Source organism: Apostichopus japonicus, chromosome 21, assembly GCF_037975245.1.
Source record: "Apostichopus japonicus isolate 1M-3 chromosome 21, ASM3797524v1, whole genome shotgun sequence".
Lineage (NCBI taxonomy): Eukaryota > Metazoa > Echinodermata > Holothuroidea > Aspidochirotida > Stichopodidae > Apostichopus > Apostichopus japonicus.
Window position 1 is genome coordinate 20397073 of NC_092581.1, and position 135117 is coordinate 20532189.

Genomic DNA, 135117 nt, shown 5'->3' on the forward strand with positions numbered 1-135117 from the left:
TAATGTATAATGTTCCAACATTAACTATGAACACTGCTACAACCTGGAGATATGGTTGATTGAATGTAACCTATTTTGAGTTGCTGAAACTATTCCAGGAAGTTGGATCACCGTCGGGGGTCCGTGACGTCATATGGGCAAATGCTCTTTGGCAGCTTTTACTTCTGCTATTTTAATATTTTTGTTGATTTATCTTTAAAACCTGATACATATGGAATGTTTGCATAGAAGTCAAGGTTCTCTGTACTTAGAATATCATCAAAATGTACCTTTATTATAGAAATATTATATTGCTTGAGTATTTATGTTTAAGAACAAGACATTTTTATTTTAAGTACCCGGATGACATCATCCATTCTGCAGATGCATTTCCAAATATCACTAAATTATAAAAATTCATATCTTTGCAATGCAGAATGCTATGAGGATGTGGTATAGTTAGATTCAGAAAACTTTCAGCAATTTTGTTCATCAAACAATTTTAGCCACCAGAAAATACTTTAAAATGTTTGTAAAAGCACCTTCACAGATATATAATCTGATTTTGCAGGACAAAAAGCTGTTCCTGTTGCTAGTCTTCCTAATGATGACTGAACCAAAATATATAATTCTAACCAGAGTGCAAAAATGCATTGTGGTTTCGATGATGTAACATGAGCAGTTTTCTTCATGAATCTGATGTAATGTATAGTGAGGGTGTACACGTTTACAAGGGTTTCGCGATTTGACCTATGATGACCCCAAATGACTGTTGCCCTCCACCAAAAACTATAGTCTTCTTCTACACAACGTGGTTCTTCTACACACCATAAATGAGGTCTGCCCATGATTCCCTTCTTGAGATATCATGTTTACGAAGTTTTCACAATTTGACCCCTGGTGACCACAAATGACCTTTGACCTTCACCAAAAACAGGAGACTTTTTGTTATCAATGTGGTACTTCTACACATCAAATTGGGCTGACTCTCCCTTCCTGAGATATCATGTTTACAAGGTTTTCACAATTTGACCTCAATGTCGACGGATCATGTTTTCCATCAAGTACTGGTGAGATTTATGTATCTTTGTCTTCTTAGTAACTTGGTAAGCCCGATTCCCGTGGTAGTGAGTGTAACACTAATTATTTTAGCCTTGATGTTATCACCTAGCGGTGTGGACTAGAAATATAGGGCAAGAATACCGTTTTCCATGTTTGCTCACAATCTGAAAGGATTAGACCCTTATTTATAGAAAGGGCGGCTCCGGCCCCACAAAATATTTCATCTTTGTTGTAAAATAGGCTTAAGAATACTTGTTATTTTTAGGATTCGTAAGAAGCAACCTGTGATATATGGGTGCGTGCGTGCGTGCGTAACGTACAGAGGAACTAACTGTTATTAATAATGGTGCGTGCGTCTGTCGTAGAGTGAATCTTAGCGAGGGTGCATACGTGCGTCACGCAGAGAGGAACCTGCTCTGACTGAGGGTGCGTCTCTTGTAGAGTGAATCGCATCGAGGGTATGCGTCACTTAGAGAGGAACATGTTCTTACTGAGGGTGCGTACGTCTGTTGCAGAGTGAATCTTACCGAAGGTGCGTGCGTGCGTCACCTAAAGAGAGGAACGTGTCCTCACCGAAGGTGCGTGCGTGCGTCACTTAGAGAGAAACCTTTTCTTAATGAGGGTACGTGCGTCTGTTGTAGAGGGAATCTTACCGAGGGTGCGTGCATCGCGTACAGAGGTACCTGTTCTTACTGAGGGTGCGTGTGTCTGTCGTAGAGGGAATCTCAATGAGGGTGCGTCCTCTCTGGCGGGAATCTTACGGAGGGTCCGTGTGTCGGTGACCACAAGCTACCATATAGATATATATATATATACATTTGTGTAATAGGGGAGTTCTGACTTATATTGCTATGTTGAATTTGATCTGATGTCATTTTTCTGATCTGTAAATACGTTAATCTTTAGAATAAACTGTGTCAATTGTAATTCTATGTGTTTGGCACTCGTTTTGCTTCCGTTGTCTCATCTTCCATGGATCATATTTTACGCCCCATCTCCCTAACAATTGACGTGAGATTGAGCGTGTTACACCTGTATTAGAGCAACGTGTTTGCATGTTTCATTATGTTTAAAATGTCATTTATTGAATAAAGCAGCAAAAGAAAAAGGACAGGACAGTCTTGTGTTTGTTATTCTATAGTGTGAATATTGTTTTTATTCCCCATAAGCAAATAATTGGCAGTATATGATTAAAAAAATAAAATAAAAGGAAAATGTGAATGTCACAGTCATATCATTTTATTATTTTTTATTCCGGATTCTATAAATCTTAAACAAATGTCACAGTACAATTCTGACTGCACACTGCCTGCATGAATGCGACTAGACGCAACTGCAATGTTGTCAACATGACAAATTGTGGATGATCGGGCAAAGTGTGTGTTCAAGGCTATACAACTGCCCAGCTTCAGCAAATCTTACCAATAACATTACGATCATTTTGCAAGTGACGTAAACAAGCACTAATGCATAAACCAAACTTGAATTAGAGATATCGGGAATAGAATTAGAGATATCCAAAATTGAATTTAAGATATCAATCATTCGAATTAGAGATATCGAAAACTGAATTAGAGATATCGGGAATGTAATTAGAGATATCCAAACTTGAATTAGAGATATCAAGAATCTGGCATACAATTATTTGTCTGTATATCGCTAATTACTTAGTTTTATTTTGCGATCATTCAAGTACAAAGCCATTTGTTAGATACATTGGGAACAACAATTCCTATTTGCTGCCAGTTGCTTCTCAACCTTAGTCTAAAAACTGAATTGCATTTCATCAAATATAATATACTAATAAAAAGGTAATAAATCAAACGCTGTCTAATTTTTTAAATGAAATTAATAGCAAAAGTATTTTTGCAATAATCCAAGCTCCCAACTGTCTGATATATCTTCAAGTCTTGAATCAAAGGGCTTGAAATAAGTCTTCACTCCCACCCCCACCCCATTCACCAGCCTTTGCCAAGGTTTTGTGTGATTTATATTCTGACTGGCCCTTTGCACCTTTTCTTTCATCAGAGAAATTTGAGTGAGATCACACCTGGACAATGTCATAAATCATCAAACTCAATCACATGCTCTACGATACTAAACGCTCGTGGTAGATTCAGGTCCCAGGCTGAATAGGACAAATATACTGTGAATGTCAGCCATTGTTTGATAGGGCAAAAGGGGTACACAAAGACACGCATGATATGATGATATACTTAAGCTAAGCCATCTGATATATAATATTTTTGAGTTTCCAATATTTGAGACGGCACAGTGTGTTCAAAAAAACTTCTGAAATATAATAATTCAAACGAACATTATGATCTTCCCTGCCTTTAGAAAATACCACCTGATTCCCCTGTTTTTGGCCAATCACAGGGGAGATTGAATATCTACCTAAGTTGTAATACTAGCCATACGGAACGCTCCTCTGCACAAACTCATGATTCAACAAAGTGTAATATTTCAGTAGTCAAGCCAAATTTTCTGCACACATAAAAGTAGTGTTGGCCATTAGAGCACTTGTGTTTACAATTATACTGGTGGCTGGTCAATTTATTAGGTGTCCTCCAGGATGAATCCTAATAGCCGTACCTGGGATAGTTTATGCTATCAAGTAACACATTATTGATGCTCGAGTGAATTTGATGGCTGATTTTCTATTGGCAGGCTTGACATCCATGTGAATCAGAATACAGGATATTTTAGACACAAGAGTGTGAAAAAGAAGTGTAAACTTCCTTTCCAGATGAACGACAATGAATCCAGCTAGACATTTCCACTCATTGAGAAAAAACACAAAATTCTGCAATTGATTATAATGACAAACTGTTGATGCCTTGGTGAAAACTATCACAATTATGATACAGATAAAATAAGTCCCAAATAATGACATTTCACTTATAGTAGCCTCTAAAGTAGTCACAAATTCTACAAAAGTCTCGTAAGAACAAAGATATTGTTCTCTCAATATTGCAACTTTTGATCATATTTTTTTACTCCAAAACATGAAGATGAAAAAAACAGCTACTGCACCTACTGATGTTAGCCTCTGAAAAAGGGCATTATCCACAAAATGGATCTAATATATCATTCATTAATGTCGGCCTCAAAAATATTGTTCACTTAAAACCTCGACCATTGTTCAATAGTTAGGACTTCAAATTATCAAATGAATAAAGAAAGTACATAGTAACTGTTGGCGATATCAGCCTCTGCAATATTAAAATTGGTTGTTGTCACAATGGTACCATAAATCAATTATTGATATTAAACTAAATATAACTTATTAAACTTTGCTCAATACCTTTTTTGCACACAAGAAAAGTTTTATTAATTAGGTGGATTCTAATACCAGATGTCAAGTTCATTCAAGCTTTAATATTGGAACTAACAAGTTCACAAAGTTCAGACTTTGACCTCTGTTGATCTTTGACCTCAAAAGAACACAATATGATATATTTATACTCAATAAGTTGGATCCATATACCAAGTATGAAGTACATCAAAGCACCTTAATACATTAGAGCTCATATATTTACAATTTTTTAGACTTCAATTTTTACTGACAAGAATCCTCCACTGAAAAATATTACTTACTGCTCATTAAGGTAGAAGCTAATGTTAGGTGTTATTGTGTTTGCAAACAAGCTATCACATACATACAAGGCCAAAAGAAAACTATCAAAAAGAAAATTTCCTTAAAACGCTAATGTTGAATATGAGCGTGTAGAAAAAGACAAGATCCAAATGGATTTCCCCAATACAAACATTATAGTACTACATTATTTCATGAACACAAGGGTTAGTACAGGGCCGCTGTCAGAAGGTCCTTCATATATGGGGTCAGTTTCTACTCTTGATGTGATTTGAGATTTTTACTCAGGCTGATCACTCTGAGACTGCATTGGTGGCGCTGAGGGTGATACATTGTTCAACTCTCCATTCTGTGGCACTGTCGGGTTACCCTGTTGTGGGTACAGCTCTGCTTGATTATTCTGAGGAGGGTACCCCTGAGGCACAGCAGCTGGATATGACTGAGCAGGAACAACAGTGGGTTGTTGTGGGTATGGAGCATTAGGGAGTTGCTGTGGGTAAGGAGCAGTAGTTGGTTGCTGTGGGTAGGGGGCAACAGTGGGTTGCTGTGGGTATGGGGCAATAGTTGGTTGCTGTGGGTTTGGGGCTGCCTGGATAGGGTAAGGAACAGGTGCTTGCTGTGTAGGGTAGGGAACAATGGCTGGTTGGGTTGCAGTTGGTTGTTGAGGATAGTTCTGTGGGGGGTATGCTGGGTTACTCTGAGTTCCTGGTGGTGGATAATTCATAGGGCTAGACATCACTTCCTGGTATGTAGGTGGATTACCTTCCACTGCAGTTTGGGCTGTTTGACCTGATGTCGGGAGTGGTTGCATCGCAGCCATCTGATTTGTCTGATGAGGCACCGCAGCAGTTGCTGACGATCTTGGCTGCCTTGATTTGATTATCACAACAGCACAGGTACTACAGCAATAGATGCCCATTAAGATGCTTGCAGTGACCACTAATCCAGTGACAAAACTGGGGCCTGTATGTGAATTTATATTTAATGAAGAATCTTGAAGGATAATGCATAGACAACCATATAATATAATCTTAACAAAAAGTCTGCTTAATGCATGTGATTAACCTTGTTTCGCCATTTTTATAATTAATCAGATTTATTTTAAAGAAATATTTATTAATCGATGGTGTGTGCCGCAACAGTAACACAAATTCAATGATAGACCAGGAGCTTGTAACTGCCAATAGTTAATGAAGGAATGTTTGAAGCAGTGCAACAGCTGAGGAATATGGATTAACGATAAACATGTACATACTTTGCTTACTCAGGATAATTATTGTATTTATTCTCAATTATATTTTATGTTTATCAGTGTATTTTGATGGACCAATGGTATGTATGCCACAATGGCAATTGCCAAATTCGATTATAAAAGAACAAAAAAACTAACGGACCTATAGTAGTCACTCACAAATGAAATATTGATCGGTGTAAACACGTGGTTGACATGCGAATACGGGCAACAGTTCTACAAAAAAACATTTAATTACAGATGTCTGATGGCAAATTATGTTCAAAAGCTTGACTTACCATCTTATAATATTTTTCCTTTAAATGTGATGCAATTATAATGTATTTCACAGCTTCATTATTAGATACACTTTAACTTTATATTGTTCTACTCTTTGGAAGCATGAATTATATATTTATAAAGGAAAATAAAAGCAGAGGGAACCCCCTCCCAGTGGTTACCTCCCATTAAATGCATTACATATGCAGCACAAGAGTCATTTGATAGCTAATAACCCTGGCTGAAGTTAATACTACAGATGGAGAGCAGTATTAATATAAACAGAGTCATGTGCTTGTATGGTTTGATGACAGGGAATTGTGTGACATAAAACCACAACAATGAAAGAAAAACAGAGGGACAATGTTTGCTGTTGGTAATTTATTTTGCATGGTCACTCTAATGCTGAATTTGCATTTGTAATAGATAACCTGATGACATCCATTTGATATTTTGACATTCGGACCTCTACTGACCCCAAAATGACCTTTGACGTCCACCCAAAAATAATAGGGTTCTTGTACTCACTATAAGAAGGACACAAGCCAAATATATTCCATATGATGTAACCTATCTTGGGATCAGTGTTTCCTCTAAGAAATTTCCCATTGAGTCAAAATGGCTAATATCTGAATATTTGAGTCACTACTGTCCTGGGGGAGGGGTCTAAGGGGAGGGGTAAAATTCCATGCCTTTTTTCACGATGTTACATTTTGCCGACAGTATTAGTACCAGGGGTGAGCCAGGATTTTCAAAGTTGTAGGAACGACTATCTGAGCGGAGCGCAACCATGGGTTGGCGCGGAGCGTACAAGAAAATTTTTGGTTTTACAAACCCCCCAGATGGCCGGAAACGGCCCTTCCCGAGAGTTCATTCTGGTTCCCTGGCCTCTTGGTTACTTGAGACACCTCATTTAATATCACTTTTAAACCCCAAAAAACAAACAAGCTAAAATAGTACGTAATTCGATACTACATAATGTATTTAAAATTAATGCAAGGTACATGTACAGAGTAAGCCAGTAACAACAGCCAACAAAGTGCTGCAGCTCTATAAGGTCTGTTAATCAACAACTATAGGCTTATTTGACTGTGGAATGTTTCTCAACTGAAATATCATCTTCATAAACGGGTTCTTAACTAGATGTTACAAAACTGACAAGATCGGATCCTAGTCTTTTTCAGTGGGTAGAGTGTTGATTGAAACGGCACGCGATAGAAATGACAGAAGAATAGGTCACCTAATTTAGCCATATTCTTGCTACGTTCATTTCAATATTTTTTCCTGTCTAGACTCTAAAACTCGTCCAGCAAGCTGGATTTGAATTATGGGTGTTTTCAAAAAAAAAGATAACTTGGCCAAAAAAAGTGTAGGCCCGGGCCTACAGTGCTACATACGGGCTACGCCCCTGTGTACTAAACATCGGCCAATCCAATGTCTGATTTTAAATTGAGGCATGGAACCCTGAGCTTTATTTAAACAATGATTGCTAAATAATAATAAATAAGTTCGTTGCATATTACGCTTTATTTTTAGAAGCTAAATTTGGCTCAAATAGTGCACCACTTGCAATGCAGGGTAGGAATTAAGATTTGGCTTTGGGGCTATTTTGGAAAATGAAAAGTTAAAACCACCCCCCTTAATGTATTTACGAGGGCTTTGTTAAGGTTTAAGGGGCGCTTTTCCAGTTCAATATGCTGAATACGGAAAGGTTGTAAGCATTCATCAGGATCAAGTAAGCACAATTACCCTCTTCTTAGTTAGCTGCGACCGTATAGCAAATTCATTGAAAGTTTAATTGCCAAAATTTGCGATCGTTTAGCAAATAACGTCAATCCACCGAATACATGACGAAAAACCAATAACCCATCAACTGAAATAGAAAACACTGAGGTTTACTTCCACTGAAGGTGCCCTTTCCTTTAATCATGTATTTTTTCGTGTGTGGATAAAATCACTAACCACCAAATACGAAACCATTATACCGCTGAAAAGTAATCAAAGTTAAAACCTTCAATCCATCGCCACAGCAACGGTGTACGTAAAATACAACATTCCCTCTTTAAGAGATACCACATACCTTCCAAACAACTGCCGATTTCCAGCAAATTGAAGTTGTAAACAAAGCTACGATTTTTTTTTTTTTTGCAAACCGATGGTTAGGCTACATTTCCCATTGACTTAGTGTGGTTGTTAGGCTAACATGTGGTCGAAGGTTGCAGTATTTCATGGATATTTTAGGTCTAGCTAACTGCGTCACAATTTCAGCGAATAAAGAGATGCTTAGGGTAGATTTCCCGCTGACTACGTATGGTGTTCGGCTACCATGCGCGCGACGTTGGCAGCAAGGAAATTATGTAAACAAACCTACGCAAAGTATTCTTATTATTATATTTTTGCAAACCGATGGTTAGGCTACATTTCCCATTGACTTAGTGTGGTTGTTAGGCTAACATGTTGTTGAAGATAGCAGTTTTTCTTGGATAATTTTATTTTTTATTTGCGACACAACTTGAGCGAATAAACAGATAGCTAGATTAGAGTTCCATGTTGACTTAGTGTGAAATTAGGCTACCATGTGGTCGGAGATTTATGGGGATTTTAGGTTATTGTCGCTGGTACTGAAATTGCTTAGTGAAGGCAATTAAAGGACGTTAATATTAACAATTTCTAGGAAGCAATAAACCTTGCGCAAGATCGTGATACGTGGCGGAGGTTAATCACTGAGCATGTCGGATAGACGAGACTCAACTTACTACTAAGGCCGGTGAAGACCCGGTGATTGTGCGCGACCCTCCCGCACTGCTTCAAATTTGATGCGGGATTGTGAGAACTGTTTGTGTGATTCGCGCTGCTACTTGCAACCCCTACTGAAGCTAAAGCAAAAGCATGTCACAATTAAATTTACACAGACACCTGATATTACGAGGGCGACTTTCTTATATTTCTCTTTTCTTTTTCGCCCTCGCAGTTGTGCTTTCGGAGGGCTTTTTTTTAGCACTTGCTAGGGCGAATCGCCCGTCGCCCCCGTTTATTTCTGACCCTGTTGCAATGTAATGTAAGGTAGGCTATACAGATATTATATTTAGTACACTGGTAGTGCGAACCATCGTAGTGTAGGCAATGCATCAGTGCGTTATATGATTTAGCTTTACAGCAATCGAGCTACAGTAAATCTGCGTGACTGTATAGAAAAACATAGCTACGGTAAAGTAAACGATCGCTAATTTAACATTTCTGACGAAAAATTGGAAACAATTTACAGTAATAATTTTTTCACTTCAAGTTGAAGTTCTGAACACCATGCCTTTTGAAACGTTTTTTTTCTATTCACACTGTATAAAATTCAGGAGAAAATGAAACCCTCTTTTTTTCCCTCTCTCTCTGAACGCCAGTGCGTCAAATCGGCAAGCCATTGCGTCAAAATCGCGTCATAGCGGCTTAGCGGAAACACTGCTTGGGATATCCAATTTAAGAGGTTTTATATTTATAAGGCTTTTCAGAGTGTGACCTTTGATGACCTCAAACGACCTTTGACCTCCACCAAAAACAATAAGATTCTTGTACTCATTATAGGGAAGTTGCACTTAAAATATGAGAGCCAATTAAGTTTCCTATCTGGAGATATCTTGTTTACAAGTATTTCATGTTTCAACCCCTCATAACCTTAAATGAACTCTGACCTACATCAAATTGTATAAAATGTAAAAAAAAAAGCAAAAGTGTTCTTGTAATAATTTAGAAGCCACATGCCACATATGCAGAGGTTACCCATCTTAAGATATCATGTTTACAAGCTATGCATGCCACACATGCACCCACACACGCCAGCACCATTGCAAAGGTTACTGAACCGTCAACATCGTAACCAATAACATGATGGGTATACAGAAGATCTTCATATAATACATTAACCCTTCGATACTCACCATCATAATTTGTACATTGTAATCCTATATCTTCACTATGTGTGCAGGATCTGGTATACCAGTCAGAGAGGTAACAATCCCTCCAGCTGTCCTCCAAACCACTGCAATCTATATCATACAGAATGGGTCCATATCCTTCACCATAGTAAGCACTGGGTTTGTACTGCTGAGCTCGACTATAGCCGAGCTGGCGGCAGATCACATGACCGTCTTGCAGGTCAAAATTTTCATCGCAGATTGTTCCCCAGGCGTAATTGTAATATATCCTGACGGTTCCTTCGCCTGGAGTTTTACCATTAATTAGTTTTACATCTCGAGGCCCTGGAATGGGTGTAGCAATAAAACATATAGAGTATAACACACTTGATAACAAAATTAACAACTAATCAGGACATACTGATAAAACATGGTACAAATTGCAGATATACAGTATGTTCTGTATATGAATGGGCTCGACAGAAAAACGAACCAGAAATACATTTTTTTAAATATCAGTTGCATTTTGAGACATGTCAGAATAACCTTACTTCAGATACTGCCTTACAATGTTTCCACATTTTGACAGCTCTAGCATCTGCCCTCAAGTAACTTATGACCTTTCACTGCACACAAAAGCACTTCCTTTTCTTAATTTTATTTTTAAGATTGATGAGGCATCCTGAAACTAAGAATGAGAACCAGCCATGGTAACATCACAAAGGAATGGAAAGTCTCCCCACCCCCCACCCCCCCCCCCCAAAAGAGAAGAAGAAACAAACACAAACAAACAGCCATCATGGGAACAGTGCCTAAAATATCACCTGAAGTGACTTTTTACATATTTGCAATCATCACTTTTGTACTCAGAATACAACTGAAACTTACTGATTGTATAAAGAAGCAAGAGGATTGAAATTGACTGGAAGCTTTTTAAAACTGGATGATTATAAAAGGACAACAGACAGATGGCTGGGAATGCAAGCACAACTTGTTAAAAACTTTGCTTTGTTGCTGCAAATTAGTGGTCATTGTATGGAAGTTTGTCAGTGTCATGACAGCCACAAACCATCACAATATTCTTTTTGATATATCATATTAATGTAGGTTTTTTCTTCTCATATTTTGACTGAGCTGCAAAACTTTAGTGAAATTCAACTAAGTTCATTACTAACGACAGGCTTAATTAGCCACTCACAGATTGAAATATTTCAACAGTTATCAAGGCTGACAAGCTAAACATATCCAAGTAGATTGCTGTTGTAGGTTTACATCTAGGCGCTAGAACTAATGCAAAGAAGAAGTGTGTGTGTGTACTGATATATCGAGTATGGCATGTGTGGCACTTATCAGCTCCATAACATGCCAATCCAACGTCTTCGCTGTGTGTGCATCGATTCGTGTCCCAATCTTCAATGCTGCAATCCGTCCAATGCTGCGCATAAGTATATCTATAGCAGTCAATAACTGCCATAATAGGCCCAACTCCTTCACCAAAGTAAGCATTAGAATAAACATTGGAAGCTCCAGTGTAGCCAAGTTGGCGGCAAATAACGTCAGCATCTGAATTTTCAAAACTGTCATCACAAACTGTTCCCCACTGGCCTTTATAAAAGATCTCTAGCCTCCCCTCTAGTGTAGAGAATCCGTTGACAAGGCGAACATTGGTTACAGGGTAAGCTGATGAAGCAGCAAATATTGATGACATTTTTTAATATTTCAAATTTGACTAATTTGGTTGTTACATTGAAAATGAATGAAGGAAAATTAAGGTAGATTTTACTTTGTAATGCTCATACCGCCCACATGAGATGGAACAATTTAAGTGTAGACCCCACAACTTACTGGTCGAGTATTTACCAATGACGAGCTTACCTGTCTCCTCACAACCTTATCACAACGTTCTACCATGCCTGGAATGTCCTGGTAAGCTTTTAACACAATGAGCCCTCTATGATTGGCACCTCCGGTCATTGTCCTTCCCTCTCATGAGACCACTACCCTTCCAAAGTGGTCTACGTCGAAACATCCTAACAATGAGTCCTTAATGCATCCTAGTGGAGGATGGGGGTCGCCCTCCAGAGAGCAGACGTTCCTACCCTTATCCTTACAAGGACCTAAGACCTGATTGAAATTCCCTTAGCCTTAACTCTGTTTAAGCTTGACGCCTTAGTTTCAGTTAAGTTATAACCTTAGGCTAAAGAGATAGTAAAGTTACACTCACCGATAGACATGGTCGATGACCCTAAGTAGTTAGTCTATCATGTATAGTGTATCATGTATATCATATAGTATATAATATACAGTAGTCTATCATGTATAGTGCACAGAGTCATGAGTCTGATCCAACAACCACTCCCAAGTCTGGCTGTGTCCCCCCCTCCTCGGGGGAGGGAAGCGGGAATGGAGACAGGTAAGCTTGTCACTGGTAAATACCCAAACCAGTAAGTTTTGTGGTATTTACTTCACTCCTCGCTTACCTGTCTCCTCCCAACCTTAGCTCCGAGTGGAACTGCCCAATGGTGGGAGGCCCCAGGGTTGGGACCTAGTTCCCACCGAACCTCGCATCACCGCACTTTCGAATGGCGCCTCAGCCTGTAAAACGTAGGATAAATAACAAAGGAAGTAGTTGATGTCTTCCATGCTGCCGCCTTGATGAAGTCTTCGATCAGGATGCCAGCAAAGTATGGCAGCAGTGATTGGTATGTATGTATGTATTTAAGATCCTCCTGCAAGCAGGAACTCGTGAAGAAGCCATCATTGGCTTATCTAAGCCGCAAGCTGAGAGTCTCTTAGATTTATATTTAACGTCCATGATTATGAATTGACCATTTTCACAACACATAACTGGACAACATACATTAATCTTGGAGTGACTTGAACTCGGGGCCTTTTGGTTGAAAGGCACCGGCGTTAAACACTTCCCTGTTATCCACTTCCTTGATATCACGGGCTCTTGGTCTGGCATTTCCAGTCGCAAAGGGACCAATCGCCCCCTCTATCCAGCAGGACAAGGTATCCTTCGGTGCCACTGAGTAAGGAGCTTGTGGAAGAAAGAAGAGGGATGCTATCGACCCTCTTAGATGCTTTGTCTTGTGTGGATCTATTTAAGTGCTCTGACTGGGCACCACAAAAGGTTTTTTTCCGCCTCTGAGATAAAGATATCCCCTAACAGGAAAGTATGAACCTGGTTCTTTGCAATGAAGGATGGGCTGGGACAACTGTCTAAGCGGCTTTCTGTACCAACGCAAAGGACTTCATCCAACCAGATTTCTCCAGTGCCTTTGACCAAATGGAGGAGTGTCTTCAGCATCTCCTAGCCCAAGTTGACGACAGACAACGTTTGCATCAACTAAATTCCAAGCGTCATCACAAACAGTTCCCCAGCTACCATCGTAGTATATTTCAACTCTACCCTCGTATGTTGATCCGTCCTGTAGTCGCAAGTCACCATTACCTGAAATGGGGCAGCATGTAACTTTACAAGAACTTGCAGATTCGGAAGCAAAGTGTACAGCATGTTAAACAAATGCAGCTGTTGACATTCTCGTCTAATTCTTGAGAAATAACCCTTTAAAAATTTGAAGCTCATCTGTGAAAGTGGCTGGACTACTAAGACTAACACACAGACCATCAATGAAACTGGCTGGACTACTAAGACTTACACACAGACCATCAGTGAAAGTGGCTGAACTACTAAGTCTAACACACAGACCATCAATGAAAGTGGCTGGTCATCATTATAAGTCAGTACATTTTGAAGAAAAACATACAACACTGTCAATTGTGTTTCTGTGACATCACTCATGATGTTTGCATAATACACTGAAAATATAAAATAAAATAAACAACCTCTTCAAATTCATATCAATTTTCACCTGGACTATGCTCTCACCTCTGAATATAATATTTGATGAGTTCACCTGTAAGATAGTAATGTACCTTTCTTGGAATGTGTTAATCATTAAGCATAAATCAATCAATCTTTCTTTATTTTTTTATTTATTTATCTGTCTGTCAGTCTGTCAGCCAGTCAGTCAGTCTATCTATCTATTTGTCTGTCAGCCAGCCAGTTAGTCAGTCAACCAGTCTGTCTGTCTGATTGTCAGACAGTCAGTCAGTCTGTCTGTCTGTTTGCCAGTCTGTCAGCCAGTCTATACATTTGTCTGTCAGCCAGTCTATCTATATCTGTCAGCCAGCCAGTCAGTCAGTCTATCTGTCTGTCTGTCAGCCGGTCAGTCTGTCTGTCAGCCAGTCAGTCAGTCAGTCAGTCTGTCCATCTGTCTCTCTTTCTATCCATTATGTTAAAACGAAAAACTGTAGAGTTGAAGAATGCAATGCTGCAGCTATGCTGAATCATTATCACCAATAGAAATCTGTATACAGTACATGTAGAAAAGTGCTCAGTGTCTTTTGTGTGAAACTGCACACTGTAGATGTCAATTGATATATTCACTGCCATATTACAATCATTTTTGTTTTTTCGGTGCTGAAAGCTTCACTCGGCTGAGTCAATATCACCAATAGAGGTATGTATATATACAGTACATGTAGAAAAGTGCTCAGTGTCTTTTATGTGAAACTGCACACTGTAGATGCCAATATATTCACTGACAACTACCATATTGCAATCATTTTGTATTTTTCTGTGCAGAAAGCTTACCTTCTGTAAACACATTATAAAAGGGTAATTCTTTTTCACAGGAATAAACCTTGTGGTAAAGAATCAGCAAAATTAAAGACAATTTTTGAAACAAGTGAACAGTCCTGAGACGTTGCAGCCATGCTGTGTAAAAAAAAATATTCAACATGAAGAGCACGGTCTACACTGAGTCATGCGTTGCCACAAATTTCAAAATAAATGCACACTAACAACTGTGCATAGATACATGCTCTTGCACGTGACATGCCAAGCTCCAATTAAACAGAGCAGAACGAGAGTTACGTAACATGCTCAAATTCTATTCATAACGACTTTATTAATCTGTGCCGAGTATGTATGTCAATAAACACAGTTAACAATATTGAAATCATCCTTGATTCGCACTGCCTAGTTACTGTTGTCAAGTATTCTTGGGTGTACAGTGTTACACTATGGAGACCAGTTTCTGTTTACAAAACATTATATCCTGATGGAGTGTCTCCTGACCTATTAATAAGTTAGGATAGTTTAATTTTCTCATTCTCTACCAATGGGTTAATTCATGTGGAAAAGAATGACTGTACTGTAGGTATACCTCATCATAATGATGTGATCATAGGGAACAGTCAACACTGTGAAGAATGATTGAGGCAGCCATGATTGGCATCCTTTTGTGTGTCTTTATTTATAATGGAATGCATGATTATTACGACCTTTAAAGCTTAATGTGCTGGTTTTTCGCGTAACATGGTACGGTATTCATCTTTGGAATACGACAGTAATCAAGTAAAATTCCCGTCAGCCTTTATCCGCTACATTAGTTTTCCTGGCATAGTTTTCCTACATTAGTTTTCCTGACATAATCATGGACATTAAATATGAATGTAAGAGACTGACTTCGGTCAGTTTGTGGCTTTGATAAGCCAATGAGGCCTCTTCGCGAGTTCCTGCTTTCAGGAGGATCTAAAATGCATGCATACATACATACATAAATTGCAAATGAAGGTTCGTTCCAGTAGCAGTGTTCTGTTTGTCTGTCCTAATGTGCAGTTGTAGAAGCTCCACAGTGTACAGGTATAATTACAACCACATCCACTCATGCATACATGACCGTCCCACTTACCTTGACCGAGAGCACAGCTTAAAATGTGACTCAGCAATATCACTTTCAAGAATATGATTATCTTCATGACTCCCTTAAATTCCATTAGTATAGTAACTCACCGACTGAAAAGGAAGAAGAAGCACAAAAAATAAAAACTAACTGGCTGAGTGGCTGGCTGAGTGATGCCTCACCAATTTTTTGTATGAGAAAGCATTCCTTGCCCTACAAGTAACATGAACATCTGTAAAGCTGAGCTTTCTGATACTTATAATTTTCTCTAAACTTTTACCTACTGTACATGTTGACTTCTCATGACCTTAGAACTTAGGAATAGGGCTCTTATATTCAAAAAGGTGGTTCTACATTTCAAATACTGTATGAATTTCATCCAACATGGACAAAATAATGCACAATCGCATAAATTCCTCTTGCCTCAAAATCAATGGCAGCCCATTTTGGCTATACATTATGACAATCAAACCAAAATGGAATTTACTTTTATTTGATCGACCCTACTGCACAGTACATTAGCTGCTTGTTTAACACAGCATTGACTGATGCACAACACTATGTTATACATATTATGCAGCTTCTGTCATTAAAGGCATCAATTGAAGATCCCACCCCCCCCCCAAATAAAAAATTGCGTGCCGCCCTCTGAAAAAGTTAACCTTCTGTTGCTTGCAAGTGAAGTTTTTTTTTAATGCTACAAAATGCAGACAGTAATGAAACGTGATACCCTTTTATCTTTTATCTGGACCTGAGATGTCCATCGCTGCTAATACACTGTGTTGTGGGTATTGACCATAGCTGCATGTATTGACTGTACACTAGGTTCTAATACCGACAGTAGCAAGCTGTGTGTGTACTTTTTGGAATCGATGGTGGTGTCTAACACTTCTGTTACACCTCATTCGAAACTAGGTCAGTCTTCACTCCCTTTTAAAAGTGAACACTCCCAATGAGACAGTGCTCTGTGTGTACTAGTATACATTTGCTTACTTGGTATGAAATGGCACCAAATGCATAACAATAGATTGTGGGCGTATGTATTGACTCAAATTACATATAATGAAATTCCTTTAGGTGCTGAATCATCTGAGGCATGACAGTGCAATACAATACCTATAGCTTCCTGCCAAATTGCTTGTCTATAGTAGTATGTATATATATATATACTGTAGTCATATTTTATTTTATTTTAAATATCATGGTAATGCAGACTTGCTAATGGTAAATTGATAATTGAGCTGCATTAAAGTGCTTTAAAAATATACCTAATTAGCACATGTTCTCAATTTCAAAAAAGTTTGATGAAATATTGACTACAGAAGACAGGAGACTGAAGCCAATGTAGATATATCTTTGCGGTCATTTTGCTAATACAGAGCTAAAAGAGATTGCATAGATCCCCCCCCCCCCCCACAACTTTTTGCAAGAAATATGATTGCTCAAGTATGGGTACATACATAGTCAATCTTGCACAGCTTTCCCACAATGCCATTGGAATCTGAGTTGCCAAATGTCAGCAAGTACTGTACAGTAGGAACAGGAAGTCAGAGGTCAATGTGATTCCTTGCCTTCAAAGGTCTACACACATTCACCAGATAGGCAACTGATTCAAATGGCTACAGGGTACAAAGTACAGAACCAAAACATTCCAAGAGTTTCAGTTACATCATCAAATTTGCTCAAGATTCCTCATAACTATCTGACTATTTGTAAAGCAAGTGAGTTAAATTTGTCCGAGAATTAAGTGAGAACCAGAAAAGATCAGAGTTGTACATCTCATTTATTCACTCACTTGTGGGCAGCAACGAATTATTTCAGTGATACTAAAGGAATTTGCAGTATAGAATTTTTATTCCAAAATGTTTCATTATCCAGAAAGAGTGTAGTCTTCCTATCTAGAGATGAAAAAGAAACACACAGTTGTTCGACATATGAGCCAATGGACATTTTCTTTGACCAATTTCAAGCTATTTTTATTAATGAATTGAGAGTTAAATGCCATTGTTATAGACTGTGAAATATTTTCACAACATGCTGCCAAAGTCATCTGGTATAAATCACTGAGAATATGGCCAATTGTGAGACTGTGTGAGATGTAACCGGTCGACCCTTTGAGCCAATTTTTGACCAGTTGAGATAACTTGCTCTGAGCCCTTGAAGCTCAGAGCTGTGAAAACTGGTAAGGACCACTTGAGTGTGTTGACAGCATTAAACATAAGATTATCAACTAATATTTCATTTCCCAAATAACTGTATTTATATTGTTTAACATCACTTGAGATCTACAGTTTGTTGATTTCATTCACCAAACTAAACTGACCTGGACAAAACTATGTTCACCAAAAGACAATTATAGCATTGAAAGAACTCACAGATTAATTGTAGCTTTCATTTGGAGCTAGTGTAACATGTTGACAAGGATTACATACTTTTACACATGTTGACCCCATTTGACCTTTGACTTCTACCAATTTCGATAGGGTTCTTGCATTCACCATACTGGATCTACCTACTAAGTATGAAATTCCCCAATAAGTGCTTTTTTAGTTATCATGCATGTTTACAAAGTATTCGGATTTTGACCTCTGCTGACCACGAATGACCTTTAAACTTCACAGAAATGGAAATGGTTCTTATACTCAATTAGATGGATCCACATACCTGGTATGAAGTTAATTCCACCATGAACTTATGTTAAGAACTGGAGTTATGTTGTCTACAAGGAAGAGTCATATACACATACATGTGCACATGCACACACTATCACCATTGCATAGCAGACTATAATGTTTTCTTTTGAATGGAGAACTCAACAGGAAGCAGTGGAAAATACTAAGTTTCAACTTAAGTTTTACACTGAACTAGAATACATGAATATATAAGAACATCATGCAGTCAGTACAAGTACTACTGTATGGTATCATCTCAAATAAAAAGATTTCTGCCATACCAAAAGAGCTGTCAACAATGTATTTTGTTATGTAGAATATGAAGTTATTTAGAATGTCAATAATACATTTAACCAATCATGGCCTTTCCAGGTTAATGGCTTGTTCACCTCTGAAGTCATCCGGAGAAATACTTTACTGTAAGTCAGTTGCAAAAAACAGGAGAAGTGATTCAATGTACCATGTTCTCAAGAATGACATATAAATGATACAAATGTTTGGACATTTTCATTATGTTTTTTTTAGTCTCACATGGACCTTTGTCAGATTAGATGCAACTGTAACTCTATTTTCAAAATAAAGTGCCTAACCCCATCCCTTAAAAAGTTATGGCCCAGTAAATCATATTCTTGTCAGTCCAAGTTACTCCAGGATTAATGTATGTCGTTTAGTTACAGAGATGTTCACAATTGACAATTCATAATCATGGACATTAAGTAATCTGAATCTAAGAGACTGACTTCGGTCAGCTTGCGACTTCGATAGGCCAATGATGGCTTCTTCGCGAGTTCCTGCTTGCAGGAGGATCTAAAATACATATTTACATTATCACAGAATTGATCCAGTATGGCATCGCAAACTGCTATGCATAATGGTCAAATTGTTACATAAGTTCAAAGATTCATAGTACTAGTGTTTGAAAATAGTATTTTAATGTTAGGCCTATAGCTAATTGATCTTTATTACACAATTTATAACCCATGCCTCGGTTATATATGTGAATATAATGTCAGTACTTGTGAAATCATTGCATCTTGCAACAAAGCCATGCTAAGTACTACTGAAGTTTGGGTTAGGAAAGCTATTCCTGGCCTAAGGAGAGTCAAGAAAATCTTTTAGTATACCAGTTGTTTATATAATGTTTATAGCAACTCTTCTGAGACCTCATGCAATGAAATAAATCAAAACCTTGTTGATTGAGTGATCTTTGGAGTTTGGAGACCGTCTGCTATGGTCGATAGATGTTGTAATGATTCATTGCAATTCAGTAATGATCAGTCCTACTTCAATATATTGATTAAAGCGTACATGAAGATGTACATGGTACTGTCTGTTGGTACGGTGCAGCAAGGGACTGTATAACCCAGCATAACTCAGGCCTAGCTTAGGCTACCGGTAATGCACTGAATACAGTTTGTATGTTTTGGTAAAGTTCGACAAGCCTAGCCTGGCCTACCATTAGTAATATATCTAGGCCTAGTTCATACTGGTTTGTGGTTTTGTGAACTTATCCTGTGTGTGAAATTCCAGATACTGGACATGAATCAAAGTGTCCAAAATGTCAAAGTGATCCTAGCATAGGCCTTAGTCTGACTTACTATACACCTAGGTCTAGCCAAGACTGGCAAGAGGCTATGTTAGGCTTCACGCTCACAAAAATTTATATAAGTCACTTCCAGCTTGTCCCTTGCAACAAATTGAAGACCAACAACTCACACAATGACAATGACAACGCAGTACCTAATTAACTTAAATATATAATAAAAGCTTTATAATTTAAGCACGTACGTAATTGATGCACCTTTAAATATTACTAGCAACTATACAACAGTCAACCTAAACGTTTCCAGCGGATCAGAGTCACATATTTTTTAAGCTTAAATTCATTTCAGGTATGAACTGATCAATTTTTTTTTTAAAGCTTTGAACACCTCCCCCCCCCCCCCCTAGTTTTGCAAGTATTTTGGTATTTGGAAGTCTTACTCCCTGAAAATAACCAAAATTACCTCAATATGAATTATGATACCACTAGCTCTCTGGGACCTGACCTGTCTGAGCTTAGAGGCTCAGAGCATATATACAGTAGCAAACAGCATCTAGAGTCAATGGATGTATACCTATTTAGTTAGCTTATCGATGTGTAAAGTTTGGAGTAAAAAAGAACTTGACACGGCAGACATTGTGTGGCCAAATTCTGCTTCATTGCACCATGCATACAGTTGATTGATTTGGATTTTTCCTTCATAGATCTTGTTGATCAAATCCTTAAGTACGTCATTATGAGGTACATGCCTCTCCTAAAAGCATATTAAGAAGCCTACGATTCAACACAGCAGAGGCCTTGTTGTAAGCCTAGGCTACCTTCCAAGCAAATGATGATGAGATTAAAGTGTTTGCGGTAAATCATGTAAGCATCCTTTTTGAGGTAGGCTAATGAAGAGATAAATTATATTTCATGACAACTAAAAGTTTTAGTATGTAGTCACCTTGCATCACCAAAGGCATCTGAGAATTGCAATATGAAGACTAATTTACAAAATATAACAATATATTACAGAAACAGAGACTACTTTGTAATGTAAGTAGACAACAATGTACCGTGGAAGACTGCTAAATATGCTGCATCACACATTTATAGGCATATATACTATATAGGCCTACATTAATATCCAATAAACACATGAACATTGTAAAAAAAATAGGAACAGCATGCCAATCATTAATAAATCGACATTTTCTTTAAAGCCTATAGGCTTAACCATTTTCTTGGATCAAGTGCATCCAGTGTTTCTCTATTTGAAACTGTAAAATATTTTTACGCTAAGATCAGAATTCCGTCGAAACCTCGTTATAACGTAGGCACCCTTTGCGCGAGTCGATGTTTTGGGTGTAACCAGACGGCGCGATCAACCTTGCAAAGCGTATTGTTGTCAGCAGGTGCGATATTGCTTCTGTGTATAATTGCTGTGCTTAGGCTACGTAACGATAAACTACGTGTTAGGCTATGTAAATTAGCCTGGATTATGGTTTCCGTGAACGTACCTTGCAAAGAATCAAATGAAAGTTGTCCAATAACTTTACCAATTGATATGAACTGTACAGTCGTGTACAAATACTATTATTAACAGATATTCAACACTTTCATATCTGCTGTGTAGTTTTAAATAGCAGTTAACGTACTACTCATGACACAGCGGAAACCAGCAACGTTCATTCTTGGCAAGTTGGAATACGGCCACACGAAGAGGGGAATTCCCGCAGAAAGGTAGACTTTGCAATTATAGGTATTACTATGTGCCCAATAAAATCCTAGGAATGCGGAGTTGTACACTACTCTCCCCTATCAACCTCACACAATAACTCAAACAGTTACTGTTACGACCGTGCGTTTAGTCATATAGTGAGAGGGTGGGGCACAGTGGATCATGGCAAAGATATCATGGGGCACAGTGAATCACTTCAAATAACTTAAAACAAATAGAATACGAATTATGTATATTGCCATCTAGTTTACCTTCACATCAACGCCAATAACCCACAGAAAAATTACCAGAGTAGTTGCACTGCAGTACCAGAAAATTGGGAAGCATTTATTGTTTTTCATTGTCTAGTGTAAAGTGTTGCTGCTCATCATCATCCAAGCGGAAGCTGGTCACTTCGCCCAACAACCTTTCGATCGCCCAACTGCCATTTCGACCAACCTTACCATTTCGCCCAACCTCGTTGGTCATTTCGCCCGAAATAGGGGCCGTTTTAGTTATACTATCATTTAATGGAGTATTTTGGTAACAAACTTTAGACCATGTGTTAGGCCAGGGGCTAGACCATTTTAACAATTTGATGGCAATGAATGTGCAAAACCATCACCCGATTCCCGTTGTCGTCACGATAACTATCGTGGTCCTTGGTAATGGTGAATGGCTTGTAATAGTCCACGATAGTTATCGTGACGACAACGAGAATCGGGTGAAACCATGGTGGGGTACAGTAGATCGGGGCACAGTGGATCACCACGACCACTGATGCACTGGTAGAAATTAAATCAAAAGTAAACACTAAACGTAGGCTATTATCTCAATGTTTTGATGTTGGGTATTCATTATTGAGTTTTAGTGTGCTTACTGCTATCAATGTTCTTGCTGCCTTTACGTTTACATTGAGCACTTTTATTTTCCCTGATGATCTTAACATATGCGAGTCAGGTGAGGTACATTTCGAGAAGAAAAGTTGTACCTTTTAAAAGCAGGCTAGTCTATGGTTTAAATGTTTGGATTTTAGTCATAGATTCATAGTTGAGTTTTAATGTGCTTACTACTCTTGCTGTCATTTAAATCACCTTGAGCTCTATTATTTCCTTGCCGATCTATTGATATATGCAAATCAGTTGAGGAAAACATCTAAAATCTGTCATATTTTGAAAAGTGTAGGCATTGGTTTCAATGGTTTTGATGCCTGTGCGTTGGGTATTAGCATTTTTCTTTTAACCGTGCTGCCAAACAGGGCAAAACTTGGAAGTGGAAAAGGCATTCTATGAGTCACGAAATGTATACAGTGTGTTCAGAATTTAGTATTTTAAATTTCAGTATTAAAGAAAATTATAATAAAAAGCAATTAAACCTTTAAGTGATTGCGTGCGTTACGAAAAAGGAATTAGGCCTACATATAATGTTTGATCCTATGTGTTTACTTATTTTTAAATGAAGGGGCCTGCCAGCGGTGTTGTTCATGGCTGAAATATATCATTTGATCAGTGCCATCGCCAGGCCTGTGACGAAGCGAGGGGGGGGGGGGGCTTGTGCTCCCCCAATAAACGTGCACGCTGGTGCCGCCCAGATGCGATTTTTAGTGTTAAAAAATACTCAAGTATAAACTTTTTTACAAAGGATGAAACGTATTATGTTAATCACAATAACCAGTTGTTTTCTCTATAGCGTCAAGCGCTAGTGCCTATAAGCCCCACTACTACCCTGCATAAAGTTCAATTTAAATTTTCAACGCTCTTCTTCACTTTGTAAACTTTTCCCAAACCTTTATAAGATGGAGGGGGCTAAAGTATACGCTTCCGCTCCAACTATTCCAGAGGGAAACATCTTCTTGTTCTCTCATAATGGATAATCACCAGATAGCACCAAATTGCATCTAATAACCAGGGGCGTATCCAGGATTTTCTAATCCACGGGGCGCGAATTACTATCTAAACGGAGCTCCACCATCGGTTGGCGCGCAGCGTACAAGAATATTTCTGGTTTTGACACCCCCCAGATCACCGGAAATGGCACATCTCGGGCTTGAAAAATGACCAACTAGATGTACACTTTTGTCTGAGACCTAAGTATTTCCCAATATTTTGTCTTCATCCATAACCTTTTTGAAGATTGTCAGCAGTCACACATCATTTGCGACCTCCTCGCATCTCCTGTGGATCATTGCTTTTTTAAGTCATTCTACGTTGCAACCCACAATACCCGTCAGCCCCATTTTTAAGGTTTTAAGCCCATTATTCGTTCAGAATTTGAAAATTGAAATTCATCGCGAATAAATTCACTTGAAGACATACCCCTATTGTTGCACAAAATTTCATCTATGGACAACCAATACAGAAAAACCTCCCTCAACCCCTAACAGACCGGTGAAAATTGCACGAGTAGAGGAAGGTATCCCAGCAAAAAATGTACTCTAATTTTACCGCGGTAAGCTATGGTAAATGTGTGGTAAATAGGGTAAATGTGTGGTAAAATCAACCGCGGTACATTTACCGCAGTTTTACCATGGTATTACCGCGGTAAAAATATGGTAAAAGTGCGGTACATTTACTGCGGTAAATTTACCACAGTTTTACCATGATATTAGCGCGGTATAAGTATGGTAAAAGTGTGGTACATTTACCGTGGTAAATTTACCGCAGTTTTACCAGGATACTACCGCGGTATAAGTAGGGTAAAAGTGTGTTACATTTACCGCGGTAACTTTACCGCAGTTTTACCATGATATTACTGCTGTATAAGTAGGGTAAAAGTGAGGTACGTTTACTACGGTAAATTAACCACAGTTTTACCATGGTATTACCGCGGTAAAAGTAGGGTAAAAGCGTGGTACATTTACTACGGTAAATTTACCATAGTTTTACCATGATATTACTGTGGTAAAAGTAGGGTAAGTTTATATGGTACATAAACTACATATGTGAAATTCCTACAATTGTGCCATGATTAAACACAGTAAAAATAGGGTAAAACTATACGGTGCAATTATACTATGGTAAATTTACCATAATTGTACCATGATTTTACCACAGTAGAACATATATGGGTCACACTATGAAACATGATGGTACATTTACAGCAATTTTCCATGATTTTGTCCCATATTTTTGCAATACTGATATGACAAACCTTTTGTTCTATTCATATCTTAATGTTGGCAATATAAATTACCTATATGAGTTGAATAAAGAAGAGAGACAAACTGCTATTCTTATATATAGTATGCATCTCTTTTCCTAAAAAAAAACAAGCAGAGGATAGATACATAGAGAATTCCTTCATGGAATCCCTGATATATTTGAGAGGAGACAACAATTAATTCTTTTTTCATTATTAGGGAGAACCTAAAAGCCTTTAAAATGTAAAAAGAACTATATAAACTAGCACACATAAGGCATAGCTTCTGTGCCTCAACACTGTGGCACACAAAAATTGACCAATCAGTGTCCTCATATTTGGGTATTCTCTGTCAGGTCCATTAAATGACTTGACAAGTCTATGTATCTATGATCAGAGTACTCTTTCTATTTAAAACAAGTCTTTGAGGACAATAAGAGATCAAAAGTCCAATCTGGACTACCAATTAAGTCAAAAGAAGAGAGTCAGGAATCATACCAGCTAGGGTAATTGAAATTCAACAAAGCTTTCTCATGTGTGAAACCTCCATGGCTTTGATGAATTAAAAACTGTTGCATTCTACAACTGAGGACTTACATGTCAGGCATACAACCATTACAATAAGGGTAAAGGCATATAGCCAAATTATGATACAGTACACTGATGGGTGAAATTCAAAGAAATATATGGTATACATGCTGATTGAAGTTAGGACAAAATCATGCTCAAAGTTAGGTAAAACTGTCGTACAATTAGTGTAAAATCATGGTAAATTGAGGTAAAACTAAGGTAAAAGCGTAGTAAATCTACGGTAAAATTGGGGTAAAAGAACGGTAAAACTGTGGTAAATTTAGGGTAAAAGTGTAGTAAATGCGTGGTCAATCTAGGGTAAAATTGGGGTAAAAGAACGGTAAACTGTGGTAAAAGCGTGGTAAAATATGGTAAATTGAGGTAAAACTAAGGAAAAAGCGTGGTAAATATACGGTAAAATTGGGGTAAAAGAACGGTAAAACTGTGGTAAATTTGGGGTAAAAGCGTAGTAAAAGTGTAGTAAAAGCACGGTAAAAGTATGGTAACACCGGGGTAAATTGCGGTAAAATTGGGGTAAAAGTGAGGTAAAACCATGGTAAATTTGTGGTAATTTACTGCGGTAAACCGCGGTTTACCGCGTCCATAGGGCCAAAACACCGCGATAATGTACAACAAATTTACCGCGTTTTTACCCCGGTTTTACCGGGGTAAAAGTGTGGTATGTTACAGCGGTAAATTTGAGGTAAATTTGTTCCTGGGATGTTTAGGAATGTTGGTCAGCGAAATTTCGAAACTTCAGACAGATAATTTATTGGTGCATGGGCGCAGATCAGTCTTGGATAATGGTGGGGACGCGTGTCTGTTCTCTGATATCTAAGCGGAGCGCGACTATGGGTTCGCGCGTAGCGTACAAGAAAATTTTGGCAAATATACCTCCCAGATCGCCGAAAATAACACATACCCAACGATGCTCCCAAACCTCCGTTAGTTTTAGATCTCATGGCTTAGAAATTTAGTTTAGGAAATGCATGGGCGTCTGCAGAACAAAAAAACATCAGGGGACAAATAATCCAAGTAGACTTTGTATACGATGGGTCTGGGGACCTCTCCCAGAAAACAATTAAAGACTGCCGCAAATGCGATTTCCGTCCTGTGGATAAATATATTAAAATGAGAACTGGACGTGAAGCTAGCTCAAATTGGCCACACACAGTGTGCGTTGTTAACGATTGTTTTGAAAATTTGAAATGCAACGTTTGGTCAAGACAAATTGGTGGGGACACGGTATATCATGTCCCCACCACTGAAAAAGTTGGTTGGGACGCTTCCCGCTGTCCCCGCCAGGATCTGCGCCCATGTATTGGTGTACAAATATGAAAACCTCTTATAAAGGCTACTATAAATCTTCGTTGAAGGAAATGAAAAAAAATACCAGATATTTCCGAAACCGAACACTACACACATAGACAGTTTGGAGGCTGTTCATCCTGGAACGCCATTTTCATACTCACTGATATGATGTGATATCTGCTGTGTGCTTTACAAATTAATTGAAATGAGACTGAAATAAATAACTTTTACCTGTTTATTGGCAATGCCCCACATTCTTTTCATTTCGAAGGACGCACAGTTTTAAGTTCATTACACACTGAAGGCTTTGATTCTCTATTTGCCCTCAGTTTAGGGAAGATATTTTGATTTCATCCTTATAGATATCGCTAGATATTGCTAGATATCCATACAGTACAGTGTCCTTGGGATTTCTTGGGATTTTTCGGGGCCTGATCTTGGGAAATTGCAAAATCGGGAGTGGTCACACTACATGTAGGTCAGTGCACGACCTCTAGACGTCACTAAAACACGACCAGATCATTTGCTATCGATGAAGTGTGTTAATTAAGTTTCGTAACTTATCGGGAAGCGATTAGAGGGGTGGGCGAAGGGTTGTGGGGCGCGCGCTTTCATACAGATGGGAACAATCTCAAGAAGTGCTGGGTGCGTCCGCCCCGCCCCCCTCCGCCCCTCAAACGATTTTTTAATCATGCCGTCTCCCGTTGTTCCGTAGCGCCATCACTTTAGGTTTTATAAAAGTAAATATCTAAAGCGTACCATGCCATACACTGTGTCGATAGGAGATATTCTGACACCGTTTTACTATTTAAAGATAACAATCTAAACTGCCATACAATGCTGATTTAGATGGATTTCTTGTGAGAAAAGAGAGCATGTTAGAGATACTTTGAAGAACTGAAATCTCAGTCGTCTATAAGGGAAACATATTTTATTCCTTTGATGATTGGAATATATTTCCTTCAAATATACCCACACCGATTTATACATGTGTTAGCAATTAGAGTAGCTGCATCCCATCCTTTGGATGTTGCATCATACAATGGTTGGTATGGGTCTTGGATCATACATTGATTGGAGTTGGTCGTTTTGCTATACTTCCAATGGTTATTTGGTCCCTTTCGCACTACTACAAGAAATGTGAGTCTATGCAGAAGTTACGACTGGGTAATATAGTCATCCTTCCTGGAGAATCGATTATGCATCTCCGTTATCATGCCTTTATATCTGGTTTAGCTCGCGCACACAATGAAATAATAAAATACATATACACAAACACACGTCATCATGTCTGCATAGACTTCTGTTGTCATCAGAACCAAAACAAAAGGTTGTTTCTTGTGATTAAATTCCATATGGGGGGGGGGGAACAAGGAGGTGAGGTGAGGTGGAGGGTTAAGAACAGGAGGGGTGGGGTAGGGGTGGACGGATACGCATTGATTTACTTTCAATGTAGTTGTAGTGTACAACTTTTGTACAATTAAGACACATCAGAACAAGCATAAGACAGTTTTCAAGTAAAGGTTTGTGATAGTTAATGGAATCAGGAAATTGGTGATTTATTGGTTAACTATCCTTTCTTGAGAGCACACTTTGATATTTTGCCTTCAAAACAGTGTTTAAACCAAACTCTGTTCTAGGCAATAAAACTGCATTTGTTCTTCAAAGAATTGACAGTTATTCTGCAATCGTTTATCTTCTCATAATTATATTTTCATAAAACACCAAAACATGCATGTTAACTTCATTCCATCAATGTTGTGCATTTCAATAACAGCTTTTAATCTCATATACTTTATATATAATTATATATATATATATATATGTACATATATGTTACCAACTTTTAATAATCACTAGTTCTAAAGGCAAATATTAACATATATGGATCCTACAGTATTAATAAGGGGTTAATCAACGGTCTAGCGTGCGTTACTCACAGGATTAAGGCACGATCGGGGGATAATGCAAGCGATGCACGAGGGCGGAGCCCGAGTGCATCCAGCGATAGCATTAACACCCGGAGTGCATTAATCATGTGAGTAACGCACGCTAGACCGTTGATTAACCCCGTTCATTCATACACTACCATTTGTGTGGGGGAAAAAATCATAAAACCAGTCATATTTGGTTACATATAACCGAAGATTTATTAAAGTGATGCCCCGTAAGTCGAATTAACGATTAACAACCAGGATAACAATAACGTACATGTGCAATTATAAAGTAATACTGAACGATAGTGAATATTATAAAGGAAACGTCTTTGAAAGGCTGTCATTCATAAAAGACGAACCATAAAAACATTTTAACTAATGTTTGGCAATATTGCGGCCATAAAACTATTTTTGAAAGGTCTCAATAACAAGGAACTACAAACGATTACTAGTTGGCTTCATCATATCAATACCCTACAGCTTCTGGTTCCCATAGCAACCATTCTAGGGACAAACATGTAAGTATGGTATACAGTCATACGATAACATAGTAGGCCTTGTATTGAACACGTACACTCACTTGAACGTACACACTACACAGTGCTTGGCACTGCGGTCGTTTAACTTTATATTTATAACACTATGAGCAACATAACGGCCTTGCGAACATTTAATTACGGACAGATACTGGATATATTTAAACTCAAAGCACCCACAACTGTTTGGTGTTTTAATACGGATATAACTATGAATTTTGGAAGTAAACATTCACAGGACTCTGGATATATGGGTGCGTGCGTAACGTACAGAGGAACCTGTTATTAATGAGGGTGCGTGCGTCTGTCATAGAGTGAATCTTACCGAGGGTGCGTGCGTGCGTCACGTAGAGAGGAACCGGTTCTGACTGAGGGTGCGTCTGTTGTAGAGTAACTCTTATCGAGGGTGTGCGTCACTTAGAGAGGAACACGAACAGGAACGGGTGTTAATGCCATCGCTGGATGCACTCGGGCTCCGCCCTCGTGCATCGCTTGCATTATCACCCGATCGTGCATTAATCCTGTGAGTAACGCACGCTAGACCGTTGATTAACCCCGTTCATTCATACACTACCATTTGTGTGGGGGAAAAAAATCATAAAACATAACATATTTGGTTACAAATAACCGAAGATTTATTAAAGTGATGCCCCGTAAGTCGAATTAACGATTAACAACCAGCATAACAATAATGTACATGTGCAATTATAAAGTAATACTGAACGATAGTGAATATTATAAAGGAAACGTCTTTGAAAGGCTGTCATTCATAAAAGACGAACCATAATAACATTTTAACTAATGTTTGGCAATATTGCGGCCATAAAACTTTTTTTGAAAGGTCTCAATAACAAGGAACTACAAACAATTACTAGTTGGCTTCATCATATCAATACCCTACAGCTTCTGGTTCCCATAGCAACCATTCTAGGGACAAACATGTAAGTATGGTATACAGTCATACGATAACATAGTAGGCCTTGTATTGAACACGTACACTCACTTGAACGTACACACTACACAGTGCTTGGCACTGCGGTCGTTTAACTTTATATTTATAACACTATGAGCAACATAACGGCCTTGCGAACATTTAATTACGGACAGATACTGGATATATTTAAACTCAAAGCATCCACAACTGTTTGGTGTTTTAATACGGATATAACTATGAATTTTGGAAGTAAACATTCACAGGACTCTGGATATATGGGTGCGTGCGTAACGTACAGAGGAACCTGTTATTAATGAGGGTGCGTGCGTCTGTCATAGAGTGAATCTTACCGAGGGTGCGTGCGTGCGTCACGTAGAGAGGAACCGGTTCTGACTGAGAGTGCGTCTGTTGTAGAGTAACTCTTATCGAGGGTGTGCGTCACTTAGAGAGGAACATGTTCTTACTGAGGGTGCGTGCGTCTGTTGTAGAGTGAATCTTACCGAAGGTGCGTGCGTGCGTCACCTAAAGAGAGGAACGTGTCCTCACCGAGGGTGCGTGCGTGCGTCACTTAGAGAGGAACCTGTTCTTAATGAGGGTGCGTGCGTCTGTCGTAGAGGGAATGTCACTGAGGGTGCGTGCATCGCGTACAGAGGTACCTGTTCTTACTGAGGGTGCGTGTGTCTGTCGTAGAGGGAATCTCACTGAGGGTGCGTGCATCGCGTACAGAGGTACCTGTTCTTACTGAGGGTGCGTGTGTCTGTCGTAGAGGGAATCTTACCGAGGGTGCGTGCGTCACGAAGAGATGAACCTGTTCTTACCGAGGGTGCGTGCGTCTGTTGTAGAGGGAATCTCACTGAGGGTGCGTGCATCGCGTACAGAGGTACCTGTTCTTACTGAGGGTGCGTGTGTCTGTTGTAGAGGGAATCCCAGTGAGGGTGCGTGCATCGCGTACAGAGGTACCTGTTCTTACTGAGGGTGCGTGCGTCTGTCGTAGATGGAATCTCAATGAGGGTGCGTGCGTCCGCTCTGGCGGGAATCTCATAGAGGATCCGTGTGTCGGTGACGAGCAGCTACCATACAGATATATATATACATTTGTGTAATAGGGGAGTTCTGACTTACATAGTTATGTTGAATTTGATCTGATGTAATTTTACTGATCTGTAAATACTTTATTCTTTGGAATAATCTGTGTCAATTGTAATTCTACGTGTTTGGCTCTCGTTTTGCTTCCGTTGTCTCTTCTTACTTTGATCATATTTTACGCCCCATCCTCCTAAGAATTGACGTGAGATTGAGCGTGTTACACCTGTATTAGAGTAATGTGTTTGCATGTTTCAGTATGTTTAAAATTTCATTTATTGAATAAAGCAGCAAAAGAAAAAGGACAGGACAGTCTTGTGTTTGTTTTTCTATAGTGTGAATATTGTTTTATTCCCCATAAGCAAATAATTGGCAGTATACATTTAAAAATATAAAATAAAAGGAAAATGTGAATGTCACAGACATATCATTCTATTATTTTTTATTCCGGATTCTGTTAAGCTTAAACAAATGTCACACTACATTTCTGACTGCACAAATTGTGGATGGTCGGGCTTAGTGTGTGTTGAAGGCTATACAACTGCCAAGCTTCAGCAAATCTTACCAATCACATTACTATCATTTTGCAAGTGACCTAAACAAGCACTGATGCATAAACCAAACTTGAATTAGAGATATCGGGAATATAATTAGAGATATCCAAAATTGAATTCAAGATCAATCATTCGAATTAGATATATCGAAATTTGAATTAGAGATATCGGGAATAAATTAGATATTCAAACTTGAATTAGAGATATCAAGAATTCGAATTAGAGATATTGAAAATTGAATTAGAGATATCGGGAATAAAATTAGAGATATTCAAAACTGAATTCAAGATCAATCATTCGAATTAGATATATCGAAATTTGAATTAGAGATATCGGGAATAAATTAGATATTCAAACTTGAATTAGAGATATCAAGAATTCGAATTAGAGATATTGAAAATTGAATTAGAGATATCGGGAATATAATTAGAGATATCCAAACTTGAATTAGAGATATCAAGAATTCGAATTAGAGATATTGGGAAATTGAATTAGAGATATCGGGAATATAATTAGAGATATCCAAACTTGAATTAGAGGTATAATGAATCTGGAATACAATTATTTGTCTGTATATCGCTAATTACTTAGTTTTATTTTGCGATCATTCAAGTACACAGCCATTTGTTAGATACATTAGGAACAGAAATCCATACTTGCTGCCAGTTGCTTCTCAACCTTAATCTATGAACCTGAATTGCATTGCATCAAATATAATATACTAATAAAAAGGTAATAAATCAAACGCTGTCTAAATTTGTTAAATGAAGTTAATGGCAAAAGTATTCTTGCAATAATTCTAGCTCCCAACTGTCTGATATATCTTCAAGTCTAGAATTAAATGGCTTGAAATAAGTCTTCACCCCCACCCCACCCACCAGCCTTTGCCAAGGTTTTGTGTGATTTCTATTCTGACTGGCCCTTTGCACCTTTCCTGTCATCAGAGGAATTTGATTGAGATCACACCTGGACCATGTCATAATCATCAAACTCAATCACATATATATATATATATATATATATATATATATATATATATATATATATATATATATATATATATATATATATATATATATATATATATATATAAACATATATGTTACCATATTTTAATAATCACTAGTTCTAAAGTTAAATATTAACATATATGGATCCTACAGTATTAACAGTATATAACTTACATGATTGTGTTGAAGGCTATACAACTGCCAAGCTTCAGCAAATCTTACCAATCACATTACTATCATTTTGCAAGTGACCTAAACAAGCACTGATGCATAAACCAAACTTGAATTAGAGATATCGGGAATATAATTAGAGATATCCAAAATTGAATTCAAGATCAATCATTCGAATTAGATATATCGAAATTTGAATTAGAGATATCGGGAATAAATTAGATATTCAAACTTGAATTAGAGATATCAAGAATTCGAATTAGAGATATTGAAAATTGAAATAGAGATATCGGGAATATAATTAGAGATATCCAAACTTGAATTAGAGATATAATGAATATGGAATACAATTATTTGTCTGTATATCGCTAATTACTTAGTTTTATTTTGCGATCATTCAAGTACACAGCCATTTGTTAGATACTATTTGCTGCCAGTTGCTTCTCAACCTTAATCTATGAACCTGAATTGCATTGCATCAAATATAATATACTAATAAAAAGGTAATAAATCAAACGCTGTCTAAATTTGTTAAATGAAATTAATAGCAAAAGAATTCTTGCAATAATTCTAGCTCCCAACTGTCTGATATATCTTCAAGTCTTGAATTAAAGGGCTTGAAATAAGTCTTCAGCCCCACCCCACCCACCAGCCTTTGCCAAGGTTTTGTGTGATTTCTATTCTGACTGGCCCTTTGCACCTTTCCTGTCATCAGAGAAATTTGATTGAGATCACACCTGGACCATGTCATAAATCATCAAACTCAATCACATATATATATAATATATATATATATATATATATATATATATATATATATATATATATATATATAAAACTCAATCACATACTCTACTTATTCAAACGTACATTATGATCTTCCCTGCCTATTTTTGCATATGATTATAGTGACAAATTTTTGATGCCTTGGTGAAAACTATCACAATTATAATACAGATAAAATAAGTCCCAAATAATGACATTTCACTTATAGTAGCCTCTAAAATAGTCACAAAATCTACAAAAGTCTCATAAGAACAAATATATTGTTCTCTCAATATTGCAACTTTTGATCATAATATTTGACTCCAAAACATGAAGATGAAAAACAGCTACTGTACCTACTGATGTTAGCCTCTGAAAAAAAGGCATTATCCACAAAGTGGATCTAATATACCATTCAAAAATATTGTTCACTTAAAACCTCGACCTTTTTTCATTAGTTAGGACTTCAAATTATCGAATGAAAAAAGAAAGTACATAGTAACTGTTGGTGATATCAGCCTCTGCAATATTAAAATTGGTTGTTGTCAAAATGGTACCATAAATCAAATATTGATATGGAACTTATTATAACTTAATAAACTTTGCTCAATACCTTTTTGCACACAAGAAGAGTTTTATTAATAAGGTGGATCCTAATACCAGATGTCAAGTTCATTCAAGCTTTAATATTAGAACTAACAAGTTCACAAAGTTCAGACTTTGACCTCTGTTGATCTTTGACCTCAAAAAAACACAATATGATATATTTATACTCAATAAGTTGGATCCATATAACAAGTATGAAGTACATCAAAGCACCTTAATACATTAGAGCTCATAAATTTACAATTTTTCAGACTTTAATTTTTACTGACAATAATCCTCCACTGAAAAATATTACTTCTGCTCATTAAGGTAGAAGCTAATGTTAGGTGTTATTGTGTTTACAAACACGCTATCACATACATACAAAGCAAAAAACTATCAAAAAGAAAACTTCCCTTAAAAAGCTAATGTTGAATATGAGCAAGTAGAAAAAAACAGATCCAAATGGATTTCCCCAATACAAACATTATAGTACTACATTATTTCAGGAACACAAGGGTTAGTACAGACCATTCAAAGGGGTCACTGTCAGAAGGTCCTTCATAAATGGGGTCAGTTTCTACTCTTGATGTGATATGAGATTTTTACTCAGGCTGATCACTCTGAGGCTGCATTGGTGGCGCTGAGGGTGATACATTGTTCAACTCTCCATTCTGTGGCACTGTCGGGTTACCCTGTTGTGGGTACAGCTCTGCTTGATTATTCTGAGGAGGGTACCCCTGAGGCACAGCAGCTGGATATGACTGAGCAGGAACAACAGTGGGTTGTTGTGGGTATGGAGCATTAGGGAGTTGCTGTGGGTAAGGAGCAGTAGTTGGTTGCTGTGGGTAGGGGGCAACAGTGGGTTGCTGTGGGTATGGGGCAACAGTTGGTTGCTGTGGGTTTGGGGCTGCCTGGATAGGGTAAGGAACAGGTGCTTGCTGTGTAGGGTAGGGAACAATGGCTGGTTGGGTTGCAGTTGGTTGTTGAGGATAGTTCTGTGGGGGGTATGCTGGGTTACTCTGAGTGCCTGGTGGTGGATAATTCATAGGGCTAGACATCACTTCCTGGTATGTAGGTGGATTACCTTTCACTGCAGTTTGGGCTGTTTGACCTGATGTCGGGAGTGGTTGCATCGCAGCCATCTGATTTGTCTGATGAGGCACCGCAGCAGTTGCTGACGATCTTGGCTGCCTTGATTTCTTTATCACAACAGCACAGATACTACAGCAACAGATGCCCATTAAGATGATTGCAGTGACCACTAATCCAGACACTAAACTGTAGCCTGTATGTGAATATATATTTAATGAAGAATCTTGAAGGATAATGCATAGACAACCATATAATATAATCTTAACAAAAAGTCTGCTTAATGCATGTGATTAACCTTGTTTCGCCATTTTTATAATTAATCAGATTTATTTTAAAGAAATATTTATTAATCGATGGTGTGTGCCGCAACAGTAACACAAATTCAATGATAGACCAGGAGCTTGTAACTGCCAATAGTTAATGAAGGAATGTTTGAAGCAGTGCAACAGCTGAGGAATATGGATTAACGATAAACATCTACATACTTTGCTTACTCAGGATAATGATTGTATTTATTCTCAATTATATTTTATGTTTATCAGTGTATTTTGATGGACCAATGGTATGTATGCCACAATGGCAATTGCCAAATTCGATTATAAAAGAACAAAAAAACTAACGGACCTATAGTAGTCACTCACAAATGAAATATTGATCGGTGTAAACACGTGGTTGACATGCGAATACGGGCAACAGTTCTACAAAAAAACATTTAATTACAGATGTCTGATGGCAAATTATGTTCAAAAGCTTGACTTACCATCTTATAATATTTTTCCTTTAAATGTGATGCAATTATAATGTATTTCACAGCTTCATTATTAGATACACTTTAACTTTATATTGTTCTACTCTTTGGAAGCATGAATTATATATTTATAAAGGAAAATAAAAGCAGAGGGAACCCCCTCCCAGTGGTTACTTCCCATTAAATGCATTACATATGCAGCACAAGAGTCATTTGATAGCTAATAACCCTGGCTGAAGTTAATACTACAGATGGAGAGCAGTATTAATATAAACAGAGTCATGTGCTTGTATGGTTTGATGACAGGGAATTGTGTGACATAAAACCACAACAATGAAAGAAAAACAGAGGGACAATGTTTGCTGTTGGTAATTTATTTTGCATGGTCACTCTAATGCTGAATTTGCATTTGTAATAGATAACCTGATGACATCCATTTGATATTTTGACATTCGGACCTCTACTGACCCCAAAATGACCTTTGACGTCCACCCAAAAATAATAGGGTTCTTGTACTCACTATAAGAAGGACACAAGCCAAATATATTCCATATGATGTAACCTATCTTGGGATCAGTGTTTCCTCTAAGAAATTTCCCATTGAGTCAAAATGGCTAATATCTGAATATTTGAGTCACTACTGTCCTGGGGGAGGGGTCTAAGGGGAGGGGTAAAATTCCATGCCTTTTTTCACGATGTTACATTTTGCCGACAGTATTAGTACCAGGGGTGAGCCAGGATTTTCAAAGTTGTAGGAACGACTATCTGAGCGGAGCGCAACCATGGGTTGGCGCGGAGCGTACAAGAAAATTTTTGGTTTTACAAACCCCCCAGATGGCCGGAAACGGCCCTTCCCGAGAGTTCATTCTGGTTCCCTGGCCTCTTGGTTACTTGAGACACCTCATTTAATATCACTTTTAAACCCCAAAAAACAAACAAGCTAAAATAGTACGTAATTCGATACTACATAATGTATTTAAAATTAATGCAAGGTACATGTACAGAGTAAGCCAGTAACAACAGCCAACAAAGTGCTGCAGCTCTATAAGGTCTGTTAATCAACAACTATAGGCTTATTTGACTGTGGAATGTTTCTCAACTGAAATATCATCTTCATAAACGGGTTCTTAACTAGATGTTACAAAACTGACAAGATCGGATCCTAGTCTTTTTCAGTGGGTAGAGTGTTGATTGAAACGGCACGCGATAGAAATGACAGAAGAATAGGTCACCTAATTTAGCCATATTCTTGCTACGTTCATTTCAATATTTTTTCCTGTCTAGACTCTAAAACTCGTCCAGCAAGCTGGATTTGAATTATGGGTGTTTTCAAAAAAAAAGATAACTTGGCCAAAAAAAGTGTAGGCCCGGGCCTACAGTGCTACATACGGGCTACGCCCCTGTGTACTAAACATCGGCCAATCCAATGTCTGATTTTAAATTGAGGCATGGAACCCTGAGCTTTATTTAAACAATGATTGCTAAATAATAATAAATAAGTTCGTTGCATATTACGCTTTATTTTTAGAAGCTAAATTTGGCTCAAATAGTGCACCACTTGCAATGCAGGGTAGGAATTAAGATTTGGCTTTGGGGCTATTTTGGAAAATGAAAAGTTAAAACCACCCCCCTTAATGTATTTACGAGGGCTTTGTTAAGGTTTAAGGGGCGCTTTTCCAGTTCAATATGCTGAATACGGAAAGGTTGTAAGCATTCATCAGGATCAAGTAAGCACAATTACCCTCTTCTTAGTTAGCTGCGACCGTATAGCAAATTCATTGAAAGTTTAATTGCCAAAATTTGCGATCGTTTAGCAAATAACGTCAATCCACCGAATACATGACGAAAAACCAATAACCCATCAACTGAAATAGAAAACACTGAGGTTTACTTCCACTGAAGGTGCCCTTTCCTTTAATCATGTATTTTTTCGTGTGTGGATAAAATCACTAACCACCAAATACGAAACCATTATACCGCTGAAAAGTAATCAAAGTTAAAACCTTCAATCCATCGCCACAGCAACGGTGTACGTAAAATACAACATTCCCTCTTTAAGAGATACCACATACCTTCCAAACAACTGCCGATTTCCAGCAAATTGAAGTTGTAAACAAAGCTACGATTTTTTTTTTTTTTTGCAAACCGATGGTTAGGCTACATTTCCCATTGACTTAGTGTGGTTGTTAGGCTAACATGTGGTCGAAGGTTGCAGTATTTCATGGATATTTTAGGTCTAGCTAACTGCGTCACAATTTCAGCGAATAAAGAGATGCTTAGGGTAGATTTCCCGCTGACTACGTATGGTGTTCGGCTACCATGCGCGCGACGTTGGCAGCAAGGAAATTATGTAAACAAACCTACGCAAAGTATTCTTATTATTATATTTTTGCAAACCGATGGTTAGGCTACATTTCCCATTGACTTAGTGTGGTTGTTAGGCTAACATGTTGTTGAAGATAGCAGTTTTTCTTGGATAATTTTATTTTTTATTTGCGACACAACTTGAGCGAATAAACAGATAGCTAGATTAGAGTTCCATGTTGAATTAGTGTGAAATTAGGCTACCATGTGGTCGGAGATTTATGGGGATTTTAGGTTATTGTCGCTGGTACTGAAATTGCTTAGTGAAGGCAATTAAAGGACGTTAATATTAACAATTTCTAGGAAGCAATAAACCTTGCGCAAGATCGTGATACGTGGCGGAGGTTAATCACTGAGCATGTCGGATAGACGAGACTCAACTTACTACTAAGGCCGGTGAAGACCCGGTGATTGTGCGCGACCCTCCCGCACTGCTTCAAATTTGATGCGGGATTGTGAGAACTGTTTGTGTGATTCGCGCTGCTACTTGCAACCCCTACTGAAGCTAAAGCAAAAGCATGTCACAATTAAATTTACACAGACACCTGATATTACGAGGGCGACTTTCTTATATTTCTCTTTTCTTTTTCGCCCTCGCAGTTGTGCTTTCGGAGGGCTTTTTTTTAGCACTTGCTAGGGCGAATCGCCCGTCGCCCCCGTTTATTTCTGACCCTGTTGCAATGTAATGTAAGGTAGGCTATACAGATATTATATTTAGTACACTGGTAGTGCGAACCATCGTAGTGTAGGCAATGCATCAGTGCGTTATATGATTTAGCTTTACAGCAATCGAGCTACAGTAAATCTGCGTGACTGTATAGAAAAACATAGCTACGGTAAAGTAAACGATCGCTAATTTAACATTTCTGACGAAAAATTGGAAACAATTTACAGTAATAATTTTTTCACTTCAAGTTGAAGTTCTGAACACCATGCCTTTTGAAACGTTTTTTTTCTATTCACACTGTATAAAATTCAGGAGAAAATGAAACCCTCTTTTTTTCCCTCTCTCTCTGAACGCCAGTGCGTCAAATCGGCAAGCCATTGCGTCAAAATCGCGTCATAGCGGCTTAGCGGAAACACTGCTTGGGATATCCAATTTAAGAGGTTTTATATTTATAAGGCTTTTCAGAGTGTGACCTTTGATGACCTCAAACGACCTTTGACCTCCACCAAAAACAATAAGATTCTTGTACTCATTATAGGGAAGTTGCACTTAAAATATGAGAGCCAATTAAGTTTCCTATCTGGAGATATCTTGTTTACAAGTATTTCATGTTTCAACCCCTCATAACCTTAAATGAACTCTGACCTACATCAAATTGTATAAAATGTAAAAAAAAAAAGCAAAAGTGTTCTTGTAATAATTTAGAAGCCACATGCCACATATGCAGAGGTTACCCATCTTAAGATATCATGTTTACAAGCTATGCATGCCACACATGCACCCACACACGCCAGCACCATTGCAAAGGTTACTGAACCGTCAACATCGTAACCAATAACATGATGGGTATACAGAAGATCTTCATATAATACATTAACCCTTCGATACTCACCATCATAATTTGTACATTGTAATCCTATATCTTCACTATGTGTGCAGGATCTGGTATACCAGTCAGAGAGGTAACAATCCCTCCAGCTCTCCTCCAAACCACTGCAATCTATATCATACAGAATGGGTCCATATCCTTCACCATAGTAAGCACTGGGTTTGTACTGCTGAGCTCGACTATAGCCGAGCTGGCGGCAGATCACATGACCGTCTTGCAGGTCAAAATTTTCATCGCAGATTGTTCCCCAGGCGTAATTGTAATATATCCTGACGGTTCCTTCGCCTGGAGTTTTACCATTAATTAGTTTTACATCTCGAGGCCCTGGAATGGGTGTAGCAATAAAACATATAGAGTATAACACACTTGATAACAAAATTAACAACTAATCAGGACATACTGATAAAACATGGTACAAATTGCAGATATACAGTATGTACTGTATATGAATGGGCTCGACAGAAAAACGAACCAGAAATACATTTTTTTAAATATCAGTTGCATTTTGAGACATGTCAGAATAACCTTACTTCAGATACTGCCTTACAATGTTTCCACATTTTGACAGCTCTAGCATCTGCCCTCAAGTAACCTATGACCTTTCACTGCACACAAAAGCACTTCCTTTTCTTAATTTTATTTTTAAGATTGATGAGGCATCCTGAAACTAAGAATGAGAACCAGCCATGGTAACATCACAAAGGAATGGAAAGTCTCCCCACCCCCCACCCCCCCCCCCAAAAAGAGAAGAAGAAACAAACACAAACAAACAGCCATCATGGGAACAGTGCCTAAAATATCACCTGAAGTGACTTTTTACATATTTGCAATCATCACTTTTGTACTCAGAATACAACTGAAACTTACTGATTGTATAAAGAAGCAAGAGGATTGAAATTGACTGGAAGCTTTTTAAAACTGGATGATTATAAAAGGACAACAGACAGATGGCTGGGAATGCAAGCACAACTTGTTAAAAACTTTGCTTTGTTGCTGCAAATTAGTGGTCATTGTATGGAAGTTTGTCAGTGTCATGACAGCCACAAACCATCACAATATTCTTTTTGGTATATCATATTAATGTAGTTTTTTTCTTCTCATATTTTGACTGAGCTGCAAAACTTTAGTGAAATTCAACTAAGTTCATTACTAACGACAGGCTTAATTAGCCACTCACAGATTGAAATATTTCAACAGTTATCAAGGCTGACAAGCTAAACATATCCAAGTAGATTGCTGTTGCAGGTTTACATCTAGGCGCTAGAACTAATGCAAAGAAGAAGTGTGTGTGTGTACTGATATATCGAGTATGGCATGTGTGGCACTTATCAGCTCCATAACATGCCAATCCAACGTCTTCGCTGTGTGTGCATCGATTCGTGTCCCAATCTTCAATGCTGCAATCCGTCCAATGCTGCGCATAAGTATATCTATAGCAGTCAATAACTGCCATAATAGGCCCAACTCCTTCACCAAAGTAAGCATTAGAATAAACATTGGAAGCTCCAGTGTAGCCAAGTTGGCGGCAAATAACGTCAGCATCTGAATTTTCAAAACTGTCATCACAAACTGTTCCCCACTGGCCTTTATAAAAGATCTCTAGCCTCCCCTCTAGTGTAGAGAATCCGTTGACAAGGCGAACATTGGTTACAGGGTAAGCTGATGAAGCAGCAAATATTGATGACATTTTTTAATATTTCAAATTTGACTAATTTGGTTGTTACATTGAAAATGAATGAAGGAAAATTAAGGTAGATTTTACTTTGTAATGCTCATACCGCCCACATGAGATGGAACAATTTAAGTGTAGACCCCACAACTTACTGGTCGAGTATTTACCAATGACGAGCTTACCTGTCTCCTCACAACCTTAGCACAACGTTCTACCATGCCTGGAATGTCCTGGTAAGCTTTTAACACAATGAGCCCTCTATGATTGGCACCTCCGGTCATTGTCCTTCCCTCTCATGAGACCACTACCCTTCCAAAGTGGTCTACGTCGAAACATCCTAACAATGAGTCCTTAATGCATCCTAGTGCGGGATGGGGGTCGCCCTCCAGAGAGCAGACGTTCCTACCCTTATCCTTACAAGGACCTAAGACCTGATTGAAATTCCCTTAGCCTTAACTCTGTTTAAGCTTGACGCCTTAGTTTCAGTTAAGTTATAACCTTAGGCTAAAGAGATAGTAAAGTTACACTCACCGATAGACATGGTCGATGACCCTAAGTAGTTAGTCTATCATGTATAGTGTATCATGTATATCATATAGTATATAATATACAGTAGTCTATCATGTATAGTGCACAGAGTCATGAGTCTGATCCAACAACCACTCCCCAGTCTGGCTGTGTCCCCCCCTCCTCGGGGGAGGGAAGCGGGAATGGAGACAGGTAAGCTTGTCACTGGTAAATACCCAAACCAGTAAGTTTTGTGGTATTTACTTCACTCCTCGCTTACCTGTCTCCTCCCAACCTTAGCTCCGAGTGGAACTGCCCAATGGTGGGAGGCCCCAGGGTTGGGACCTAGTTCCCACCGAACCTCGCATCACCGCACTTTCGAATGGCGCCTCAGCCTGTAAAACGTAGGATAAATAACAAAGGAAGTAGTTGATGTCTTCCATGCTGCCGCCTTGATGAAGTCTTCGATCAGGATGCCAGCAAAGTATGGCAGCAGTGATTGGTATGTATGTATGTATTTAAGATCCTCCTGCAAGCAGGAACTCGTGAAGAAGCCATCATTGGCTTATCTAAGCCGCAAGCTGAGAGTCTCTTAGATTTATATTTAACGTCCATGATTATGAATTGACCATTTTCACAACACATAACTGGACAACATACATTAATCTTGGAGTGACTTGAACTCGGGGCCTTTTGGTTGAAAGGCACCGGCGTTAAACACTTCCCTGTTATCCACTTCCTTGATATCACGGGCTCTTGGTCTGGCATTTCCAGTCGCAAAGGGACCAATCGCCCCCTCTATCCAGCAGGACAAGGTATCCTTCGGTGCCACTGAGTAAGGAGCTTGTGGAAGAAAGAAGAGGGATGCTATCGACCCTCTTAGATGCTTTGTCTTGTGTGGATCTATTTAAGTGCTCTGACTGGGCACCACAAAAGGTTTTTTTCCGCCTCTGAGATAAAGATATCCCCTAACAGGAAAGTATGAACCTGGTTCTTTGCAATGAAGGATGGGCTGGGACAACTGTCTAAGCGGCTTTCTGTACCAACGCAAAGGACTTCATCCAACCAGATTTCTCCAGTGCCTTTGACCAAATGGAGGAGTGTCTTCAGCATCTCCTAGCCCAAGTTGACGACAGACAACGTTTGCATCAACTAAATTCCAAGCGTCATCACAAACAGTTCCCCAGCTACCATCGTAGTATATTTCAACTCTACCCTCGTATGTTGATCCGTCCTGTAGTCGCAAGTCACCATTACCTGAAATGGGGCAGCATGTAACTTTACAAGAACTTGCAGATTCGGAAGCAAAGTGTACAGCATGTTAAACAAATGCAGCTGTTGACATTCTCGTCTAATTCTTGAGAAATAACCCTTTAAAAATTTGAAGCTCATCTGTGAAAGTGGCTGGACTACTAAGACTAACACACAGACCATCAATAAAAACTGGCTGGACTACTAAGACTTACACACAGACCATCAGTGAAAGTGGCTGAACTACTAAGTCTAACACACAGACCATCAATGAAAGTGGCTGGTCATCATTATAAGTCAGTACATTTTGAAGAAAAACATACAACACTGTCAATTGTGTTTCTGTGACATCACTCATGATGTTTGCATAATACACTGAAAATATAAAATAAAATAAACAACCTCTTCAAATTCATATCAATTTTCACCTGGACTATGCTCTCACCTCTGAATATAATATTTGATGAGTTCACCTGTAAGATAGTAATGTACCTTTCTTGGAATGTGTTAATCATTAAGCATAAATCAATCAATCTTTCTTTATTTTTTTATTTATTTATTTATTTATCTGTCTGTCAGTCTGTCAGCCAGTCAGTCAGTCTATCTATCTATTTGTCTGTCAGCCAGCCAGTTAGTCAGTCAACCAGTCTGTCTGTCTGATTGTCAGACAGTCAGTCAGTCTGTCTGTCTGTTTGCCAGTCTGTCAGTCAGTCTATACATTTGTCTGTCAGCCAGTCTATCTATATCTGTCAGCCAGCCAGTCAGTCAGTCTATCTGTCTGTCTGTCAGCCGGTCAGTCTGTCTGTCAGCCAGTCAGTCAGTCAGTCAGTCAGTCTGTCCATCTGTCTCTCTTTCTATCCATTATGTTAAAACGAAAAACTGTAGAGTTGAAGAATGCAAATGCTGCAGCTATGCTGAATCATTATCACCAATAGAAATCTGTATACAGTACATGTAGAAAAGTGCTCAGTGTCTTTTGTGTGAAACTGCACACTGTAGATGTCAATTGATATATTCACTGCCATATTACAATCATTTTTGTTTTTTCGGTGCTGAAAGCTTCACTCGGCTGAGTCAATATCACCAATAGAGATATGTATATATACAGTACATGTAGAAAAGTGCTCAGTGTCTTTTATGTGAAACTGCACACTGTAGATGCCAATATATTCACTGACAACTACCATATTGCAATCATTTTGTATTTTTCTGTGCAGAAAGCTTACCTTCTGTAAACACATTATAAAAGGGTAATTCTTTTTCACAGGAATAAACCTTGTGGTAAAGAATCAGCAAAATTAAAGACAATTTTTGAAACAAGTGAACAGTCCTGAGACGTTGCAGCCATGCTGTGTAAAAAAAAAAATTCAACATGAAGAGCACGGTCTACACTGAGTCATGCGTTGCCACAAATTTCAAAATAAATGCACACTAACAACTGTGCATAGATACATGCTCTTGCACGTGACATGCCAAGCTCCAATTAAACAGAGCAGAACGAGAGTTACGTAACATGCTCAAATTCTATTCATAACGACTTTATTAATCTGTGCCGAGTATGTATGTCAATAAACACAGTTAACGATATTGAAATCATCCTTGATTCGCACTGCCTAGTTACTGTTGTCAAGTGTTCTTGGGTGTACAGTGTTACACTATGGAGACTAGTTTCTGTTTACAAAACATTATATCCTGATGGAGTGTCTCCTGACCTATTAATAAGTTAGGATAGTTTAATTTTCTCATTCTCTACCAATGGGTTAATTCATGTGGAAAAGAATGACTGTACTGTAGGTATACCTCATCATAATGATGTGATCATAGGGAACAGTCAACACTGTGAAGAATGATTGAGGCAGCCATGATTGGCATCCTTTTGTGTGTCTTTATTTATAATGGAATGCATGATTATTACGACCTTTAAAGCTTAATGTGCTGGTTTTTCGCGTAACATGGTACGGTATTCATCTTTGGAATACGACAGTAATCAAGTAAAATTCCCGTCAGCCTTTATCCGCTACATTAGTTTTCCTGGCATAGTTTTCCTACATTAGTTTTCCTGACATAATCATGGACATTAAATATGAATGTAAGAGACTGACTTCGGTCAGTTTGTGGCTTTGATAAGCCAATGAGGCCTCTTCGCGAGTTCCTGCTTTCAGGAGGATCTAAAATGCATGCATACATACATACATAAATTGCAAATGAAGGTTCGTTCCAGTAGCAGTGTTCTGTTTGTCTGTCCTAATGTGCAGTTGTAGAAGCTCCACAGTGTACAGGTATAATTACAACCACATCCACTCATGCATACATGACCGTCCCACTTACCTTGACCGAGAGCACAGCTTAAAATGTGACTCAGCAATATCACTTTCAAGAATATGATTATCTTCATGACTCCCTTAAATTCCATTAGTATAGTAACTCACCGACTGAAAAGGAAGAAGAAGCACAAAAAATAAAAACTAACTGGCTGAGTGGCTGGCTGAGTGATGCCTCACCAATTTTTTGTATGAGAAAGCATTCCTTGCCCTACAAGTAACATGAACATCTGTAAAGCTGAGCTTTCTGATACTTATAATTTTCACTAAACTTTTACCTACTGTACATGTTGACTTCTCATGACCTTAGAACTTAGGAATAGGGCTCTTATATTCAAAAAGGTGGTTCTACATTTCAAATACTGTATGAATTTCATCCAACATGGACAAAATAATGCACAATCGCATAAATTCCTCTTGCCTCAAAATCAATGGCAGCCCATTTTGGCTATACATTATGACAATCAAACCAAAATGGAATTTACTTTTATTTGATCGACCCTACTGCACAGTACATTAGCTGCTTGTTTAACACAGCATTGACTGATGCACAACACTATGTTATACATATTATGCAGCTTCTGTCATTAAAGGCATCAATTGAAGATCCCACCCCCCCCCCCAAATAAAAAATTGCGTGCCGCCCTCTGAAAAAGTTAACCTTCTGTTGCTTGCAAGTGAAGTTTTTTTTTAATGCTACAAAATGCAGACAGTAATGAAACGTGATACCCTTTTATCTTTTATCTGGACCTGAGATGTCCATCGCTGCTAATACACTGTGTTGTGGGTATTGACCATAGCTGCATGTATTGACTGTACACTAGGTTCTAATACCGACAGTAGCAAGCTGTGTGTGTACTTTTTGGAATCGATGGTGGTGTCTAACACTTCTGTTACACCTCATTCGAAACTAGGTCAGTCTTCACTCCCTTTTAAAAGTGAACACTCCCAATGAGACAGTGCTCTGTGTGTACTAGTATACATTTGCTTACTTGGTATGAAATGGCACCAAATGCATAACAATAGATTGTGGGCGTATGTATTGACTCAAATTACATATAATGAAATTCCTTTAGGTGCTGAATCATCTGAGGCATGACAGTGCAATACAATACCTATAGCTTCCTGCCAAATTGCTTGTCTATAGTAGTATGTATATATATATATACTGTAGTCATATTTTATTTTATTTTAAATATCATGGTAATGCAGACTTGCTAATGGTAAATTGATAATTGAGCTGCATTAAAGTGCTTTAAAAATATACCTAATTAGCACATGTTCTCAATTTCAAAAAAGTTTGATGAAATATTGACTACAGAAGACAGGAGACTGAAGCCAATGTAGATATATCTTTGCGGTCATTTTGCTAATACAGAGCTAAAAGAGATTGCATAGATCCCCCCCCCCCCCCCCACAACTTTTTGCAAGAAATATGATTGCTCAAGTATGGGTACATACATAGTCAATCTTGCACAGCTTTCCCACAATGCCATTGGAATCTGAGTTGCCAAATGTCAGCAAGTACTGTACAGTAGGAACAGGAAGTCAGAGGTCAATGTGATTCCTTGCCTTCAAAGGTCTACACACATTCACCAGATAGGCAACTGATTCAAATGGCTACAGGGTACAAAGTACAGAACCAAAACATTCCAAGAGTTTCAGTTACATCATCAAATTTGCTCAAGATTCCTCATAACTATCTGACTATTTGTAAAGCAAGTGAGTTAAATTTGTCCGAGAATTAAGTGAGAACCAGAAAAGATCAGAGTTGTACATCTCATTTATTCACTCACTTGTGGGCAGCAACGAATTATTTCAGTGATACTAAAGGAATTTGCAGTATAGAATTTTTATTCCAAAATGTTTCATTATCCAGAAAGAGTGTAGTCTTCCTATCTAGAGATGAAAAAGAAACACACAGTTGTTCGACATATGAGCCAATGGACATTTTCTTTGACCAATTTCAAGCTATTTTTATTAATGAATTGAGAGTTAAATGCCATTGTTATAGACTGCGAAATATTTTCACAACATGCTGCCAAAGTCATCTGGTATAAATCACTGACAATATGGCCAATTTTGAGACTGTGTGAGATGTAACCGGTCGACCCTTTGAGCCAATTTTTGACCAGTTGAGATAACTTGCTCTGAGCCCTTGAAGCTCAGAGCTGTGAAAACTGGTAAGGACCACTTGAGTGTGTTGACAGCATTAAACATAAGATTATCAACTAATATTTCATTTCCCAAATAACTGTATTTATATCGTTTAACATCACTTGAGATCTACAGTTTGTTGATTTCATTCACCAAACTAAACTGACCTGGACAAAACTATGTTCACCAAAAGACAATTATAGCATTGAAGAACTCACAGATTAATTGTAGCTTTCATTTGGAGCTAGTGTAACATGTTGACAAGGATTACATACTTTTACACATGTTGACCCCATTTGACCTTTGACCTCTACCAATTTCGATAGGGTTCTTGCATTCACCATACTGGATCTACCTACTAAGTATGAAATTGCCCAATAAGTGCTTTTTTAGTTATCATGCATGTTTACAAAGTATTCGGATTTTGACCTCTGCTGACCACGAATGACCTTTAAACTTCACAGAAATGGAAATGGTTCTTATACTCAATTAGATGGATCCACATACCTGGTATGAAGTTAATTCCACCATGAACTTATGTTAAGAACTGGAGTTATGTTGTCTACAAGGAAGAGTCATATACACATACATGTGCACATGCACACACTATCACCATTGCATAGCAGACTATAATGTTTTCTTTTGAATGGAGAACTCAACAGGAAGCAGTGGAAAATACTAAGTTTCAACTTAAGTTTTACACTGAACTAGAATACATGAATATATAAGAACATCATGCAGTCAGTACAAGTACTACTGTATGGTATCATCTCAAATAAAAAGATTTCTGCCATAACAAAGGAGCTGTCAACAATGTATTTTGTTATGTAGAATATGAAGTTATTTAGAATGTCAATAATACATTTAACCAATCATGGCCTTTCCAGGTTAATGGCTTGTTCACCTCTGAAGCCATCCGGAGAAATACTTTACTGTAAGTCAGTTGCAAAAAACAGGAGAAGTGATTCAATGTACCATGTTCTCAAGAATGACATATAAATGATACAAATGTTTGGACATTTTCATTATGTTTTTTTTAGTCTCACATGGACCTTTGTCAGATTAGATGCAACTGTAACTCTATTTTCAAAATAAAGTGCCTAACCCCATCCCTTAAAAAGTTATGGCCCAGTTAATCATATTCTTGTCAACTGGTCCAAGTTACTCCAGGATTAATGTATGTCGTTTAGTTACAGAGATGTTCACAATTGACAATTCATAATCATGGACATTAAGTAATCTGAATCTAAGAAACTGACTTCGGTCAGCTTGCGACTTCGATAGGCCAATGATGGCTTCTTCGCGAGTTCCTGCTTGCAGGAGGATCTAAAATACATATTTACATTATCACAGAATTGATCCAGTATGGCATCGCAAACTGCTATGCATAATGGTCAAATTGTTACATAAGTTCAAAGATTCATAGTACTAGTGTTTGAAAATAGTATTTTAATGTTAGGCCTATAGCTAATTGATCTTTATTACACAATTTATAACCCATGCCTCGGTTATATATGTGAATATAATGTCAGTACTTGTGAAATCATTGCATCTTGCAACAAAGCCATGCCAAATACTACTGAAGTTTGGGTTAGGAAAGCTATTCCTGGCCTAAGGAGAGTCAAGAAAATCTTTTAGTATACCAGTTGTTTATATAATGTTTATAGCAACTCTTCTGAGACCTCATGCAATGAAATAAATCAAAACCTTGTTGATTGAGTGATCTTTGGAGTTTGGAGACCGTCTGCTATGGTCGATAGATGTTGTAATGATTCATTGCAATTCAGTAATGATCAGTCCTACTTCAATATATTGATTAAAGCGTACATGAAGATGTACATGGTACTGTCTGTTGGTACGGTGCAGCAAGGGACTGTATAACCCAGCATAACTCAGGCCTAGCTTAGGCTACCGGTAATGCACTGAATACAGTTTGTATGTTTTGGTAAAGTTCGACAAGCCTAGCCTGGCCTACCATTAGTAATATATCTAGGCCTAGTTCATACTGGTTTGTGGTTTTGTGAACTTATCCTGTGTGTGAAATTCCAGATACTGGACATGAATCAAAGTGTCCAAAATGTCAAAGTGATCCTAGCATAGGCCTTAGTCTGACTTACTATACACCTAGGTCTAGCCAAGACTGGCAAGAGGCTATGTTAGGCTTCACGCTCACAAAAATTTATATAAGTCACTTCCAGCTTGTCCCTTGCAACAAATTGAAGACCAACAACTCACACAATGACAATGACAACGCAGTACCTAATTAACTTAAATATATAATAAAAGCTTTATAATTTAAGCACGTACGTAATTGATGCACCTTTAAATATTACTAGCAACTATACAACAGTCAACCTAAACGTTTCCAGCGGATCAGAGTCACATATTTTTTAAGCTTAAATTCATTTCAGGTATGAACTGATCAATTTTTTTTAAAGCTTTGAACACCTCCCCCCCCCCCCCCCTAGTTTTGCAAGTATTTTGGTATTTGGAAGTCTTACTCCCTGAAAATAACCAAAATTACCTCAATATGAATTATGATACCACTAGCTCTCTGGGACCTGACCTGTCTGAGCTTAGAGGCTCAGAGCATATATACAGTAGCAAACAGCATCTAGAGTCAATGGATGTATACCTATTTAGTTAGCTTATCGATGTGTAAAGTTTGGAGTAAAAAAGAACTTGACACGGCAGACATTGTGTGGCCAAATTCTGCTTCATTGCACCATGCATACATTTGATTGATTTGGATTTTTCCTTCATAGATCTTGTTGATCAAATCCTTAAGTACGTCATTATGAGGTACATGCCTCTCCTAAAAGCATATTAAGAAGCCTACGATTCAACACAGCAGAGGCCTTGTTGTAAGCCTAGGCTACCTTCCAAGCAAATGATGATGAGATTAAAGTGTTTGCGGTAAATCATGTAAGCATCCTTTTTGAGGTAGGCTAATGAAGAGATAAATTATATTTCATGACAACTAAAAGTTTTAGTATGTAGTCACCTTGCATCACCAAAGGCATCTGAGAATTGCAATATGAAGACTAATTTACAAAATATAACAATATATTACAGAAACAGAGACTACTTTGTAATGTAAGTAGACAACAATGTACCGTGGAAGACTGCTAAATATGCTGCATCACACATTTATAGGCATATATACTATATAGGCCTACATTAATATCCAATAAACACATGAACATTGTAAAAAAAAATAGGAACAGGATGCCAATCATTAATAAATCGACATTTTCTTTAAAGCCTATAGGCTTAACCATTTTCTTGGATCAAGTGCATCCAGTGTTTCTCTATTTGAAACTGTAAAATATTTTTACGCTAAGATCAGAATTCCGTCGAAACCTCGTTATAACGTAGGCACCCTTTGCGCGAGTCGATGTTTTGGGTGTAACCAGACGGCGCGATCAACCTTGCAAATCGTATTGTTGTCAGCAGGTGCGATATTGCTTCTGTGTATAATTGCTGTGCTTAGGCTACGTAACGATAAACTACGTGTTAGGCTATGTAAATTAGCCTGGATTATGGTTTCCGTGAACGTACCTTGCAAAGAATCAAATGAAAGTTGTCCAATAACTTTACCAATTGATATGAACTGTACAGTCGTGTACAAATACTATTATTAACAGATATTCAACACTTTCATATCTGCTGTGTAGTTTTAAATAGCAGTTAACGTACTACTCATGACACAGCGGAAACCAGCAACGTTCATTCTTGGCAAGTTGGAATACGGCCACACGAAGAGGGGAATTCCCGCAGAAAGGTAGACTTTGCAATTATAGGTATTACTATGTGCCCAATAAAATCCTAGGAATGCGGAGTTGTACACTACTCTCCCCTATCAACCTCACACAATAACTCAAACAGTTACTGTTACGACCGTGCGTTTAGTCATATAGTGAGAGGGTGGGGCACAGTGGATCATGGCAAAGATATCATGGGGCACAGTGAATCACTTCAAATAACTTAAAACAAATAGAATACGAATTATGTATATTGCCATCTAGTTTACCTTCACATCAACGCCAATAACCCACAGAAAAATTACCAGAGTAGTTGCACTGCAGTACCAGAAAATTGGGAAGCATTTATTGTTTTTCATTGTCTAGTGTAAAGTGTTGCTGCTCATCATCATCCAAGCGGAAGCTGGTCACTTCGCCCAACAACCTTTCGATCGCCCAACTGCCATTTCGACCAACCTTACCATTTCGCCCAACCTCGTTGGTCATTTCGCCCGAAATAGGGGCCGTTTTAGTTATACTATCATTTAATGGAGTATTTTGGTAACAAACTTTAGACCATGTGTTAGGCCAGGGGCTAGACCATTTTAACAATTTGATGGCAATGAATGTGCAAAACCATCACCCGATTCCCGTTGTCGTCACGATAACTATCGTGGTTCTTGGTAATGGTGAATGGCTTGTAATAGTCCACGATAGTTATCGTGACGACAACGAGAATCGGGTGAAACCATGGTGGGGTACAGTAGATCGGGGCACAGTGGATCACCACGACCACTGATGCACTGGTAGAAATTAAATCAAAAGTAAACACTAAACGTAGGCTATTATCTCAATGTTTTGATGTTGGGTATTCATTATTGAGTTTTAGTGTGCTTACTGCTATCAATGTTCTTGCTGCCTTTACGTTTACATTGAGCACTTTTATTTTCCCTGATGATCTTAACATATGCGAGTCAGGTGAGGTACATTTCGAGAAGAAAAGTTGTACCTTTTAAAAGCAGGCTAGTCTATGGTTTAAATGTTTGGATTTTAGTCATATATTCATAGTTGAGTTTTAATGTGCTTACTACTCTTGCTGTCATTTAAATCACCTTGAGCTCTATTATTTCCTTGCCGATCTATTGATATATGCAAATCAGTTGAGGAAAACATCTAAAATCTGTCATATTTTGAAAAGTGTAGGCATTGGTTTCAATGGTTTTGATGCCTGTGCGTTGGGTATTAGCATTTTTCTTTTAACCGTGCTGCCAAACAGGGCAAAACTTGGAAGTGGAAAAGACATTCTATGAGTCACGAAATGTATACAGTGTGTTCAGAATTTAGTATTTTAAATTTCAGTATTAAAGAAAATTATAATAAAAAGCAATTAAACCTTTAAGTGATTGCGTGCGTTACGAAAAAGGAATTAGGCCTACATATAATGTTTGATCCTATGTGTTTACTTATTTTTAAATGAAGGGGCCTGCCAGCGGTGTTGTTCATGGCTGAAATATATCATTTGATCAGTGCCATCGCCAGGCCTGTGACGAAGCGAGGGGGGGGGGGGGGGGGCTTGTGCTCCCCCAATAAACGTGCACGCTGGTGCCGCCCAGATGCGATTTTTAGTGTTAAAAAATACTCAAGTATAAACTTTTTTACAAAGGATGAAACGTATTATGTTAATCACAATAACCAGTTGTTTTCTCTATAGCGTCAAGCGCTAGTGCCTATAAGCCCCACTACTACCCTGCATAAAGTTCAATTTAAATTTTCAACGCTCTTCTTCACTTTGTAAACTTTTCCCAAACCTTTATAAGATGGAGGGGGCTAAAGTATACGCTTCCGCTCCAACTATTCAAGAGGGAAACATCTTCTTGTTCTCTCATAATGGATAATCACCAGATAGCACCAAATTGCATCTAATAACCAGGGGCGTATCCAGGATTTTCTAATCCACGGGGCGCGAATTACTATCTATACGGAGCTCCACCATCGGTTGGCGCGCAGCGTACAAGAATATTTCTGGTTTTGACACCCCCCAGATCACCGGAAATGGCACATCTCGGGCTTGAAAAATGACAGTATGACAATGGTTCAGTACAGTGTCCTTGGGATTTCTTTGGATTTTTCGGGGCCTGATCTTGGGAAATTGCAAAATCGGGAGTGGTCACACTACATGTAGGTCAGTGCACGACCTCTAGACGTCACTAAAACACGACCAGATCATTTGCTATCGATGAAGTGTGTTAATTAAGTTTCGTAACTTATCGGGAAGCGATTAGAGGGGTGGGCGAAGGGTTGTGGGGCGCGCGCTTTCATACAGATGGGAACAATCTCAAGAAGTGCTGGGTGCGTCCGCCCCGCCCCCCTCCGCCCCTCAAACGATTTTTTAATCATGCCGTCTCCCGTTGTTCCGTAGCGCCATCACTTTAGGTTTTATAAAAGTAAATATCTAAAGCGTACCATGCCATACACTGTGTCGATAGGAGATATTCTGACACCGTTTTACTATTTAAAGATAACAATCTAAACTGCCATACAATGCTGATTTAGATGGATTTCTTGTGAGAAAAGAGAGCATGTTAGAGATACTTTGAAGAACTGAAATCTCAGTCGTCTATAAGGGAAACATATTTTATTCCTTTGATGATTGGAATATATTTCCTTCAAATATACCCACACCGATTTATACATGTGTTAGCAATTAGAGTAGCTGCATCCCATCCTTTGGATGTTGCATCATACAATGGTTGGTATGGGTCTTGGATCATACATTGATTGGAGTTGGTCGTTTTGCTATACTTCCAATGGTTATTTGGTCCCTTTCGCACTACTACAAGAAATGTGAGTCTATGCAGAAGTTACGACTGGGTAATATAGTCATCCTTCCTGGAGAATCGATTATGCATCTCCGTTACCATGCCTTTATATCTGGTTTAGCTCGCGCACACAATAAAATAATAATAAAATACATATACACAAACACACGTCATCATGTCTGCATAGACTTCTGTTGTCATCAGAACCAAAACAAAAGGTTGTTTCTTGTGATTAAATTCCATATGGGGGGGGGGGGACAAGGAGGTGAGGTGAGGTGGAGGGTTAAGAACAGGAGGGGTGGGGTAGGGGTGGACGGATACGCATTGATTTACTTTCAATGTAGTTGTAGTGTACAACTTTTGTACAATTAAGACACATCAGAACAAGCATAAGACAGTTTTCAAGTAAAGGTTTGTGATAGTTAATGGAATCAGGAAATTGGTGATTTATTGGTTAACTATCCTTTCTTGAGAGCACACTTTGATATTTTGCCTTCAAAACAGTGTTTAAACCAAACTCTGTTCTAGGCAATAAAACTGCATTTGTTCTTCAAAGAATTGACAGTTATTCTGCAATCGTTTATCTTCTCATAATTATATTTTCATAAAACACCAAAACATGCATGTTAACTTCATTCCATCAATGTTGTGCATTTCAATAACAGCTTTTAATCTCATATACTTTATATATAATTATATATATATATATATATATATATATATATATGTACATATATGTTACAAACTTTTAATAATCACTAGTTCTAAAGACAAATATTAACATATATGGATCCTACAGTATTAATAAGGGGTTAATCAACGGTCTAGCGTGCGTTACTCACAGGATTAAGGCACGATCGGGGGATAATGCAAGCGATGCACGAGGGCGGAGCCCGAGTGCATCCAGCGATAGCATTAACACCCGGAGTGCATTAATCATGTGAGTAACGCACGCTAGACCGTTGATTAACCCCGTTCATTCATACACTACCATTTGTGTGGGGGAAAAAATCATAAAACATAACATATTTGGTTACATATAACCGAAGATTTATTAAAGTGATGCCCCGTAAGTCGAATTAACGATTAACAACCAGCATAACAATAATGTACATGTGCAATTATAAAGTAATACTGAACGATAGTGAATATTATAAAGGAAACGTCTTTGAAAGGCTGTCATTCATAAAAGACGAACCATAATAACATTTTAACTAATGTTTGGCAATATTGCGGCCATAAAACTATTTTTGAAAGGTCTCAATAACAAGGAACTACAAACGATTACTAGTTGGCTTCATCATATCAATACCCTACAGCTTCTGGTTCCCATAGCAACCATTCTAGGGACAAACATGTAAGTATGGTATACAGTCATACGATAACATAGTAGGCCTTGTATTGAACACGTACACTCACTTGAACGTACACACTACACAGTGCTTGGCACTGCGGTCGTTTAACTTTATATTTATAACACTATGAGCAACATAACGGCCTTGCGAACATTTAATTACGGACAGATACTGGATATATTTAAACTCAAAGCATCCACAACTGTTTGGTGTTTTAATACGGATATAACTATGAATTTTGGAAGTAAACATTCACAGGACTCTGGATATATGGGTGCGTGCGTAACGTACAGAGGAACCTGTTATTAATGAGGGTGCGTGCGTCTGTCATAGAGTGAATCTTACCGAGGGTGCGTGCGTGCGTCACTTAGAGAGGAACATGTTCTTACTCAGTGGCGTAGGAAGGTACTTTTGAGTGGGGGGGGGGGCTGAAGACTGATGGCCGGCCTGGGGGAGGGGTCTAATGGGAGGGGGTGTCCCCCTCCCCTTTGGAATTTTTTTGCATTTCCAGGTGGCCTCAGATGCAATTTGGTGCAATATAGCACACTTCAACACCCACTCCATTTTGTAAACTTAATTTTGTATTTTCACCTGGCCTTAGATGCAATTTGGTGCTCCAAATGAGATTTTTTTTCTCATTTGGAAATGAAAAAGGGGTTTTCTGACTTGCGGAGCGGGGGGGGGGGGGGGCGGAATGATACTTCCGCCCCTCCACATTTTTCACTGGGGGGGCTGGCGCCCCCCAGCCCCCCCGGTTCCTACGCCCTTGTTCTTACTGAGGGTGCGTGCGTCTGTTGTAGAGTGAATCTTACCGAAGGTGCGTGCGTGCGTCACCTAAAGAGAGGAACGTTTCCTCACCGAGGGTGCGTGCGTGCGTCACTTAGAGAGGAACCTGTTCTTAATGAGGGTGCGTGCGTCTGTCGTAGAGGGAATGTCACTGAGGGTGCGTGCATCGCGTACAGAGGTACCTGTTCTTACTGAGGGTACGTGTGTCTGTCGTAGAGGGAATCTCACTGAGGGTGCGTGCATCGCGTACAGAGGTACCTGTTCTTACTGAGGGTGCGTGTGTCTGTCGTAGAGGGAATCTTACCGAGGGTGCGTGCGTCACGAAGAGATGAACCTGTTCTTACCGAGGGTGCGTGCGTCTGTTGTAGAGGGAATCTCACTGAGGGTGCGTGCATCGCGTACAGAGGTACCTGTTCTTACTGAGGGTGCGTGTGTCTGTCGTAGAGGGAATCCCAGTGAGGGTGCGTGCATCGCGTACAGAGGTACCTGTTCTTACTGAGGGTGCGTGCGTCTGTCGTAGATGGAATCTCAATGAGGGTGCGTGCGTCCGCTCTGGCGGGAATCTCATAGAGGATCCGTGTGTCGGTGACGAGCAGCTACCATACAGATATATATACATTTGTGTAATAGGGGAGTTCTGACTTACATAGTTATGTTGAATTTGATCTGATGTAATTTTACTGATCTGTAAATACTTTATTCTTTGGAATAATCTGTGTCAATTGTAATTCTACGTGTTTGGCTCTCGTTTTGCTTCCGTTGTCTCTTCTTACTTTGATCATATTTTACGCCCCATCCTCCTAAGAATTGACGTGAGATTGAGCGTGTTACACCTGTATTAGAGTAATGTGTTTGCATGTTTCAGTATGTTTAAAATTTCATTTATTGAATAAAGCAGCAAAAGAAAAAGGACAGGACAGTCTTGTGTTTGTTATTCTATAGTGTGAATATTGTTTTATTCCCCATAAGCAAATAATTGGCAGTATACATTTAAAAATATAAAATAAAAGGAAAATGTGAATGTCACAGACATATCATTCTATTATTTTTTATTCCGGATTCTGTTAAGCTTAAACAAATGTCACACTACATTTCTGACTGCACAAATTGTGGATGGTCGGGCTTAGTGTGTGTTGAAGGCTATACAACTGCCAAGCTTCAGCAAATCTTACCAATCACATTACTATCATTTTGCAAGTGACCTAAACAAGCACTGATGCATAAACCAAACTTGAATTAGAGATATCGGGAATATAATTAGAGATATCCAAAATTGAATTCAAGATCAATCATTCGAATTAGATATATCGAAATTTGAATTAGAGATATCGGGAATAAATTAGATATTCAAACTTGAATTAGAGATATCAAGAATTCGAATTAGAGATATTGAAAATTGAATTAGAGATATCGGGAATAAAATTAGAGATATTCAAAACTGAATTCAAGATCAATCATTCGAATTAGATATATCGAAATTTGAATTAGAGATATCGGGAATAAATTAGATATTCAAACTTGAATTAGAGATATCAAGAATTCGAATTAGAGATATTGAAAATTGAATTAGAGATATCGGGAATATAATTAGAGATATCCAAACTTGAATTAGAGGTATAATGAATCTGGAATACAATTATTTGTCTGTATATCGCTAATTACTTAGTTTTATTTTGCGATCATTCAAGTACACAGCCATTTGTTAGATACATTAGGAACAGAAATCCATACTTGCTGCCAGTTGCTTCTCAACCTTAATCTATGAACCTGAATTGCATTGCATCAAATATAATATACTAATAAAAAGGTAATAAATCAAACGCTGTCTAAATTTGTTAAATGAAGTTAATGGCAAAAGTATTCTTGCAATAATTCTAGCTCCCAACTGTCTGATATATCTTCAAGTCTAGAATTAAATGGCTTGAAATAAGTCTTCACCCCCACCCCACCCCACCCACCAGCCTTTGCCAAGGTTTTGTGTGATTTCTATTCTGACTGGCCCTTTGCACCTTTCCTGTCATCAGAGGAATTTGATTGAGATCACACCTGGACCATGTCATAATCATCAAACTCAATCACATATATATATAATATATATATATATATATATATATATATATATATATATATATATATATATATATATATATATATATATATATATATATATAAACATATATGTTACCATATTTTAATAATCACTAGTTCTAAAGTTAAATATTAACATATATGGATCCTACAGTATTAACAGTATATAACTTACATGATTGTGTTGAAGGCTATACAACTGCCAAGCTTCAGCAAATCTTACCAATCACATTACTATCATTTTGCAAGTGACCTAAACAAGCACTGATGCATAAACCAAACTTGAATTAGAGATATCGGGAATATAATTAGAGATATCCAAAATTGAATTCAAGATCAATCATTCGAATTAGATATATCGAAATTTGAATTAGAGATATCGGGAATAAATTAGATATTCAAACTTGAATTAGAGATATCAAGAATTCGAATTAGAGATATTGAAAATTGAAATAGAGATATCGGGAATATAATTAGAGATATCCAAACTTGAATTAGAGATATAATGAATCTGGAATACAATTATTTGTCTGTATATCGCTAATTACTTAGTATTATTTTGCGATCATTCAAGTACACAGCCATTTGTTAGATACTATTTGCTGCCAGTTGCTTCTCAACCTTAATCTATGAACCTGAATTGCATTGCATCAAATATAATATACTAATAAAAAGGTAATAAATCAAACGCTGTCTAAATTTGTTAAATGAAATTAATAGCAAAAGAATTCTTGCAATAATTCTAGCTCCCAACTGTCTGATATATCTTCAAGTCTTGAATTAAAGGGCTTGAAATAAGTCTTCACCCCCACCCCACCCCACCCACCAGCCTTTGCCAAGGTTTTGTGTGATTTCTATTCTGACTGGCCCTTTGTACCTTTTCTGTCATCAGAGAAATTTGATTGAGATCACACCTGGACCATGTCATAAATCATCAAACTCAATCACATATATATATAATATATATATATATATATATATATATATATATATATAAAACTCAATCACATACTCTACTTATTCAAACGTACATTATGATCTTCCCTGCCTATTTTTGCATATGATTATAGTGACAAATTTTTGATGCCTTGGTGAAAACTATCACAATTATAATACAGATAAAATAAGTCCCAAATAATGACATTTCAGTTATAGTAGCCTCTAAAATAGTCACAAAATCTACAAAAGTCTCATAAGAACAAATATATTGTTCTCTCAATATTGCAACTTTTGATCATAATATTTGACTCCAAAACATGAAGATGAAAAACAGCTACTGTACCTACTGATGTTAGCCTCTGAAAAAAAGGCATTATCCACAAAGTGGATCTAATATACCATTCAAAAATATTGTTCACTTAAAACCTCGACCTTTTTTCATTAGTTAGGACTTCAAATTATCGAATGAAAAAAGAAAGTACATAGTAACTGTTGGTGATATCAGCCTCTGCAATATTAAAATTGGTTGTTGTCACAATGGTACCATGAATCAAATATTGATATGGAACTTATTATAACTTAATAAACTTTGCTCAATACCTTTTTGCACACAAGAAGAGTTTTATTAATAAGGTGGATCCTAATACCAGATGTCAAGTTCATGCAAGCTTTAATATTAGAACTAACAAGTTCACAAAGCTCAGACTTTGACCTGTGTTGATCTTTGACCTCAAAAGAACACAATATGATATATTTATACTCAATAAGTTGGATCCATATACCAAGTATGAAGTACATCAAAGCACCTTAATACATTAGAGCTCATAAATTTACAATTTTTCAGACATTAATTTTTACTGACAATTATCCTCCACTGAAAAATATTACTTCTGCTCATTAAGGTAGAAGCTAATGTTAGGTGTTATTGTGTTTACAAACAAGCTATCACATACATACAAGGCAAAAAAAAAAACTATCAAAAAGAAAAATTCCCTTTAAACGCTAATGGTGAATATGAGCAAGTAGAAAAAGACCAGATCCAAATGGATTTCCCCAATACAAACATTATAGTACTACATTATTTCTTGAACACAACGGTTAGTACAGGGCCGCTGTCAGAAGGTCCTTCATATATGGGGTCAGTTTCTACTCTTGATGTGATATGAGATTTTTACTCAGGCTGATCACTCTGAGGCTGCATTGGTGGCGCTGAGGGTGACACATTGTTCAACTCTCCATTCTGTGCCACTGTCGGGTTACCCTGTTGTGGGTACAGCTCTGCTTGATTATTCTGAGGAGGGTACCCCTGAGGCACAGCAGCTGGGTATGACTGAGCAGGAACAACAGTGGGTTGTTGTGGGTATGGAGCATTAGGGAGTTGCTGTGGGTAAGGAGCATTAGTGGGTTGCTGTGGGTAGGGGGCAACAGTTGGTTGCTGTGGGTATGGGGCAACAGTTGGTTGCTGTGGGTTTGGGGCACCAGTGGGTTGCTGTGGGTATGGAGCTGCCTGTGTAGGGTAAGGAACAATGGCTGGTTGGGTTGCAGTTGGTTGTTGAGGATAGTTCTGTGGGGGATATGCTGGGTTACTCTGAGTGCCTGGTGGTGGATACTTCATAGGGCTAGACATCACTTCCTGGTATGCGGGTGGATTACCTCCCACTGCAGTTTGGGCTGTTTGACCTGATGTCGGGAGTGGTTGCATCGCAGCCATCTGATTTGTCTGATGGGGCACCTGTTGGTGAGTCCCCGCAGCAGTTGCTGAAGATCTTGGCTGCCTTGAATTCTTTATCACAGCAGCACAGATACTACAGCAACAGACGCCGATTAAGATGACAATGATTGCAGTGACCACTATTCCAGTGACAGAAATGGATCCTGTATGTGAATATATTTAATTAAGAATCTTGAAGGATAATGCAAAGACAACCATATAATATAATCTTAACACAAAGTCTGCTTAATGCATGTGATTAACCTTGTTTCGCCATTTTTATAATTAATCAGATTTATTTTAAAGAAATATTTATTAATCGATGGTGTGTGCCGCAACAGTAACACAAATCCAATGATAGACCAGGAGCTTGTAACTGCCAATAGTTAATGGAGGAATGTTTGAAGCAGTGCAAAAGCTGAGGAATATGGATTAACCATAAACATCTACGTACTTTGCTTACTCTTATTAGTATATATTATAGTTATTGTATTTATTCTCAATTATATTTTATGTTTATCAGTGTATTTTGATGGACCAATGGTATGTATGCCACAATGGCAATTGCCAAATTTGATTATAAAAGAAACAAAACTAACAGACCTATAGTAGTCACTCACAAATGAAATATTGATTGTTGTAAACATATGGTTGACATGCGAATACGGGCAACAGTTCTACAAACGACATTAATTACAGATGTCTGATGGCATATCATCTTCAAAAGCTTGACTTTAAATTTAATGATATTTGTCCCTTAAATGTGATGCAATTATAATGTATTTTAGAGCTTCATTATCAAATACACTTTAACTTTATATTGTTCTACTCTTTGGAAGCATGAATTATATATTATAAAGGAAAATAAAAGCAGAGGGAACCCCCTCCCAGTGGTTACTTCCCATTAAATGCATTACATATGCAGCACAAGAGTCATTTGGTAGCTAATAACCCTGGCTGAAGTTAATACCACAGATGGAGAGCAGTATTAATTTACACAGAGTCATGTGCTTGTAAGGTTTGATGACAGGGAATTGTGTGACATAATACCACAACAATGAAAGAAAAACAGAGGGACAATGTTTGTTGTTGGTAATTTATTTTGCATGGTCACTCTAATGCTGAATTTGCATTTGTAATAGTTAACCTGATGACATCCATTTGATATTTTGACATTCGGACCTCTACTGACCCCAAAATGACCTTTGACGGCCACCCAAAAATAATAGGGTTCTTGTACTCACTATAAGAAGGACACAAGCCAAATATATTCCATATCATATAACCTATCTTGGGATATCCAGTTTTACAAGTTTAATATTTACAAGGCTTTTCAGAGTGTGACCTTTGATGACCTCAAACGACCTTTGACCTCCACCAAAAACAATAAGATTCTTGTACGCATTATAGGGAAGTTGCACTCAAAATATGAAAGCCAATTAAGTTTCCTATCTGGAGATATCTTGTTTACAAGCATTTCATGTTTCAAGCCCTCATACCCTTCAATGAACTCTGACCTACATCAAATTGTATAAAATGTAAAAAAGCAATAGGGTTCTTGTAATAATTTAGAAGCCACATTGCCACATATGAGAACTGCAGAGGTTACCCATCTTAAGATATCATGTTTACAAGCTATGCATACCACACATGCACCCACACACGCCAGCACGATTGCAAAGGTTACTGAGCCTTCAACATCGTAACCAATAAAATGATGGGTATACAGGAGATCTCGCTATAATACATAAACCCTTTGATACTCACCAATACTATCATGTGTACATTGTACTCCTATATCTTCACTATGTGAGCAGGAACTGGTCCCCCAGTCATAGAAGTAACAATCCCTCCAGCTGTCCTCCCAACCATTGCAATCTATATCATACAGAATGGGTCCATCTCCTTCACCATAGTAAGCACTGGATTGGTACTCCAGAGCTCCACTATAGCCAAGCTGGCGGCAGATCACATGAGCGTCTTGTAGGTCAAAATTGTCATCGCAGATTGTTCCCCATTCGTTATTGTAATATATCTGGACGGTTCCTTCGCCTGGAGTATAACCATTAATTAGTCGTACATCTCCAGACCCTGGAATGGGTGTAGCAATAAAACATATGTACAGTATAACATACTTGATAACAAAATAAACAACTAATCAGGACATACTGATAACACATGGTACAAATTGCAGATATACAGTATGTACTGTATATGAATGGGCTTGACATACGAACCAAAAATACAATTTTTTTTTAATATCAGTTGCATTTTGAGACATGTCAGAATTACCTTACTTCAGATACTGTCTTAACAATGTTTCCACATTTTGACAGCCCTAGCTTCTCCCCTCAAGTAACCTATGACCTCCACTGCACACAAAAGCACTTCCTTTTCTTAATATTATGTTAAGATTTATGAGGCATCCTGAAACTAAGAATGAAAACCAGTCATGGTCACATCACAAAGTAATGGAAAGTCTCCCCACCCCCCCCCCCCCCAAAAAAAAGAAGAAACAAACAAACACAAACAAACAACCATCATGGGAACAGTGCCTAAAATATCACCTGAAGTGACTTTTTATATATTTGCAATCATCACTTTTGTAATCAGAATACAACTGAAACTAACTGATTGTATAAAGAAGCAAGAGGATTGAAATTGACTGGAAGCTTTTTAGAACTGGGAGATTATAGTATGACATACAGATGGCTAGGTATGCAAGCACAACATGTTAAAAACTTTGCTTTCTTGCTGAAAATCAGTGGTCATTGTATAGAAGTTTGCCAGTGCCATGACAGTCACAAACCATCACAATATTCTTTTTGGTATATCATATTAATGTAGTTTTTTTCTTCTCATATTTTGACTGAGCTGCAAAACTTTAGTGGAATTCAACTAAGTTCATTACTAATGACAGGCTTAATTAGCCACTCACAGATTGAAATATACCAACAGTTTGTAAAGCTGACAAGCTAAACATATCCAAGTAGATTGCTGTTGCAGGTTTACATAGATGGCGCTACAACCAATGCAAAGAAGAAGTGTGTGTGTACTGATATACAGAGAGTATGGCATGTGTGGCACTTACCAGTAGCTCCATAACATGTCAATCCAACGTCTTCGCTGTGTGTGCATCTATTCGTGTCCCAATCGTCAATGTTGCAATCCGTCCACTGCTGCTCATAGGTATATCCATAGCAGTCAATACCTGCCATAATAGGCCCAACTCCTTCACCAAAGTAAGCATTAGAATAAACATCGGAAGCTCCAGTGTAGCCAAGTTGGCGGCAAATAACGTCAGCATCTGAAGTTTCAAAACTGTCATCACAAACTGTTCCCCACTGGCCCTCATAAAAGATCTCTAGCCTTCCTTCTGATGTAGAGTATCCGTTGACAAGGCGAACATTGGTTACAGGGATAGCTGATGAAGCAGCAGATATTGATGACATTTTTTAATATTTCAAATTTGACTAATTTGGTTGTTACATTGAAAATCAATGAAGAAGGATGAATGTAGATTTTACTTTGTAATGCTCATACCACCCACATGAGATGGACCAATTTAAGTGTAGACCCCAAAAATTACTGGTTGAGTATTTACCAGTGACTAGCTTACCTGTCTCCTCACAACCTTAGCACTACGTTATACCATGCCTGGAATGTCCTGGTAAGCTTTTAACACAATGAGCCCTCTATGATTGGCACCTCCGGTCATTGCCCTTCCCTCTCATGAGACCACTACCCTCCCAAAGTGGTCAATGTGGAAACATCCTAACAATGAGTCCTTAATGCCTTCTAGTGGGGGATAGGGGTCGCCCTCCAGAGCAGACGTTCCTACCCTTATCCTTACAAGAAACCTAAGACCTGATTGAAATTCCCTTAGCTTTAACCCTGTTTAAGCTTGACGCCTTAGTTTCAGTTAAGTTATACCTGTAGGAAGTAAAGTTACACTCACTGATAGACATGGTCGATGACCCTGAGTAGTTAGTCTATCATGTATAGTGTATCATTTATATCATATAGTCTATCATGTATAGTGCACAGAGTCATGAGTCTGATCCAACAACCACTCCCCAGTCTGGCTGTGTCCCGCCCCCCTCAGGGGAGGGAGGCAGGAATGGAGACAGGTAAGCTTGTCACTGGTAAATACCCAAACCAGTTAGTTTTGTGGTATTTACTTCACTCCTCGCTTACCTGTCTCCTCCCAACCTTAGCTCCAAGTGGAACTGCCCAATGATGGGAGGCCCCAGGGTTGAGACCTAGTTCCCACCAAACCTCGCATCACTGTTCTTCCAAATGCCGCCTCAGCCTGTAAAACGTAGGATAAATAACAAAGGAACTAGTTGGTGTCTTCCATGCTGCCGCCTTGAGAATATCTTCGATCAGGATGCCAGCAAAGTATGGCAGCAGTGACTTGTATGTTCTGTTTGTATGTATTTTAGATCCTCCTGCAAGCAGAAACTTGTGAAGAAGCCATCATTCACTTATCTAAGCCGCAAGCTGACAGTCTCTTAGATTTATATTTAACGTCCATGATTATGAATTGTCCATTTTCAACAACTCTGTAACAAGACAACATACATTAATCTTGGAGTGACTTGGACTCGGGACCATATATGGTTGAAAGGCACCAGCATTAACCATCTTCCTTGATATCAAGGGCTCTTGGTCTGGCATTTCCAGTCGCAAAGGAACCAATCGCCTCCTCTATCCAGTGGGACAAGGTATCCTTCGATGCCACTGAGTAAGGAGCTTGCGGAAGAAAGAAGAGGGATGCTGTTGACCATCTTAGATGCTTTGTCTTGTGTAGATCTATTTACTCTGACTGGGCACCACTGCTTGGCTTGACCACTGACAAAAAAGTTTTTTTTCCCCCTCTGAGATAAAGATATCCCCTGGCAGGAAAGTATGAGCCTGGTTCTTTGCAATGAAGGATGGGTTGGGACCATCCTCACCCCATGAATCGCGAACCTGATGGAGACAGCTCCTTCTACTTGCCAATGCCACTGTGATGAGAAAAAGTGTTTTCTTAGTCAGGGCCGCCAGAGATGCAGCCGGTATTGGTTCATACAGTGGTTTCGTCAAGGCCCACAGCACTGCTGAAAGCCCCCAAAAAGTGGATAGCCGTCTGATCTGCGGGTGCCTGTTTGCCATCCCTCTAATGAGCTGAGCGATGTCTGTATTATTCCTGGCGTGGGACCATCCGGAAAACCCTGGGGTAAAGCTGTGATGACCGACCTGTAATTCTTTATTGTCAAGACCTGCTTGCTCTCCTAAGAAAAAGGAGTGGAGGAAATCAGCTACTGTACTTGTGGTAGGGTGGCCACTGTAAGCAGTACCTGTCTTGGTTGGCACCACTCCCCTTACTTCCGCAGGTGGGAATTATCGTAATGTCATTCCCTTTTTAGTGTCGGCTGCCACTGCGGCAGCTGCCCCCAAAAAACCTCTCTGTCAGAGGGTAGACAGGAGACATTCCAGACAACTAACTGCAAGGCCCTTGATGTGAGTGTTCCCTGTCTCTGAGAGCAGGTGAGGTGTGTCCCGCAGGAGCGCCGGGTGTCCATGAGGAGCTGGAGGATCTCCCTGTACCGGGTCTACGAGGCCAGAACGGGGCTTTTAGAATGAATCTGCTGTTGGAATCTTTTTCAGGACCTGGCCAATCACGCATAGTGGTGGTAAGATTTAAGCTTCCAGGAAGTCCTATGAGAGAGACATGGCATCTGTGTGATTTGCTCGTGGGTGGAACCGCCTGGCGCAGAAGGTCTGGAGTTTGCCTGTGTTGCAAATAGATCTTATCATTGGTTTGCTAAGGATGCTGAACACTCTTTGCACATTTCCTATGCCAATGCCTTAGTTACATTTTGCTTGCCTGTGATGTGCGAGGCTCGCAGTACAGTATCTCAAAAGACTCATCAGAGGCTGGGGGTATCTTCTTCTCTCCCTACTGTATGTCTTGTGGATCTGATCGAGAGCTCGTTTAATCAGTCTTAACATTCTATGTAAAGATTCTCTCCTTCTTCTACTCCGTACAAGGATCTCCGTCGGAATCTGTCTCTCCGTCTTTTTTTTCACCCAGCTACACTGTATACTCTCTGGAATAATTATCATAATTGGCTTAATAGCATGGACTGGGGGTAGGACAATTGATCATAGTTTCTGGGGAGGGGATATTACAATTACATCTAAGTTTCAGGAAGATTCTCCATCTGGACAAAAAGTATTCTGTGTTTCAAATGCTATGCAGGGGGTATGACCATGTATTATGGTTGGAAGTAATTATATAGCCTAAAGTGAGGGGAAAAATGACCCCAAGATATGAAGCTGTGAAAAACTTTTCTTTGTGCATTTTCTACTTCAATCATGGAAAAATTAGACTGTTGACCCTACATTTCGTTTAGCTTGTATGTATACATGGAAGTCCCGGTCCAAAAAACACATTTAAACAAACGACAATTTGGCTGTTTAAACGTTCACATGCCGTCCAATCCCTTTTTCCTTGTGTAATAAAAAATGTGTTTCGAAACCTCCAACAGGTGCTGTTGTGCTCTATTCTGTACTCCCCCTCACCCCAATGTAGACTGTTCCATATTATCGTGTGTAAATGTGACCTATCAGTACTCGTGAATGGCTGAAGTTAGCTTTAAAAACTATAGTTGAAGGTGATAACGCAAGAAACATATCAGCGTGCCCTTTTGTTGACCTTTTGTCTGGTACAGTAAGCAACAGGTGCAGCAAGATTGTCTACAGTTAACTTGGGGTGGTAAGTTATACTCGATAAACAGTACTCAGCGGGAACTTCCTCAAGTTCGTGTGTATTATCTGGGTTGGTATATTTATTGGGTAATATTTTTACCAGATATTCAAGGTTATTTTCGGTAAATTCATTGATGACAGATCTCAATACCATTGGTATGGGTATGAAGGAAATACCTGGTAAACCTGGTATACTGTATAACGACACACCCTAGTCGTAATGTAATTAAACATAAACTAAAAAGAGCAAAGGGAGAGAAACAAAGGGAGGCGAAGTAAGCTACAGAGAGTAGATGAATGTTACGTTACCTTAAAAAAGTGCTCTCCTTAGTGGCTTGCAGATTACAAAATATGTTACAAAAATGGTCAAACAAAACCAACCCACAAGTGGTAACAAGAGTGTGACAAGGGAGAGGGTAATGGAGAAAAACAACTATAAAAGCATGACAACATGTGAATACAACGAATACATTTGAAAAGAAGATGAAACAATTACATGAAAATGCAATATGTATCTTCCGATAGTGTGTGTGCTAAAAAAGAGCGGGAAACTTACTAAGCAGTTCGTGGAACTGCTTCCCCCGTAACCCTATCGGAGGAAATCTAGTGCTCGGCCGCGCTTCCTCCAAAGGATCGCCACTTGTCCCACTTGAGTTTTCCTGTTCCCCGATCTGGTCTTCAGAGTTTATGTCGACCCATTAAAGCCCATTTGTTTCATTTCATAAGAAAGGAGGGATTTTAGTCTGCTTCCGTGAAGTGTTTGCTACATACGGAGCTGTATACAGGCTAGGCCCAGTGGAATCGGCGCTGGTGTTCTGCACTAACTTGGTCATAATCGCCGTGTGTTTTTGTCCTTCGGCCATAGATGAAGGCTAATTGCATGGGTAATGACATTACTGCAGCCCCAACAACACAACGGACCAGCATTTCTCCCGGATATTTTACAACATATTGTAAAAACCTTGAAATTTCTAACAATATATACTGTATATAGCGTAATACGGTGGTTGTTCTCTCAGTGTAAATGTGCGTGTATGTGTGACCGTATGATCGTCGCGCATCCAGTACATGCCTGGCCATGGCACTTGTGTTCCTAATATGACGTCATCGTTGTCTTGTTTTGAAATCGCATTTTTCAGAGGTCTGTTTTCGGATGCGAATATTAAAACATTAATTTCAAAGTAGTCCTTGAGGTTTTGAAGGTAACAAGAATAGTTTTGAACATAGATTTTCTCGTAGATTCAGAGGAAGTTACCTCGATTAGTTGAATTTTTCATGTCATGGCCTCTTTACGACAGGACTGATGACCAGTGGTGGGATAACACAGATCAACAACATAATTGTCACCTGGACTTATTCAGTGTGGGATTAATATCCCAAAATAGCCTCACTAAGTAAAAGATTATTGGTTTCAAATTGTTGATCACTCTATGGATTAGTAGAACATCTTTCCTGCATCAATCTTCCATTAATGAGCTACAAGGTGTGAAGCGTATTCTAGTTTGTTATTGTTATTATGACGTCACACATGGCTCGCGTTTTGGTGATTTGCTCTGTGGTGTAGTGTACTATGTGTGACGCGCTATTATGTGCGTATACAGATGTTTTGCTTTAAATGATTCGGTTTGTGGGGTTGGAAGACAGCCAAACTGGTTCAAATTGGTTGAGTGCCCATTTGCATGTGCTCATCTGCATATCAGGTTGGCACTCAACCAATCAAGAGTTGGGTGGGGGGTTAGCTGTAAGTTTAGACCAATCTGGTTCAAGGGCAGAGCGTGTGCCCTGTGCATCGCGTCGTAATTTATTATTTTGGAATGAGGGGTCTAAGTGTCTCCTAAAGACATATCGGTGAGTTAAAGTTTATCATCCGAAGTCTACGGACGTAGAACAGTAGGCTCCGTAGTTATATTTATTTTGTACATTTTAATTAACCAAAGTTATTGTTTTATTCAGAATCAATGAAAAAGATATATATTATCAAATATCCGCTTTTCCTGATTATTTCCTGTTTCACGCTCGGTTCGACGTTATCAGTGTAAGGCCCGACTTACCGTTCTTAGAACTATCTAAATAACAAAGGTACTAGACAACAGCACCCAAAGTATTTGAAGCATCATTCAAAGATTCACCAGACCTATTCAGCTATGTACAGTATCACAAAGTCCTTAAGATTGCAATAAACCAACATTTTGGAGAGCCGACATGTTATAAGAATAATTATAGACAGCACATTACGGATTAACATCTACTGTAGGCATTACAACCACTATATATACACAAACAAGAAGCATGCGTGTAAAGATATATGTATAAAGTATGGCATGTGTGGCACTTACCAGTAGCTTCAAGACATGTCAGTCCAACGTCTTCGTTGTGTGAGCAAATACCTGTGTCCCAATTATAAATGCTGCAATCCGTCCACTCCAGCTCATAAGATAATCCATAGCAGTTAATACTTCCCAAAATAGGCCCAACTCCTTCACCAAAGTACGCATTAGAATGGATCTGGCTAACTCCGGTGTAGCCAAGTTGGCGGCAAATAACGTTCCCCTCGTCAGTATCAAAACTGTCATCACAAACTGTTCCCCACTGGCCATTATACAAGATCTCTAGCCTTCCTTCTGATGTAGAGTATCCGTTGACAAGACGAACATTGGTAACAGGGTTACCTGATGAGGAAACAAATATTGATGACATTTCATTCAAATTTGGCTTATTTGGTTGTTACATTGAATTCAAATGAACTGTTATAATAACCCAAAGGAAGATGAATAATGATTTACTTTGTACTGCATATACCAGCCACATGAGATGGACCATACTAAGTGTATATTAAGATGAGAACACAGCATAAGGGAAGCCTCGCAAATCTAACCGCCGGTTCCGGGCCGGCGGAAATCTCGCACCCCTTGCTCATTATGCATGTGCATATTGGTCCCATGGTTGAATGCACACACGCTGGTTGCCAGCCGGAGTAATGAGCACAGCGTCCTGACAACACAAGGCTGGTTATTCTTTACAAACAATGAGCAAACTTGGCCAAGTGACCGGATTAACTTTTGCGGTTTTGACAGTCAATAGAGCGGTAGTTTATGTTGCAAAAGGACTTATACACTAAAATCCGCCACTACCAAATGTCCGAGATTCAGTACTTTATATACTGTAATTCTTGCAAATCTTCCACGTTATCAAACCTCACAAATAAAATTTCTTGGGTCTCTTATGAACAATTGTGAAACTCCGCTACTCGAAAGTTCGATAAAAGCAGCCTTTACCTGGGCCTATACATTATGAGCCTTGTTCAACGAGTGGTACGTAACTATGAATTAAAAACTGAATCAGCCATTGCATTAAATATATGCCCCCAAGAACTTCAGAAAACCCATATTGACAAACCAGAATTTAAACAAAACAATAGTTAAGCTATGCCACATATGTATGTTAAAGAGAGAACATCGACCGTAACGTTGATCTCTGAAGCTAACTGCGACACAAATTCAACGAATAAACAGATGGTTTAAATGCTTGATTTTCCCATTGACTTAGTGTGTTAGGCTGCCATGTGGTTAGAGATATAAGTTACTATTCGGTGAAAATGTTACTATACGTACATCAGTTTACAACTGCAGTGTTTACCCCTACTTAAACATCATCGTAGGCATACTGTACATGGGCTGCGAATTTTCCCAGGTACCTTCCAAACAACCCCCCTGTCTAACACCTGTTTGTTAACATTTTTGGCATGTTTCCAAAAAACTTTTCATGGAGTAAACTATTTTGGCTCCACTCTAGAATTAGGTAAGTCAGTAAAGGATCGGTAAAGTTATGCAAAATATTATCTTAGACGTTCAAGAAAAGTATATATACCCGTAACATTAAGGTAAGTAAAACACCTCAAGCCAACCGACTCCTCCGCATGAACAAAACATTCTATTCCCCATGATACACGAGTCTATACCATACAGACATAGCACGATATCAAGGCCCCGATAGCTACAGTATGGCTATCTTTATGAAAGTAAACCTTTTAATCCCATGTTTTAGGCCACTTGGCATGATTAACTGAATGCTAAATATTGTTTCCATGTCCTTGTAGAAAACGTCAACTTCGCAAAATACAATTAGTTGTGTTTTTGTTGTTACGTGAGATCCGTAACCGGCGAAGTGGTTAGGCTATTTACTATACACTTAACTATGGTAGGATATTAATTTTTCCTTTTTTTTTGTGGAAATTCTAGAAAATACTTTCTTTTCCCCCCGCCAGATGTGGTCGTATGGTTTATTCATAAATGGGTGTACTAGAGCCTTGTCTACATGACATTAGTTGCATTTAGCACGATATGCCAGTTTCGCGTGAATTTTTCGAAAGTATTTTGCTCGAACTTTCGTAAAATTTGAAAGGTGTACCAACTTACTGTTCGTACACAATTGCTAATTTCTCTACTGATTTTCAGAGTAGTAAAGGACGTTTTTTTTTTACGAAGTTCAAAAGTCAGTAAATGAAGTTGATAAACTTAATTTCTTTCAACTTTCTTAACCATGGAATTTAGCAATTATTGTGTAAACTCATAGGCCCATATACAGTTGGAGCTCTATTTTGTGTGGGGTGGGATGGGCGAGCGATTGGGACAGTTTTCTAATGCTAATACCTCTCTAAACTGTCCTCCCATCAGTACCATGCTTCAAAGCAGATGTATTGACAGCATGAACTTTTCCTAACCTTTATCTGATAGTAAAAGGATATTCATATACTGTACTTACAGAGTGCTGTGAATCAGGACATGAAAGTACAGTACTGTACTTATAAAATGTAGTTTGAATTGTGAAAATATATCTGGTTTGGTTCAAATTTAATTAATATGATTTTTAATGGTAGTCCAGATACTAATAATTTCATAGCTTGAGGTAAAACGAGAAAGATGAACGGTAGAATTCTGTTTACAATCGTCAATACACACAAAAGACAAGGTGAAATACTGTACAGTAGGTTACTGTATTTCAGAACTTTATTTGACATTTATATTTTGTGCTTTTATGTCTCCGAGCTGAGCAAGTAATTTATGAAAATGGTGCAGGTTACTGGGGTTCCATTAAAAATGCATCTGGACCCCAGCTTGGGCTTTCAGATACATTCAAGAGAAATATAGTTCCTATGTCTGAGTCTTACAAAATTACTGTGCTTTAAAATCTCAAAAAAGAAAAAAAATCTAACACCATTCAAAAGCAACAGTGTTCTTAAACTCATTATGAGGGGCCTGCAATTTGCATCATGTACATCAACTTAAAAACTGTGCAAAGCCTTGAATTGAACTATGTATATTAGAGTATTTTTGTCAACAAGCTATGAATTAAGCATTTAAGGCATATATAATATACAGTACATACTGTACAGTATGTACCCAATTGTGACTTAAAAAGATACATATGAAATGCAGTTATCCTTATATTCCTCTTGCAACTTTCACTCTATACTGTATGTATCCCATTTCATCTTTCAAAAGCTCATGAAAGCCTAGAGTGAGTATTGCATACTTATGAATGATTCACATAAATACCTGTACTGCAGAAGACACCAGCATCTTCATTATGGTCACTATTTTCAACTCCCCAACCACTGTGAAACAACTATCTAGGCAGTTTTCTGTAGGATGTCATCAGCTTCCTAACTATGTATGACGACTCTAGTTATTTCTCTTGAAACTCTCACCCACTGAAGTTTGAGCTAACCTCAGCCATGCCTATAATGTTCCATCCCACCTCCCAAAATCTCACAAAGTGCTATGGTGGGTGGTTAATGCATCCATATGAAATGTTTCCACTTTACCTATACTGCAGCGGACACCAGCATCTTCATTATGGGCACAATTATGAACTCCCCATCCTCTGTGAGAACAACTGTCTAAGCGGCTTTCGTAACCAGAGCAAGAGACTTCATCCAGCCAGATTTCTCCATCGCCTTGACCAAATGGAGGAGTGTCTTCAGCATCTCCTAGTCCAAGCTGACGACAGACAACGTTTGCATCAATTAAAGTCCAACCATCATCACAAACAGTTCCCCAGCTACCATCGTAGTATATTTCAACTCTACCCTCGTATGTTGATCCGTCCTGTAGTCGCAAGTCACCATTACCTGAAAGGGACAGCATGTAACTTTACAAAAACTTGCAGATTCGGAAGCAAAGTGTACAGCACGTTAAACAAATGCAGCTGTTGACAGATTAAAAGGACAGTCCAAGTGAACATTTATTTTTCGACTGTTGAAAGAGAAACATAGTGTAAAAGCATCCTCGTGAAATCATTGTGATATTTTTATATAATTGCATTGTCATATTTATGCCATTGAAACAAACAGGAGTGACGTCATTGTTGCACATGTTTAAGTTTTCAATCTATTGTTTTTAATTTAGATTGCACTGGATTCTGAACAACTTTTTCTATGAGAATGTGAATTTACAAATAGACACATTGGCTATACAGTAGTTTTCATATTGTGATGATGCATCCCAATGTAAATGGGTGACTTTTTGCACGAAATAAATTTGGTTGTAGACTGTCAAACACACTTTCCTCTCAGTTTAGAGTGACTGAGTTTCAATGTTTCGTCTAATTCTTGAGAAATGACCCTTTCAAAATTTGAAGCTCATCTGTGGAAGTAGCTGGACTATTAAGACTAACACACATACCATCAATGAAAGTGCCTGGACTACTAAGACTAACACACAGACCATCAATGAAAGTGGTTGGACTACTAAGACTTACACATCCACCATGAATGAAAGTGGCTGGACTACTAAGTCTAACACACAGACCATCAATGAAAGTGGCTGGACTACTGTACTAAACTTACACACAGACCATCAGTGAAAGTAGCTAGACTACTGTCAAACACACAGACCATCAATGAAAGTGGCTGGACTACCTAAGTCTAACACAGACCATCAATGAAAGTGGCCGGACTACTAGGACTAACACACCCTCTAGTTAATATGAAGTTTAAAGGATATGTTTTGGTTGAAGGTACAGTAATACAATTAATTAAAAAACAGATTGACATTAACAGGAATTCACTGAGAATCTGACATTATCATCATTTTAATAGCTTTAATTCCAGAGTTTTAGCTAATTGAAAGCTGAAAGTCTTAACAACATGAATTTTGAAACATTAATAGCACTCCAATTTGTCCTTTGGTTTACGACATATCAAGATTAAACTTATGACTAAAGTCATCATTAAAAGTCAGTACATTTTGAAGAAAAACATACAACACTGTCAATTGTGTTTCTGTGACATCAAACATGTTTGCATTAATACTTCACTGAAAATCAAAAATCAAATAAAAAACTCTTCAAATTCAAATCAATTTTCAACTGCACTATCCTATCACCTCTGAATATGTTTGCTGAGTTCACCTGTAAGGTAGTATTGTACCTTTCTTGGATTGTGTTAATTATTAAGCATAAATCAATCAATCAATCTTTCTTTATTTATTTATCTGTCAGTCTGTCTGTCAGTATGTCTGTTTGTCAGCCAGTCAGTCAGCCTATCTATCTGTCTGTCAGTCAGTCAGTCAGCCAGTCTGTCTGTCTGTCTGTCTGTCTGTCAGTCAGCCAGTCTGTCTGTCTGTCAGCCAGTCAGTCTATCTATCTATCTGTCTTTCTGCCAGCCAGTCAGCCGGTCTATCTGTCAGCCAGCCAGTCAGCTGGTCAGTTTATTTGTCTGTCTGTCTATCCATTATGTTAAAACAAAAAACTGTAGAGTTGAAGATTGCCCTTGCTGCAGCTACTGTAGGCTGAATCATTATCACCAATAGAGATCTGTATATACTGTACATGTAGAAAAGTGCTCAGTGTCTTTTGTGTGAAGCTGCACAAGTGCTGTAGATGTCAATTTATTCACTGACAACTACAGTACCATATTGCAATCATTTTTGTTTTTTTTCGGTGCTGAAAGCTTTCCTTCTGTAACCACATTATTAAGAGGTTATTCTTTTTCACAGGAATAAACCCTGTGGTAAAGAATCAGCAAAATTAAAGACATTTTTTGAAACAAGGTACAGTAACAGTCCGGAGACGTTGCAGCCATGCTGTGTAAACAAAGATCTTCTACATGAAATACATGGTCTACACTGTGTCATGAATGCATTGCCACAAACCTCCAAATGTAATACACACCAACAACTGTGCATAGATGCATGCTCTTGCACGTGACCTGCCAAACTCCAATTAAACAGAACAGAACGAGAGGTACGTGACATGCTGAAATTCTATTCATAACGACTTTATTAATATGTGCCATACACAGTACTGTATGTATGTCAATAAACACAGTTAACAATATTGAAATCATCCTTTGATTCAAACTGCCTAGTTACTGTTGTCAAGTGTTCTTGGGTGTACAGTGTTACGCTATGGAGACCAGTTTCTGTTTACAAAACATTATATCCTGATGGAGTGTCTCTTGACCTCTTTATAAGTTAGTTTAATTTTCTCATTCTCTACCAATGGGTTAATTCCTGTGGAAAAGAATGACTGTACTGTAGGTATACCTCATCATAATGATGTGATCATAGGGAACAGTCAACACTGTGAAGAATGATTGAGGCAGCCATGATTGGCAATCCTTTGTGTGTCTTTATGGAATGCATGACAATTACGACCTTTAAAGCTAAATGTGCTGGTTTGTGGCGTAACATGGTATTCATCTTTGGAATACGACAGTAATCAAGTAAAATTCCTGTCAGCCTTTATCCGCTACATTAGTTTTCCTGGCATAGTTTTCGTACATTAGTTTTCCTGACATAATCATGGACATCAAATATGAATGTAAGAGACTGACTTCGGTCAGTTTGCGGCTTTGATAAGCCAACGAGGCCTCTTCGCGAGTTCCTGCTTTCAGGAGGATCTAAAATACATGCATACATACATACATAAATTGCAAATGAAGGTTCATTCCAATAGCAGTGTTCTGTTTGTCTGTCCTAATGTGCAGTTGTAGAAGCTCCACAGTGTACAGGTATAATTTGCTACCACATCCACTCATGCATACTGTACTTGACCGTCCCACTTACCTTGACCGAGAGCACAGCTAAAAATATGACTCAGCAATATCACTTTCAAGAATATCATTATCTTCATGACTCCCTTTAATTCCATCAGTATACAGTACAGTAGTAACTCACCGACTGAAAAGGAAGAAGAAGCACAAAAAATATAAAAATAAAAACTAACTGACTGAGTGGCTGGCTGAGTGATGCCTCACCAATATTTTGTATGAGAAAGCATTCCTTGCCCTACAGTAACATGAACAGTAGGATGTTCATCTGTAAAGCTGAGCTTTCTGATACTTATAATTTTCACTAAACTTTTACCTACTGTACATGTTGACTTCTCATGACCTTTGAACTTAGGAATAGGGCTCTTATATTCAATAAGGTGGTGGATCTACAGTACATTCCAAGTACTGTATGAATGAAATCCAACATGGACAAAATAATGCACCATCGCATCCATTCCTCTTGCCTCAAAATCAATGGCAGCCCATTTTGGCTATACATTATGACTATCAAACCAAAATGGAATATACTTTTATTTGATCAACCCTACTGTACAGTACATTAGCTGCTTGTTTAACACAGCATAGACTATGTTATACATCAATTGAAGACCAAAATTGCGTGCCGCCCTCTGAAAAAGTTAACTTTCTGTTGCTTGCAAGTGAAGTTGTTTTCTTAATCCTACAAAATGCAGACAGTAATGAAACGTGATACCTTGTTATCTTTAATCTGGATCTGAGTCCATTGCTGCTACTGTGTTGTGGGTATTGACCATACAGTAGCTGGAAGCTGCATGTATTGACTGTACACTAGGGTCTAATACTGACAGTAGCAAGCTGTGTGTATATTTTCTGGGACTGATGGTGGTGTCTAACACTTCTGTTACACCTCATTCGAAACTAGGTCAGATGACTGGCATCAGAGGTTTCTTTGTGCGCGAGTCTTCACTCCCTTTTTAAAAGTGAACACTCCCAATGAGACAGTGTTCTGTGTGTACTAGTATACAGCTGTTTACTTGATATGAAATGGCACCAAATGCATAACAATAGATTGTGGGCGTATGTATTGAGTCAAATTACAAAACGAAATTCCTTTAGGTGCTGAATCATCTGAGGCATGACAGTGCAATACAATACCTATAGCCACCTGCCAAAGTGCTTGTCTATACAGTATATACTGTACGTTAAATTTTATTTTATTTTCAATATCATGGTATTGCAGACTTGCTAATGGTAAATTGAGAATTGAGCTGCATTAAAGTGCTTCAAAAATATAAACAAATACGAAAGACTTGGTTTGATTTCTACCAGAGTTTCTTCACATCTCAAAGTGCTTCATAATATTCAAATTTGAAAGACTTGAATTAATCCCTACCAGAGTTTTGTTCACATCTCAAAAATTGGAAACTAGTTTTTTCAACTAAATCAATAGAAATTATTGATTAATTTTGTTCATGAAATTATTGATTAATTTTGTTCATGCATGTGTAAAGCATTTGCACACACAAAACATATGACTGACTAAGTAGTATACTTTTATACACGTATAACACTCATCTTATGGTAGCATAAAGTACAGTGTATTTTGACATTCTCTTCCTGGGGAGGGATTTAGTGGTTGAAAGCTTAAACCAGAGTAAAAGGTTTCGATTGTCACTCTTTATTAATACATTACATGAACAGTACTATGGTACCACCAGTTAAAGCAAAAAAAAAAACCTATCAATTTCAAAGTAACAGTCAACTGTAATGTATACAAAGGTCTTTGAACATGTAAAGTTCACAGTACTTACTGTGTATGCTAATTACTGTTGTATTTTGTACTAGTTATGAACGTTCAGCCTAGTTAACCTAGGTGCCTAGGCGAACAATACTAAGAAAGAAATTTAATCAATGAAACACTTGAAATGCCATACGATGCAAACACAGAACACGCACACCTTAATAGCACTTACAATGTTCTCGATTTCAAGAAAGTTTTATGAAATATTGACTATAGAAGACAGGAGACTGAAGCCAATATATATACTGTAGATATTTCTTCGTGGTCATTTTGCTAATTAGAGAGCTAAAAGAGATTGCATAGATCCCACCCTCCCCCCCCCCCCCCCTTTATGCAAGAAATATGATTGCTCAAGTATGGGTACATTGGTCAATCTTGCACAGCTTTCCCACAATGCCATTGGAATCTGAGTTGCCAAATGTCAGCAAGTACTGTACAGTAGGAACAGGAAGCCAGAGGGCAATGTGATTTCTTGCCTTCAAAGGTTTACACACATTCACCAGATAGGCAACTGATTCAATGGCTACAGGTTACAAAGTCCAGAACCAAAACATTCCAAGAGTTTCAGTTACATTATAAAATTTGCTCAAAATTCCACATAACTATCTGACATTTGTAGAGCAAGTGAGTTAAATTTGTCCAAGAATTAAGTGAGAACCTGAAAAGATCAGAGTTGTCCATCTCATTTATTCACTCACTTGTGGGCAGCAAAGAATTATTTCAGTGGTACGAAAGGAATTTACAGTATAGAATTTTTATTCCAAAATGTTTAATTATTCAGAAAGAGTGCACAGTCTTCCTATCTAGAGATGAAAAATAAACACACAGATGTTATTTCAGTAGTACTGTAAAGGAATTTACAGTATAGAATTTTTATTCCAAAATGTTTAATTATTCAGAAAGAGTGCACAGTCTTCCTATCTAGAGATGAAAAATAAACACACAGATTCTCAACATATTGAGCAAATGGACATTTTCTTTTACCAATTTTATGCTATTGTTATTAAGGAATTGAGAGTTACAAGCCATTGTTATAACAGTGCTGTGAAATATTTTCACAACATGCTGCCAAAGTCATCTGGTATGAATCACTGAGAATATGGCCAATTTTGAGACTGTATGAGATATAACCTGGTTTACCCTTGGAGCCAAGTTTTGACCAGTTGAGATAACTTGCTCTGAGCCCTTGAAGCTCAGAGCTGTGAAAACTGATGTGGATCACTTGAATGTGTTTACAGCAGTAAACATAAGATTATCAAGTAATATTTCATTTCCCAAATAACTATATTTATATCGTTGAACATCACTTGAGATTTATGTTATGTTGAGTCCATTCACAAAACTAAACTGACCTGGACAAAACTATGTTCACCAAAAGACAATTATAGCATTGGAGAACTCACAGATTACTTGTAGCTTTCATTGGAGCTATCATGTTGACAAGGATTACAAACTGTTACACATGTTGACCCCATTTGACCTCTACCAATTTTGATAGGGATCTTGCACTCACCATGCTGGATCTACTAAGTAAGTATCAAATCCCACAAATATGTGCATTTTGAGTTATCATGTTTACAACGTTTTCAGACTTTGACCTCTGCTGACCATGAATGACCTTTAAACTTCACAAAAATGGAAATTGTTCTTATAACTCAATAAGATGGATCCACATACCTAGTACAGTAGGAAGTTAATTCCACCATGAACTTAAAGGTAATGAACTTGAGTGATGTTGTCTACAAGCAAGAGTACATACAGTATGCTTGTCCATAGGTTCCATGGATAACAGCTAACACTACGGCCATCTTGAATAGCAAAGCCATTTCTGTGTCGGTTCTGTGTCTGTGCATATACTGTACAGTAGCTTTTACTGAAGGAATGCTTATATCGCAGTCTATCGCAGGTAAGAACTCATGTGTTTAAGGAGTGTTAGCTCAGTGGTTAACGCGGGTGCCTTTCAATCATAAAGTCCAGAGTTCGAGTCACACCAAGATTAATGTATGTCGTCCAGTTACAGAGTTGTTGACAATTGTCGATTCGTAATCATGGACGTTAAAATATGAATCTAAGAGACTGACTTCGTTCAGCTTGCGGCTTCGATAAGCCAATAATGGCTTCTTCGTGAGTTCCTGCTTGTAGGAGGGTCTAAAAAACGTACATGTACATACATTATCACAGAACTGATCCAGTATGGCATCGCAAACTGCTATGCATAATGGTCAAATTGTTATAAGTTCAAAGATGCATAGCAGTGTTTAAACATAGTATTTTAGTGTTAGGCCTATAACTAATTGATCTTTACTACACATCTTATTACCTATGCCTCGGTTATACAGTACTGTATGTGAATATAATGTCAGTACTTGTGAAATCATTGCATCTTGCAACTACTGTAAGCCATGCTAGTGTACAACTGAAGTTTGGGTTAGGAAAGCTATTCCTGGCCTAAGGAGAGTCAAGATAATCTTTTAGTATACATACATGTATATATACTGTTTAAGTGTTTATATACTGTTTATAGCAACTCTTCTGAGACCTCATGAAAAGGCTCACATTACAACATCAGAGGCCAATAGTTATATCAACCCGCCCAGACTAATAAGGGCATGACAATCAATAATATACGCTAGGTTAGTCTTGCAATGAAATAAATCAAAAACTTGTTGATCTGTGATCTGTTGATTGAGTGATCTTTGGAGTTTGGAGACCATCTGCTATGGTCGATCGATGCTGTAATGAACATTGCAAAATCAGTAATGATCAGTCCTACATCCAAAACAATATATTGATTGTAGCTTACCTGAAGATGTACATGTTACTGTCTGTTGATATGGTGCAGCATAGGACTGTAACCCAGCATAACTAAGGCCTAGCCTGGGCTGCCGGTAATGCACTGAGTACAGTCTGTAGGTTTTGGTAAAGTTTGACAATCCTAGCCTGGCCTACCATTAGTAATTCATAGTAGTTCATGCTGGTTTGGGGTTTTGTGAACTTATCCTTTGAGTGAACTTCCATACCAGACATAAATCAAAGTGTCCAAAATGTCATTTAGTGATCCTACGTAGCATAGGCTTTAGTCTGACTTTAATAATATACACCTAGGCCTAGCCAAGACTGGCAAAGGGCTATGTTAGGCCTTACGCTCACCAAAATTTATAGAAGCCACTTCCAGCTTGTCCCTTGCAACAAATTGAAGACCAACAACTCAAACAAAAGTGTTAACCTACATTGCTTTTTTACGTAGTCTCCATGTTAGACAATGAAGTACAGTACCCAGATATAGTAAAGGCTGTATAATTAAAGCACGTACGTAATTGACGCACCTTAAAATATTACTAGCAACGATACAGCAGGCAACCTAAACTTTTCAAGCTGATCAGAGTCACATATTTTTTAAGCTTAATTGAATCCATTTCAGGTATGTACTGATCAAATTGTGTTTTTTTAAAGCTTTGAACACTTCCCCCCCCCTCCCCACAAGTTTTGCAAGGATTTTGGTATTTGGAAGTCTAGCTTACTCCCTAAAATTAACCAAAATTACCTCAGTATGAATTATGATACCACTAGCTCTTTGGGACCTGACCTATCTGAGCTTGGAGGCTCAGCATAGCAAACAGCATCTATAGTCAATTGATGATACCTATTTAGTTAGCTTAAATCGATGTGTCAGTTTTGGATTATAAAAGAACTATAGACATGACAGACATTTTGTGGCCAAATTCTGCTTAATTGCACAAAGCATACAGTTAAGATTGATTTGGATTTTTCCTTGATAGTTGATCAATTCCTTAAGTGTGTCATTATGAGCCCACCATGCTACTCCTAATTGCATATTAAGAAGCCTAAGATTTAACACAACAGAGGCCTTGTTGTAAGCCTAGGCTACCTTCCAAGCAAATGATGATGAGATTAAAGTGTTTGTGGTAAATCATGTATGCATCCTTTTTGAGGTAAAGAAGGGATAAATTGTATTTCATGACAACTTAAAGATTACCGTAAGTATGTTGTCACCATGCATCACCAAAGGCATCTTAGAGTTAACAATATTTGAAGAGTAATTTACAAAATGAAACAATATAATATATTACAGAAAAAGAGACTACTTGTAATGTTAACTGTAGACAACAATGTACCTTGGAAGACTGCTAAATTAGCTGCAATACACATTTATAGGCATACAGGCTGTAGGCCTGCATTAATATTCAATAACGACATGAACGTTGTAAAAAATAGGAACAGCATGCCAATCATTAATAAAGCGACATATTCTTTAAAAGCCTATAGGCTTAACCATTTTTTTTTTGGATCAAGTGCATCCAGTGTTTCTCTATTTGAAAATGTAAAATATTGTTACGCTAAGATTAGAATTCCGTCGAAACCTCGTTATAACGTAGGCACCCTTTGCGCGAGTCAATGTTTTGGGTGTAACCAGACGGCGCGATCAACCTTGCAAAGCGTATTGATGTGGCTTCTATGTATAATTTCTGTGCTTAGGCTACGTAACGATAGACTACGTGTTAGGCTTTGTAAACTAGCCTGGCTTATGGATTTCCGTGAACGTACCTTGCAAAGAATCAAAAGAAGTTGTCCAATAACTTCACTTATTGATATGAACTGTATGTAAGATCGCGTACAAATACTATAACTAGTTACAGATATTCAACACTTTCATATCTGTTGTACAGTATTAAATAGTAGCTGAACTTCTGAAGTAATACTCATGACTCAGCGGAAACCAGCAACGTTCATTCTTGGTATACGGCCACACGAAAAGGGAAAATCCCGCAGAAAGGTAGACTATACAATTATAGGTATGACTATGTACCCAATAGAATCATAGGGGTGCGGAGTTGTACACTACTCTCCCCTTTCAACCTCACACAATAATTCAAAGCAGTTACTGTTACGACCGTGCATTTAGTCATATAGTGCGAGGGTGGGGCTGCGGGGCACAGTTGATCATGGGGCACAGTGAATCACTTCATATAATTTAAAAGAAATAGATTATGTATAGTGCCATCTAATTTACCTTCACACTAAAGCCATTACCCACAGAAAAATTACCAGTGTAGCTGCAGTACCAAAAAACTTTGGAAGCATTTATTGTTTTTCATTGTCTATGTGTAAATTGTTGCTGCTCATCATCCAAGCGGAAGCTAGTCACTTCGCCCAACAACCATTTCGCCCAAATTGCCATTTAGACCAACCTTACCATTTCGCCCAACCTTGTTGGTCATTTCGCCCAACCAGCATGGTCATTTCGCCCGAAAAAACGAGTCTCTGACAAACTGGCAGTAAGAAATCTGAAAATCAATTGCACAAAAACTGAGAAATTTACAATCACAAGAAAAGGAAATGACAGTTGGAAGAAGTGTAAATATGTTGGAAGCTTGCTGGGAACCGAAGAAGACATTAACAGAAGAATTGGTATAACCAACGGTGCTTTCAACACACTGTCAAGCATTTTTAAAAGCAAAAACATAAGCCGGAACATTAAGCTTAGGATTTTTGAGACTTTATTAAAGAGTATTCTTTTGTACAATTGCGAACTGTGGGGCACAACGAAGGATCTTGATCGCAAAATTGACACTTTTCAAAGGAGACTACTTCGAAATATTCTCAACATTAGATGGACCAATAATAATTGGTTATCAAATGATGAGCTTACAACGAAACCAACCAAACACCTTGGTCATCGATAGTCGCACATAGAAGATTGAGATTTTTCGGTCATGTAGCAAGACTTCAAGAGGACGCTCCAGCAAAGGTTGCTTTAAGAGAAGAACTGAGACATACTGCTAAACCAGTTGGAAGGCCCGTGACTACATTGCTTGGAAAAATAAAGTCGCAATTCAAGGACATTAATATTAACAATTTCGAAGAAGCAATAAACCTTGCGCAAGATCGTGATACGTGGCGGAGCGGGTTAATCACTGAGCATGTTAGATAGACGAGACTCAACTTACTACTTACTACCTACCATTTCGCCCAACCTTGTTGGTCATTTCGCCCAACCAGCAGGGTCATTTCGCCCGAAATGGGGCCGTTTCTATCATTTAATGGAGTATTTTGGTAACAAAGTACTTTAGACCATGTATGTGTTCAGGGGCGTAGCGAAGGTTTTTTTGTTGGGGGGGTGTGGAGAATTTGATTTGCCGACGGATCTGGAAGTGGTGACTGAAATGGGGGAGGGGTCTAAGGGGAGGGGGTGTCCCCTCCCCTTTTGAAAATTTTTAGTTTTGAAACGTCCTTAGATGCAATCTGGTGTATGTTTTAAGTCAAATTTGATTTGCCGACGGATCTGGAAGTGGTGACTGAAATGGGGGAGGGGTCTAAGGGGAGGGGGTGCCCCCTACCCTTTGGCAAATTTTTAGATTTGAAACGTCCTTAGATGCAATCTGGTGCATATTTTAAGTCAAATTTCAATTGCCGACGGATCTGGAAGTGGTGACTGAAATGGGGGAGGGGTCTAAGGGTAGGGGGTGTCCCCTCCCCTTTTGAAAATTCTTAGTTTTGAAACGTCCTTAGATGCAATCTGGTGTATATTTTAAGTTAAATTTGATTTGCCGACGGATCTGGAAGTGGTGACTGAAATCGGGGGAGGGGTCTAAGGGGAGGGGGTGTCCCCCTCCCCCTTGGCAAATTTTTAGATTTGAAACGTCCTTAGATGCAATCTGGTGCATATTTTAAGTCAAATTTCAATTGCCGACGGATCTGGAAGTGGTGACTGAAATGGGGGAGGGGTCTAAGGGGAGGGGGTTCCCCTCCCCTTTTGAAAATTTTTAGTTTTGAAACGTCCTTAGATGCAATCTGGTGTATATTTTAAGTCAAATTTGATTTGCCGACGGATCTGGAAGTGGTGACTGAAATGGGGGAGGGGTCTAAGGGTAGGGGGTGTCCCCTCCCCTTTTGAAAATTTTTAGTTTTGAAACGTCCTTAGATGCAATCTGGTGTATATTTTAAGTTAAATTTGATTTGCCGACGGATCTGGAAGTGATGACTGAAATGGGGGAGGGGTCTAAGGGGATGGGGTGTCCCCTCCCCTTTTGAAAATTTTTAATTTTGAAACGTCCTTAGATGCAATCTGGTGTATATTTTAAGTCAAATTTGATTTGCCGACGGATCTGGAAGTGGTGACTGAAATGGGGGCGGGGTCTAAGGGTAGGGGGTGTCCCCTCCCCTTTTGAAAATTTTTAGTTTTGAAACGTCCTTAGATGCAATCTGGTGTATATTTTAAGTTAAATTTGATTTGCCGACGGATCTGGAAGTGGTGACTGAAATCGGGGGAGGGGTCTAAGGGGAGGGGGTGTCCCCCTCCCCCTTGGCAAATTTTTAGATTTGAAACGTCCTTAGATGCAATCTGGTGCATATTTTAAGTCAAATTTCAATTGCCGACGGATCTGGAAGTGGTGACTGAAATGGGGGAGGGGTCTAAGGGTAGGGGGTGTCCCCTCCCCTTTTGAAAATTTTTAGTTTTGAAACGTCCTTAGATGCAATCTGGTGTATATTTTCAGTCAAATTTGATTTGCCGACGGATCTGGAAGTGGTGACTGAAATGGGGGCGGGGTCTAAGGGTAGGGGGTGTCCCCTCCCCTTTTGAAAATTTTTAATTTTGAAACGTCCTTAGATGCAATCTGGTGTATATTTTAAGTCAAATTTCAATTGCCGACGGATCTGGAAGTGGTGACTGAAATCGGGGAGGGGTCTAAGGGGAGGGGGTGTCCCCTCCCCTTTTGAAAATTTTTAGTTTTGAAACGTCCTTAGATGCAATCTGGTGTATATTTTAAGTTAAATTTGATTTGCCGACGGATCTGGAAGTGGTGACTGAAATCGGGGGAGGGGTCTAAGGGGAGGGGGTGTCCCCCTCCCCCTTGGCAAATTTTTAGATTTGAAACGTCCTTAGATGCAATCTGGTGCATATTTTAAGTCAAATTTCAATTGCCGACGGATCTGGAAGTGGTGACTGAAATGGGGGAGGGGTCTAAGGGGAGGGGGTTCCCCTCCCCTTTTGAAAATTTTTAGTTTTGAAACGTCCTTAGATGCAATCTGGTGTATATTTTAAGTCAAATTTGATTTGCCGACGGATCTGGAAGTGGTGACTGAAATGGGGGAGGGGTCTAAGGGTAGGGGGTGTCCCCTCCCCTTTTGAAAATTTTTAGTTTTGAAACGTCCTTAGATGCAATCTGGTGTATATTTTAAGTTAAATTTGATTTGCCGACGGATCTGGAAGTGATGACTGAAATGGGGGAGGGGTCTAAGGGGATGGGGTGTCCCCTCCCCTTTTGAAAATTTTTAATTTTGAAACGTCCTTAGATGCAATCTGGTGTATATTTTAAGTCAAATTTGATTTGCCGACGGATCTGGAAGTGGTGACTGAAATGGGGGCGGGGTCTAAGGGTAGGGGGTGTCCCCTCCCCTTTTGAAAATTTTTAGTTTTGAAACGTCCTTAGATGCAATCTGGTGTATATTTTAAGTTAAATTTGATTTGCCGACGGATCTGGAAGTGGTGACTGAAATCGGGGGAGGGGTCTAAGGGGAGGGGGTGTCCCCCTCCCCCTTGGCAAATTTTTAGATTTGAAACGTCCTTAGATGCAATCTGGTGCATATTTTAAGTCAAATTTCAATTGCCGACGGATCTGGAAGTGGTGACTGAAATGGGGGAGGGGTCTAAGGGTAGGGGGTGTCCCCTCCCCTTTTGAAAATTTTTAGTTTTGAAACGTCCTTAGATGCAATCTGGTGTATATTTTCAGTCAAATTTGATTTGCCGACGGATCTGGAAGTGGTGACTGAAATGGGGGCGGGGTCTAAGGGTAGGGGGTGTCCCCTCCCCTTTTGAAAATTTTTAATTTTGAAACGTCCTTAGATGCAATCTGGTGTATATTTTAAGTCAAATTTCAATTGCCGACGGATCTGGAAGTGGTGACTGAAATCGGGGAGGGGTCTAAGGGGAGGGGGTGTCCCCTCCCCTTTTGAAAATTTTTAGTTTTGAAACGTCCTTAGATGCAATCTGGTGTATATTTTAAGTCAAATTTGATTTGCCGACGGATCTGGAAGTGGTGACTGAAATGGGGGAGGGGTCTAAGGGGAGGGGGTGTCCCCTCCCCTTTTGAAAATTTTTAGTTTTGAAACGTCCTTAGATGCAATCTGGTGTATATTTTAAGTTAAATTTGATTTGCCGACGGATCTGGAAGTGGTGACTGAAATGGGGGAGGGGTCTAAGGGGAGGGGTGTCCCCTCCCCTTTTGAAAATTTTTAGTTTTGAAACGTCCTTAGATGCAATCTGGTGTATATTTTAAGTCAAATTTGATTTGCCGACGGATCTGGAAGTGGTGACTGAAATGGGGGCGGGGTCTAAGGGTAGGGGGTGTCCCCTCCCCTTTTGAAAATTTTTAGTTTTGAAACGTCCTTAGATGCAATCTGGTGTATATTTTAAGTTAAATTTGATTTGCCGACGGATCTGGAAGTGGTGACTGAAATCGGGGGAGGGGTCTAAGGGGAGGGGGTGTCCCCCTCCCCCTTGGCAAATTTTTAGATTTGAAACGTCCTTAGATGCAATCTGGTGCATATTTTAAGTCAAATTTCAATTGCCGACGGATCTGGAAGTGGTGACTGAAATGGGGGAGGGGTCTAAGGGTAGGGGGTGTCCCCTCCCGTTTTGAAAATTTTTAGTTTTGAAACGTCCTTAGATGCAATCTGGTGTATATTTTAAGTCAAATTTGATTTGCCGACGGATCTGGAAGTGGTGACTGAAATGGGGGGGGGGGGTCTAAGGGGAGGGGTCTACCCCTCCCCTTTTGAAAATTTTTAGTTTTGAAACGTCCTTAGATGCAATCTGGTGTATATTTTAAGTCAAATTTGGCACGGAAGAAGCTCCCGTTCTCCATTTCTCTATTCAGCTTTCCTTCTTTCTTCCCCTTCCGCTCTCTTCACCTTTTCTCCTTTTGCCGACAGACCAAAAATTTGCCGACAGCGACCAAATTATTGGGGGGGGGGGGTGTGACACCCCCCACACCCCCCGCTCGCTACGCCCCTGTATGTGTTAGGCCAGGGATTAGCCTAGTTTTACAATTTGATGGCAATTATTGTGCAAAACCATGGAGGGGCACAGTAGATCGGGGCACAATGAATCACCGCGACCACTGATGCACTGTTTCCCTCAGTGGCGGAGCTAGGGGTATTGGTGAGGGGGGGGCAAGAATGGTCTGTAGGGGCGCTTTCAACATTATCTAAGCGGACCGCCACCACAGGTTGGCGCGGAGCGTACAGAAAATTTTTGAGTAAAGATACTCCCTAGATCGCTGGAAATGACCCTTTCCGGGCCTTGCTAATTTGCAGATTAAAGAAGAATAAATAGGTGTCATCGCCATTTTGTCAGAAAATTACACCAACAGAATATGACAAATGTCAATAGGTAGATGAGAGCGCAATAAAAAGTCAATTATCGCGAATAAGTAAAAAGTAGCAAAAAGCTGAAAAGGGCGCCAGCAGTCCATTTGAGTCCGTCAGGGGGCATCCCCCCTGACTGCATGGACGCTCCGCCACTGGTTTCCCTGTTGATCTTTCGATTCATGCAAATCAGTTGAGGTAGAAATTGAATAAAAAGTAAGTATTGAACGTAGGCTATCATCTCAATGTGTTGATGTTGGCTATTCATTGTTGAGTTTTAGTGTGCTTACTACTATCAATTTTCTCGCTGCCTTTAAGTTTACATTGAGCTCTCTCAGTTTTCCCTGATGATCTATATATATATGCGAGTCAGTTGAGGTACATTTCGAGAAGAAAAAGTTGTATCTTTAATGGTTTAAATGTTTGGAGTTTAGGCCTATAGTCATATATAGTTGAGTTTTAATGTGCATATTAATCTTGCTGCCGTTTAAATCACCTTGAGCCCTCTTATTTCCTTGCCGATCTATTGATATATGCAAACCAGTTGAGGACTATATCGAAAAACCTTTCATATTTTGAAAAGTATAGGCATTGGTTTCAATGTATTTGATGCCAGTGCGTTGGGTATTAGCATTTTTCTTTTAACCGTGCTGCGAAACAGGGCAGAACTTGGAAGTGGAAAAGACTTTCTATGAGTGAGGAAATGTATACAGTGAGTTTAGAATTTCGTATTTTATATTTCAGTACCAAAGAAAAGTATAATAAAAAACAAAACTTTAAGTGATTGCGTGCGTTTCGAAAAAGGAATTAGGCCTACATAATGTTTGATCTTATGTTTTTCCTTATTTTTAAATGTAGGGGCCTAACAGCGGTATTGTTCATGGCTGAAATATAACATTTGATCAGTGCCGTCGCCAGCGACTCCAGGGAGTGACCGGGGGAGGGGGGGGGGGCTTGTGCTCCACCCAAAACCCCCAAAAATCGGGCACGCAGGTGCCCCCCAGATGCGATTAGTTTTTTTTTAAATACTCAAGTATAAACTTTTTACAAAGGACGAAATGTATTATGTTCATCACAATAACTAGTTGTTTTCTCTATAACAAGGTCACAGAGGCCTCAGCGTGAAGCGCTAGTGCCTAAACCTCACTACTACCCTGCATAAAGTTTAATTTAAATTTTCAACGCTCTTCTTCACTTTGTAAACTTCCCCCAAACCTTCATAAGATGAAGGGTGCTGAAGTATATGCTTCCGCTCCAACTATTCAAGCGGAAAATACATATTTGTTCTCTCATTATGCATTCACCAGATAGCACCTAATTGCATCTTATGACTCTTAATTTTAAGTTTTGTAAAACTTATTTTATCCGCCTCAATTAAAACATAAATATCCGACTGACTAAGCCCGAAAATCCTTGAACATAAAGTTGCGTCCATTTTCAAAATATAGCACCAGATTGCATCTTAGAACCTTGAATAATCAAAAGTTTCTCAAGGGGAGGTGGACACCACCTCCCCGTTAACCCCCACCCCCAGGACGGTTTTCACAAATGAACATTGTACCACCTATTTAAGTGTTTCTTCCCCCCCCCCCACCCCCCGACCTTCTGTGCCCCAAGTTGAAATGTCTGGCGAAGCCAATGCATTCGATGACTGAAAATGACAGTGATACTTGTTAAATTCAGTGGTTACAGCTTAAAAAAGGATTTTGAAAGTATTTATGAAAAAACGGCTCACATTATAAGACTAGACCACGCTTAGATGTGAGGTACTTAATGAATATGCAACACTAATATATATATATATATATATATATATAAATATGAACATAATTATATTTGTATTCTGGGGTGGGGTGTACTTTTTAATTAATTTCTTTTATACATATCTTTTTATTTATATATTTTGTGTCTGTGTAATCCTGTGCTGGTTTTTTTTATGGTCGGGCTTTTCATGGGGCATGTGCACTTCTTAGACCTTACCCTGTTATGTTATGTTACTCAAGTTTGAGTGTTAGATTCCAAATTTGAGTTAAATTGTTAAAGTGGTAATCCACAATCCGGGCTTCATCTACATTTATGTCTTTCCTATTTTGGAATCGCATAGATTCACTTAAGTTGTCAAAGCTAAATAAACACATGCCATGCGATTTCTACATTTAATTCCATTAGATTACTGCCAATACTTTTCTATTAAATGGAGAAAAGGCTCGCGCACAAAGAAACGTCTGATGCCGTTATTCTGATCTAGTTTCAAATGATGTGTAACAGAACTGTTAGACACCACCATCGATCCCAGAAAATACACACAGCTTGCTACCGTCGGTAATTAGACACTAGTGTACAGTCAATACATACAGCTACGGTCAGTATCCACAACACAGTGTACATAGCAGCGATGGACATCTCAGTTCTAGATAAAAAAAAATAACAAGGTATCACGTTTCATTACTGTCTGCATTTTGGAGCGACAAGAAAAAAAAAAAACTTCACTTGCCAGCAACGGAAAGTTAACATTTTGCAGAGGGCGGTACGCGGTTTGGGGAGTCTTCAATGCCTTTAAGAAAGTAATGAAAAGGGAGCGATTTAAGAAATGACTATTGTACATGCTTTCTACATGTTATACATTTCTGTATATATTTTATTAAGTTTCTGAGGTACGTGGATATGAACAGGCACTCGCAGACTTGACGAGACGGGAGGTGTGTTGAGCCCCAGTTTCAGAGTCAATAAAGGGACCTGGGGAAATCTGGAGTGCCCTCGGATATATGCGATGAAGGATAGAATGTTCTCATTTTCATAATATAGGCTCAACCTGGCTGTCTACGCTATGGGCACAGGGAATGCTTAACAGGACATGTGACAACATGTAGGCCTAATGCAGCGGAATCGTATGTATGTGACAATGTATAGGCATATACAGCAGAATCGTATATATATATATATATATATATATATATATATATATATATATATATATATTTATATATATGATAATAGATAGGCCTATGTATGCAGCGAAATCGTCTTTTTGTGACAATATATAGGCCTATACAGCGGAATACAGCGTATGTATGTGATAATTCGAGGCTTAGCAACAAGTCCACCTTCGGCGTTTTATGATTGTGTAGAGTTATGGCATAAAGAAAAAAACATAACATGTGAATTTGTAAATCCCAGATCCATTATAAAACTTCAAACCGATAATATTAATAAAGTTATAATGCAGACCCCAGCTTGTCCAACGACATGCCGGGTAATTATTGTAACTCAGATTTTGTGATTACTGCCAAAGGATAAATATAGACCTAAACTATACCGTATGTATGCAAAATAATGTGTGTTTTTCTTGAACTTGCAATTGAAATGTAATATTTTCAATATGTTAAGAAAAGAGCCTGTATGTATAAACACCTCAACGGCAAACCCATTTTAGCGTTATTTATGAGGATAAATTCGACACAGTATCTATCATCACTTAAGATCATACTTTCACGGTTTTCTTTTGATTGCAAATAAAGACCTTATATTACGTATTATACATGTAGTATTGCATATAACAATACAAGTAAATGAAGTCAAAATGTTTAGCATAAAATTATAATAATGTTCGTTTGAAAAAAAACAAACTACAAACAAACAATAAACGTTTTTCTACTAGCGTGATCAATATCAAACCTATACATTTGTATCTTGTTTGAAAATGGTATCTTGTTTGTAACTTGTTTGAAATTGGTGAGCATGCGCAACAATTGATTTAAAGGTATACTGCGGCAGCAGGCGATGCAATTGTAGCGTTTTGGCAATCCTGAACGGTAAATAAATTTCCAGCCTCCACCGGGATTCGAAAGCGGACCTCCTGCTATATATATATATATATATATATATATATATATATATATATATATATATATATATATATATATATATATATATATATGTATATATATATATATATATATATATATATATATATATATATATATCACGTGATCCTGCCAACACTATACCTTATCTACATATTGAATTGAATTGCAGATGGTTACATACAAATGTTAGTTAGAATTATTGCTATAAAATTAAAGATTGCAAAGTTTGTAATATAATTCACCATCAAATATGTAACATATGTCGTCATCATCATGCAAACAGAAACACAAAACTTAGCAGTATATTAACGGTGATACAAGCAGGGATGTGCGCAAGGAACCATGCAGGGGATGGGCAGGGCCCACCTCCCATCACAATGGTCGTGGAGAATGGTTGGGTCGGGAGTTTTTCTTGATTCAACTGTGGCAGAATTTGACCACTGCTACGAGTGTAATCCCAGGCCCTTCCCTTCCCAAATCAAAAAAGCTCACATAAAAAACATGTGTATTAATGAGCACATAATTGCGTCCAGAACAAGTTATAGACTTAACATATAATCTAAGTATGCATGAGAATGCACCATTTGATGTCGAATATTCTTCCTTGGGGAGGACCCTCAGACCCCTCTATATACATGGGAATATTCATTGAATCGCATCTGGTCCTTTCATCTGACTCCATCTCCACCTCCACCTCTCTCACTCTCTCTCTGTCTGACCTCGGATATGAATATTCATTGATTATTAAACAGCGGAGCTAATGAGTTTGCAAGATTTGATAACAAGTATGGAAGTCAGTTATATTAACGACTGGATCGGGCATTAACGGTTACGTGTCATTGATTCACGGCAATTTCGTAATGGCGTGCTGTTGCAAAATAAACACTGGTTTCAACTTCAAGTTCCAAACGATATGGGGCACCGTTGTGAATTTCTCTCGACGAGCGAAGTTCCTACAATCATCAGCGTTTCATATTAGCAAAGAAAAGAGTTTCTCTTTACATCGCGTATTCTTCACACCTCCGTCTTCTATGCTTATTTGCAAACCTCTCTAAAGAATACATGATGGTTCAGAACATATCCCTGATTAGACTGTTTCTATGTATTATCCGAATAGGCTGCATTCTCTCCAATCCCCCAACCCCCCACCCACCATTCCCCCCCCCCATTACGTAATTTGACATTTAGACTCATAAGGCGTTTTCAAAAGCCGAATGGAATTCAGGATTTGTGAACTTAGAGGAACTTATCCATCACGAAATAGTTTTCTGTCCAAGTCATTTAGATAGTCACCAATCAACTTGCAATATTGATGTAGGATTTAAACACCAATACTATGTCCTCCATTATACTGGTTTGGGTAACCATTTGTGTTTAACTGCAAGAAAATAAAAATTAAACAATTAACATTTCATCAACTTTAAATTATGCATCCAATATGAATTAAGGAGTAAATAATTAACTGCTAAATACTGCTCAACAGGTAGAGTATAAATATATATATATATATATATATATATACCCTATAAATGAAAATCGTAATGAGTTGGAAAATCAAGAACAGTGAAAAAACTTCAAGCCTCCACCGGGATTCGAACCACGGGCCTTCCGCTCTGTACGCGGACACCCTAACCACTAGGCTATGGACGCTGATTGTATGTCCAGAGGTTCGAAATCGGTAAGGAAGGTCGTAATTCAACTGTAGGCTTTTGTCACCTGTATCTAACAATACTAGTTCTGTGTTTGGTGACATGCCTTACTCTAGAGATCAAACATTATGCTAACCAACTCGAAATCATTTGTGATTCCTAACGCCGGATCTCGAAAGAGATTCTTTGAATATATATATATATGTATATATATATAAATAGTAGACAATATTCACATGGTGTCCGATTTCAGGTTTGGAAACTATGCCAGTAATAGTCATTCTAATGTACGAAATTAAGATATATAGCCAAAAAAGAACAAAACCCCGCAGATTATTTGATACATTAACTGAAATACAATTTTTCGAAAATGAAAAAAAAAGTAATTTACCGACGAGAGTTCAAGATTCGGAGGGGTACCATATTTGGAGTTCGTCTTTGGAATTGGATTCTGGAAAGGAATTATATGCAAATATATAATTATATTTGTGTCCTCGATAAATGTTCATAGCATAGCATTTCATTTCCAGACAACGACCGCCACAGTAAAATCAATCATTCATTCTATATAAAGATAGATAGACAGACAGACAGATAGAAAAGCTTACAACCTCTTGGACATATCTCATACATTATTTTTTTTTGTCATTTAAGTAAACTGTAACCAGTACTTACGAAATATGTCATGTTGGATATAACTTTTGCATTCTGTTGCATCCGTTTTTCAATATCATCTTCATCTTCGAATTGCTCCATCATACTCCTCCTGTTATCTATTCCTTCACTAAAAGTCACCTCTGGTTGATATTGCTTTGTGCCAACAGCAGTGTGTTTAGTTTTATTGTATGCGATGAGCCAGATAATTAGAACAATGATAAAAGCTAACCCAACTCCACCTGCGATGCTTGAACCAATAATAACAGCGGTTGATATAGTATCTGAAGATGATATAAATATGAAGGTAAAAAAACATACATATAGGAAGATTTTGCTATAATATTGCATAGGCTCGGTTTCGTGTTCCTTCATTTCAGACATTTATCGCATTTTTTTCAAATTCGTTGCAAGTCTCCGGCGAGGGGCGGCGAAGTGGCAATTCATTGTATTATTTACCTCAGAGACTGGGGTCATGCCAATCTCATCGAAATAGTATTTCCATACACTTCTGTTATTCTCGTATAACGATTTGCGATATAAAATTACAAGTCTATATAAGTTAATAGAATAAATAGAATATAATTACCGATTTTACACGCTGTGCCCTCCATTGGTATATTACTGTCTTGGTACGATCCAAATGCGCATGTACATGTGTACGAACCCTTTCCAGTATTTATGCAAGTGCCGTAATTCTCATCACATTGGTGCAATTCTTCATCACAAGAATTTAAATCTGTTATTAAGGAAGCAAACAACTTTGCAGATATTATAAAAAAGTATACAAGTCAAGTCTTCCATATACGTACGTAAGCTGGAATCATATAAATAGTGTATCGATTGAATGTAGATATGATGGCAATTGAGGTTAACCGTAATAATGATGATGATGATAATGATGATGATAATAATAATAATAATAATGATGATGTTGATGATGATGATGATAATAATAATAATAATAATAATAATTATAGTAATAATAATAATAATAATAATAATAATATATAAAAGTATATAAAATAAGAATAATGACGACGACAATGACGATGACGGTGACGATGATGGTTACGGCGACGGCGACTATGTTGACGATGATGATGATCATAATCATAATTATGATAATAAACAGTACGTTGCATACCAATACAATAAAGTGTTCGAGGAAGTCAGTAGCGACAAACTACAATTTCTATTTAGCCATGGTAACGATCACGTGATTATTGTGCACGCGCTTGTCTGTCCTCGCAAAATATCGACTTGCAGCCAAACATTTATTATTTTTGATAAAGTACACTTGCATTTTGTGTTTGATGGTTACTAAGCCATGACACATTTGTATTTGATTGGATACAACTCAGTCCATATAAAACAGAAAGTTTAAACACCTTGACTCCTTATCGTTTTGAGTGAAAAATTCCGTTAATGTAATAAACTGGAATGCTCCATGATAAACTTTATGTCATGTTGCATGTTTACATTTGGTAAACCATTGAGGTTCTAATCTATTTATAATTCCAGGTATACATTAGGTGGACTAATATCTAATATATTTGTAGGAGAACCATCTTACCTCTATCGAAAGAGATACACAAACTCTCTCTTTAAATGGATGTTTCATTATCATGTCCAATAATCAATATGAAGAAAGCTGTTAACCATGAATGTTATAAAGTGCAGTCTTTATCGTTCAATTGTCACTATGCCCAGTGTTAGTTCTTCTTTAAAGATGATTGTTAAACTCGTCCGTACACTTTGCTCCTTGCTTTGTACAAAATGGTAAACTTGTTAATACACAGTAGTTTCCGAAATGAAAAAGAACAAGAATTAGTTTATTAAGAATGATAACCTCATGGACTCACCTGACGCGTTCACGGAAGATCCAACTGTAAAATTGTACTGCATTCCAGTGAGTGTAAATCCAGCATCATTCCCGCCAGCCTGTTCCGTCATATTTCCAGCTATCTCGTCGGCCGTTAACTCCGATGAACTAGTAATGACGGTAGCTACGTCTGCTATTACACTTCCTGGTTTGAAGGATAGCACGAAACAAGTCACGAAACTGTCGCCATCACCGATGGTTTCAAAAGAAAGCTCAAACTACGAAAATAAATACATAAATACAAAATGTTACATATCATGTAATTTAATTCATTTACGAAACTTTGAATTTGTTGTCGATTGTTTTGAAAATTTAACCCTAGTATCTTATTATCTTTGAACAATATGTTAGCCACTAGTAGTAATAATAATATATAAAAAAATGTTTTAAAAATGTATAGTAATTTTGAATTTTTAGTCTAAGAATTTTAAAAACGTTAAGCTAGCATCTTATTCTTTTTTTGGACGATATGTTATCCAATAAGTAAGCATTATATATATTAAAATAAACCAAGCTATACATAAACATGCAGAAGTTTGAGTTTGTAATCTTACTTCAAAAAAGAAAAATAAAGCTAGCATCTGATTGTTTATGGAAAATATGAGTAATCGTAATAAATACAATAAACAATCATGTGCTAGCCTCATTTTTTTGGAAGTAAGATTACATAAGTCAAGCTTCTGCAGAATATTCACGTGCATCCAATTGTATACTTACAGCAATACAAATGTCTGCTTGAAGCTCTAGGAATTCTGAAGAGGAGTGGTCCTCATATCCCTCTTCAAATTTGGCTTCCAAAGTGATGATAACTTTCACCGAATCCGTTTCTGCATGAATTTGAGATATGGAGTATCACAATGGGTTATCACAATATCGACGTAGCTTCGAAGTAAATTATTTTATTTAGGCTGCGTATTTCTATATTGCAATTCACCGCTATAGAAACTCAGTATCATCAATCATATTGATAATGGCCAATCCTAGATTATTGTACCTAAGAACCTTTAGGCATATTTAAAAATAATACACTGTACAAATTGACTCTATCCAAAGTGTGATAGCAATTGGGGTGTGGACCCGGGTCTTCGTTGCTGGGGTGGGTGGGCATGGAGAGGGAGGGGGGGGGGACGTTCCGCCCAAAGAACTGTTTTTCTAGGTAGCTTACGTTTAAAAGCACATGCTTACGATATAGCGGGGGGGGGGGTGAACCCCTCCCAGGACGGACATCAGCCAACATTTCTTCCCTCCCGCCTCTCTATTGTCTATTGTTGGAGTGGAAATGTAATGATATGACCTACCGACACATGCACCATTCTTAAGAGTAAAACCAGGTTCGCAGATACAGTCTCCTTCCTCGCTGCAATATCCACCTATGGCGGATTCACAATCTTTATCTGTACATGCAGCATCTGAAAACAAAATGAAAAGGTAATAACGAATAAATATTAATGTATTACATGAGCACGAAACAAAAATTCACTAAATAAAAAGACGGGAACCGGAGATTGAACAGTTGGAAGGACTTATACCACAGTTATGATAATTTGATATCTTTCATTTTTGAAACTTTTGTATTAAAATAGTAGCATAAACCACTATAAGTAATTGGAATGTCACCCACACACACACAATCTGTACACAAACACATACACACACAATGTACAGATGAAAACTTTGAATATTAGTTTCAATGCAATTTTGTTTCCTAAAAATTGACTTCATATAGCACGTCGACTTACAATTGGGGTATGAGAAACATATTTCTGTAATTTCTACTCACCCAGGCAAAGAAGGGAATCAGATGGGTAAAAGTTTCCGTCCGTACAAACAGCACTTGGATTTCCAACAAGTCGTTTATTATCCTCACAACTGTATTCTATCACGTCTCCATCCTTGTATAGCGCTTTCTTTGGCTGCAAAGTCAATGGGGATTTTACATCCGGGGCATCGCATGTGCTATAGTCTATCGAAGAAAAACATGGACAGAACAGTTGTTACAATAAAATGTTCACCAAGACTCATTCTGTACGAGTTACTATTTTTTTCTGTTGGTAAGACGGTAATGCGCCAATGTTAATCTGAAGTAGAATCTGGCTCTATCTCTCTATCTCTCTCTAGCTTCAATGAATTTTAATTAGCTGGGATCGAATGGATGGCATGAAATATTTTATTCTTGTTTTGACTTATTGATGATGCTGAATTTTTATATGGCCATGGTATAACATCCATACCTGTATAGTTGCGATAACAAACGAGCATTCGTTTTGATTGTCTAAGTCGTAACATTAAAATATATATTAGATAGTTACCGAGATGTTGCTATTTATCTCAGTAAGAGTATGCTATAAAGTTAACTTGAAACGTATTTGTACAAAGCGATATGTTCTACCCTTTGTCATCTGACTAGAATCTTCAGAAATAGTTTAAATTCCAATTTAACAACACTTTGTACTTTGATATCGAGGTTTTGAAACACCTAATCTATGATAATTTATGGTCTAATTCTCTTTTGAACCTTTTTGTATCCCAACATATTATTCTAATTCTTTCCTCTTTCTCTACTATCAGTGAAACGTCGTCTATGTGTAGTATAGAACAATGTTGAAGACAATGTATCTATATATGGCCGTTGGAAACCTGACCTATCCCCTCTCACTTCGCCACTTCGCCAAAGTACCTTGCATACCATGTAACCAGGAAGCACACCCGTTTTTCATTTGATATAACAGAGGTAGCAAGAAGTCAAAAATAACAATATATTCCATTATACACACCCCTGTCTGTAGTGGTAGCGATGGCGGTTGATTCGGTAGGTGTTGTTATTTTTGTTGTTGTTATTACTGTCGTGGTTGCATCTTGTAACGTTGTCTTTCTAAACGTCCTCCCATCTGGCGTGATTGGTGTTGTCGAAAATACGGTTGATTTAATATCCGTTTTCACCGATGTCGTGTCAACAGCTGTCGTGGGCACGTCGGTCGGCTCTGTTGGAGTACTTGGTGAATCGGTTGACGAACTTGTTGATCCTGAAGATACCTCTGTTGATATGCTACTTGGTACTACCTCTGTCGTGTCAACAGCTGTCGTGGGCAACTCGGTCGGCTCTGTTTGAGTGCTTAGTGAATCGGTTGACAAACTTGTTGATGCTGAAGATACCTCTGTTGATATGCTACTTGGTACTACCTCTGTCGTGTCAACAGCTGTCGTGGGCAACTCGGTCGGCTCTGTTTGAGTACTTGGTGAATCGGTTGACGAACTTGTTGATCCTGAAGATACCTCTGTTGATATGCTACTTGTTACTACCTCTGTCGTGTCAACAGCTGTCGTGGGCACCTCCGTCGGCTCTGTTGGGGTACTTGGTGAATCGGTTGACGAACTTGTTGATCCTGAAGATACCTCTGTTGATATGCTACTTGGTACAACCTCTGTCGTATCAACAGCTGTCGTGGGCACCTCGGTCGGCTCTATTGGAGTACTTGGTGAATCGGTTGACGAACTTGTTGATTCTGAAGATACCTCTGTTGATATGCTACTTGGTACTACCTCTGTCGTGTCAACAACTGTCGTGGGCACCTCCGTCGGCTCTATTGGAGTACTTGGTGAATCGGTTGACGAACTTGTTGATGCTGAAGATACCTCTGTTGATATGCTACTTGGTACTACCTCTGTCGTGTCAACAGCTGTCGTGGGCACTACGGTCGGCTCTATTGGAGTACTTGGTGAAGCGGTTGACGAACTTGTTGATCCTGAAGATACCTCTGTTGATATGATACTTGGTACTACCTGTGTCGTATCAATAACTGTCACCTCGGTCGGCTCTGTTGGAACACTTGTTGATTCGGTTGACGATATTGTTGGCATGCTTGAAATTTCTGTTTGGGTAGTTAGATATTCAGTTGATGAAATCACTAGTGTCGTAGAAACATCTGTTGAAGTAGTGTCTGTGGTTATCACTGGCCCGGCGGTAGTAATTGTTGAAGCCTTTGAGGTGGTTGGGTTCTCAGTTGTAATCACTGGTTATGCGAGAACAATTACAACAATATATTATTGATATAATGATATGATAGTAATGCTATTTGAATTGATAATTCATTTCATATCAACACATTTGCGAGTTTGTAATGATGTAATAACTACAAAGGCACAGTGTGTGATCAACAGGCACTGATTGTGTAAACGAAATCTCCTAGAGTACGATTTATTTGGAATACACAGAGATGTAACGAAAATTGGGTAATGGAAATCGTTACCAGTGGATGTCATCACGTTGCTACTTTCCTTATCACGGGGGAACCAAACTAACAAACACTCACTTAAGAATAGTTTGGACGGGTTTACTGCTTGACCACACGCATGTGGCATGTGTCAATTCAATTGCGGTGTTTCTGCATTAAAACGGTCCGTCTTCAAAATGGGGTCAAGTTAACTTGGACAAATTTGAACCATGTAAAAACATTGAACTATATTTTCAACTTACAATTACAACTGAAGGCTTGATTAAATTGACCATTTTCGCAAGAAGTAGTGACCTGCGGATTACCATCCGACTGGTATCCAGGTAGACAAATAAGGTCGACAGTGTTGCCATGACTCACTGGCGAATCGTCATCACTGACTGTAGTAGAATGATCTGGCAAATCGCAGTCGGCTAAAACAAAACGGAAGGCAAACTATATCAATTAAGTTAATGATTTTGTTGACAATATTTACCATTACCTGTATGGTATGAAACATGACAATGAACGAGGTTAAAATCATCTGCATGTAGTTATTTGTAGGAAGAATACAATGAAAAGTCTTCTTTAGTAAGTTACTCAAACTCGAACTCATTTAGGTATAATCTTCCCTCTTTCCAAAAGTCGTCGGAAAATGTGTCAGGTATCAGTTTCAGTTTTAGTTTATCCTCTTTATATCCTCTTTTGAGGTATGAGAGACTTATTTACAAGCTTTTACACTAATTACACGAATTCAAAGCAAATAAAATATGATTGCATTGTGTTCACAACGGGCCCGCTCCAGAATCTTTCCGTTGTACTCTCATAACCTAGTGCGGTGTAAAACAACTCGAATATACAGATTGGTATGGCTTTACTGATAAAGCTTCAGATCATTATGGCCTTTCAAAATTACTCACTCCATGAAACAATTAGTAGCAACGTTGAACTAAAAACGTATGATTATGAAATAACGGACATGTAAATGTATCAAATTCAAGGTATTATAATAGGATAACAACCAAAAGCGAAAGTGTTAATATTACATCTATTCAGATCAATATCGTTAATTGTACAAGAATTATTTCTTGGGAAGAAACCAGGGAAATCAAATCATTGCCCCGATCTGCGAGTCTTGTTGGAAAATCTTTGAAACAAAAGTCATTTGTGTTTTGCTCAAAGTTTTATTTGCTTTTAAATCTAACATCTAAAAATTGCCTAATCGGTTTTTCCCCCGGCAAATTGAAGATCGATTGGTTATTCTATAATGCAACCACTTGGTTATAATGTCATGGAATAATTGGAAACTGAACCTACCTTTGCAAGAAGGCACATCAGATCTGTCCCAATTACCATTATTGCAATATGTCGTAGTAAAGGGAACGATCGTTCCTTCCACACAATAATAAGTCACAAGGTCTCCATGGAGAAAGACCTCGGATGAAGTTTGCTGTCCACTGGTACCACTAAAAGATACATTCGATGGTAACTCAGATGAAACCAAACATGGAGCTAAGAAGAAGAAACAAATTGGTCTCAAATAACATCTTGGTGAAGAGAGGTATTATTGTTCGTTTCTCTAATATTAAGGGGATAACATTATCATTCAAAGCTAAGAGAAGATAGAACAAAATGCTGCTTAACACTGCCTTGTCGTAAATCGTTAACGTCCATAGCCCATAAGGTGGCATAGTAACGGGTTTGTTACTTGGTGGAGACTGGATTTTTTGCAGAGTGTTAGGTTTTTTTTATTTAGCGGTTGTTATGTACATGATACTTATATTTATTATAAAGTAGCGTATTCACTAATTCAGGTGTGTTAACAAATGTCTATAGGATCTACATTTCTTCAATAATTATAATCAGTGGTATGGTCGCAATAGTCGCAATGAAACCTAGCAGTTGGAAGGTCCTTGGTTCAGTCTTTGCCGGCCGAAGCCAGGTGGGGTTTCTGAAATGATATTGGAAATTGTAAATGGGCGAGCTAAACTGCAGTCAGCCGACGTGATGTGTAAGCGATGAGGCATTCAGATTATCCAACATGAATATATAACCGTTTAGCGTCACAAAAGAATAGCTGCCTACCAGGTCGATATCATTGTAATTCTACGTTAAGCTAATAACATGTAGGTTTTGTATCTCTGTCAGACACGCAATATAGTTGCTAGTATCGTATAAAGACGCTCCATCGGTCATTACTATTATGACAAAGCAATACATGTTGATGTTTTCTTTTTACTTATTGTTTCCCTTCACCATATACAGTAGACAAGAGGGTGTGGACATACCGAAACATTTTAAGGCATATATGTCTTGGTGCCAGTTGTAATCACGGTTAGGATCACAGAACGAAGTTAATCCTTTAGTGTTCAATGAATAGTCCGGTGAGCAGTCGAAATCTGTAAGTGACGTCCATTCAGGGTAACAGTCATTCGTGTTATTTTGGCCCGACGGTAGAGTTGTTTTATACGTTAGATTAGGATCAATGGAGCTTTCGCCTAAATAGCATGTTTCGTTAGAACAAGCTGTAGTAAACACAAATAAAGAGCATCGTTAGTGTAAGAAAATCAATAAAAATTGTCAATAAAACGTTCCACAGTTTTTAACAATAAATTAATTATTAGGACAAATGGTGTTCGTGAAATCAACGACGATCAAGTGACAATTGCATTTTAAGGGCTAAGACTATTTCTCTCAACTGAAAAAATGATGACGCGTCCTGAATGTTATTGACAGCTTAGTCTGGTTATTTGATTAAAACATCATCAACCGTGCGGTTTATTGTAATGATGTAAGCATATTGTCCATATGAACTTGATAATTCCTAGTAAGCATGCTTGTCCATGTGAACTATATAGTTCACTGTAAGCATAATTGTTCATATGAACTATATATTTCCAGATCTGTAAAACCATACGAGAACTGGATGTAATGAAGATTCCAAAATTCCAATAACAGAAAGGCAGAATCAGAAACATTAAACGTCAATTGTTACAGCCGAAGAGCAAACTTAGAAGCGGGGTAACAAAATACATATATGTTTAACAGAAGGCATGTCTATTTATTACATTAACAATTATTACATTTTTGGAGGAAACTAGCAAATGTGGATTTCCTGATATTATAAAAGATGTAAAAAAAAACAAAAAAACAAAAAAACATTTAAAGCAAATACATAAATATATATATATAAATATATATGTAGTGAAATGTATTTTTCGTTTTTTCGTTTTTCGTATTGTTGTCTGTTATATAACATTTGGTAACTTTGTTTGACCATACCTCAAATTGTTAAGATTCAGCTGCATAATTATTTGCTCATGTTTAAACGAGTACCTTGCGTGATTGGCTTGTTGAACCCTCGTGATTTATGTTATGTAATAGGTCCTTTTCAATGTCCTTTGATATATATTGGGCGCACACGGAAAAGGGACGACTGGCATTGGTTGCGTTTAGCCAGAACACATAAATTATATATTAAGATCTGAGATCCATGCGAAGCCAATGGAAAGTAATGCCACGTAAGCAGTTGGTGATAGTGGTTGCTGGAAGTTCTCGACATTAAAGGGCTAAAGAGGTATTTTGGTGTTTATATATTATAAGTTAAATGCTTTCTTCATGTGTATTTGATGGTTCATGTTTGTGCAATAGTGAAGTTTGTGTAGTTTTATTTATGCCAAAAAACAAATTATAAAAATGTTGTATTTAGTACTGTAAGTTTTCTATTTTTGTATTTTCGATAGTTTTACGGGAGTTATAGTCATAAAACGAGTGCGGAGCCAATAAATTGCGGTGACTTTTACTTCTTGTTCGAAACCATCCGTCTTTTTGCGTCTTGCCACGACCGGTACAGTAAAACTCTTGGATGGGACTTCCGTGCGTCTTCCAGGGAGTCTTTCTTCAATAACATATCGGCGTGGAAATCTCCGAGAACTTCATTCTACCACCATCTTCGACTAGCTCTACATTATTTGCAGCCAAACTACGGCAGACGTGTCACGGCCTCCATATCCATCCATCATATAGTATTTAATATACCAGTTTGAGCGACGTCCTGGCTATACCATAAAACAGGTATTTTGTTATTTTGCGGAACTGTTGAAGTAGGTTGCTATCTTCGTATCGTATCGTATCGTATATATATATATATATATATATATATATATATATATATATAGGCTTTTATATAAATAGGTCTATATATATATATAGTTCTATTTATATATGTCTCTCTCTCTCTATATATATAGGTCTATATATATATATATATATATATATATACATAGGTCTATATATATATATTTATATATATCATATATATATATATATTTATATATATATATATATGTATATATTTATATATATATAGCTATATAGAGAGCGAAGAACGTTGTTATTTGTATATATATATATATATATATATATAAATATATATATATATATATATATATATATATAGGTCTATATATATATTTATATATATCATATATATATGTATATATTTATATATATATATATATATATATATATATATATATATATATATATATATATATATATATATATTTATATAGCTATATAGAGAGCGAAGAATGTTGTTATTTGTTCAATTGTCTGATAAAATTATGAACACTATATATGTTTCATAGAAATTCAAATCTCAACGACTTTGTTTTCACTGTTAATAAACTTGAAATCATGTTTTTCCTTCCGCTGGTATTTTTTTGAAGAAATTTCGCACGCAGGTATAGAATAATTATATATAAGAAGACTACTCACGAGCCACGGTTGTTTGACCGACCGTAATTCCTAATAGCATCGCTACAAACGGAATGAATCTTGCTGCCGAGTCGAATTTACACATTGCCAATGTTGATGATCATATGTTCCAGACAACAGTTAGTTAGCATCGGTGATATATTTTTCAATTCAGGAGAGTTTTATAAGAGCTGTTTTATCATCCACCAAAGTCTCCAGTTCAATATGGTTCGTATGATAAGTATGGTTCTAATTATGGAAGCTTTTCTTTATAAATGCAAGCCTTGTCCTCAAGTGTTTTTGTGTATTTAATGGAAGATAACACATTGTCTCGCATGGCACATATCTCTTCCTTAACCATTCCGCCCATTATATCAATAGTGTCTGTGGACTTTGCCTTCGATTATAAGGTTTGAACCTAAAGGACTATGGTAATTTATCATTCAAGTATAACCAGTCATACTGTGTTGACACATGTAGCATGTAGCCTACATCTGGTTTTGTCAGTATATGAAATCGTGAACGACTTAGGAAAAAGTAATAAAATGTATCAATTAGTTGTAAAATATGAATCCACTTCAATAATCATTCAGCAACAAAACGATGCGACATCATAAATTCAACACCAATTGTATTTATTTAATGACATTTGTGATACATTTTATAGCATAGAAGCAAAAAATTATTCTAAATCTTCTTCTGATTTTGTACGGTTCGATACCTGCAAATTATTTTGTTTAGGATAAAAGTAGATCCCATGTGATTGGCAAAGGTATTGTTCACATTTATCATTTAGTATCAAACTACAATGAGCCCGTAGCTATAGACCGTGCATGCCCTCTCCCCCTTTGTAGACTACTGTGCCCTTATCTGTACCACCATACTGTGTACAAACACTTAACAGGACACTCGTTTTGTGCCACTTGTGTTCCTTGGTGTTCCTTGTATTCAGAATTTCTGTCTACAGACCTGGAGCAATAAAAGAGAGCTCTATCACCTGTTGTCAAATTTTAACCATCAATCAATACATGACATGAATAATCTGTTAAGGTTCTATTAATTTTTATTTGCCAACAACCACTAACCTTTACACACCAAAAAGGCTTTGATTACATATGTCCCAGCATTAAATGACGAAATATAATACTGCCACTTTCTCATACCAATATCGGAAGATTTCTGATAATTTGGAGACATTAATATTTTGGAAAGAAGAAGACATGAGCAATGTACCAAATGTACCCGGATGAGAAAGTATTCGTACTCGGTACTCGGCTTCTAACACGTTGTACTCGCTTCCTTAAAAACAGTTTCCGGACTATGATACTTGGTACTCGAAACCTCAAGTATACTCAGAAGTACTCGGTACTCTGATAAAACTACTTGACTAATACAATACTGATATATTGGACAATGCTTATATATCTGTATACCCTTAATGTCCTATGACTTTCCGTTCTTGATTTGTTTGCTTATGTTGAAGGTTTCTCTTATATTTTTTCACTGAATATTTGCTCGTCATAAATTATCTTAGGTCTTCATGGACCACAAATACCAAATTTCTTCTGCTTATTGTGATGTATTTTATGAGACATCTTATATCCAAATTTCATATTAAATGATAAAGGTTAGAAGATAACGTATATGTTATTATATAATTGCAGGTAAACACAGTCGTCGATATCCAATGTATGTGTTAACCCACCATGTTACAACTAACATTTAATATGATTAGTCTGCCAGCGGATTAATGATTTATATGAGGGCTCGGGGCCAAGGATTAGCTGGGGCATTTAAATGCGAGGGAAGCGATCAATTGCGAAACCACACTAGCGCAATGATAATCGGTTTCTACATCTTCTTGATGACATTGAACTCATCACATTTGAACGCAACGCGATGTGTGCACCATATTGTTGAATTTTGATGGGTCCCTCATGATCCGGTCCCTGGGGCTTTATCCGCCCTCAATCCAACTGGCATTACGTCGCTGTGATTCGCAACGAACGTTCCTAATGCTAGCGCTAACACGAAGACAAAGTTAATATTGCACTTACCATGAAGTGTACGTGTTGAGCGTTACCATGTGCGTACAGTATCTTCGGTCTCCGAAGTTAGAATTGTCATTTAACTATGATTGAAGATTAAACTTTGTATTCAGAAGGGTGCGATGTTCATGGGGAGATGTTGGGGGATTCAGGCAATCTGCATTGTTTTGAAATATATTATGTTACACTTCCCCCCCTTTCTCTCTCAAACTTGCTCCTGAAATCTTATACATATCAAAAACAAGTCGAAACTAAATATTACACGAGGCACTATCCTGTCTACGGAAATGTTAGCATTGACGTTGATATGATTGTTAGCCACATGTCCAACACATTGGAGTCTCCGTCGTGGATGTGTTGACTCATATTTTGAATTACAAAGGTACAAATTATGCACTGAAGTTTCTAGTAAATATTCTTCAATCATTTGATAGCGATCTGACTTCTAAGTTTGGCAAACAGAACATTTATTACTATTTTTGTTGTTTGCTTTCGTTTTAACAGTTGATAATGAAAGTTTGCAAGTTTATTAGTTTGACCTAGGAGTTATCAGTCAAGTGTGTTAGGTTTTAGGCAAATTCAAACTGAGGCTGACTATTCATACTATAAATAATGATAAGAATGTTTTTATTAACTTTTCTGATAGCTATCTGCGATTGAATTACGAATGGTTTCCTTAAGATTGATCGAAATCAAGTTCAGTAAGTTACTTGATGAGATTAACATGTTCTTCACGAGTATAACTGGATTTAATATATAGTTAGACACGTTACTTTATGATATTCCCATGTAATTCACGAATATAACTGGATTTAATATCTAAAAAAATAATATATAGAAAAATTCAAGCGAAACTTTTTCACTTAGTAACAGCATCAAGTACTTTGGACGATTATTATTAAATGATATCCAATGGGAATAGGCACAGTTGTATTTGTCTTTCACTGGTTAAACTTTAATTAGCTTGTGTCTCGCCAGGTTTACACAATTTATTGAAAATTTTTCACGTAACAGTAACAAATTTAACAGCAAATTAAAACAAAGAAAATCAAAGAAAGGGGAAATAGAAATAAAATAAAACGATAAATGCAATGCATACCATGAATACATTTGACAGCCAGTTTGTGTATAAAAGAAATTATGCGATAGAAGCTGTGGACATGTCCCCCCGCTTTTGGGCTGTGGGGACGTAACAAAAAGTATCGCCTCACTTTGAGGCCTCTAATGAAATAAAATTACTATCATGAAAATCACTGCTTGCACGTGTAAAAAGAAAATGGTAAGGCCGAATGTTCAGTATTGGCAATATCGTCCAATGTCTCACTAAAAATGTTGATGTGACAGAGGCTCTTCATTACAGTCTCTTGAATAAATCGAACTGATTTGACCTTAATCCGGATATCGAAGTATTAAATGTGTTGTAGCATGACGTCATTCTGATGCCAATGTGACGTCATCTTCGGTTGTTCTCTCTGGTTTCGCCCCCCCCCCCCCCAACTGCACCCAAACACACACACACCTCGGAATAGCTATCTACGCCAATGAAGAAATGAATCTAGGTTATGACTTACAAAAAATATCGGTAACTTATTATGTTGTCATACTAAACGGTACTGGAATGACTGATTGCCGTGAAGAAAATTATTTAAGTTATTGAATATGATTGACGTCTCATAGTTGTCAAGAATAGTTTACTAAATTATACCATATGATTCGGCAGGTGGTTATTATGTTGAATAGTTCACTAGTGATGGTCTGTTACTAAAGCATTACTGACCACCAAAATATTGATTTAAATGTAGGACAGTGTTTAATGAAACATTGAACTCGAATTACATATATCACTGAACTAGATTAAATATCCGAAACAAAACCAAGTTGAATTTGTGGGAACTATTATGTTATTGCAGAAAAACATCATATCTGATTAAATTTTGTTAACAATCACAAGTAACTATACGATTTCCTAAATAATTACAATATTAGAAGCATAGTTCAATGATTCACAAAGTTTGATTATTAAGCATAAGTAGCAGAACATTTAAGATGTAATGTACTATGTAAACTATTGCATTTCGAGGCAAGTAACATTATTTAAATATAGATAGACATTTATATATTAGAAATGTCATGTAAAATGTCCACGATTATTGTAATTTATACCTGAAAAGCATTTCACATCGGTATTACGCTTACTTTCTTGTTATATCATAGTTTAATCTTAAGGACAGTTTAGAAACAAGAATAGAATCTTATTGGATTGAATGACTGAATGATGAAAGAGAGTGAGTTAACGAGAATAAGAAAATGGACCTTTGTCTCGGAGATAAGCCTAGACTATTCATCATTCTATAGCTTACTTAGCTAAATATATGTTTGTGGCAATCAAAGGACAACATTTCGATAGTCCTACTTTGGTGACCAAGATGACAGATCAATTACATAACTTTCCACAAAATGATATGCAAAGAAGAACGATGGCATGAAAATGAACTTTTCATAACGAAACCCACTGCATCTGTAAAATGTTTCTAGGTCATGGTTTCTATACGATTTATAGACTTCTACGTGGGCTCTTACGTATCCCATTTTCTTACAGTATTCCATTGCAAAATGAAGAAGTTTGCGACCTAACCCTTTCTGACGGTAATCCTTTAAAACGAAAAGTCTACAAATCTCTGCATCCGTTTCCCAGTTACGATGCTTGTGAACCCCAATTGAAGCAATAATTTTCTGTGGACGAAGCTTACGATCTATTATGACCCAAAAATTGCTTTCGGGTTTGTGAGATAACAAATAATTTGATAAATGTTTCCCATCAGCTAACCAGGTAGTTTTCATCTCATAAAAGCTGATATTCCAAGTTATGAAAATACTCAGGGTAAAAGCAATACACAATAATCTGATACCAGTTAATGAGGTGAAGTTAAAAAAGATTAGAGAAAAGAAAATTACAAAGTAGTAGGTTTGTGGACAGTAGACTGTGTTTCTCAAAATTGATAGAAAGTAAGATTTTACATCAGCCCTATAGTTTTCGGTCAGTTGCTTCCATCCAGCCTCGCTTGGTGAAAACTCTTCTATGATGAAGTTCTTATTCATTGCGAAATCTCTGACCAGCGTCTTGTACACACGTGGAGAACCTGTTTAGAAAAGGGAAGGTGCTTCGGTGTGTAGATTATAAATGCAATCAAATTAATTCATTTGATTTGCATGCGTTAAGCAAACCGAAACAGTTTATACTGCATAGACATGCTAAGCTCTAACCTTATTATACTTGAAATAGCTTTTGTGTAGGAATTCGGTATAGTTCCACTTGTTTTCCAGTGAGAGAATCAAAATTAGTTTAGATATCACTTACAGGTTGGCTTTATCACTTGTTTTATTTAATTAAATGATAAGGAAAACAACTTTTTATTCCTACGGCATTTCTCGCATTTTAGAAAGGTAGCAGTTAAATTAATATCTTATTTAAAATGACACTACAATAAAAGTTTGCTGATCCGGAACTCACGGTAAATATATCCACTTGTCACATATTGACTATGATACTTTGCTAAATATATCTTATAAAATATTATTTGTATTAAAGTCAGAAATTCTTCATCGAGAACAGAAATATTAGACCTGTGGAAAACAAATCTTATCCCAGGTGAACCTGGGGTTCAATGTATCGTATGTATGAGCCATTCTATGTGATTATATATAACTAGAAAATTCAAAAGCCACAAATTTGTAGAGTTGACATGTTACACTAAAATGTGACATCTTGATCAAATATTTCATGAATGTTTTGTTATAATGAGTTATCAAACACATGGGACTTGCTTTATTTTACCAGTTCAACTATAACATGACATCTGGAGGCAAGTTGTGATATTGTCAAGATTACCTTATACGCAATACACTTTACGATGGGTCCAAAACAGTAATTACAATTACGTGCAGGCATTGTGAAAAAAAAAAATCGTAAAGGTTTTAAGTTCATTTAGCAAATTTCGTTGCTTAAATTGTTCAGAGAGATTACTTATTAGGGGAAAAAAGTATTGAGACCTTTTAACGATTTATTTTGAGTAATTTTTCCCACCAATTTATGAGCGTTTTTTGTAACACTTAGCTCGTCAAATTCATGATTTTGATTGATTTTTTGATGTTGTTACTTCTTATCTCGTCTATCCTATCCTGATTTCAGTAGAATAGCATTTTGGGAGTAGGCCCATGAGAAGGCCCAATTCCAGAGCCATGCAGTGAAGCTATTTACTAATTTTCCATCAAATTTCACAACTTATGTGTCAGTAAATATTCTCATAAAGTCCTATATGACTACAACAAAAACATATTTTGGTTGATTTCTGGTTAGAAATACACCTATAGTGGTTTTTGATTGTGGTATATTAGACTTGAGATCACTATTACTCTGATACAAACATGTTTCAGGCTTTCACCCACATCGTTATTCCAAAACAAAAAGTCTGTATTTAACCTTATATTACCGCCATTTTTCAACAACATCTCACTTACCGTACTGTAAGGTTTAAATCAGGTAATTGTTAGGTTTAAAGTATAACCTTTAACACAGGTCTTCATGTTAGTTGACTGATATATACGAACGTCCAAAGAAGTCACTTGGTACCTTTAACGACAAACAACAACCTGGATCTCTATACCGTGCCCTTATTACTGGCACCATATCTGCCTTTACTTGGCGTATAGCCAACTACACTGCTTGTGTGATCTGCATCTATATCTATGCAAACATTGCAACGTTATTTACAGCCTTATGCCGAAATGTAGCAATTGAACCTCAAAAGAATAGGTTTGTACATTGTACTTTGAAATTTAATATGAGTGTTTGCTGATAATCAAATTGTAATCTGATATGCTCGTTTGATTTAATATATCGCGTTAAAGGTATTTGATGCAATCAAGTCAGAATAATATATGTTAGTTCGTTATCATTTTTATGGCCCAAATTGCGGGGTGGGGGGGGGGAGGGGGAGGAGCATTCTCTTTTTTATTAAATGTGTGATTCAAGTAGAATATTATTGTGGCTTATATGACTACACTCAAACTTTACTAACGTCACTTTTGTACAAGCTCGTTATTGTGTGATACAACCTGGCTAATAGAAGATTATCTAACAGCTTGCACCGAAAACATATGATATTTTATCGTACGCGGGCGGTACGAGCAGCGCAACCGTCCAAACTTAACTAGAATATTTTAATCCTAATCGTTACATAAATGACGTATAATGACAAATCAAATCAACTTGACCGTAATTGGCCTTATATACAAGGATGAAATTCAAGGAGCAGAAGGTGTTAGCAGAAGGTGGATGACACTTTGATGCAGAACGCTTCAAGTCCGTAGTTTGAAACATCTTGACAAGGTGTATACTTACAAGGTTTACACATTAGGGCAGTTGTTTAGACTCGGCCTAACCAGTTGAAACAGTCTTCGAGTAACGAATTCGTCTGTTAGTAGTGTTTCCACAGTAGCATCTGCTGACAGGTCTGACATGTGTTACACACTTCAGTTTATACAAATTAACGGTTTTCTCCTATTTTACAGTACAACCTGATCAATTCATGTACCACGTACTGAGTGTCCAGTTATGCATTCGATGTTGACAATATCTAAACCGTTTTTCATACTATTCTGTAGTAAATGGTGTTTCATTGATGAAGTCTGTTTTCTGTACAAAATAAAGCTGTAAGAAACTCTCTAGCGTATTCCTATCTCAAGTTATGATTTTCCACAAAAAAAAAAAAAACGATTGTTCGGCAGCATGCATATTTGCATGGTTGGTAAAGTAACAGCTAGAGTTTGTTCTGCAGGCATCCAAGCGTTTACAAAGTGACAGTTGTATAACATGTTCGGAGTGTATGCCATTCTATAGACAACTGGTCCGTAAGTTATAGTAAGTGAGCGACTATGTTAATACAATACTTTATAGGTGATGATAGAAAACACCTTCAGATAATATGATATTGCACCATGTCCATCGTCATGCCTGAAGATTATATATGGTAACCATGCACGAATCCAAAGTGGTGGTTGACAGGGTAAGGGGGGGGGGGGGGGTGTACAACCCTCTTTTCAACTATCTACAAGAACAATGGTATTTATTATCACAGCCTTGCGTGTAGACCTAATTATATGTCTAATTAATAACCTAAGTGTCACCCAGAATGCATAATCTATGCAAGTCTATGGGAGGGGAGGGAAAGGGGGAGGGGGAGTGTGAGTGGGAGGGGAGGGGGAGAGGAGGAAACATGCAAACCCCCTACAAGTAAGTCGATTTCAATGACCCCAGGGCCCAAATCGTGGATTTGACAACTTAGATGTCGTAATGTATTGCCATAAAATATTTTAAACAACAAAAATAATGAAATTCCTGAAGTCCTGCTTATAATATTATATTTTTGCCTTTATATAGCTTGAAAAAATCCAAAACTAAAAATAAGAAATAACTTCTTTTTGTTTTAATTATAGTAAAACAATGTACTTATTTATGAACTATATATCTCTTGGGTGCCCTTGAAATTTCGACCATTGGCAACTTTCAAAATAAATTTTGCTTTATTGATTTGCATAAACAGCCGATACTCAAGTCCACATGACCTTAGCATTGACTAGTTTACAATCACTTGGCGTAATGATGACGTAAATGTTGAAACTTCCATCATTAGGTTTTGAATATTATAATGCTAGCAGCCATCTGTGCCCCGACGGGAACTTTATTTTTTTATTCGAAGATATTTTGTGAGTATATAATTATGAATATAGAATAATGTGGTGATTATATTTTATAAGTTTATGATAATAATGTTTACTTATCGTTTACTTATAGTCCCATTCTTCACGATAAATGCATATCTTTAATCTTGTTTTGCATAAAGACCTTCACAAGTATACATAACTTTTAATATAGTTTTTGAATAAATTAAGAGAGGTTGCGGATAGCTGAGGCATCAGGAGAAATTAGTCTGTAAGCTTAACAAAGTTGAAAGAAACAAAACTTCGCACAATCAAGAAAGATGAAAAATACCATAAAGATAAAGATATATGAAAATTTATAATAAACATTACAATATATATAAAAGATTTTTCTATTGGTAATGAATATAAAGCAGCATAATATTCAGTTCCAAACGAAACAAGTGATATTTCTTCTACGAACGAATTACTCACTGTAATTATAGATTCAGATGTTGGTCACATGTTTAAATCATTACTGTTTATTTGCTTACGTAACTGACGCGTATATTATGATTCTACGTTAACGTTATTCAGAAACATCTAGGGAAGGTTGTCTTCCTCACGTAGTTTAACATACAGAGCGGTGTCTCTGTTCCGTATTTTGACAATTAAAACTCATTATGGTTAAAACAAATGGAAGTAGTTCTGTAAGTTGGTTACTGCAAAACTTAGCCAAATACACTTAAACACCACGAAGATATTTCTGCCCGTAGTAGCTGGATATCTCATCCGTTGTTGAATAGTCACAGTTAACTAATACATTATTGTATGATTTCTACTTCCCCATTTCTATCTCCCATTAAAATGGTTTGTTAGTAGCCGTAGTCATTTCTGTTTAGCTGCAATGAAATGAAAATGAAAACATATATGGGTACACAAAATACCAGGGTTTTATCAATTTAAAGCGTGAAAACGGCATGTAAAGTACTTTTAGATGGGATTGTTCTGAACCCAACGAGACTAAACTTTAAAACATTTCACTCTGAATTCAAGATTTAGACTACGGTGCCTTATAATCGAAAAATTACAGCTCAAACGAAGCACACTCGGACAAATATAGATGCAATAAATTTGGAAGAAATTTAGATAGTAAATAAGAAATATATATATACAACAAAATAAAACATCATTTACCAGTGAGAGTTCACCGTTCTGACGGTCACCTCCGCCAGCATATTTCGATCTCGTCTTTGGAATTGGATTCTGCACATGAATTATTGAGATAGTTTGAAAATTATAATTGTGAATTGTTTGTGGAAGCAACGTAGAGGTATACCATTTCAACTTCCCCTCCCCACCCACCCCAATAAATAAATAAAGGAAAGGAAAGTGTTGGAAAAATCAATATCTTTTAGCAACTGCAAAACAAGCCTACAAATATATTCTTGAGCAATATCCTAAACGATTATATGTTTTCCAGTTGATTGCACTGTAACAATGAACTTACAAAGTGTGTCATGTTAGCAATCATCCTGGCATTGATTTGCATTCGTCGGTCAATATCTTCCTCGTCTTCAAAGGTCTCCATCCTACCACCTCTGTAATCTATGTCGCCAGAATACGTCACTTCCGGTTGAGGTTGATCTGTCCTATAGACAAGATCTTTGCGTCTGATTTTAAAGTACATTGCGCAACAAAGGCAAGCGACTATGAATACAGCTAACCCAACTCCAGCTGCCAGACTCGCGCCGATAATGACAGTCGTGGAAAACTCTGAAGAACAAATAATGTTTAGGAAAAATTAAAGATGAAAGAAATGAATAGGTCCAGTGACAGGAATTGCAATCTCCTGCCTCTGCTCGCTTGCCACCCCATCAACTGATTCCTCATCCGCACATCTGATTACTCAAACTCCCCATTTCATGGGGGGATCATCCATTCATTTCTCTGATACTTTCACAATTATTGGTGAATACATAAATCTGGACCGACTATGCCAATGAGGACACGAGCACACACACACACACACACAAAAAAAAAAAAAAAAAAAAAAAACCGATGGTCAAGTGTCGTGCTCCCTTGTAGCACTTAACTCTTATACTACCTCTTCAATGTGTATTGCATAACCATCTGATGTCATGATTTCATTACTACCACGTATATTCCTGGTGAAGCTTTGCAAACAACGACGAAAGGTGGAGAAAGTGGAGGGGGCACGCGCACTGAGCCCTTTCCCCTATACGTGACTTCTTAAGGAGGGGTTAGTATTCATATGGAGCCATATAAATACCTGGGTAAAATACTCAGTCCATTATAAAATCTGATACACACTGCAAAGCTATGTTGAGTTCAAACATTGTCTTGCACATTTTTATGGCAATTTAATTCTACAAATGCTGACGCTAAGTGAAAGATCTTCGAAAAGTTGCTACACTTTTAACTGAAAGCTGAAGCCTCAAAGTTAATGAAACAACCAAGATTGCTTTGTTGCTGTGTATAAGTTGATAATGCAGGTGTTTGGAAATAGGTCAATGACAACTCTTGTTTCATATCACATCCGCAAAACGACTTTGGATAGATTTTCCCGGATCATAAATTCCTCAGTACTCTTTGTTTATACTTGCAAAATAAGAAGGAAAAGATAACCTCTCCAAGAATATCAATCCTATTGAATCGTACTTTCCTGTCCTAAACATTGGCTTTAGCAATTGGCCTATTTACTACTGTAGCTAGTAACAACACTAACGTTGTTTTTATACTAGTACTAGGTAACTTATAGCTAGGCAAGGGAAGTCATATGCTATCGCCCGTTTTTCGTCACTGCCAGTGAAATACCAAAGGACAGTCGCAGTCTAGTAGTAACCTACTACTGATCGATGAACTTTCAGTTACATCCTCCAGATCAAGTCACTTATGAGACAGACGGTTAATTTAAACAATTATTATCATCCAGTGCTATGACATTAGTTTTATTTTTACCGTTAGGATCCGTTAAAGTTGTCTACGGAACGCTTATCATTTAATAATAAGGGTAAAATTATATGTTAGTATCACCTCACTTGATCTTCCATGGTCGGTACGTTTTCCTACCTTGGAGTGAGAGTTCAAGATCATATTGAATTCGACGATCATAACATTCTAAATGTTATTTGCCAGACAAGTACAACCACATGATGGTTTAGTCAGTCATAACTTAAGAATCAGCTGATATGCCAGTAATTTCATCTACTTTAGTCTATTTCAATTATTCTTAGGAAGCAAATAATACCGATTTTACACGCCGTGCCCTCCACTGGAATGTTCTTGTCTTGGAGCGATCCATATACGCAACCACACGTGTACGAACTGTTTCCAGCATTTATGCAAATTCCGTACTTCTCGTCACAATCGTGCAGTCCTTCATCACAAGCATTTAACACTGTTGAAAGAAGTAGTAATTGTCACTCAATATTGAAAGGCAGAATACAGTACTTATGGTTCCCTGTGAACCATAAACAGTGGCGCATCGAGCATTTTATAAAGGGGAAGGTGGTGGACATCGTAACAGCGGACTCTCCATGTGTCATAGACAGTTCTGGACCAGGAATAAGTATCCTGCTATGCAGAAGAGGATAAAAAGTCAAATTGTGCTTTCTTTGGCATATTACAATTGGAGGATTTCTTCATTAACTGTGAATTGTTTACAATTAGTAATTTAACGCAAACGGCTCGGATTACAGCTCTTAATGCAAAGTTGTGCTTTTAACTAATGTTACAGTTTTGTGCCAGGTTGGAAGAGCTCCACCTCATTCGATCCGCGTATGACGAATTGTGCATTGGCTGAGTGGATAAAGTCAGTAGCATTTGAAACAATGAGGCTTAGCATTCGGGAAATCGGGATTCGATCCCGGCCAGGTCATAGTAAAAAAGGTGGGTTTGCATCAAAGATCAATCTACGGTTTTCCCACCTGAAAAGAATGTCTAAATTGGAAAGACTCCCTATTTGAGTTAAACTGTTAAATTGGAAGCCATCGGTAGTTAAAAGCTGTACTCCATAGGCCCTTGCGGGCTTCTCCAATGATTTTTCTTATTATTATTTCACAGGGACTGAGCCACGGACGACCATACTCCTATCCTTAACGCCAATGCTCAGAATATATGAAGGTAAGCTTTCACAATGTACCCAATGTTTAAGAACTTCAATGTTATCACTCAGTTATAACCTGGAAGTGAGTTGTGTCCTGATAGAAAAGCCAGAGGTTGCAAAATTTGAGCCATCCTCGTCGTCAATGATGTGTACGGCCGAGCGTAAGAAAGAGAGCAAAGAAAACGCGTACGCCTGTATACGTAATGTATGCGTACTGTATACATACTGTATGAGTATTATATACGTACTGTATGCGCACTGCATGCGTTCTGTATGCGTGTTGTATGCGTATTGTATACGTACTCTACGCGTACTCTATCCGTATTGTATGCGTTCTGTATGCGTATTGTATGCGTATATCATTAACTCTCTTTTACTTACTTTTACTGTACGATGCTATACATGACGCTACGTACCTGATGCGCTCACGTTGTATCCCTGTGTAAAGTTGTATTTCATTCCTGGAAGTGTAAAACCCTCAGTGTTATTGATGGCTTGTTGAGTAATGATATCTTTAGCTATCTCGTCAGCCGTTAAATTTGACGAACTACTGATTTCGGTTACAATGTCTGCTATCACACTTCCTCGTCTGAAGGATATTACGAAACAAGACACAAAACTATCACTACGACCGCCGGCTTCAAAAGCAACCTCAAACTGCGGAGGAAAGTGAATAGAAAGGACGAATATAAGTTTACCTATGGCATTTTAAATCCTATTTCCTTCCCCCCAAACAGAGAAAACGGCGTTATGTCAAGCAAATAAAAGAAAGAAAGAGAAAGAATCTTAGACGATAGTGCGATCATAATTAACTAGAGCGACATTTTACATTAGAAGTACTCATCAAATAGCTAATGACAACATATATTTTTAAAGAAAAACGCGCACTGCTTTTGAATACACATCCTATAGAATGTAGATTGTCTCAGCAAAGTTAGCCTAATATATCGCAAATGCATATTCCAATAAAGTCTAAAAAACAGCAAGAAATGGAAAAAAAGGAGAAAAGAACAGAAAAAGTCAACAAACGGAATGTAATTTTTAAAATATCCACGTGTGTCCAAATCCTGTACTTACTGCAATACAAATGTCTGCTTGAAGTTGTAGAAATTCTCTGGAGGAGCGATTATTATAGTTGATCTCAAATGTGGCGTCCAAACTGATAATCACTTTCACAGAAACTTTTTCTGTATTTGAGAAGATTAATCATTAAATTGAAGAAAACATTTGCTGTTCTAAGTATTTTCAAGTCAGTTTCATTGATATTCATTGATTTATTGATATTCATTGTGATAAGCACATGTGTTTTCGGAAAGGTCTATAGGTAACTTAATTCTTGAAAGTTAAGCAACCATGCAATATGTACGGGTACTTATTGTCTCAAATTATGATATATATTATTATATATATATATATATATATATATATATATATAATGATACAATGATATTATAACATTTTATTTTAGGACATACGTTATTAAGACACATCGGATTCTAATGAAATGACTTACCAGAACATTTACCATTGTTTAAACTGAAGCCGGGTTTACATATACATCGACCGTCTATGTAACAATAGCCGTGTGGGCCTATGTCATTGGTGCAAGCAGCAGTCGTACATATGGGGTCTGAGAACAATCCAAAAATGTTCGTATGTTATTAACAAATGCAACAACATATCATTTAATGGGCAAAGGACAAAACACTGAAACAATAGATAGATTGACGAGTATTAAATGTAAAATGAAAATGGCATCAATGAGAAAAATATGAGAGAAATATTAGTTTCATTTAAACAAAGCACTAACATATTTTTGTAATTTATTTCTTGACTATATTCCCTGGGAGATCACTTAGGATGCATTTGTATGAAACGATGACTTCGTAGTCATGTAGCTGTCTCCTTTTCCTAGGAGTCTGATCACAGAAGGAATTTTTTGTTTTGGTCAAAATGTTACATAAAATGTGGACTTATCAATTAATAAATTTTGAATAGGCAATGTGACGAACGAAAGCACAGTGAATCACTTCGGCATGCATAGGCATGGGCTTTGAGAAACATACCACTGTCTTCACTACTTTCGGCTCACCTTGGCAAAGGGGGATATGAGATGGGTAAAACTCTCCGTCTTTACAAATAGCATTAGGATTTACAACCAGTCGTTTATCATCCTTACAACTGTACTCTATCTGTTCCCCTTCCTGGTACGTATCCCGTGTTGGAGTAACAGTCAATGGTTCTGTAACATTTGGTGCAATGCATGTGACCTCGACTACTGAATATAAAATAGAGAAAGTGCAGAACTTGTGGAAATATTCTACATGTTAATGGAAAATGTAATCTTTCTAGAACACGTAATAAAGTATACCTACTTGCTGTGAGGGTATATTTGTGTTCTTGTTTATATTGTACAATTCCATGCGACTAAATGTAATGTCCATAGCTGCATATGTTCGGTGGTACATGCATGGGTTACCTGTTCGATTGACTACATTGGTGCAATTAAACTACAAGTCGTACGGGCGAACGGTATGGAATATTCTTATGGTTTTTATCTCAAAGGTTCTGGTATCTACACTATGATACTTATTTCAATACTGAATTCTTCAAAATATTACTTTCGAACATTTATGAACCCTTGTTGTGACCCCCTGTGCATAGACATGTAACAGTAATGATATTCACTGATCGTAATTGTAAAACAAAACGTTTGATTAGGGATAAAGTAACTATAAGCACATTTAAAATCAACATTTTTCGGTTTTGAAATATGTTTACGATGTCTTAGTAATTCTGGCAGTAAAAATCTTCTTATGGAATTTAACCTAGAATTTTTAACAAATTTATACTTCAAGAAATGTAAATTCAAATCAACAAAATTTACCCTGTTTGGTAGTGGTAGGGATAGGAGCCGATTCGTTTGATGTTGTATCAGTCTCCGATGGTGCATCAGTCGCCCCTGCTGGGGTACTCGGGGATTTGGTTGACGAGATAGTTACATCCTCTATAACTGTGACATCATCGGTTGCGTCATCAATTGTCGTCAGAGAATCAGTCGCCCCTGTTACACCACTCGGGGATTTGGTTGACGAGATAGTTACATCCTCTATTATTGTTACATCATCGGTTGCGTCATCAATTGTCGTCAGAGAATCAGTCGCCCCTGTTACACCACTCGGGGATTTGGTTGACGAGATAGTTACATCCTCTATTATTGTTACATCATCGGTTGCGTCATCAATTGTCGTCAGAGAATCAGTCGCCCCTGTTGGAGCACTCGGGGATTTAGTTGACGAGATAGTTACATCCTCTATTATTGTGACATCATCGGTTGCGTCATCAATTGTCGTCAGAGAATCAGTCGCCCCTGTTGGAGCACTCGGGGATTTAGTTGACGAGATAGTTACATCCTCTATTATTGTGACATCATCGGTTGCGTCATCAATTGTCGTCAGAGAATCAGTCGCCCCTGTTGGAGCACTCGGGGATTTGGTTGACGAGATAGTTACATCCTTTATTATTGTTACTTCATCGGTTGCGTCATCAATTGTCGTCAGAGAATCAGTCGCCCCTGTTGGAGCACTCGGGGATTTGGTTGACGAGATAGTTACATCCTCTATTATTGTGACATCATCGGTTGCGTCATCAATTGTCGTCAGAGAATCAGTCGCCCCTGTTGGAGCACTCGGGGATTTGGTTGACGAGATAGTTACATCCTTTATTATTGTTACTTCATCGGTTGCGTCATCAATTGTCGTCAGAGAATCAGTCGCCCCTGTTGGAGCACTCGGGGATTTGGTTGACGAGATAGTTACATCCTCTATTATTGTGACATCATCGGTTGCGTCATCAATTGTCGTCAGAGAATCTGTCGCCCCTGTTGGAGCACTCGGGGATTTAGTTGACGAGATAGTTACATCCTCTATTATTGTAACATCATCGGTTGCGTCATCAATTGTCGTCAGAGAATCAGTCGCCCCTGTTGGAGCACTCGGGTATTTGGTTGACGAGATAGTTACATCCTCTATTATTGTTACATCATCGGTTGCGTCATCAATTGTCGTCAGAGAATCAGTCGCCCCTGTTACACCACTCGGGGATTTAGTTGACGAGATAGTTACATCCTTTATTATTGTTACTTCATCGGTTGCGTCATCAATTGTCGTCAGAGAATCAGTCGCCCCTGTTACACCACTCGGGGATTTAGTTGACGAGATAGTTACATCCTCTATTATTGTTACATCATCGGTTGCGTCATCAATTGTCGTCAGAGAATCAGTCGCCCCTGTTGGAGCACTCGGGGATTTGGTTGACGAGATAGTTACATCCTTTATTATTGTTACTTCATCGGTTGCGTCATCAATTGTCGTCAGAGAATCAGTCGCCCCTGTTGGAGCACTCGGGGATTTGGTTGACGAGATAGTTACATCCTCTATTATTGTGACATCATCGGTTGCGTCATCAATTGTCGTCAGAGAATCAGTCGCCCCTGTTGGAGCACTCGGGGATTTGGTTGACGAGATAGTTACATCCTCTGTAATTGTGACATCATCGGTTGCGTCATCAATTGTCGTCAGAGAATCTGTCGCCCCTGTTGGAGCACTCGGGGATTTAGTTGACGAGATAGTTACATCCTCTATTATTGTAACATCATCGGTTGCGTCATCAATTGTCGTCAGAGAATCAGTCGCCCCTGTTGGACCACTCGGGGATTTAGTTGACGAGATAGTTACATCCTCTATAATTGTGACATCATCGGTTGCGTCATCAATTGTCGTCAGAGAATCAGTCGCCCCTGTTGGAGCACTCGGGGATTTGGTTGACGAGATAGTTACATCCTCTATTATTGTGACATCATCGGTTGCGTCATCAATTGTCGTCAGAGAATCAGTCGCCCCTGTTGGAGCACTCGGGGATTTGGTTGACGAGATAGTTACATCCTCTATTATTGTGACATCATCGGTTGCGTCATCAATTGTCGTCAGAGAATCAGTCGCCCCTGTTGGAGCACTCGGGGATTTGGTTGACGAGATAGTTACATCCTCTATTATTGTGACATCATCGGTTGCGTCATCAATTGTCGTCAGAGAATCAGTCGCCCCTGTTGGAGCACTCGGGGATTTAGTTGACGAGATAGTTACCTCCTCTATTATTGTGACATCATCGGTTGCGTCATCAATTGTCGTCAGAGAATCTGTCGCACCTGTTGGACCACTCGGGGTTTTGGTTGACGAGATAGTTACATCCTCTATTATTGTGACATCATCGGTTGCGTCATCAATTGTCGTCAGAGAATCAGTCGCCCCTGTTGGAGCACTCGGGGATTTAGTTGACGAGATAGTTACATCCTCTATTATTGTAACATCATCGGTTGCGTCATCAATTGTCGTCAGAGAATCAGTCGCACCTGTTAGAACACTCGGGGAGTTGGTTGACGAGATAGTTACATCCTCTATAATTGTGACATCATCGGTTGCGTCATCAAGTGTCGTCAGAGAATCAGTCGCACCTGTTGGAGCACTTGGGGTTTTGGTTGACGAGATAGTTACATCCTCTATAATTGTGACATCATCGGTTGCGTCATCAATTGTCGTCAGAGAATCAGTCGCCCCTGTTGGAGCACTCGGGGATTTGGTTGACGAGATAGTTACATCCTCTATTATTGTTACATCATCGGTTGCGTCATCAATTGTCGTCAGAGAATCTGTCGCACCTGTTACACCACTCGGGGATTTGGTTGACGAGATAGTTACATCCTCTATTATTGTGACATCATCGGTTGCGTCATCAATTGTCGTCAGAGAATCTGTCGCACCTGTTGGACCACTCGGGGATTTGGTTGACGAGATAGTTACATCCTCTATTATTGTGACATCATCGGTTGCGTCATCAAGTGTCGTCAGAGAATCAGTCGCCCCTGTTGGACCACTCGGGGATTTAGTTGACGAGATAGTTACATCCTCTATAATTGTGACATCATCGGTTGCGTCATCAATTGTCGTCAGAGAATCAGTCGCCCCTGTTGGACCACTCGGGGTTTTGGTTGACGAGATAGTTACATCCTCTATTATTGTGACATCATCGGTTGCGTCATCAATTGTCGTCAGAGAATCAGTCGCCCCTGTTGGAGCACTCGGGGATTTGGTTGACGAGACAGTTACATCCTCTATTATTGTTACAACATCGGTTGCGTCATCAATTATCGTCAGAGAATCAGTCGCCCCTGTTGGAGCACTCGGGGATTTGGTTGACGAGATAGTTACATCCTCTATTATTGTGACATCATCGGTTGCGTCATCAATTGTCGTCAGAGAATCAGTCGCCCCTGTTGGAGCACTCGGGGATTTAGTTGACGAGATAGTTACATCCTCTATTATTGTTACATCATCGGTTGCGTCATCAATTGTCGTCAGAGAATCAGTCGCCCCTGTTGGAGCACTCGGGTATTTGGTTGACGAGATAGTTACATCCTCTGTAATTGTGACATCATCGGTTGCGTCATCAATTGTCGTCAGAGAATCTGTCGCCCCTGTTGGAGCACTCGGGGATTTAGTTGACGAGATAGTTACATCCTCTATTATTGTTACATCATCGGTTGCGTCATCAGTTGTCGTCAGAGAATCAGTCGCCCCTGTTGGAGCACTCGGGGATTTAGTTGACGAGATAGTTACATCCTCTATAATTGTGACATCATCGGTTGCGTCATCAAGTGTCGTCAGAGAATCAGTCGCCCCTGTTGGAGCACTCGGGGATTTGGTTGACGAGATAGTTACATCCTCTATTATTGTGACATCATCGGTTGCGTCATCAATTGTCGTCAGAGAATCAGTCGCCCCTGTTGGAGCACTCGGGGATTTGGTTGACGAGATAGTTACATCCTCTATTATTGTGACATCATCGGTTGCGTCATCAATTGTCGTCAGAGAATCAGTCGCCCCTGTTACACCACTCGGGGATTTGGTTGACGAGATAGTTACATCCTCTATTATTGTTACATCATCGGTTGCGTCATCAATTGTCGTCAGAGAATCAGTCGCCCCTGTTGGAGCACTCGGGGATTTAGTTGACGAGATAGTTACATCCTCTATTATTGTGACATCATCGGTTGCGTCATCAATTGTCGTCAGAGAATCTGTCGCACCTGTTGGACCACTCGGGGATTTGGTTGACGAGATAGTTACATCCTCTATTATTGTGACATCATCGGTTGCGTCATCAAGTGTCGTCAGAGAATCAGTCGCCCCTGTTGGACCACTCGGGGATTTAGTTGACGAGATAGTTACATCCTCTATAATTGTGACATCATCGGTTGCGTCATCAATTGTCGTCAGAGAATCAGTCGCCCCTGTTGGACCACTCGGGGTTTTGGTTGACGAGATAGTTACATCCTCTATTATTGTGACATCATCGGTTGCGTCATCAATTGTCGTCAGAGAATCAGTCGCCCCTGTTGGAGCACTCGGGGATTTGGTTGACGAGACAGTTACATCCTCTATTATTGTGACATCATCGGTTGCGTCATCAATTATCGTCAGAGAATCAGTCGCCCCTGTTGGAGCACTCGGGGATTTGGTTGACGAGATAGTTACATCCTCTATTATTGTGACATCATCGGTTACGTCATCAATTGTCGTCAGAGAATCAGTCGCCCCTGTTGGAGCACTCGGGGATTTAGTTGACGAGATAGTTACATCCTCTATTATTGTTACATCATCGGTTGCGTCATCAATTGTCGTCAGAGAATCAGTCGCCCCTGTTGGAGCACTCGGGGATTTGGTTGACGAGACAGTTACATCCTCTATTATTGTGACATCATCGGTTGCGTCATCAATTGTCGTCAGAGAATCAGTCGCCCCTGTTGGAGCACTCGGGGATTTGGTTGACGAGACAGTTACATCCTCTATTATTGTTACATCATCGGTTGCGTCATCAATTGTCGTCAGAGAATCAGTCGCCCCTGTTGGAGCACTCGGGTATTTGGTTGACGAGATAGTTACATCCTCTGTAATTGTGACATCATCGGTTGCGTCATCAATTGTCGTCAGAGAATCAGTCGCCCCTGTTGGAGCACTCGGGGATTTAGTTGACGAGATAGTTACATCCTCTATTATTGTTACATCATCGGTTGCGTCATCAGTTGTCGTCAGAGAATCAGTCGCCCATGTTCGAGCACTTATTATTGGTATTGATGTTAATGTGTTCATTGCCTCCACTGTAGTAATTGTTTCCTTAGTTGTGGTTGGGTTCGCAGTTGTAGTGGCTGTTTACGTGAAGAAGAAAACGATCTATTCTTCATATATTGCTCTACAGTAAAATATTGCCAATTTCCTGGGTTGATAGGATTTAATCATAAAAGCCATATTAATTCCGTTTTCAAAAATTATAACCATAGAAATAAATCGAAGCGATATTTGGGTGGGTTATAATATTATATTATTATACATGCAGGATAACCAATATTTCATACAATACTGATATTATTTTCAAATTTAAATTAAACAACTACAATATACATGGGTAAATTGGCTCGACATCATATCCACATAGACCAGTTGTTTAAACCATGCAGTCAAACAGACTCATGTGGGTCAATGCTGGCTACTCACATGCATATAAGTAGCCAAATATCTATTCAATTGTCATATAAATCAAACCGTCCATCTTCAAAATGGGGCCAAATTAACTTGGGAAAATTTGAACCATGTAAAACATTGAACTATATTTTCAACTTACAAGTACAACTGAAGTTTTGATTAAATTGACCATTTTCGCAAGAAGTAGTGACCACCTGCGGTTTATCATCCGACTGGTACCCAGGTAGACAAATAAGGTCGACAGTGTTGCCATGACTCACTGGCGAATTGTCATCACTGACTGTAGTAGAATGATCTGGCAAATCGCAGTCGGCTAAAACAACGGAAATAAAACTAAAGTTAAATTAAATGAGATTTTAATAAATATTTATCCATTTATGTGACCTTATAGAAATGTGGTGATGAAGAGTGATTGCGTAGAGAATTGCTATTAAATTTTACAACAAGGCTGATAGAAATATATCATTTCTATACAGTGTTTGTTATCTCTTCGAGAACAATTGTCAGTTGAATAAATTTGATGATTGAAATTTACATTATATTAATTCATTATATCCAGAACCCAGTGCGAGGCACGATCGTTTCACAAAGAATCAAGCTGGTAATCTATTTATCCGTTTAGGATTTACACCAGGTAAACCCTTCCCTCATCGGGATAGTACTTTAGCGTAAAAATACTTGTAATAGCAGTACCATAATGCAGTTAATAGAGGGAAATACCACGCCCTTGTCAGTCAAAATCAGCAGCAACATGGTTGACTGAAATTTAAACATTGGTAAATAATGAAATGGACTTATAAATGTTCCATAGTCAACGAGATTTTTGTAAATAATAAGATTAAGAAGGATGTTATATTATTATCGTTGGTCATATATAACGCTTCTATTTGTAGGAAGAAACCAGATCAAACCTTTAACTATTTCATAGAGATTTACTGTGACATTATTGAAGCAAAGGACATTTCGGTATACACAAAACCCTCACTTCTTAAAGTACCGTACAGTTTTACACCACCTGCCAGCCTTATCTAAGAATAACGGATAATATATTTTTTTCCAGAAAGTGTACGTACAATTTCTCATAAATGTTAACATTTAAGACTACCTTTGCAGGAAGGCAAGTCTGGTCTGTCCCAAATACCATTATTGCAATATGTCTTAGTAAAGGGAACGATCGTTCCTTCCACACAATAATAAGTCACAAGTTCTCCATGGAGAAAGGCCTCGGATGGATCCTGCTGTCCACCGGTACCATGTAAAGATACATTCGACGGTAATCCAGATGGAATGAAACATGGAGCTAAAATATCAATAGAAACAAAGTATTCGTAAAATTCAAATCATAGCCAAATAATATGGATTGTTATCAGTGTCATAACAAAACACAACAATATACGATTCGAATTTACCACCACTACTTTTTTTCATGCCCGGAGAAACAAGTTATGAGGATTAGATATAGATGTCTGAGAGAGGAAATAAAGAAAAACAAAAGAAGGCACGACTTCTATTGTAGACACGTGTGAGAAATTCGGACTCGTATGAATAGAGAATATAACAAGAACGATAAAGGAAAGATGAAACTCATTAACTAGATTTGTTGATTAAATACCCTCGCTATGTAAGGATGTTTGTTAACCTTAACTTCTATTGTAGACACGTGTGAGAATTTCGGACTCGTTTATGGAGAATATTACAAGAACAAACATCCTTACATAGCGAGGGTATTTAATCTACAAATCTAGTTAATGAGTATCATTTTTCCTTTATCGTTCTTGTAATATTCTCTATTCATACGAGTCCGAAATTCTCACACATGTCTGCAATAGAAGTTAAGGTTTACATACATCCTTAAAAACCCTAACTTCTATTGTAGACACGTGTGAGAATTTCGGACTCGTATATAGAGAATATTACAAGAACGATAAAGGAAAGATGAAACTTTTTAACTAGATTTGTTGATTAAATACCTTCGCTATGTAAGGATGTATGTAAACTTTAACTTCTATTGTAAACACGTGTAAGAATTTCGGACTCGTATATGGAGAATATTACAAGAACGATAAAGGAAAGATGAAACTTTTTAACTAGATTTGTTGATTAAATACCTTCGCTATGTAAGGATGTATGTAAACCTTAACTTCTATTGTAAACACGTGTAAGAATTTCGGACTCGTATATGGAGAATATAACAAGAACGATAAAGGAAAGATGAAACTCATTAACTAGATTTGTTGATTAAATACCCTCGCTATGTAAGGATGTTTGTAAACCTTAACTTCTATTGTAGACACGTGTGAGAATTTCGGACTCGTTTATGGAGAATATTACAAGAACAAACATCCTTACATAGCGAGGGTATTTAATCTACAATTCTAGTTAATGAGTATCATTTTTCCTTTATCGTTCTTGTAATATTCTCTATTCATACGAGTCCGAAATTCTCACACATGTCTACAATAGAAGTTAAGGTTTACATACATCCTTAAAAACCCTAACTTCTATTGTAGACACGTGTGAGAATTTCGGACTCGTATATGGAGAATATTACAAAAACGATAAAGAAAAGATGAAACTCATTAGGTAGATTTGTGGATTAAATACCTTCGCTACAGTATGTAAGGATGTATGTAAACCTTAACTTGTAAACATGAAAAGATTCACCTTTACCGCTTCTCGCACAGGCATTTGCTTCACTATATTCTCATTAGATATTAAAACCTATAGTGTCCATCTATTCGAAGTGCATTGCCTCTTATAGATCTTTGTGGCTATTAGTACATTAGTTCTACCAATTGTACATGTTATTTTGCCTCGTACATTTGACATGATCCGATATTTCTACTTCAAATAGATCGATTCCGGTGATTTCGAGTGGCCTGTGTCTGTTTTCCCTTTCTTTTTGTATCAAATGAAAATTTTGCAAAGTCTAACGAAATGATGAAATACCACTTAATTAAGGTTCATCTGAGAGTGAACCCTAGAAAGATACCTATATTTCATCAAATATAATTTAACCTTCAACAACATCAGCTTTGGTAACATTGGTGGAAGTTGTCGAATAAGTGCAATTAAACTGTTCTTAGCGATCGATCTATTGGTATTACAATTCCATGATGATGCTTTATGTTGAGATTTGATGTAACATTCTATATAATATTTCTTTCCTATCTCTGGAAAAGATGTCTTGGACATACCGAGACATTCTGTGGCATAAATATCTGGATCCCACTCGTGGCCACTGGTGCTTGAACACCAATACGATTCCCTTCCATTCATCAATGTATAATTTGTTGTGCAATTCAAGTCGCTTAGTCGTGTCCATGCAGGATAACAGTCGTTGTTGTTGCTCTTATTCAGTGGAAATACAATTTCGAAACTAAGCTCGCCATCGATATTGTTATTGTTTAAATAACATTCCTCAGCAAGGCAAGCTGTTTGCAAAACAATACAAACAAGACGAATAGACATTTCAAGTAAAATGTACTTCAGTTCAACAGGCATGGTTATTAAGTGCATAGTATACAAAATGATGAATTGTTTCCAAAGCACATACCATCAAATCTGTTATATAAATGATTATATTATAATTGTAAATTTTGTGAACATTTAAATTTTGAGTAGAAACCTTATAATAACTTTAATTCTGTCAGCATATTTTCCCATATGAATTAAACTTCCGGTATTTTGAGAACGAAAAACAGTCCTCTATGACCCATGAGAACTAAGTCAAATCAAAACTCCGAGTCCGAAAAATATGCAGACTATATTTTTTTAGATAATTAAGAATCATTCACTTCATGTTCACAAGTGATGTACATATCAAATTAGTAATAATATAAATATTAAAAATAATATTGAATTAAAATTTCAGTTGTTTGTCGTCTGATCTTGATGCACTGTGTTTTCTTGTTGTCTATGAAATATATATTTTGTTTGCATTGTGCTTTCATTGGCTTTGCCAATAGTTCATGACACATTAAAACCACAAGAGCCATAGTTAACACTAATTCTGCAATTAGTCTGAAAATCGTTGAAAATTAGAGCATTTTGATATGATATTGCGTAGAACGGATTGGATCTAGCTATCTTAGGATCGAATGGTCTATGCTGGAACAGCCCTTGGTTCATGACAATCCCTTTATAATAATTACATATCTGACGGATTTGGGTTGGGTATTTGTCAATAAAAGGCCGGGAGTAGGGGAGTTGTATGATATTAATTTAATTGTGAGCAAACTGTATAATATAAGTTAATTGAAATATTGAAGAGTGAAGAACCCCCACGCCTCCACCCCAAATAAATCAATAATAAATCAGGACGATAAAAGAAATGTTTAGCTGTTCTTGTTTTTGTGGTTCTATATATGCACATCTTAAACCAAACGTTTCTCTTGTAAAATGCATAAACCTACCGAGGGGTATTTTTTAAGAAGAATACTTCGTAGACGGAACGCTATTTGTTTCACAATGCTTAATTAATGATATTATTTCGTGTAACATTTATATATCAACCGTGATATGCTGACATGGTCTCTCTGTGAAAACAGACCGCGTTCCGTAGTGCATGAGTGCCTGTAATATACGTTGAAAACACATTGTGATAGATACAATTGAATAAGTATCATTTTCAAAATCATAAACAGCAGCGGATATTCCATCTGGTATCTTCTGTAAGCAATTGTTAGCCTGTATTACTCGTAGATATGAAATAAATATCAGATGAATACTTACAAGAGATGGTGCTTTGACCAACAGTAATTCCTATGAACATTGCCATATTAAGCAGAATGAATTGCGCTGTGGTATCCAGTGTTCCCATTGTAAACGTGTATGATTATCTGTTATAGACACCTCTGTGTTAGGTTATGTAAGTTATCTTCTTAAAGTAGATAAATATGATCCGAGTGTTACTGCCGTCCTGCTTTGAGAAGTTACTCTTAATGAATAAAAGTTTGTATCTTCTAAGTGTGGATTGGAGGTAAGACATCTGGCTTGGTATGTTATCAATTTTTATGTTACTTGCAGTCTTTTACAACTGATTCCCACCCATTATGTCAATACTTCCTGCTATATGGACTTTGCTTACTTAGCTTTTGTAATATAAATAATAAACGTGTCATAACAAATTACGGTTGGATTAGAACATTCGTTTTACTTCACTAGTTTTCTCATTTTTAGTTTAAATTCTCCACTTTTCATATAGGATTCCGGATACGTTTCATTATTATTCATCATATGCAATGATAGAAACTAAAAACCGAATTTCAAAGTGTATCACTTGAGAGGAGATTAAGCTAATCAGTAGTAAGAATAGTTGCAAGAATAAATCATTTAGTTTTCTTCGAAAAAAAAATCGTTTACAAATTTACCAAAATATTTAATGAAGTATATTTTGGAACCAAATAGTAAATGACTAGACGATCCATGGAAGTTGCATTAACGTTAATCATTTGAAACAAAATATACTGCTCAAAGTTCATCGATAAATTAAAGGTATTTTTTAAACATTTGCTCATCTACTGAACCAAAATTCCCGTGGAGTCAAATATTACTGTAACCTCTGAAAAAGATCCTGGCAGAATTCAAACGCCAGGCCCTTTGCATTTTAACATCTTTCGATGAAAGTATTTTTCCATTCCGAGATTATGCCATAGACAGGATATATTGTGGGTTTTGTTTTTATAACAAAAGGAACTTTAAGCCTCTTTCCCCTACTTTCTCAAATCTTAATCACCTTTCATACCAGTCATCAATTAAATAATTAGTTAATTATTAGTATTGGCTGCGGACAACTTAACGTTAGCATCAAACGCAGTAGAATCACTTGCAGCTGGTCGTAATAAGGACACACAGCAGTTGTGTTGATCCATAAGGCTATGTTTGCAAGCCATATAACCATAAAAAGATTTAAAACATGTTTCTTTGAGAACGCATAGTTTAACAGGCTGGTTACTGATCTTGAGCTTTTACAAACAAAGCTCTTGTAATTGATGTTTGGTTTGGTTGTAATACTTTGAGTAAGAAACTGAAGCACATCTCATGTAGACGCCATATATATATATTTATCGTTTATCTTCACAGCTAACAATTCCAACAAAATCACACTTTTATATTGTTTATTCAACAGGTGTGGTGAACGAAGCCAACATTTATAGTACAATAAAAGCCAGCCAGATAATGTATTTATACATTTACAAATTATGAATTATACGCATGCGTTGTGACGTGGAACCAAACAAAGCAATGTATTGTAATGAAAGGAACAATTATCTATATAGACAGAGCAGCTGCCCGTGAGACGTGTCACGCGATACGTCGTGGTAACATGTAATTGGTCCAATGACAAGAACAGTCAACTCTGATCTGCTATCCCCACCCCCCCCCGCCCCCTAAGAAATCGAGATTATGAGAGCAAGTTTAAGGTATAGTTCTCTATAGTACCAGATCCATTCTAAACATTGCTCTCTCGAAATTTGTTGGTTAAGGGTCCAGTCAATTTTCCTGTTGTTGATTTAATCATTTCGTCGTTAAGTGATTTTCGGGGAGAAATTAAAAATCAATTTGATAGAAGTCAATTAAAGAATGTAATAACCTTGTGACGTTCCATGCATTTAAATTTGTCTATGCTGACCTATATACTTTTACTTATTTACTTATAGATATGGCAAAAAACATAAGAGGACCCAATTCTATTACACTGGGTAAGTGGCATTCTATAACACTGGTAAGTGACATTCTATTACACTGGCAAGTGGCATTCTATAACACTGGTAAGTAGAATTCTATACACTGATAAGTGGTATTATATAACACTGTTAAGTGGTATTCTATAACAATGGTAAGTGGCATTTTATAACACTGGTAAGTGGCATTCTATAACACTGTTAAGTGGTATTCAATAACACTGGTAAGTAGAATTCTATACACTGATAAGTGTTATTATATAGCACTATTAAGTGGTGTTCTATAACAATGGAAAGTGGCATTTTATAACACTGGTAAGTGGTATTCAATAACACTGTTTAGTGGTATTCAATAACACTGGTAAGTGGCATTTTATAACACTTGTAAGTGGCATTCTATAACACTGTTAAGTGGTATTCAATAACACTTGTAAGTGGCATTATATAACACTGGTAAGTGGTATTCTATAACACTGGTAAGAGGTATTCTATACACTGGTAAGTGGAATTCTATAACACTGGTTA

At 37.9% G+C, this 135117-nt stretch overlaps 4 protein-coding genes and 1 long non-coding RNA gene across 11 annotated transcripts; all 5 read right to left on the reverse strand.

Annotated features, from left to right (window-relative positions):
• Positions 1–2258: 2258 nt before the first annotated feature.
• Positions 2259–21681, reverse strand: LOC139963246 (uncharacterized). Of its 4 annotated transcripts, none has more exons than XM_071963870.1 (4): positions 21525–21681; positions 15820–15923; positions 10079–10399; positions 2259–5602 (listed from the first exon to the last, which is right to left on the reverse strand). In XM_071963870.1, exons 2-4 carry the CDS (start codon positions 15902–15904, stop codon positions 4920–4922), a joined length of 1089 nt encoding a protein of 362 aa, XP_071819971.1. In that variant the 5' UTR covers positions 15905–15923; positions 21525–21681; the 3' UTR covers positions 2259–4919. The 4 variants fall into 4 exon arrangements, with proteins under 4 accessions (XP_071819971.1, XP_071819973.1, XP_071819972.1 ...); XM_071963872.1 differs by lacking the exon at positions 21525–21681 and adding an exon at positions 21302–21449; XM_071963871.1 differs by lacking the exon at positions 21525–21681 and adding an exon at positions 21242–21381.
• A 12124-nt stretch (positions 21682–33805) lies between these two features.
• Positions 33806–51705, reverse strand: LOC139963248 (uncharacterized). 4 transcript variants are annotated; one of them, XM_071963874.1, is made up of 4 exons: positions 51551–51705; positions 45840–45943; positions 40085–40405; positions 33806–35606 (listed from the first exon to the last, which is right to left on the reverse strand). In XM_071963874.1, the coding sequence occupies exons 2-4, from the start codon at positions 45922–45924 to the stop codon at positions 34924–34926; spliced, it is 1089 nt and encodes a 362-aa protein (XP_071819975.1). In that variant the 5' UTR covers positions 45925–45943; positions 51551–51705; the 3' UTR covers positions 33806–34923. The 4 variants fall into 4 exon arrangements, with proteins under 4 accessions (XP_071819975.1, XP_071819977.1, XP_071819976.1 ...); XM_071963876.1 differs by lacking the exon at positions 51551–51705 and adding an exon at positions 51328–51448; XM_071963875.1 differs by lacking the exon at positions 51551–51705 and adding an exon at positions 51268–51403.
• A 5909-nt stretch (positions 51706–57614) lies between these two features.
• Positions 57615–59770, reverse strand: LOC139963263 (uncharacterized). The gene is made up of 2 exons (XR_011791535.1): positions 59658–59770; positions 57615–58701 (listed from the first exon to the last, which is right to left on the reverse strand). It is a non-coding gene; the product is annotated as an uncharacterized lncRNA (long non-coding RNA).
• Positions 59771–59776: 6 nt separating this feature from the next.
• Positions 59777–81966, reverse strand: LOC139963236 (scavenger receptor cysteine-rich domain-containing group B protein-like). Its single transcript, XM_071963852.1, has 7 exons — positions 81825–81966; positions 77255–77368; positions 74011–74316; positions 70523–70855; positions 64522–64854; positions 63198–63521; positions 59777–61594 (listed from the first exon to the last, which is right to left on the reverse strand). The coding sequence occupies exons 2-7, from the start codon at positions 77337–77339 to the stop codon at positions 60891–60893; spliced, it is 2085 nt and encodes a 694-aa protein (XP_071819953.1). The 5' UTR covers positions 77340–77368; positions 81825–81966; the 3' UTR covers positions 59777–60890.
• A 9287-nt stretch (positions 81967–91253) lies between these two features.
• Positions 91254–106785, reverse strand: LOC139963228 (uncharacterized). Its single transcript, XM_071963813.1, has 13 exons — positions 106455–106785; positions 103964–104200; positions 102993–103187; positions 101939–102109; positions 100239–101474; positions 99245–99427; positions 98763–98873; positions 98182–98291; positions 97445–97682; positions 96169–96318; positions 95601–95863; positions 95317–95376; positions 91254–94654 (listed from the first exon to the last, which is right to left on the reverse strand). Exons 1-13 carry the CDS (start codon positions 106537–106539, stop codon positions 94598–94600), a joined length of 3096 nt encoding a protein of 1031 aa, XP_071819914.1. The 5' UTR covers positions 106540–106785; the 3' UTR covers positions 91254–94597.
• Between the last annotated feature and the right edge of the window lie 28332 nt (positions 106786–135117).

Coding starts and splice junctions, on each gene's coding strand:
- LOC139963236 (XM_071963852.1), bottom strand. CDS start 77,339: ATGGAATTAAAGGGAGTCATGAAGATAATGATATTCTTGAAAGTGATA. Junction 74,317..77,254: donor TAGCTGTGCTCTCGGTCAAG/GTAAGTGGGACG, acceptor TGTCCCTTTCAG/GTAATGGTGACTTGCGACTA. Junction 63,522..64,521: donor GACATGTTATGGAGCTACTG/GTAAGTGCCACA, acceptor CACCCATTCCAG/GGTCTGGAGATGTACGACTA.
- LOC139963248 (XM_071963874.1), bottom strand. CDS start 45,924: ATGGAATTTAAGGGAGTCATGAAGATAATCATATTCTTGAAAGTGATA. Junction 40,406..45,839: donor AAGCTGTGCTCTCGGTCAAG/GTAAGTGGGACG, acceptor CACCCATTCCAG/GGCCTCGAGATGTAAAACTA. Junction 35,607..40,084: donor ACAATGTACAAATTATGATG/GTGAGTATCGAA, acceptor ATTCACATACAG/GCTACAGTTTAGTGTCTGGA.
- LOC139963246 (XM_071963870.1), bottom strand. CDS start 15,904: ATGGAATTTAAGGGAGTCATGAAGATAATCATATTCTTGAAAGTGATA. Junction 10,400..15,819: donor AAGCTGTGCTCTCGGTCAAG/GTAAGTGGGACG, acceptor CACCCATTCCAG/GGCCTCGAGATGTAAAACTA. Junction 5,603..10,078: donor ACAATGTACAAATTATGATG/GTGAGTATCGAA, acceptor ATTCACATACAG/GCCCCAGTTTTGTCACTGGA.
- LOC139963228 (XM_071963813.1), bottom strand. CDS start 106,539: ATGTGTAAATTCGACTCGGCAGCAAGATTCATTCCGTTTGTAGCGATG. Junction 104,201..106,454: donor CGGTCAAACAACCGTGGCTC/GTGAGTAGTCTT, acceptor TGTTTACTACAG/CTTGTTCTAACGAAACATGC. Junction 101,475..101,938: donor TCAAGCCTTCAGTTGTAATT/GTAAGTTGAAAA, acceptor TCGCATAACCAG/TGATTACAACTGAGAACCCA.